General features: G+C 35.3%; 4 protein-coding genes and 1 long non-coding RNA gene across 18 annotated transcripts in view; 3 read left to right on the top strand and 2 right to left on the bottom strand.

Moving 5' to 3' along the window:
- Positions 1 to 21,127, top strand: part of LOC127872854 (proton-coupled folate transporter-like) — a 23,374-nt gene extending 2,247 nt beyond the window's left edge. Inside the window, exons 2-6 of the mRNA XM_052416290.1 lie at positions 12,365 to 13,251; positions 14,141 to 14,383; positions 18,074 to 18,157; positions 18,342 to 18,498; positions 19,187 to 21,127. Coding sequence (XP_052272250.1) covers positions 12,402 to 13,251; positions 14,141 to 14,383; positions 18,074 to 18,157; positions 18,342 to 18,498; positions 19,187 to 19,295 — 1,443 coding nt within the window. The 5' untranslated portion in view covers positions 12,365 to 12,401 and the 3' untranslated portion in view covers positions 19,296 to 21,127. The remainder of the gene's footprint in view (positions 1 to 12,364; positions 13,252 to 14,140; positions 14,384 to 18,073; positions 18,158 to 18,341; positions 18,499 to 19,186) is intronic.
- A 5,507-nt stretch (positions 21,128 to 26,634) lies between these two features.
- LOC127872855 (uncharacterized) lies at positions 26,635 to 36,140 on the bottom strand. 3 transcript variants are annotated; one of them, XM_052416294.1, is made up of 6 exons: positions 36,015 to 36,140; positions 32,629 to 32,874; positions 32,031 to 32,250; positions 31,034 to 31,141; positions 29,544 to 29,638; positions 26,635 to 28,023 (listed from the first exon to the last, which is right to left on the bottom strand). In XM_052416294.1, the coding sequence occupies exons 2-6, from the start codon at positions 32,860 to 32,862 to the stop codon at positions 27,475 to 27,477; spliced, it is 1,206 nt and encodes a 401-aa protein (XP_052272254.1). In that variant the 5' UTR covers positions 32,863 to 32,874; positions 36,015 to 36,140; the 3' UTR covers positions 26,635 to 27,474. The 3 variants fall into 3 exon arrangements, with proteins under 3 accessions (XP_052272254.1, XP_052272251.1, XP_052272253.1); XM_052416291.1 differs by having other exon boundaries at positions 31,016 to 31,141; positions 36,015 to 36,138; XM_052416293.1 differs by lacking the exon at positions 36,015 to 36,140 and adding an exon at positions 35,774 to 35,921 and having other exon boundaries at positions 31,016 to 31,141.
- LOC127872850 (DNA replication licensing factor mcm5-like) lies at positions 36,134 to 72,620 on the top strand. Of its 2 annotated transcripts, XR_008045812.1 has the most exons (16): positions 36,134 to 36,291; positions 45,765 to 45,891; positions 49,517 to 49,645; positions 49,956 to 50,128; positions 50,507 to 50,662; positions 53,924 to 54,008; positions 57,396 to 57,652; positions 58,909 to 59,089; positions 59,692 to 59,832; positions 60,727 to 60,903; positions 61,601 to 61,716; positions 63,346 to 63,474; positions 64,884 to 65,026; positions 65,837 to 65,964; positions 68,724 to 71,170; positions 71,471 to 72,620. XR_008045812.1 is itself a non-coding variant. In XM_052416264.1 (15 exons), the coding sequence occupies exons 1-15, from the start codon at positions 36,134 to 36,136 to the stop codon at positions 68,823 to 68,825; spliced, it is 2,202 nt and encodes a 733-aa protein (XP_052272224.1). In that variant the 3' UTR covers positions 68,826 to 72,620. The 2 variants fall into 2 exon arrangements, 1 of the variants encoding a protein (XP_052272224.1); XM_052416264.1 differs by having other exon boundaries at positions 68,724 to 72,620.
- A 9,596-nt stretch (positions 72,621 to 82,216) lies between these two features.
- On the top strand, positions 82,217 to 135,495 carry LOC127872851 (E3 ubiquitin-protein ligase TRIM71-like). 11 transcript variants are annotated; one of them, XM_052416271.1, is made up of 4 exons: positions 82,217 to 82,781; positions 87,904 to 88,916; positions 92,726 to 92,860; positions 106,049 to 106,265. In XM_052416271.1, exons 1-4 carry the CDS (start codon positions 82,468 to 82,470, stop codon positions 106,258 to 106,260), a joined length of 1,674 nt encoding a protein of 557 aa, XP_052272231.1. In that variant the 5' UTR covers positions 82,217 to 82,467; the 3' UTR covers positions 106,261 to 106,265. The 11 variants fall into 11 exon arrangements, 10 of the variants coding, with proteins under 10 accessions (XP_052272231.1, XP_052272235.1, XP_052272227.1 ...); XR_008045813.1 differs by lacking the exon at positions 106,049 to 106,265 and adding an exon at positions 106,662 to 106,961 and having other exon boundaries at positions 82,218 to 82,781; positions 92,726 to 93,405; XM_052416267.1 differs by lacking the exon at positions 106,049 to 106,265 and adding an exon at positions 134,909 to 135,495 and having other exon boundaries at positions 82,218 to 82,781; positions 92,726 to 93,109.
- LOC127872857 (uncharacterized) lies at positions 93,595 to 135,808 on the bottom strand. The gene is made up of 2 exons (XR_008045817.1): positions 135,505 to 135,808; positions 93,595 to 93,703 (listed from the first exon to the last, which is right to left on the bottom strand). It is a non-coding gene; the product is annotated as an uncharacterized LOC127872857 (long non-coding RNA).
- Between the last annotated feature and the right edge of the window lie 8,371 nt (positions 135,809 to 144,179).

The following is a 144,179-nucleotide window of genomic DNA, read 5'->3' as shown; positions in this document are numbered from 1 at the left end:
GGACAAAAATCCTATAAATATGAGCAGGTATGTGTATAATTAACGTACCTGATATGAGGTCGATATAATCGGTAGATAACGTCTTATTATTTGGACTAGGACAACAATAAAAAAATACCCACAGTTTTTTAGCACTCTCCTGCTTCTCTGTCTCAGGCTCACAACAGGATTCTGTGTTACAAGTGTGTGTGTGTGGGAGGGGGGGGGGGGGGAGGGGGTTGGAACTATAGGTAGCAGGAGCATTTTGCTATAGACCAGTTGCATGTTTGTTTACATTTGGGATTTTCTGCGCATGGGCACTCACTGGTTGGCAAAAACACTGGTTACAGTAACGTAAAACATGTTAAAGGGCTCTTGTTTAGTTAATAAATTGGTAATAAGACTGAAATAAACATTAAAACTCTTAAAATATAGTGCCAATATATCATATATAGTACCAACAGGGATCATATTTTCCGGCAACATCAATCTGTCCGGATATAAATGGGGAAAAAGTATCCGAAAATTTATGTCCGAAATCATGACAAATTACCTTAAAATATATACCATTGATTTTGTCATTCATGAAGGTGGTATAATAAATGTACAAGTAAAATCCCTAAGGCATTTTTTTAAACAGAACGAGTTTTCTCAACTGGTTGTATCATTCGGATCGACCTTGACATTTTTTGTTGAAATTGTAAACATTTCTTTCGTTTTTTGAAATCTATTATTTGTGATAAACAACTTACGTCTGGTGGATTATAAGACTGATTTCAGTGTGAATCAGGTAGTTTTAAATAATATTTACTTTGAGTTTGTATTTACACTACAATTTGTTTACAAAACAAGCCAGAATAATCTAAAATACCAGGAAATGTCATTCAGAATTTGAAAACACTTGAGCACATGGTATGTTACTAAAAATAGAAATAACGTCATATGATTGTAAAATCTCGGGAGATTAACATTTCAAATAAGTCTGTCAAATCGCTGTTTTTCTCGATTTGTAAGAGCAGCATAGATAAATTTTAAATGTTTAAGATAGTATTTTGTGAAAGAATATATCAGTTAAATGTGAAAAATGTCAATCTTTCCGATCAAGTGATTGATTTGGGCCAATAACTGCATTTAAAAGCTGTTTTTGACCGGTCTTTGTTAATTGTCAACTTTTCGGGAATTTCTGGTTGACTTTCCTCATGGGGTTGGTCCATAACTATAAAGTCGCGCCAGTCAAAAATCATAAAAAGCGACATTTAAAGTTATGATAGCCAGAACTAATCAGACTCAAGTCAAAGAAAATCGAAGCACAAGCTAATGAAAGACAAACGGTTAGTTGTAATCTTAGAAACTTGTCTGACAAGCATGCATTTTTCCTGTTAAATTTTTCAAATGTCACAATTGTGTCAATCATTGTGGCTGACAGTATCCAAATTATTCTTTAACTGTGGATTCTTTACAAGTAAACCGTTTCGCGCACAGGGAAAAGTTTTGATTTTTTATATATACTATATATACTAACAAGGGATACAACTAGTTTTTTCAACTTTCCAACAAAAGCAATTAAATGTTAGTTTCATCAACGAAAAAATACGAACTGTAGCGTAATATTTGATGTTTTTTCGTAAAAAGACTGACATTTTGTGAAACAGGCAAAAGCTATAAAAGTCGACACGGGTTTGCAACAAAAGTTAAACACGTAATGCCCCTGTAAAACATTAGTAGGCGGCTATTTTTTATCATTTATACCATAATTATGCACTTATAAAGTAGCAACCTTTTGAACTATCGTGCGCGTGTTATTCATGTCTTATTCATTTAAACTATATATTTTAATAATTTACCATCAACTTCAGTAAACTTTTCAAAGGTCGACCATACTTGTGGTTGTTCGTTCAGATATCCCGTTGGAACGCGATATCTGATTGGTTGAGTTTTTCTTTTTCCTGTTTTATGCGCTTTTCTATTAATGCATTGCGGAGCCGGGAGCAATCCAATTTGTAAACAAACAACACATGAGCGATAATAATTATAGAATAAAAATGAAGGAGGAGCAAGTCCTTGCTCTGGATGTAGGGGTTCATGGGCACAATTTATCATTCTTGGGCCCGGCAGGTACCGGAAAGTCATATGTTGTAAGTGAAATATATAAGGCACAACTAGAGAAAGGGATCAAGTCACAAATTACTTGTGCAACAGGCATAGCCTGTAGTGTGTACCCAGGAGAAAAAAATGGCTCACCGATAGCAGATAAAGGTTAAAGGCAAAGTAGCTAAATCTTCCAGAAGTTTGAAGTTGCCTTGCGAAAAGTCAACAAAACGACTTTTGAAAAATTGATAAATTGTTCAAAAGTTTTTTTTAGATTCGCAAATGTTTGATTTAGTTATATTTGTAAGGAAACAGTAATACTAGACATAAACCATGTTCTAATATAACCATTATATGCATCTTTTGACGATTTAAAAACCGGAAAATTATAAAGCGTTGCAACAAGAAACGATTGAATAATTTGGAGAGTTCTGTTGTTGTCATTATATTTTGTGAAACTACGAGGATTGCTTATATATAGTATAAAATACATCATTCATTGTATGCAGAAGGATGGTCACGAGATCTAAGTCGGATACTTTTTTACTCGCAGGACTCCAGGGGTCAGTGGTTCAAGCCCTGTTGAGGGTTACTTTTTTTTCTTTTTTTAGTTCACCTGATTGCTCAGGTTAGCTTTTGTGACCGGTCTTTGTCCGTCGTAATTGTCCGTCCGTCCGTTAACATTTGCTCTTAAACACTCTATAGGTCACATTTCTTGTCCCATCTTCATGAAACTTGGTCAGAAGCTTTGTCCCAATGAAATTTCGGCCAAGTTTGAAACTGGGTTGTGCCGGGTCAAAAACTAGGTCACTAGGTCAAAAAAAAGAAAAACCTTGTAAACACTGTAGAAATCACATTTCATTCCCAATCTTCATGTAACTTTGTCAAAATGTTTGTCTTAATGAGATCTTGGTTGAGTTTAAAAGTGGTTCCGATCCGTTGAAAAACATGGCTGCCAGTAGGCGGGGCAGTTTTCCTTATTTGGCTATAGAGAAACCTTGTAAACACTCTAGAAGTCACAATTTTTGCCCAATCATCATGAAAGTTGGTCAAAACATTGGTTCAATTGATGTCTCGGACAAGTTAAAAAATGGTCGAGATCGGTGAAAAAACATTGCCGCCAGTGGGCGTGGCATTTTTCTCTATATGTATATAGTGGCAGTTTTCCCTATTTGGCTATAGAGAAACCTTGTAAACACTCTAGAAGTGACAATTTTTGCCCAATAATCATGAAAGTTGGTCAAAACATTGGTTTAATTGATATCTCCGACGAGTTTGAAAATGGCCGGGATCGGTGAAAAAACATGGCCGCCAGTGGGCCGGGCATTTTTCTCTATATGTATATAGTGAAAACATGTGAACACAGTAGAAGTCACATTTTTGGCCCAATTTTCATGAAATTTGCTCAGAACATTTGTGTCCTTGACATGAGAGTTGAGTTCAAAAATGGTTCCGGTCAGTTGAATAACATGGCTGCTGGGAGGTGGAAAGTTTTCTCATTATACCCCCCATCCTTTAAAAAAAAAGGGGGTATATTGTTTTGCTCATGTCAGTCCGTCCGTCCACCAGATGGTTTCCGGATGATAACTCAAGAGCACTTATGCCAAGGATCATGAAACTTCATAAGTACATTGATCATGACTCGCAGATGACTCCTAATGAATTTCAGGTCACTAGGTCAAAGGTCAAGGTCACGATGACCCGAAATAGTAAAATGGTTTCCGGATGATAACTCAAAGAACACTTATGCCTAGGATCATGAAACTTCATAGATACATCGATCATGACTCGCAGATGACCCCTATTGATTTTCAGGTCACTAGGTCGAAGGTCAAGATGACCCGAAATGGTAAAATGGTTTCCGGATAACTCAAGAACGCTTAGGTCTAGGATCATGAAACTTCATAGGTACATTGATCATGACTCGCAGATGACCCCTATTGATTTTCAGGTCAATAGGTCAAAGGTCAAGGTCACAGTGACAAAAAACGTATTCATGCAATGGCTGCCACTACAACTGACAGCCCATATGGGGGGCATGCATGTTTTACAAACAGCCCTTTTTGAATTAGAAAAAAAAACAATAATCAAAAGAGAAAAATGACGTGAAATCACGTCCGTGACATCATTAACTTAGGAAAGAAAACAACGAAATATAAAGTTTGGTATGATATACATGTGAAATTAAAGAGCATGGTGTAATTAATCTGCTGAAACTTAATGCTATAACCCACAAACGTTTTACTGTAACAGAACGTTTTTTAAGATAAGTGGTACAGAAAATACACGTTGAATACCTTTTTAAAGATATTTCTTGTTATATTTGATCGAGAATGTAACCCGCCTCCCAGTTTCGTTGAATGGGTCAAGTTCCCCACGGGTACTACTTCCCCGTAACCCCAAATTTTTCGTACTCAATTTTTTTTGTTGTACCCAAATTTTTTTCTTACCCCAATTTTTTGTTAACCCAATTTTTTATGCCCCACTTCGACGAAAATGAGGTATATTGTTTTGCACATGTCGGTCCGTCGGTCGGTCCATCCACCAGATGGTTTCCGGATGATAATCAAGAACGCTTAGGCCTAGGATCATGAAACTTCATAGGTACATTGATCATGACTGTCAGATGACCCCTATTGATGTTCAGGTCACTAGGTCAAAGGTCAAGGTCACAGTGACTCGAAATAGTAAAATGGTTTCTGGATGATAACTCAAGAATGCTTAGGCCTAGGATCATGAAACTTCATAGGTACATTGATCATGACTGGCAGATGACCTCTATTGATTTTCAGGTCACTAGGTCAAAGGTCAAGGTCACAGTGACTCGAAATAGTAAAATGGTTTCCGGATGATAACTCAAGAATGCTTAGGCCTAGGATCATGAAACTTCATAGGTACATTGATCATGACTGGCCGATGACCCCTATTGATTTTCAGGTCACTAGGTCAAAGGTCAAGGTCACAGTGACTCGAAACATTAAAATGGTTTCCAGATGATAACTCAAGAATGCTAACGTCTAGTTTTGGCATAATTTTTGTATCCACAATTTTCGTACCCATGTTTGTTTCAATTTCATATTTGGCATGCATGTGTATCTCATGGAGCTGCACATTTTGAGTGGTGAAAGGTCAAGGTCAAAGGTCAAATATATGGGTCAATATCGCTCATTAAATGTACACTTTTGCAATATTGAATATAGCAACTTGATATTTGGCATGCATGTGTATCTCATACAGCTGCTCATTTTGAGTGGTGAAAGGTCATGGTCATCCTCTAAGGTCAAAGGTCAAATATATGGGGACATAGTGTTTCACAAACACATCACTTGCTTCGGTCTGCTCTCTGAGTTTTGCAGTGTCTACATCCCCCACAAGGCAATTGCTAGGTCAGAACTAGCACAGAACAGCTGCAACCCCCCTCAGGCTCAAACTTGTCAATCAAAGATAAAAATGGCTTCCCCCATATTCAGAAATAGCTTTTCCTTGATTTTCCAGAATAAACCAAGTGTCATATAATATCCATTGGAGCTATATACAGCTGCTCCTGTTTCCAGCAGTTACCAATCTTTAGGTTTACCAGGTCCATAACAGAACCTTGCTTGGACATTTTCCTGTCTGCCGTCAACAGCTTGGGAGTTTTAAGCTTCATGGAATTAAAAACCCTACCAGAAATTGCACTGACCTCTACTGTCCAATCAACCGCTGCATTGAACACTACGTCACCCACAAGGCTCTTCAGGCAAAACTGGGAAGCTGAATCCAGAAGTCTTCTTAACAGCTGCAGTTTCTCAGTTGCCCCCTCATCTTTTGTACCAAATGTTAAGGTTGTACATGGGCCACTGTGGCCTACCTTCTCTCGTTGAAAGGTTCTGGCTGGGACAATCCAGCGGAAAATGATTCCACCTGCCACACTTGTAACAAAGAGTGTTTAGTTTCATACCACTGCTTCCCCAAACAGGGCCCTAAATAGAAGTATTACCTGGACTTCAGCCACTGTTCAGATTTCCTCTGGGATACACTCAAAGATTTGGGACATTATAAATGTACCTGGAGCGTTGGGCCCCCTCCTGGGTATGTGTTGCTCTTCTGGTAACTAAGTTGACCGCCCCTAACCATGCCACCATCTGTATACTCTCCCTTATTTGGGTTGGTGTAATGATCATTCCGTCTGCGCTGGATGCCCCCTTGATAGGGATTGCCGGCTGGGTGTTGCTGGGGAGGCAAACCTGTTGACCAACACCTGGATGACTGCCTTGGTGGATGCCAATGTCTTGATGACCACTGTAGAGACTGATGGTTTACTTCCCACTAGAAGAGGACGATTGAACTGGATAACTGCCTTAGATATAAACGCCCAGGTTCCCACTAGGGGAACCAATCACACTGCAACTTTTTCACCAACCAAGTCAATTTATTGATGGTAGACCCACACAACTTCTCCACCATCAGGGTCATTCTGTTGACCCACCTACCTTCTCTGAGTTGTTCAACATCTTAACAATGTACAATCTTCTCAATTTCTTATACTTATCTCCCTTATATCTGTCCTTTCTGGTGGGAAATCAAACTGACATGCTTTCCTACCTCACTGTCAACATAATCCAAACAGAACTTCGCAACTGTCTGCTCTGTCACTAAAACTAGGTCATTGAGGCAAAGCTTAAACAGTGTTAATTCTCTAGAGTTCACACGTACAACTCAACCTTGATGGACCTTGGTCAGAATGTTAATCTTGACAATATCTGAGCCATGTTTGAAACAGAATCATGTGTGTCCAAAAATTGGGTGAACATGTTAAATCTTAGAGAAAAACTTGTTACCTTCCAAGAAGCAACATTTATTACTCAATATTGATTAATCTTTCTCAGAATGACGATCTTGACACTATCATGGCCATCTTTGAATTTGGGTAATGTGTGGTCAAACACTAAGTCACCATGTCTTTGCAATCAGTGTACCTTGAAGTTCATTTTTTGTTGAACGCGATAAATGCTCAAATCGTTAGCACCTTTTCCTTTTCAATCAGCACACACCAGTGATAGTTTTCATCTGTTTGAGAAACATAAATAGACTACAACAGAATTAATGTAGTGATTGACTTAAACGTGATAGTAATCTTGAATAGTTATTTTCGGATATGTTCGTCCCACTGTTTGTTTATGTTTATGTGAGCACTGGAACTCTTGATAGAAACTATTGAAGTTCATCAGTAATTATTTAAACGTTTTGTTATATTGTTATGTCTGGTTATATAATTGTGAATATGTAGTAAGGATGTCATATTAAACACGGCGTTGCTAAGAAAATTAACTTGACGCAGCTAACCAAACCCCGTACAACAAAATAATGACATCCTTCAATGCGCTCGATGAAGTCTAAATCATAACCCACATATTAAAAACTCAGTCAAGCAGAGCCATTTAATTAACTCGCGCAAGTAAACAAGTTCACTTAGTATCATTAACATTACCACGCTTTGTTTTATTATTCCCCAAGCGTAAAAACGCTTCATTTATTATTACATGAACAAAGATTTTGAGATAGCAAAAGTAATAAAATAAAGTTGTTTTTAACAAGCATCATATATTATCTCATTAAGATAAACACGCTTCATTTATTATTTATTATCCCTTGATCAAAGTCACGTTTCATGTAGTATGCCATTAGCAAACGGACTAACGCTGAATTTCAAATACCACGCTTTTAAGAATGTTTACGCGTTCCCAAAACACGAAACCCTGTTGGGAAAACTTAAATGTTCGGGTTAGTGAATTTATAATAAATAAAGCGTATATTTAATGTAATGTGACTTGTCATAACGCGACTCATTCTCTTTTCAGGTAAGGCAATACGTGCATTCAAAAGTAATCGTTCCCCTAACAATCCTAATTGAACAGCGTCATATGAAAATGGGCCCTATGCTATATGCGGCAAGCGTTGCTCCAGAGCAGCCTGCGCAGTCACTCAAGGTCTCGTGGTCTTATTGGCGTTAATTGGTCTGAAGCTACATATGTCGAATAAGACCCATTTTCGCATGACGCGGATCAAATAATACTCAGTACGTTTGTGTACTCGAATATAGCCAATGCCATAGTTAAGTATAGCACTGCACTTTGGTGTTATCGCAACTTCGAAAGTCAACTATTATCAATAAAAAAAAGTTGCATTTATATATCATCATGATAGTTCCCCTTTTCCTTTGCCTAATTATCATCAATTTCAGCAGTGTCATGATTATCAATATCATCATCATTAGCAGCAGTACCAACATCAGCAGCAGAACCAGCATCAGTGGCATGCCACTGCATTTCAGTATTTTTATAACCACAATTGCATCATACCCCTGTGATCAATATCATACTTTCTTGTAATTTAAAAAGGGACGTGTTCGCAGATGTTCACATTATTTGAAGTGTGTCATTAAAAGCCTTTAATAGCTAGATTTGAACATCGGTGATACACAGCTCCGGTATAAAATCAAAGACACAATTTATAAACGAAAATCAAAGAAAAGTATCTGCTTAAAATCAAGTGTATGTTGAAATTTCGTCCCTGATTAGCCTTGGCGGACTGCACAGGCTAATCTTGGACGACACTGTACGAACATGCATGGATTTCTCACAACGCACAAGTAATTAGGCTGCAAGACAATCAACAAGACAGAGTATATTTGCATATACATGTAATTGTTTATAAACGTCAAAGACCTATAAAATACATATTTTATAGGTCTTTGTAAACGTATACGTTTTTCGGATGGTTTTTTTATTTATGTGGTACAAAGACAGTCAGTTAACCGGTTAACCGCTCCAATATCGAAACAGGTTAACCGGTGACGGATTTGCTTTGGTTTGCCATCCCTAATATATATAATATATATATATAATATAAAGTGGAGCTATCCTACTCACCCCAGCGTCGGCGTTACCGTGAGCGTTGGAATGTTAAAGTTTGTGTACCACCTCAAATCCCTTGACATATTGCTTTTATATTTTGCATACTTCTTTACCAACATGAACCCAATCTATAAACAAGAGCAGACAACTGTATCAAGCATTTTGTAAGAATTATGGCCCTTTTTATGCCCCCCTTTAAAGAAGAGGGGGTATATTGCTTTGCTCATGTCGGTCAGTTTGTCGGTCGGTCTATCGGTCCGTCCACCAGGTGGTTGTCAGACGATAACTCAAGAACGCTTGGGCCTAGGATCATGAAACTTCATAGGTACATTGATCATGACTCGCAGATGACCCCTATTGATTTTGAGGTCACTAGATCAAAGGTCAAGGTCACGGTGACCAGAAATAGTAAAATGGTTTTTGAAAGATAACTCAAGAACGCATACGCCTAGGATCATAAAACTTCATGGGTAGATTGATCATGACTCGCAGATGACCCCTATTGATTTTGAGGTCACAAGGTCAAAGGTCAAGGTCACGGTGACCCGAAATAGTAAAATGGTTTCCGGATGATAACTCAAGAACGCATACGCCTAGGATCATGAAACTTCATGGGTATATTGATCATGACTCGCAGATGACCCCTTTTGATTTTCAGGTCACTAGGTCAAAGGTCAAGGTCACGGTGACCCAAAATAGTAAAATGGTTTTCGGATGATTACTCAAGAACGCATATGCCTAGGAACATGAAACTTCACAGGTAGATTGATCATGACTCGCAGATGACCCCTATTGATTTTGAGGTCACAAGGTCAAAGGTCAAGGTCACGGTGACCCGAAATAGTAAAATGATTTTCGGATGATAACTCAAGAACGCTTTTGCCTAGGATCATGACACTTCATAGGTACATTGATCGTGACTCGCAGATGACCCCTATGGATTTTCAGGTCACTAGGTCAAAGGTCGTCACAGTGACAAAAAACGTATTCACACAATGGCTGCCACTACAACGGACAGCCCATATGGGGGGCATGCATGTTTTACAAACAGCCCTTGTTTCACTTAGATTTATCTATATTTTATTCTATGTTGAAATTTGCTTACCACCTCAAATATTTTCTATGTCCTTTGACATATTGCTTTCATATTTTGCATACTTCTTTACCAACATGACCCCAATCTATAAACATGAGCAGACAACTGTATCAAGCATTTTATAAGAATTATGTGCCCTTTTTATTCGTAGAAAATTGAAATTTTGTTTATGTTTTGTGTATAGGTTCACTTTATTCCTAAAGTATCAAAGCTATTGCTTTCATACTTGCAACACTTATTAACTATCATAAGGGGACTGTGCAGGCAAAGCTATGTAACTCTGACTTGCATTTTGACAGAATAATGGCCCCTTTTAGACTTATATAATTGAATATTTGGTTAAGTTATGTGTTTTGGTCGATTTTACTCCTAAAGTATCATAGCTTTTGCTTTCAGACTTGGAAAACTCAATAACTATCATAAGGGGAATGTACAGGGCAAGTTGCATAACTCTGGTTGGCTTTTTAACGGAATTATGGCCCTTTTTTTCACTTAGTAACTTTGAATATTTTGTAAAATTTTGTGTTGCGATCCACTTTACATCTAAAGTATCAAGGCTATTGCTTTCAAATTTCAAATACTTTCTTACTATCATGAGGGAAGAGTACCTGGTAAGTTGACTTTGACCTTGACCTTTGAATGACCTTGACTCTCAAGGTCAAATTAAAATAAATTTTGCTTAAATTGCCATAACTTTTTTATTTATGATCAGATTTGATTCATACTTTGAGAAAAAAACACTTACCGGTACCTGACGTACCACAATTGACTCCACCCAAACCACCCCTCACGCCCCACCCCAGAATCCTCCCCCAAAAAAATCAATATTTTTTTTTCTTTTTTGTTGTTATTTTTGAAAGATCATCTAATAAAGTACCACACACCCACATTAAAACCCCCTCTCCAGCCCCCTCTCCACCCCCCTCCCCCCCACCCCCCCACCCAAAAAGATTTTTTTTAAACATGGTAAAAAAAACACAAATATTTATTATGCCTCGCCATAGGCGGAGGGATATTGTTTTGGCGTTGTCCGTCTTTCTGTCCGTCCAGAGCCATATCTTGGAAGTGCTAAGGCGGATTTCATTGAAACTTGGTATGAGTATGTATATGGATAAGAGGATGATGCACGTAAAATGGCATTTGTACACCATCTGTTATTAACAGAGTTATGGCCCTTTGTATCTTGAAAAAATGCTTTTTTGAGTGTCAAATATAATAGTTTTGTGTCCAGAAGCATATTGGCGGGGGATATCAATTCAACGAATTTGCTTGTTTATTTTATTTTTGAAGGACCGTCCAATCATCACACCCAATATCAAACTTTAAATAAAATCTTATTACACATGTAGTTTGTTTGAATGTCTTTATAAATGTTCAATAGATTGTGGAAAATATACCTGAACTCAATATCGTTTATAAGGTACAACTTCTTTAAAACATAAGCAATCAATATCTTTCAATTATGGTCCTCTTCCACTTAGAATCTGACTATATTACCATGACCTTATTGAATATGATTAATTTCCCCATGATGGCTTACGTTATACTGTCAAGCACTCGAATAGTCTAGAGCGCTGTTTTCTGACAGCTCTTGTTTATTATGCCATAGCAATTTAATTCCAGCACATGCCAATAAAAACATTTTGTTCTATTGATTGACAAACATTTTCAACAGCCACACACTTACAGCTGTAATTCCCTTTGTTCAAAGGTTCTGTGTACAATTTTAATTGAAAGTGTATGCCATGTTAAGCCTGTGTTTCCATAAAGAGCATGTCGTTTTTGTTTGGGTATGCAACATCATGCTCCATGCTTGGGAAGAGTAGTCATGCTCCATGCTTGGGAAGAGTAGTATATGTATAATTAAAGAGCCAAAAAACACTAGATTATTTGATTTGTCACATGCATCACAACTAATTTAAACTGGGGCCGCCTTACTAGTAGTGCCTCGTGGAGAGTTTGATCCTTCCCAATATTTATAAAAATGTTTGTAAATCTCCTAAAGTTAAGTTATCATGCCAGAGTGATTGAGGATTACTTTTTGCCATTAGTCATTTGATTCTGTCTGCTCTATTATCTTGTCATTTTTAGCAAAATGTCTTTGAAATAACAACTGAGAGATCAATAAACCTGTTTTGAAGAAACAATTCTTGTTTAACTTGTTTATAATTATTATGATTGACTGGTTTTAGTATTTATCAACCGATCATTTTTGAAGCTTTTCCATTTCATACACATTGTTAAAACCTTTTGTCACCAAACATGACAGGGTAAAATTCTCTGACTGAATTCTTGTTTATTTCAGATACTACTAAAGTAACTCCGAAACAAATGGTCTAAAAATGGGATATACAATTACGATTGGAAGGCGAGTATTTGACCTCAAGTCAGTAACAGTTGAGCCAGTGATGTTTATCTACATGTTCAATGTGTTCCTACAGGTTATTACCTTTCAAGCACTTGTGTATGACAAAGTATGTCAGAAAGAGTTTAACACGACCGTCTGCCAAAATCTTGACAATAAATCATTTGCAAGTGAGGAGGACATTGTGCAAAAAAACACCTCAACATGGTTGTTATATTCCAACATCACCATGGGAATCCCTGCCTTGTTGACAGTTCTTTTATTATTAGGTCCATGGGGCGATAGAGTTGGTCGGAAAGTTCCAGTTATTCTGCCTATCATTGGTGCTATTCTAAGTAATGTCTCAAATTTAGTGAATTCTGTCTATATGAGTGCTCCTTTGGGTTACTTGTTAATAGGGAATTTTTGCAGTGGCATATTTGGAGGCTATATTGGTGCACTCATGTCAATGTATACTTATGTCGCTCACATCTCAAGCCCAGAATACCGGACAATTAAGATTGGAATACTAGAAGCCATGATCTTTCTATCTGGAACCCTTGGCACTGCAACATCAGGCGTTATGCTCGACCGTACCAGTTATGTGTTTGTTTTTAGTTTGATGACTGGTCTGCTTATAGTTTTACTGGTTTACACATGTTTGTGGGTGGATAATATCAAGCCAGAAAACGACAGCCAGTCAGAGGGTCCTGCAAATGGGTGTGGCCTGTTGCTAGGTGTTCTCAAGGACGTTGTTATGTGTGTTTACAATGGGCGTCACAACAAGAATTTCCTGAACCTAGTTCTTCTGACCTTGACCTTGTTCCTCCTGATGCTAGTAATGGTTGGTAAGTTGTTTCTTGTTTATGGAATATTATATAGAGTGGCTCTGCTTAGTTTCAAGGTAAAAATATAAATGCTGATGGTCTGGAAATTTAATGGTATTTCAATTACTGTAATGAAATCATGTTTATATTTTTGCTCTCAAAAATCTTAGTTTATTAGTTTGTATTCTGTGACGAAAATATTTACTCAAGAGGCATACATTGAAGGATTTTTGGCAGCATTGTTTTTTAACCATTTTAGGAATGGGATCAAGGCCCTTTGGATTGAGAGAACATCACATCATTTTGACTAATTGCGAAATTAAGATGTTTTTATTTGTACTTATAAATACTGTAAAATTGAGGCTAAAACAGTTTATTTTTTACATTATAATTGTAAAGATCTAATAATGGAGTTGGAAAGGGAGAAGAACTGAAATTTTGGATTAAATAAAAATTATTTTGGGGGAATTTTCAATCGTGAATTTTAGGGGTTTGGAAAAAATATACGCGTTTTGAGATTGAGAATGGGGCGAAACATGACCCCCAAAAAAGACTGCAAAAAGATATGCATGTGGATGAAAGAATCCAACACTGAGGTCAAGGTCATATTTAAAGGTCAAATATCACATTATCAATCAGCTGGGAGTATAATATTGTCAAGCTTCCAGAGGTTGTTTGAATTAGCATCAGTTTAATACCATATTTTTCAAATATCATATAACTTATAGTAATTTTTGAAAATGATTCATTCCTTAAATGTTTCATAGTAACAATAACCTAATCTCTTGATGCAAAATTCATACTTGATGATATCCACTTAAAAAGCAGCCATTATATTCCAAACATGATAAGTAATGAACCAATTCTAAAGCCAGGTGACAGCAGATCCCCGTTATTCTAAATATTTCAGGGGAGAACGACATTATCTTGATCTACACCCGGTACCATCCATTTGAATGGTCGCAAACCACCCTTGGTCTCTTCAAGGGTACAGAGTCCTTCCTCCGAGGCATGGGGATGCTTCTGCTGATGCCCCTCTGCAAGAAGGTCTTTGGCATGCAAGATACTTCTGTCATGCTAGCAGGGCTGATCTCAAAATCCATTGCCCTTCTCTTCATTGGACTGAGTAGCAACACAGCAATGATGTTTGCAGGTAAGATAAGAGCTTTCTTTGATATCAATACATGTAGTTTTGAAGTATATACTATAGAGGAAATAACAATCTCGTATGAAACCACAAGTCAAAGAGCTATGATTGATATTTGGTATGTTACAAACAAGAAGAGGTTCTGTATACAATTTTTTTGAAATCTGACATGATCATACTTTAAAGCTGGCCATGCCCCAGGGGCACATGATTCAGAAAAACATATATATTAAATAAGTTAATAAATCTCTTAAATCCTAAGTCCCAGAGCTTTGATATTTGGTATATATCATCAGATAATGGTCCCGAACAAATATTATTCTAATCATGTCCCTGCCGTCAAAACTGGCCATGCCCCAGGGGTAACATTAATTATGCAGACTTGAGTAGGATGATAACTGTAAATATCTTCTTGTTTAAAACCACAAGGCCGACAGCTTTTATATTTGGTATTTTACATCAGAAAGAAGTCCTCTTTGTCTACATAGATTGTTAAAATCATGCCATAAGACATGCACCACCGATCATATGCTGGAATAATTTAGTGAAATAACACATCTTTTCATCTTAAACAACAGGGCCAAGGTGTTTTATGTTCAGCGTTAAACGGTACTACACTTTGAATCATGGCTCAGGGGTCACAATACGCCCCGTCCTAGCATTTTAGAGGTGAAATAATTTATATCCTCTTATATAGCATATATGTCTTTAAAGATCTCTAAAATCACAATGGCCCTAGCTTTGATGTTTGGTCTGTGACAAAATCATGGCCCTGTGGCTCAAACTTGCCACAATTCACATAGGTGAGTTATCTAGGGCCATATTGGCCCTCATGTTAACTTTTAAGAGGTATTTATTTATAAATTGCTTATGCTCCCTTTGAACAAGTGGGATACTGTGGGTGTATGTTGCCATTTTTGGTCTGTCCACAGACCATGTTTCTCCCTCAGATATTTAGAGAATGCCTTGGTGGGATCATTCAACTGGATATACTCATGCAGTTTACTCAAGTGAAAAAGGAAGATCTTTAGACTAATGATTTGAAGTTTACAGGTTAAAGGTTAAATTTGCTAACAACTTGTTTCATTAAGCAGACTTTAATATAAATTTCAATGCTATGATAACATATGTATTGGTATATAAATTTGCATGTTAATATCATAAAATACATTTGTTTTTTATCCCCACTCTTTTCGGAGAAAAAGTGGGGATTATGTGGTTATCTCCGGAGTCTGTCCGTCCGTCCTGGCCACTATCTTCTCCAACACTATTAGTACTAGAACCTTGAAACTTACACACATGGTAGCTATAAGCATATGTGCCACGGGGACAGCGACGGAATTTTGATTTGACCCCTGGGTCAAAAGTTATGGGAGTTGGGGTGGGGCCAGGTCAGAGATTTTCCTGTGACTGCGATTCGAAAAAGTCTCATAACTACTGTGTTCCTTCAGATATTGCTTTTATATTTGGTATGCATGTGTATCTGGAAACACCTTTCCCTGCGCATACAATTTTTGACCCCTGTGACTTGACCTTGAACTTGAGGTCAGCGTTCAGGTTTTGAAATCTGAGACTGCGATTCGAAAAAGTCTCATAACTACTGTGTCCCTTCAGATATTGCCTTCATATTTGGTATGCATGTGTATCTAGACAACACATTTCCATGCGCATACAATTTTTTACCCTGTGACCTTGACCATGAACTTGAGGTCAGCGTTAAGGTTTCAAAATCTGCGACCGAGATTTGAAAAAGTCTCATAACTACTGTGTCCCTTCAGATATTGCTTTCATATTTGGTATGCATGTGTATCTGGACAACACCTTTTCATGTGCATACAATTTTTGACCCCTGTGATCTTGAACTTGAGGTCAGCATTCAGGTTTGGAAATTTGCGACCGCGATGCGAAAAAGGCTCATACCTACTGTGTCCCTTCAGATATTGCTTTCATATTTGATATACATGTGTATCTGGAAACACCTTTCCATGCGCATGAATTTTTTTAACATGGAGTCAGCATTCCGGTTTCGAAATCTGTGACTGCGATTCAAAAAAAGCTCATAAAGTCTGTGTCCCTTCAGATATTGCTTTCATATTTGGTACGCATGTGTATCTGGACAAGACCTTTCCATGTGCATAAAATGTTTGACTCCTGTGACCTTGAAATTGAACTTAGGGTCTGCGTTTAGATTTTGAAATTTATTATGTGGTTATCTCCGCCGTCTGTCTGGCCTGGCCACTATCTCCTCCTACACTATTAGCACTAGAACCTTGAAACTTATACACATGGTAGCTATGAGCACATGTGTGACAGTGCACTATTTAGAATTTTGATCTGACCCTTGGGTCAAAAGTTATGGGGGTTGGGGTGGAGCCGGGTCAGAGATTTTCACTCATTTTTTTAGGTTATTTTACGTTAACTTCTTTATTTCTACACCGATTTACTTCAAATTGATACTGAGCATCTCTTATGACAATATGGTCAATCTCAACTATGCATGGCCCCATTACCAACCCTGTGGCGTCCCTGGTTCAAACATGCGGCGTGGGGATACTCATCGGCCTCTGCTGCGCCTTTTCTAGTTTTTAAATAAATTAAGAAAATGGATTCAATATTCATGTCAGTTTCTCAAAATAATCGAATATGCTTTTGGCAAAACTTTCAATGTTGACCTGTATCCCCTCTTGAATTGCTTGTTACCTCCTCCTAATTGCATTTCCATAAGGGCGTTTACACAAATCCACCTCCTATATGAGCACTGGAAGGTCAAGGTCATAGTCTCTTTAATCATCAAAACCCATGATTATAAATCTAGTTATTTGTATGCCCCTGGATCGAATGATTGGGGGTATATTGTTTTTTGCCTGTCTGTCAGTCATTCTGTCTCCAAACTTTAACCTTGGTTAAACTTTTGCAATAACTTTTGCAATATTGAAGATAGCAACATGATACTTGGCATGCATGTGTATCTCATGGAGCTGCACATTTTGAGTGGTGAAAGGTCAAGGTCATCCTTCAAGGTCAAAGGTCAAATATATGGCTTCAAAGCTGCGCAATAGGGGGCATTGTGTTTCTGACAAACACATCTCTTGTTTATTTTTGATATTAAGAAAATAAAAGCCAAGGTTATAATAAATACTAAAGGGCAATCAATAATTGAACAAATCTTAACAATTTCATAAATTGATGAATTGACTTCTAGTTAGGATGCATATATGTCACCAAACACCTTTAGTATGAATGTGTTTTTCCACACTTTACTGTATTTTCACCTTATTTGATTTATCAACATTTGCTTCATTAAGCATGGATATATTGTTGTTAATACCCTATGTGTGCTACTTGACTCCCATTACTGTCTACAACAATATGATAATTGTTATATTATATGTTATCAAGCTGTGTTCTGGGAAAATGGGGCTCAATGCATATGTGTAAAGTGTCAAACCAGATAAGCCTGTGCATTCTGCACAGCTTAATTAGGGACGACACTTTCCGCTTAAACTGTATTTTCGCTAAGAAAAGTCTTGCTACAAACAATAAATACCTTAAAAGTGGCAAGTTGTTTACCTGCACAGGCTACTCTAGCTTTGACACAACTTTACGCTCATGCAGTAAGCCCAGTTTTCCCAGAACAAGGCTCAATAAATGAACACACGCTGGTGAGGATGATAATACTGTGTTTACTATGTGCAGGTGCTGTCACTGGTGTCTTGCAAGGCTTTGGATCTGCAGCTATCCGATCCCAATGTTCCAGTATGGTGCCATCAAATCAGCAAGGTACATGTAATAGCTTGTATGTGCGCTTGCTTCCTGCCCCAAAACAACAGTTCAGATTATTATCAATTTATAATGTTGGTTACATTATTAAACGGTTGTTTTTATGCCCCCCAGATCGAAAGATCCGTCTGTCCGTCCACTTTCTCTTTTCTGCAATCACATACTTGCATACAATATTTTTCAGGCAAAATGTTTAGCTTGATAGCCTTGTTTGAGAGCCTCGCATCACTGGTCGCTACAAGCCTCTTCAACACAGTTTACAACAAGACCCTGGACTTCTACCATGGATTCTCCTTCCTCATGGCTTCAGCAATCGTGGGAATTGGGGTCGCTGTGGGAATGTATGTGCTCTGTTTATACTTTATGTTTTCAATCAGTGTTGTCTTGCAGTTTTTAAGGCAGTGTTGCATCCCAACATTTCCTTTATTTCTGAAATTGCCCATGTTTTCTTGTAGGTGTTTTGTAGTATTTTTTAGTTAGGTGCAAAAAAAAGAACCATTGAATTATTGAAGTTATTCAAGCCTTCAGTTAATGAAATTACAAATAATTACATGAAAATCTTTCTAATTGCAAAACAAATACAAACTTTCTTTAAAATGATTTTCTATTTTTGCACTGGTCACTATACCATTTCTCTTTTCAACGCAGTGATCTGAATTTGAACAATCCCCAAAATTGCTTAGTTTTTAACAGTGTACTCATATAAAAGTCAGTTTCTTAGTTTTGTATTGTAAATATTGTTCCTCCAAAAAATTATTAAAATAGACATGCTTGTGTGGCCAATGTTGTAATTTTGTCTACCTTTCACAATTGAGCTGGGATGGAAAGCTCATTTGGTAGACATTTAGATCTCTTGTTTGATTGCCAGCTCTGATTTAAGTAGGGCAATTGTCAGCATTTGCTCTTTATTAACATCAAATTTCACTAGCTCTGTGCTGTTGTCAGTTTGTTGATTTTATTACACTATTAAAACTGATCAATTTAGTGTTATCCAAGTATGCACCTTTTGAGCAACTAAATGTATTTCAGTGTTCTACATATACGAATAAGACGTGATGGTCTGCAAGTATACAACCAGCTGGAGGATGAACATTTGGAGATCCATCATGCTTCAGTAGAGCCTGAAGTGGAAACATAGTGTTGGTTGTCATGTGCAAATCCTACATGATTGATTCAGTGCCAAATAAGAACAAAATAGTTTGTGTCAATATCCGCTTTTTAAATTATTTTCTATTGTTATTTAATAACATTTTTTTGTATAATGGTTGTTATTATTGAAATGGGTGGTTGTCTCTTTTACAAGTGTTTTTTATTATGATGATTTACACCTTTTCTCTTTATTATCAATTGTTATAAATATTTTAATATAATATTATGTGAATATATAGTGGTAACTTGTTCCAATTGTGTAATTGTTTTTGTTGGAATAAAATTCTACTTCATCTAATTTATTTATTTGATAGCATGTCCTGTTATCTTTATACAGTGAAAATATATTTTATTTTAAACAAAAAAAAATGTGTCAATGACTCAATGACTTCATTTGCACCGGAAGACAAAATTATTTTTCGAGATTGTTAAACTGCCCTTGTGCCTTATATATCATAAAGATCATCTTTCATAATAACAAGAAAATGAGCCTTGCTCTGTGAAAATGGGGTTAAATGCATATATGTAAAATATCATGAAAGCGGAAAGTGCGGACTGCACAGGCTAATCTAAGATGACACTGTAAGCACATGCATTAAACCCCCTTTTCACAGAGCTCAGCCCATATATGTTATGTTTGATAACTAAAGAGTTTCGTGCCTCATAAGAACAGCATTCACACTTGATAATATGCATATTATGAGAACTGCTTTGAACTTGATTACAAAAACTGCTTTGTAGTTTATTACAAGAACTGCATGGTACAAGATACCAAGAACTTCTATGTATTGTATTATTGTATAATTAAACAAGATAACTTCATCTTAATTGTACTTGTTCAACTGTCATTGTTCTTGATAAGAATATAACTATTTGTGTGCTCACATTCACAAGTGCTTGCTAAATTGGATTGTATGTATGAAAGAAACTGTTATGAAAACATACTAACTTTAAAGGTCAAAGTTTTGAAATGATAACCCAAATTTATGATGTGGTGATGTTGTTGTACTTATATAGCAGGATTGGTTTGTAATGTATGTGGTGAATAAACTTATTGCTCATGTTGTACGTCCCATTGGTCTATGTTGTTAAACATGTGCCCATATGATATGCCTGTAGTGATGTGGATTAGTATTAATATAAAAATTGTGATTCCATATATTAAATAGATGATATTTTTTATTTATCGCCCGCCATAGGCCGTCCGGCAATTTTGTGTCCGGAGCCTTATCTTGAAAGTGCTTTGGCTGATTTCATTGAAACTTGGTATGAGTATATATATGGATAAGAGAAGGATGCACGCCAAATGGCATTCTACACAATCTGTTAATAACGGAGTTATGGCCATTTGTATCTTGAAAAAAATGCTTTTTTGTCCGGATCTTGGAAGTGCTTTGGCCGATTTCATTGAAACTTGGTATGAGTACATATATGGATCAGAAGATGATGCACGCCAAATAGCATGTACACCATTGGATAATAACGGAGTTATGGCCCTTTGTGTCTTGAAAAAATGCTTTTTAATATAGCACTTTTGTGTCTGGAGCCATATCTTGGAAGTGCTTCGACGGATTTCATTGAAACTTGATACGAGTATATATATGGATAATAGGATGATGCACGTTGGCGTTGTCCATCCGTCCAGAAAACTTGTGTCCTGAAGTATATTGGCGGGGGATATCAATTCAACGAATTTGCTTGTTTACTTTAGACATGTACTATTTTCAAATTCAGTATATCATGAAATGTATGTTACATTATTTCATGTAATAATACATGCTTTGTGTTCATTAAATGAAATAAAATATTCAATATTTTTAATAGATTACCAGTTTCCGCAAGCCGACATCAATAACTGCTTGGCTGAAATATATTTTGGTCCAATATGAGCCATAAATAAACACTGAAAATCTTAAGTAAAATTAAAAAATATATGTATCTGTTTTTTTTTATTGATGTGTCACGGTGGCTTTATTGGCTTGACTGTTTTCGGAGAAAACCCGAAGTATTGTCATAGCCAGCTCGTCGTCCGATGTCCGCGTCCTGCTAAAACCTTAACATTTTGTTATATCAAAGTGTTTCAACCTACAACTTTGAAACTTCATATGTAGCTGCACCTTGATGAGTTCTATATGCCATTGGTCACTAGGTCAAAGGTCAAGGTCACTGTGACCTCTAAAAAAAAAAAATCTGACAAGCTTTCATTTATTCAAAACTGCACCCGCAGCCGAGCATGGCATCCGTTATGTGATGCTTTTGTTAAGCTCCCCTTTCAATTAAGATGAATTATATTGCTGTACATGTGTCAGAGGGTCTGACAGAGCAAAGGCCTTTTATTTCCGTGTGATATATCAAGAACGCTTGATTAACAACCATGCAAATGTATGATTGTGACTTGGGAGGAAAGGTCAATGCCTTTTGATGTTGAGATTGACAGGTCACAGTTCAAGGTCACAGTAAAGTTGGCTTCCACCAGAAATCTTGAGAATGCCTTGACCTGAGATCCTGAAAATTGGTATAATGGTTACAAAGTGAAGACTCCTATTGAGTTTGAGGTCAAGTGTTGAGGTCACAGCTTCTTGTAACATGATACAAGTTTTGGCACTATTCTTTGAAAATGCTTTGACCTGCCATCATGCAAATGGTACAGTGGTTAAAATGGGAGAAAACAGACACATTTTGATTTTTAGGTCACCAAAGATCAAGGTCGCATCAGCTTGAATTAAGAAATTTGTTTTTAATGGTATTTACAGAATGATTTAACCTCAGATGCTTGTTACATGGGAGGAAATAATGAAGCTTTTTGATTTTGAGGTCAATGGTCATCTTCACAAGGGCTTGTTAAAGGAAATTCGTTTCCACACAACAACTTGAGAACGCTCACAACAACAATTTTGCTGCAACTTCTACATGTTTTGCAAACATATCTTGTTAAACTATAAATAAAAGTATAACAATAATTAATAATGTGTTTGTTTGTTTTGTTTATAATCCATCAATTTAAAGCACAATTTTCAACAATATTCATTATTTGGTTTTTCAACACAACAAGAATTTCACTGAAAATGATGCATGCTCCCTGAAAATGCTCCTTGTCAATGGATGAGTTAATGTTAAGCATGAGAATAAGAAAATATGGCAATTATTCCCCAAGAGATAAATAAATCATAACAACCTGACGATACATGCATGACCCCTTGATAAGGAGATTGCCAGGTAAATGTCACCTATATTGGCTTTTTAGTTCCAGACTATCCTTACATCAATCAATTACTAAATAAAACAAGAGGGCCATGATGGCCCTGAATTGCTCACCTGATAACATTGCCACATATACAGTCCCAAGCCAGATTTCATTAATTAATACATTCTGACAAAATCTCATTAAGACGTGATGAAAACTGTGACCTCTTTAATCTACACAAGGTTTTACTAGCATTGGCCTGGTGACCTAATTTTTGACCCCAGATGACCCATATACGATCAGGGCTCCCCCTGGCCCAAAAATTTCTATAGCCAACATTTTAGCCAAATGTAATTTTTTGTAGCCAAATTTTAGAAACTAGCCAAAGTTTTAGCAAAGCATTAGGAACCACCTGTTGTAAGTCTAGGCTAAGGGGTGTAAAAGAAGAAACTACAAAACAAAGCTTTAATATGTTTATTACTATAATCATCATGTGTGCATAACAACAAACCATTTATAAAAGTACATACATCATAACTCGAGCACATGTTCATAAAATAAGCATATGATAAATTTACATTACATGAGCACATGATATCCTGAACATACATTTAAGCAGAAGGCCATAATCCACATCATGTGTGCATAACAAAAAAAAACAGAACAACAAAACATTTATAGATATACACACATCATAACTCAAGCACATGTTCATAAAATAAGCACATGATAAATTTACATTACATGTGCACATGATATCCTGAGCATACATTTTAGAAGAAGGCCATGATCCACCTCAACTTCAATCCAGGCCAAATCTTGAAAGCACGTTTGAAATCAAACTTTTCCATTGGTGGGCTGTCTATGGACAAAATCAACAAGTTCTCCAAGTTTTCAATTTTAATAGAATTTCTGAGAGATGTTGAATGTCAATTCCCTTTCTACCAAGCAAATTAACTACACTCTCATATATGCTCACTGCATTTGCTCTTTGAACTTCAGCCATTCAAAACTCATCAGTTTCCAAAAGTCTAACATAGATCACTAAATTTTGCTTCACTAAAATGTCTGTACTCTCATCAATCATGATACTGTACTTGAATGATGTCTGTATCTTCTGGAGAAGATCACTCCTCAGAACGTCTGCCATACAGTTTTGAAATTCCGACACACTGGAGATGAGTTCATATGACGTGTGGCTGTCAACTGGAAGGTCATTGAGCTGGGTTGCACCCTGAAAATATATTAATACAAATTTGCATCCTGAAAATATAATTTATGATTTCAAGTATATTTTGCTCAATATTTGTAGCAAACTTAAACAAAATCAAATTTTATCAATCAATTTAAAACAAATCAAATTTGTTTTAAAGATGTTTTATTTATTTTTTCACCTGCAAGACACACAATCTGTTCAGGTCTGGAACCAGCGATGATGCGAGAGTTTTTTGTGCAGCAAAGTACACATTAGTCATAGCCTACACTACAACCGCTTCACTTTTGGATATTGCTGCCGCCTGTGCATTTGTCATTGATGTTTTCAGACTTCAAGCTTGTGAGGCCTCTTTGTGATCTGAAAATTAAATATGCTAAATTTCAAAACAACAAGATGTGTTTGTGAAACACAATGTCCCCCTATATGACATTTGACCTTGAAGGATGACCTTGACCTTGTGAAGGATGACCTTGACCTTTCACCACTCAAAATGTGCAGCTCCATGAGATACACATGCATGCCAAATATCAAGTTGCTATCTTCAATATTGCAAAAGTATTCATTAAATAAGCGATTTGGGCCACATTATATTTGACCTCTGACCTTGAAGAATGACCTTGACCTTTCACCACTCAAAATGTGGAGCTCCATGAGATACACATGCATGCCAAATATCAAGTTGCTATCTTCAATATTGCAAAAGTATTTATAAAATAAGGGATTTGGACCACATATATTTGACCTCTGACCTTGAAGGATGACCTTGACCTTGACCTTTTACCACTCAAAATGTGCAGCTCCATGAGATACACATGCATGCCAAATATCAAGTTGCTATCTTCAATATTGCAAAAGTATTCATAAAATGAGTGATTTTGGCCACATATATTTGACCTCTGACGTTGAAGGATGACCTTGACCTTGACCTTTCACCACTCAAAATGTGCAGCTTCATGAGATACACATGCATGCCAAATATGAAGTTGCTATCTTCAATATAGCAAAAGTTATTGCAAAATGTTAAAGTTGGCGCAAACAAACCAACAGACCAACAGACAGGGCAAAAACAATATGTCCCCCACTACTATAGTGGGGGACATTAAAAGCTCATTTTGAAAAGTGTCAATATATATTTATTATGAACATAACAAAATATTATTGTTCTTTTTCATAAATTATTAATAATATAAAAATTGTTCATGCATATTCATTTTAATATTGATTGTCATTCTTTTTATTACCTTTTGATTTTTTGTGTTTTGAAATGTTGTCTTTTTTCAACATACTACACCCAAAGTGAATGAATTTGATTTTTGAAACTGTATGCATATTTTGCAATACATCGTTTTTGATTTTGCATTATAGTCTAACCACTTGAATTCCGAAAGCCAAACATCTTTGAATGATCCATTATCAGATTTGATTGTTTTTTAGACTGTGTCATTAGATTCGTCAGAGTCCAAAGGACGCTTATTGCCTTTGGTCGCCATAATGGCAGTCGCAATTTCCGACACTTTCGCCAAAAATGTCAAGGGTTTTATGCCCGTTCATCTATCGTCATTCACAATTGTAACACATTTAGCCTTTAATCATCACAAACATTACGAACTTCTCAAAATTAAAATCAAATATAAGCTTCTTTACTTAGCCTGTTTTCCTGTATATTCGGCCACTTAAGAGTGAAATTGACTTTTTCTACTGAATGATCAAATTTTCAGCACAAGTGAGACATTTAATAAATCATTTTATGTCTTTCCCACAAAAGTATGGCAAAATAATTTACAACGCAGGTATTTCCTTAGTATCAGGCCAATTCTAGGTGGGCACCCTAGCAACCCTGATTTGTTGGTATCTTTTATTGAAGCACAGTCTACAGCTGAAAGAGTTTATTACCCTGGACGGCATTTGTCAGGAAAAAAAATCGTTTGCCGAACATTTATTTTATTCGGTGAATTTGCTAAATTTTCACCATTGGCAAATCTAGCGAACGTCAGCGGGAGCCCTGTAACGATTCAAAATCAGTTATTATCAGGATAAACATTCTGACCATATTTCATTAAGATCAGATGAAAACTATGACCTCTATTGTCTACACAAGGTTTTTCTATTATTTGACCTAATGACTTAGTTTTTGACCCCAGATGACCCAAATACCATCCCAACCCAGATTTCATCAAGATAAACATTCTGACCAAATTTCATTAAGATTGGATGAAAACTGTGACCTCTATTGTCGACACAAGGTTTTTACAAGGTTATTCTATTATTTGACCTAGTGACCTAGTTTTTGACCCCAGATGACCCAAATACAATCCCAACCCAGATTTCATCAAGATAAACATTCTGACCAAATTTCATAAAGATTGGATGAAAACTGTGACCTCTATTGTCTACACAAGGTTTTTCTATTATTTGACCTAGTGACCTAGTTTTTGACCCCAGATGACCCAAATACAATCCCAACCCAGATTATATCAAGATAAACATTTTGACCAAATTTCATAAAGATTGGATGAAAACTGTGACCTCTACTGTCTACACAAACAAATTGTTGACGGACACAAGCACACACGCACGCACAACGGATGCCGGACATCACACGGTCACATAAGCTCACCATGTCACTTCGAATATTGAATTAAAAAGTGAATACTATCATGAAGATAGCTCTATATCATCCCCAATTTATATAGTTTTCCTTACCAGCATTGGATTTTTATAAGTCACATGAACACATTTGAATCAGATACTAGCATTTTGGAACATATGTAATAACTTTCACTTTCAATTAAGTTTTTGACATTATTATCAAAGTTGTATGCATGTTTTAATATTTATAAATAACAAGAAAAAACATTATGCCCATCTGGCATCCACTTACTGTGAAATTTTGAATCTTATTAAAGTAATAAATACCGGTACTGTACATATGTATAATAGTTTTATTCAACACTATAACGTATACATGAACATGAAACAATTTTGTACATAAGAAGTTGAAGCTATATCACAGAATAACATATTTATCACACAATATGCTTTGACAAGAGTAAAAAACAAATGCAATACTAGGATGACATCAACTCTAATGGCAAAATATCAGTCATTCAACGTCTACTTAGTATAGGCCCAATGCAAAGCTAGAAATAAATGCTTGATCAAATACTGAACATGGAAGTACTGTGTCTGTTTGCTGGTAACTTTTCTATAGCATACAAGGGAGCTGTTTCAGTCAGAATTATAATGTATGTAGAATTCAAATGACCAAAAATAATTAAATAATGACATAGCATAAACAAGTAAATTATGATAAATATATTTGGATAAATACAGGTACGTATATTGTATATTACTAGCATACATTCCTAAATGTTTTCTAAATAATTTTTCAATTTTATCATATTAATACTCTATGAAAATGGCTATTAAATGAATACTTGATAATGTTTTCACTCAGAAATAGATGCATGTAACTAAGAAGGTACAAGACCCTACAAGTGACTAATAACATTATACAATCTAGCCACCTTAATGGCAAAACAAAATACATGTAGCTATTGTCAGTGTGTAGTCTTCATCACTTATTTGGAGATCCCATAATTGTTACTACTTATGCCCACTATCAGTTCCAACATTGCTTAAAAAAAATTGTTGGGAAGTTATGAGCGCACTAAAGTATTTTACCATTTCATCATTTTCTTCTTTACATTAAATGCTTAATTTGAGGAAACAGATATCAAAAACATGTACCGACAAGTTTTTAAATACCTATTTTTCATCATGTAAAGAGGCATTTATTGGTGCAAGAAACTTTGAGACAAAATCAATATCTGACATTTTCTGGTAATGTACACTATCCATACAACTTCGATCAAAATGGCTGCCATGAAAGCAAGCAGTTGTTGTCAGGATCTCTGCTTCTTTGCCATGGATGCACGCTATAAAACTTGCCCCAAATCTCCTTGACGGGTATATAATGCTTCCATACACTTTGTATTCAATATACATCTGATCTTTTGCATCATATTTTGAAAGAGCTTTGTTTTTCACCTGATGAATTGTTTGACCTTGGTCACATGTTTGCATGACAAAGATGGAATCCAGATTTGCCTCAATTCTGTGTTGAAGAACGATGTTGCATATATCTACGAGCCGAACTGCGTCAAGCTGTGGTGTGACGATGTAGACCCTGCGGGTAGGGTCTGACAACCAGGTATGCAGCAGGGATTTCCACAGTGGGTAGATGTATGTAGAGCCATCACGGACACGGCAAGTTTTAAGATGTACCAACTGATTCTCCAGTATGTCTTTTGGCCACTGCAACAAGTTTGCATACACCAGCATTAGCATATTTGTTTGTTCATTTAGATTTGTATCTATTTTTAGAAGTATTTTAGTCATACCATGATAGTTTATTAAACTGCTAACACTTTTCCAGGCCAAAATGGTTTACTAGTACAGGAATATAATAAGGTTAACAAATATCATATACTGATAGAAACCAACTCGAGGGCTACATCCAATCCTCTAATTTGTCTACAGAGCTAGCCAGCTTGGTTTAGTATGAACCTAATGTAACATTTTGCAAAACAAATATTGTATTACTGTTAACAAGACTATGGTCAAGCGATATAAGTCCCCTACCAGCTCCACCATTGTCAGAAATTCCAGATTATTTTTTTATATATTTGTTGCCATAGCAACCAAATTTTTTTATTAAGAAAAAAATGAAATGACGTGCATACTGTCCATATTGCCATCTATCCATGTTTCAAGTTTCATGAAAAAATATTAAGAACTTTAAAAGTTATTGCAGGATCCAGAAAACCACCATTTTCAGCAGTATTTCTAGTCTATTTGTTGCCAAAGCAACCAGAATTTTTGACGTCGGAACGAAATGAAATGACGTGCATAATGTCCATATATCCATCTATCAATGTTTCAAGTTACATGAAAATATATTAATAACTTTTAAAGTTATCACAGGATCCAGAAAACCACCATTTTCAGCAGTATGTCTAGTCTATTTGTTGCCATAGCAACCATAATTTTTACGTCGGAACGAAATAAAATGACGTGCATAATTTCCATATAGCCATCTATCCATATTTCAAGTTTCATGAAAAAATATTAAGAACTTTAATAATTACCGCAGGATCCAGAAAAACCACCATTTTCAGCAGTATTTCTAGTCTATTTGTTGCCATAGCAACCATAATTTATTTTTGACGTAGGAACGAAATGAAATGACGTGCATAATGTCCATATTGCCATCTATCCATGTTCCAAGTTTCATGAAAAAATATTAAAAACTTTTAAAGTTATCGCAGGATCCAGAAAAGTGTGACGGACGGAGACAATACCATAAGTCCCCTCCGGTGAAACCGGTAGGGGACTAATAATGGCAAGTCATGAAAAAAGGCCTAATGATTTAAATCTGTTAAGTATAATATTGGATCACAGTTGTGTAGTTGATATGGTGTCCACCTAGCAATCGGGAGGTCATGAGTTTGATCCACACTGTGGGAGTTCTTAATATTTCCCCCATAGACACCAAGTACTGGTTCAAGTCCCAGGGAACGGACTCGAGAGTGTTGCAAATAAGCCTTTGGATTTCTATGCAATCAAGCTAAATATATATAGGTTTAAAACTACTGGATCAGCTTATAAAGTGGGACACTTAAATCTTAGTTTTGTTTAAAGGAAGTCTTTTTAACACGAATCCAAGTGCCATCTCAAATCAGTTCATGCATACAGACTAAAGTCCTGTTTTTACAATGGCATACCTCATATTGTTAGGAAAATAATTTTATACCAATCAAAGACAAGTTACATACAACATCAAGCATCATCAGTTCCAACTCCTCTTCTGCTTCCTTCTCAGCCGCATTTGCAGCCTGTTGCAGTATCTCAGCCATGCTTTTTGTCGCCTCTTTGAAGTTGCAATGGAAACCAAATAGTTTTTTTTTTAAACAACAAAGTTATGCAAAACAACATGTTTGTAATGTAACAAAGATGTATAAGAACAGCATTCAAAGGTATTAATCATAAACATGTATTTAATTCAAAGGGACATGCTCTTAGATAAAAAAAATCCCTAATGTTTTAGATTTCAATTCCAAAGAAAGAATTTTTTTTTGCAAAATATATTATATTTAGAGTGATAAGTTGTTAACATAAGCAAATTAAAAGAGCCAACCAGAAACATATTATGAAATTAAGCTCCAGAACAACCATTGTATTAGCACAGTCTGGTCAGAAGCTACCCCATCCGATATCAAGTCATGCACAAATGTTGTAGTCTGATTGGCGGACAGAGTAGCTTATGACCGGACTGTGCGACAGCTGGCCATTTTTGCATTATGTGGCTCATATTATTATTATACCTCTGCTCAACAATGTTTGGTATGTCTGCCCATTTTGATAACAGTGTAACATAACACAAAAATATGCAGATTTACTAAAATAACTCAAAATTCTGACAAAATCCCACTTAAACATTAGCTCTCTCTTTTTTCACATCTTAAGCATGCTCATAACTTTGAAGACCTGCTTGTCAAAGTTAGTTCAATGCAATGACAGGTTTTGTTCTTTTAGGACAATCATAGCTACATTGGCAAACAAATGAACTTGTAAAGGCATGTAATAAACAAGGGACAAAATTGTCACAAAACCAGGTTTTCATTGTGAAAAAAAATCAGATTAAGGGAGACAACTCAAACTGAACTTTTGAAATGAACAAACAAAATTAACCCCCTTTGTAAGTTTGTTTCAAAATAAGTCTATTTTAAGTTGTGGTGACCTTGACATTGGAGATATTGACGTGATTCTTTCGTGCGACACACCGTCCCATGATGGTGAAAAAATGTGCCAAATAATTGTAAAATCTCACAATGAATGACATAGTTATGGCCCAGACAAGCTCATTTATTGCCAATTTTGACCTTTGAACTCAAAGTGTGACCTTGACCTTGGAGATATCGACGTAATTATTTCGCGCGACACACCGTCCAATGATGGTGAACAAATGTGCCAAATGATTTTAAAATACGACAATGAACGACATAGTTATGGCCCGGACAAGCTTGTTCCGCCCGCCCGCCAGCCAGCCCGCCAGCCAGCCTGCCCGCATTCGCCAATCTAATAACCAGTTTTTTCCTTCGGAAAACCTAGTTAAAAAGTGCTGATCTATGCGGAGAAGGCTACATAATATCTGGGTCTTACGACTGTCAGGGATGTGAAAAAGAGTTAGCTTAAGTTCAGTTGGTAATTTAATGGTTTTCGATTAAAATAATAAACTTAGGCAAACCATTGTCTGATACATCACTTTTTGAATCCTCATTCTTGTCTGCATGAGATATGATCCTGGACCGATCATCATTCAGTATCTCGAGTGCTCTATCCTCACTTAACCTCTCTGCTGCCTCTTTTTCAGCTATAGAAATGGAAATTCATGTGCCTTATTGAAGACAATCTGGGCTTTATGCATGTGTGTAAAATGTCTTCTCATGTTAGCATGTGAAGTCTGCACAGGATAATCAGGGACCACACTTTTCACTATAACAAGAAAAAACTTTATTAAAACGAAAAAGTCCCATAAAAGTGGAAAGTGTTGTGCTGATTAGCCCAGAAAAAAAGCCCCGGAATCATGACTGATTCTTTGTGACCTTGACCTTGCAGGATACCCCTGTCTTCAATGACCTGAATATTTCAGCTTATAAGTGTCAATAAAATCATTTAAAGAATGAAGTTTCATGATCCTAGGCGTATGCGTTCTTGAGTTATCATCCGGAAACCATTTTACTATTTCGGGTCACCGTGACCTTGACCTTTGACCTAGTGACCTCAAAATCAATAGGGGTCATGTGCGAGTCATGATCAATCTACCCATGAAGTTTCATGATCCTAGGCGTATGCATTCTTGAGGTATCATCCGGAAACCATTTTACTATTTCGGGTCACCGTGACCTTGACCTTTGACATAGTGACCTCAAAATCAATAGGGGTCATCTGCAAGTCATGATCAATGTACCTATGAAGTTTCATGATCCTAGCCCCAAGCGTTCTTGAGTTATCATCCGGAAACCACCTGGTGGACGGAACAACAGACCGACCGACCGACCGACATGTGCAAAGCAATATACCCCCTCTTCTTCAAAGGGGGGCATAATAAATGAGAAATCATCATCATGAAGCCGACATTAAAATGCTAAAGACTTTTATTAACAAAAAAACAGACATATGAATACACAACCATGTTGCTGAACTGAGGGGGATTCTAAATTTCAACAAGTAAGTGGGGAAAAAAAATCAAAAGTTTTAACCTAGTCTTAATGTATCAGCATCCCTTGCCCTTTTCCAGTTCTCTGTGTACTGTCGATACACAGTTGAGTTGGTCAGTGGCTGTCTGATTGGTGCGTCATAGCCCTCCATGATAGCTGGAAATGTGTTTAAGAACCATTCCAGGACCCAGGACCCTTCCATCACCAATGTCCCACATCTCATGAATGTGGTAATGGTAACACTGTCAGCTTTCAATATGACCTTCAAAACATACAACAGAATATCATTTCTTAACATACTATACATGCATATCAAATCTGTTATTAATGTTGTTTGCTTTTTTTATTCGGAAAAAAAGTGCACTCCAAATGAGTGAGTTACTCAAGTTACTGTCACTGTACCAAACATAGTGTTTTACTATATTAATTTTATAGCGTGTATATACAACTGTATATAAAACTTATTTATTCAATATTGGCATTTGCGCATTAATCAAATTATCTTGGCTGCATTGTTTGGGCTAATTTATTTTGTACATGTTTAATACATTATTTGTATTTAAAACAATCCTCAAATTCTCTAATCATTACCAAAATAGTCAAGTCCTACTTATAAATGCAACTTTACATTAAACTGTACCTTATAGTATCCTTGTTTATCATAGACATCCTTGTATGGAAATTTTGGCATTGGGTAGTTATTCTGGTGTCGCAGAACGCGTAACCAAAACATTGCCAGCGCAATCGAGCCTTGCTTTGCACAAGACTTGATACAGATGGTGTTACTAGTTGAAACATCCAAATAAACTTTCTCTTGAATTTTTGAGAATACAAAGTCTTTCACTGACTTTTCTATAGCCGTTTCACCCTCCATTCTCAGAAGTACCTACATAATAAAAAAGCAAATTTAGTACCATAAAAGATTAATTAGTTCAATTAGTACCAATTAGTTCAAATACTGAGATGTCCAAATATTAACTGGTATGCAATGTAGTTGCAATCATTCAACTCTCAGCTTTATAACCCAAAGTGTTGCTGAGAGTTGCAATGCGCAGTCTATTGTCCAAAGATGCAGAATTTGATCACCACTGCAAGGGCTAAGGAACATTGATACTGCGAAAACATATCAACATTTACCTGTCTAAACCACAATCTCATGCAAATGGTGCAATTAAAGCAAAAAATTATTGCTTGACATATAATTTGTTATTCAATTGTACATTCTATCCACCATATTGGAAACTGTTGCAATGTTGCAAACTTAAAGTGTCACAATTACTTAGGTCGCAGTACACGAATCCTTTGCACATTGTGATTTGTGATGTAGTCGAAGTCAATAACGATTTTTTTCCATTTCAATGACTTTATTCAATACGTTATATATGAACATGCAATCAATTTACAAAGAAAAGTTCATATATGTACTTATGGAAAAAATGAAAAAGGTGGTATGTTTTGAACAATAAAAGACACAAACGTATACAGTCAGTCAATCAGTTTAGAATAACCCTAAAAAAAAAAACTTAATTCTTTTGACAACAATAATTTCTTTCGCTATTTAGTGTCAATGTGAGAAGATGTAAAAATAAAGGATACAATTTACTCTGTATGATAACAGGTTAGGCCAGATGGCATATGCAGCTTTTTGTCAAAAATAGCCAATTTAAGTTCACGCTCAGGAAAATTATTAAAAATCATTCAACATACAGATTTAGTATTTCAAAACATTGTCATGGCATTTGTTTTCAATCAGCAAAAAGTTTATTTTAAAACAAGGGCTGTTTGTAAAACATGCATGCCCCCCATATGGGCTGTCAGTTGTAGTGGCAGCCCCTGCGTGAATATGTTTTTTGTCACTGTGACCTTGACCTGTGACCTAGTGACCTGAAAATCAATAGGGGTCATCTGCCAGTCATGATCAATGTACCTATGAAGTTTCATGATCCTAGGCCTTATTATTCTTGAGTTATCATCAGGAAACCATTTTACTGTTTCGAGTCACTGTGACCTTGACCTTTGACCTAGTGACCTGATAATTAATAGGGGTCATCTGCCAGTCATGATCAATGAACCTATGAAGTTTCATGATCCTAGGCGTAAGCATTCTTGAGTTATCATCTGGAAATCCTTTTACTATTAAGAGTCACTGTGACTTTGACTTTTTACCTAGTGACCTGAAAATCAATAGGGGTCATCTGCCAGTCATGATCAATGTAACTATGAAGTTTCATGATCCTAGGTGTAGGCATTCTTGAGTTATCATCCAGAAACCATTTTACTGTTTCTAGTCACCCTGACCTTGACCTTTGACCTAGTGACCTGAAAATCAATAGGGGTCATCTGCCAGTCATGATCAATGTACCTATGAAGTTTCATGATCCTAGGCCTTACTATTCTTCATCAGAACACTATTTTACTGTTTTTGAGTCACTGTGACCTTGACCTTTGACCTAGTGACCTGAAAATTAATAGGGGTCATCTGCCAGTCATGATCAATGTTCCTATGAAGTTTTATGATCCTAGGCATAAGCATTCTTGAGTTATCATCCGGAAACCATTTTACTGTTTCGAGTCACTGTGACCTTGACCTTTGACCTAGTGACCTTTAAATCAATAGGGGTCATCTGCCAGTCATGATCAATGAATGTACCTATGAAGTTTCATGATCCTAGGCATAAGCATTCTTGAGTTATCATCTGGAAACCATTTTATTGTTGCGAGTCACTGTGACCTTGACCTTTGACCTAGTGACCTGAAAATCAATAGGGGTCATTTGCCAGTCATGGTTAATGTACCATTGTACCTATGAAGTTTCATGATCCTAGGCGCAAGCATTCTTGAGTTATCATCCGGAAACTATTTTACTATTTCGAGTCACTGTGACCTTGACCTTTGACCTTGTGACCTGAAAATCAATAGGGGTCATCTGCCAGTCATGATCACTGTACCTATGAAGTTTCATGATCCTAGGCCTTAGCATTCCTGAGTTATCATCCGGAAACCATTTTACTATTTCGAGTCACTCTGACCTTGACCTGTAACCTCGTGACCTGAAAATCAATAGGGGTCATCTGCCAGTCATGATCAATGTACCTATGAAGTTTCATGATCCTAGGACTAAGCGTTCTTGAGTTATCATCCGGAAACCATCTGGTGGACGGACCGACCGACCGAAAGACGGACTTACCAACATGTGCAAAACAATATACCCCCTCTTCTTTGAAGGGGGGCATGATAATAAAGCCTTCTATTTCCATATTCACATTTCAAAATATAACTCATTCAATCAGTATTGGTTAACTTTTTGCTGCATTTATCCCCCCTGTAAGCATAATACAAAAGCTTTCTTGATAAAACTTTGTTAATTTATTCCTTTAACTTATGTTTACTGTGGACACGTATCGTTGTGTTTTTATTGGGGCATTATGATAAATTAAATACAAATTAATCGGAACTGCTGATTATCCGGAACTGGTTGACAAACTGTACAAGAAAAAAGGATATTAAGTAGAAATATTATTGTTCTTCTTTTTTTCCTGAAATGTTATAATACTGAATAAAATTACATTGATCAGCTGCGAGGAAATGTGGATGTGTTAATGAAGGGGTGCATATGGACTCTGGGAGTCTGTTTATACAGACTAGTGTGCAATATTTTCATGTCAACATGAATGTTGCATAATTCAGATGATATTGCCCAACACATAAAACATGACAAATAATCAATTAAAAGTACAATAATATGAGTCTGATTATCGAACACGTCTCTTATTAGATCTACTTACCGTTGTAATTAATTAATAATGAACTCGAAGAACTGCTTTCGAATATCAATGAATTACACATTAATAATAATAACTTGAAATAAGATAAGAATAATTATGAATTAAGAATTGTGTTTATTAGCATTACAACAATGAACACACATTTTGGTAATAATTATTATGTGTTGAATAGAAGAAAAAATTGGTATTAAGATATTTGATAAGTACATAAACATAAAAAGTTCGGAAATAAAACACATACATTTACGTTAGCAACAGTTGTTTACACGCACCGGTTACCTCCGAATTGAAGAGTAACGCGGAAGTAATTTTCCCGCGCCAGCGTTCCCGCCACAAACAAACCACGTGAACAAAACAAAGATGGACACAGGCTTTGACGACCCTGGAATATTTTTCAGCGATAACTTTGGTTCCGAGGAACAAAATAATGAAGACCAGATCAACAGGGTTCAAGTTAAAAAGCGATTCAAGGATTTTATCCGTCAATTTCACGAAGGCAACTTTACATACCGATACAGGTAAGTTATCAGAACTTATCAGACACTAAGAAAATCGAAGCACAAGCTAATGAATGACACACGGTTAATTTTAATCTAAGAAACTTGTCTGACAAGCATTCCTTTTTTCCTGTCAAATTTTTCAAATGTCACAACTGTCCGACTGTATCCATATTATTCTTTAACAGTGGATTCTGTACAAGTTAACCGTTTCGCGCTCTGTATTAAAGGGGCCTTTTCACAGATTTTGGCATTTTTTTAACTTATGCATTAAATGCTTTATATTGATAAATGTAAACATTGGATCGTAAAAGCTCCAGTAAAAAATTAAGAAAAAAATTAAAAAAAGGATAAGAACATTGCCCGGAGCAGGTTTCGAACCAGTGACCCCTGGAGTCCTGCCAGAGTCCTGAAGTAAAAACGCTCTAGCCTACTGAGCTATTCCGCCGACTACACATCCATGACGTATTGTATACCTTATATAAGCAATCTTCGTAGTTTCACAAAATTTAACGACAAAAACAGAACTCTCCAAATTATTCAATCGTTTCGCGTTGCAACGCTTTATAATTTTTAGGTTTTAAAATCGTCAAAAGATGCATATAATGGCTATATTAGAGCATGGTTAATGGTCAGTATTACTGTTTCCTCACAAATATCATAACTAAAACGTAAAATTACGAATCTGAGACAACTTTTTTCAATTTTGTCAATTTACCAAAGCGTGAAAAGATCCCTTTAAAAGTGTCGCCGTTTTATCACAGGCAGCAGTATCATAAAAAAAAATTGCCCCACCCCCCCGGACCATACCCCCCCCCCACCCGAGCTTACCCCAGGGGTTCCAGATTGTTAAATGTACACATATTGTGTATGGTTTAACTTTCCAACAACGAATATTGACAAAAAATAACAGTTTAAAAAAATACCCATCTTATAGGTATTATATATACACAAGCAAAGACCTATAGATTACACAGATTGGAATCTCTCGTCTCCGCTATAGCGATATGCGATAATATCTATCGGCGGACGCGGGTCACGTGACATTGATTTTGGAGATGCCGGTGTACCTGTAGATTATTCCCTGTTCCAGCTGCTGTCGGCCATTTTCTTATAAAGCAAACAATTATTCTTCGTAATTAGTCGTTAATATTTGATGTCGTAGGGTATTCTGAGCATGATCTGGTTAGTTTATATTATTTTGATATTGTTATTAACAATATTAATGTGTTAATTAGTGTTTTTAGCGCTCGGTTGTCAGTTTGCAGAGCAATGAATGCCTGAAAGCGCAACGTTACGAACTTTACGTAATAGCAAAGTCGGTCTCCGAAAAAAGACATATTGAATATTTTTTGTGTGATAAGAAATAAGTATTTATTTTCTGTCTTGATAATTCTTTAGGTTTTGGTAGTTATTATTCTAATTAATTATTAATTTATCAGAATTTGAAAGAGAACACTGGATTCGTTCATTTTCGATAATTTTTGAAAAATTGAAAGGCCCGAAGCATTTTTCTATAAACTTCTTCATTAAGCATCACATATTGATAACGTAAGATTTTTATGCTAGGTGAGATGTTAATCTATGTATGATTTATAAAAAGTAGACGAAAATGAGGTATTTTAAAGGATTTTGCCTTTGTACAATTTGTACTATTTATACTGTTATTTCATTCAATCAAGTGGTTTGTATTTTGTTGAAACACTTTTCTATTTTATTTCTCATCCCATATATTTGAAGTAAGATTTTTATGCTAGGCAAGATGTTAATCTAAGTATAGATTTAAACAAACTACAAGAAAATATTCAATTTAAAGGATTTGGCCTTATACAATGTTGGTACAATTTTAAGCTCTTTTCTTCTGTTGTACAAGATAGCTGTCAAACGTGTTTTTGTTCTTTTTGATAAACTTTTTCATTTTTCATCACAAATAGATTAAGTCAGATTTTTATGCTTGGTGATATGTTAATCTTGGTATGAATTAATTAAACTGTAGGATAATGTTCATTTTAAAGGATTTTGGCCTTGTACAAAGATGGTACAATTTTAAGCTCTTTTACCCTATTATATATATGTTGTCAAACGTGCTTTGGTTCATTGTGAAAAACTTTGTCATTATTCACCTCAAATTGAAGAAATAAGATTTTTAGATTTTTATTCTGGGTAATATGTTTATCTTGGTATGAATAAAAGAACTAGATGAAAGTACAATGTATGGGTTTAGATTCTCATTTAATATCTTATTTTATTAGTATTACCAGTTTTCCTGTCAATGTTACACATGCAAGTTAATATACAAACATATTTTAACAGATAGCTGTGAGCTTACTATTAAAACACAAAAGCTGTGAGATGACTATAAAAACCACAAATTGTCATTGTTAAAAGCGTAAGCAATAGCAGAGCACACGTTATTAGTTTCAATATTCCCATACTGATAGTCCTGATGTTAAACTTCTGGTACAGACCTATAGTCCCAGTTTATTTCAAATTACCTGTATTCAGTGACTTTAAAGCATCTCTCAGGCTGGCGGATGTTTTCTTTTAATTTTTTGCACTTTTCTCAGTTTTCTTATTTATTAGTTTTGTAATTGCAAAACCTCTTACAGTAAGAAATATATATAGTCTTGTATTCTCGTGAACAAATTGGACACACATATATATCTTTCTTATCAACACTAACACTATGTTTATCAGTACAAACAGAGTCATTGTCAGTATAGTCCCCTTCAAAAAGCTCATCAAGGTCTAAATCACTATCACTCCAAGCGAAAAAATCAGGGTCTCTGTTACGCGACATGATTGCACAAATGATACAGAATTTAAAAATGTAAAATCCAAAATATGTACTAGTATGTCCAACTTATAAGATACACAATCGAGAACAGCCTTTTTTTTAACAGTTTTATACAGCATTTCATTGTGTTTATAACGTACTATTATAAACAAGTATATTAAAATCTAACACATTCACAACAAAGACTTACCTTAATTGGACATCACAATGACATATAAAGAATGAATTCGCCGGCCGCGGCCACTGATCACACAATTAAAATCAATCAACAACGCAAACTGATAATTGAAGTAAGAATCCCTTCCTTTAATTAATTCTCAAGAGTAAAGAAAAAACACACAAAGCATCTTCAGTTCGCTAATTGATCCGACGATTAACACGCGCGTGAAGTGTTTTTGTTTTTTTCTTTTCGCGAAATCCTAGCCCACGATACTGAAAGCTTAATTTAATTACCAAAAGAAAAAAACTGGATTACAAACAAAACTTTAATAACCTATAACTCATGAATTAAATCTCAATAAAAAGAGAATTAAACAATTGAAAAAAATCTACACAATCAATATTGAAATAAGTCGAACTAAAACCGTTTTTGGATCGAACGATCATAGCATTTATTATACTGTAATGTTGTTTTAATCAGAGACCTAGATCTATGTGTCCACATATATCTATCCTTTTTGAAATAATAATATTTTATAAGGTTTTAACTGTCTGAAATACCAAATTATACAAGAATATTTTATCAGCAAAAGCCTTTCAAATAAACTATTCAACAGCATTCTCGCCGCGATTTGGAAGTTCTTAGCGCAATTGCTTCAATGATCGCGGCATTATGAATTCTTATTGTAGGTAAATAAAATCGAGATTTTATAAAAACATAATTACTCATGTTTCTATGAAGCTTAATTTTATGAAAATCGGATCATTTTTTACCAAGTTACAGCCGCCTTTCTACAGCGCCGTAACATTTTCGCATAACTTTTCTCGATAATCGTAGCCGTTGCTACTGACGCGTCGCTATCTTATCGCAATCGTGATACACCGGCTATCTCCGGACTACTCCGATTGATTCATGGAATAAATCGTCTGCTGATCCCAAGTGTTCTTATCAGTTTCTCGACCACGTGACCCCGCCGAGAGATAGCCCGATAAGGCGCGAAGTTTCCAATCTGTGTAATCTATAGGTCTTTGACACAAGGTACGAAACGTACTATATGCCTATTGCTGAAAGATTGTGGAACACTGGATGTGACTTTTTTCACTGAAAACACACATGTTCCCATGCAGTTGTCGACAAAATACAACTGGATTCGTTAAAAGACAGTAAAAGCAACGTGATTTCACAACTAACCGATCTCCTTCTAGGCTAATAACTTTAATATTCAATTAAATTTGACTTTCTCGCTATGTGTCACTCGGTGTTTCATCTACACATGTACACCATTTTTATTTTATAACGCGTCATCTGGTTGGTTGTTCTCATTGTGTTGGCCAATGATATGGCGTTTTAGAATCGAGCATTCGATCGACAAAATATGACAGCAAAACACAGACATGTAGCGAGAAAGTGGAATTTAATGGAATATTAAAGTTATTAGCCGAGTAGGAGATCGGTTAGAAGTGTAATCTCTTTGCTTTTACTGTCTTTAACGAATCTGTTGCATTTTGTCAGCAACTGCATGGGAACATGTGTGTTTTCGATGAAAAAGGTCACGTCCAGTGTTCCACAATCTTTCAGCAATAGGCATATAGTGCGTTTCATACCATTTGTATATATAATACATATACAAGGGTTATTTTTTCATACTGTGTATTTTTTGTCAATATTCGTTGATGAAAAGTCAAACCATACACAATAGGTGTACATTGAACAATCTGGAACCCCTGGGGTAAGCTCGAGGGGGGGGAATTTATGATACTGCTGCCTGTGAGTTTTATTAACAAGATTTTTCGAAGAAAAAAACTGGTTATTAGATTGGCGAATGTCGGCGGGCGGGCGGAACAAGCTTGTCCGGGCCATAACTATCCACAAGGGCCAGTCAAAAAAAAAGTATTAGAAAAAGGAAAAGGGCACCAACACAATCCAACAACGGGACATGAATTCCAAGGCACTGCTACACAATTCATATGTTTATCAACAAAAACTCTGCACAGATTTACAGCAAAATAAATAATCTTTCAAACAGTACCTCTGTTATTCCATTTGACGCAGTATTAAACTTTCCACATGGCCTCCAAACACGAGAAATTGTCCAAAATTCTGTCGATGTAGCTAAGCCTGTCCACTTGTTTACACTGGAGGAGTCCTGTTAGGCACGTAATAAGTAATTCCCCGATAAATTGTCTATGTCTCCATATAAAACACATCCAAGGAACTCTATCCTTGTCAATAACTCGCTTGGTCTCAGCGATTTTCCTCCTTTATAAAGTACCGGTAAACGGTACTTTCCCAATCGAGCGAAAATTCCCAAATTCCCAATCGGCATCTAAAAAAATCCCAATCTGCATCCGAATTTTTTCTCAAAACGATCGAAAGTTTCATAACAAAACCCAACTTTCGGCGAGCGAACAAAGAAAATCGTATAGTTGTGTGTAACCACGCGCTCGATCAATATCTGGTTTTATTATTAAGCGCGTTCAATCATATAGAGTCGTTACTGTTTGCGGTTCTTTTGTCAGGCAGCCAGCGTACTGTTTGACGTCGGTTTGAAACCTTATCGTAGTTTGAAATGCCCTCCAGCACTGCCTCTGTGGAAAGGTTGTTCAGTCTAATGAACAATCTTTGCTCCACCAATCGGAACCGTCTATCACAGGACACATTGACAGCTCTAATGATGCTGTGCAGAGAGGGATGCCAGCAACTGAGTGATGATCAAACATCAAAGATTGTTGAAATAAATAAAAAAATGAAACAGAGAGACATTGCTTTATAAGAGATTAAAACAACTAGTAATTGATTTTGTGTCTTCTATATAATATTTTGTTATTTATATCAACTTTATTACTTTTAGTAATGGTCATTAAGGCATGCCTGCAAATGATTATTTTAATGGGTATGTTCAATTAAGTTTGAACTGTATGATGTATTCAATTAGACCCAAACTTACAACGCGATATTCCCAATTTAAGGATTTCACGACTCGATTTTTCCCAATTTTGAGGTTTTCACGACTCAATTTTTCCCAATTGGACCGGTACGGGTACTTTTCCCAATTGGACAAGGAAAATCGCTGGGTCTCCAAATATTAGCCAAGAAATCAACTCGTTTTCACACACAATAATTCTTAACGTCAAAAGCAACCATTTGCCGGTGTCAATGTCAATTGTTACCTTACCTTTGAACTTTTTACAATTTTAACCAATCAAATAACGGCGTCCAAAATCTGCGCGATGCCGTCGGCAAATGGCTGCTTTTGACATTTAGAATTATTATGGTGTGGCTGCAAACATGCCTTTAACAGGCGTTGTCACTAGTAGTATCAGTACTGCTGGCTGCTCTGCTAGAATTACCAGTTATTTGTTGCCACAACACTTGATTTATTGCCTGCTTTAATGAAACTTAATATGCTTTTGCTAAGGTTCTTACATGTATGAGATGGATGAGTTGTCACATAAGTAATTAAATCCCATTTGGTCCAGTTTATTGCGCCTTCATTAAACATCACATTCACGCTTGTGTGCAAGAACAAAATAACCTGAATTTCCAAAGATCTAACGTTTGTAGTATAACATCTACAGTACACTCCACGCGTTTTCCCCAAAAAACGCGCTCACTCCGCGTTTTTTTTCTGTGCCGTCAAGTGTTTACGCGATGTTTGAAAGCGAGGTAAAACGTGGCGTTCCGCCGAGTTCGCTTATACCATCGGCGTGTATTTATTTAGCCGAGTCAGTAGATGCAGACAATTTCCGTTCTTATCAGCGACCGCAACGCAACACCGCGTTAGCAGTGTGCTACTGGGCATGCCAAAAAATAAAAACATTGTTATTAAAAATTGTTTAAATACTGAATAAAAATAAAGATAATTGTACAGAATATTAATACGTATACAAATTATGGTTTTTAATTCACAGGTACGTCTACAATATGAATGAATAAACGACATGTCAAGCGTTTTGACAAATCAATATTTAAATCATAACACATATAACACAAGGATAAATGTTCCGTAAAATTTCTAAATGAGAATAATAATAAGTAATCCGAAACACACTATGATTTTTAATGTTAACACGACGTTTACAAATGCTTCCAATATACAGTCATTATGTATATTTCCCGACAAAAGCGCGTGAAAATTATGCTCCAATGAACAAGGTCAAGGAATACTCCTGCAAAGCGTGCGTGTATTGATTTTTTTATACAAACTTTGTAGCGCAGAGAACACTTAATTCTGTTGATTTCTGTTTAAAGTTTCTTTGGTATTTTTTAACAAAATTATAACGCGAATAAGTTGATATTTCCTCCAAAATAATTTCAAATCGAACACGCAGATTCTTTATCGTTACGGTATTATAGTAGAGTAATTATTTTAACAGTAATTGTACTGTAAACTGATTAAAGAAGACATCTGGGCGTAACTGGATTAAGTGTTTGACGTTATGAAAACACGCAAAGCTTGTCTACTGACCTATTGTGTAGACTTCTGTCTGCGGTGTTTTGACAAAAGGGATTAACATGTGTGAATGTCACTCTGCCGATTTGGTCCATAATTACTGGTAAACAATGTTTTGAATGTCGACGCAATCAGAATACAACTGTGAATATTTAATGCAACTATCAACTCAATAGTTACCACCTTCTTTTAGCAATCAATGGAAAAACCTACCTACAAAGAGCAAAAAATGCATAAATGAGCAGAGAATCGACTTTGTTCCGACAATTAAAACCATTCCTAATGCATTCGTTAAACGTGTTTACTTGAGTAAGTTATGCCTTCAGACAGGAAGCGGCTTTCTTTTGATACGGTCAAACTGTTAATTCACACAGATTTGCGAGACTTTTAGGGTCCTTGATCATTTGTTTACATGTTCAGTATAGAAAAAACACCTGCTTACATGAAAACTTTGGATTAAATTATCAAAATAAAAACAATGTTGCAAACTGTGATTATATTAATAGGTAAGTATCAGTTTAAAGACGACGTTTTGTTTGTCGTAAATCAACGAGTTTTGTATACAACTACTTCTACAGCCACGTGGGGATCGATCTATCTTGGTTGTTTTTTAATGGTATATTATATGTATATATAAATTAATATATATATATGTACTTGTAATAAATGTAATTTTATTTGAAAATCAGGAAGTCAAACAAAGTTAAATTGATCGTTATCTCGTAAAACGCGGAGTTTCCCCGCGTTGCCAACGCTGAGGGCTGCCACGTCAGCTTATCAATTTTGCCGATCATTCAACGCCGTGTCCAAAATCATGAAAACGCCTCGTATCGTGAAATTGTCCTAATCTGCCTCTGCGTTACTGCACGCGGTGTATTGAGGGAAATAGGGGAAAACGAGTGGAGTGTACTGTATGTGCGTGTTATCCTTGACCTCATCCGCTCATTGTTGCAAGCTCTCATTCGGATTTTCCGTATTCTTATGAGCCAATCAGCACTTGGGCAACTTGGGGCTTGTGCTGGACCAACATTTCTTTCAGCCAACCAGTTTTTGTTTGTCGGCGCGCAAAAACTGGTCATCAAATAATATAAATTTATATTTAAAATAGTCATGTTAAATAGAAAATTTCCTTTGGTTCATCTTGTTGCAAAAAACCATTTAAAAATCTGTTGATTTTCCGATTTTAGTTAACCTTAGCGCAATGTACTCATGGTGAGCCTTTGTGATCGCCTTTTGTCTGTTGCACTTATTGCGGTGTCAACATTTGCAACAATTATTGTGCGATCTTCATGAAATTCGGTCATAAGATTTATGCCAATGATGTCCTAAACCAGTTTGAAAATGGTTTCGGTTTGTTGAAAAATATGGCTGCCAGGGGGCGGGGCATTTTTGCTCGATCATCATAAAACTTTGTCAGACGATTTGTACCAATTGGACGAGTTAGAATACAGTTTCGGTTGCTTGAAAAAACGTGGCCCCAAGGGAATCGGGCATTTTTCCGCATATGGCTAATGTAAAACCTTGTTAACACTCTAGAGGCTACATTAATCGTTTGATCTTCATCAAACTTGTTCAGAAACTTTGTCCTTACAATATCTTAGGCAAGTTTGAAAATGGTTCTGATTGGTTGAAAAACATGGCCTCCAAGGGGCGGGGCATTTTTCCTTAAAATAAGTTATATGGCTATAAATAAAAATTGTAAATACTCTGTAAGTCACATGTATTGCCCAATGTTCATGAAACTTGGGCAGAACATTTGTTTTAATGATATCTTGGATGAGTTCGAAAATGGTTTCGGTCTGTTGAAAAACATGGCCGCCACGGGGCCAGTGATTTATCCTTATATGGCTATTATATGGTAAAACCTTGTTAGCACTCTAAAAGTTTTTTTTTTTGTTCACTCTTCATGAAACTTGTTCAGAACATTTGTTCTAATGATATCTTGGGCTGCACAAAACAGGTCAGTTCCTTTGTATCTAAGGTGAGCCACATTGGGCCCTCTTATTTTATGGAGTTTACAATACTTCGGCTCGCATATCTTAAATTGTATAAAAGTCACGGGTACATTTGCTTTTTCCTTTCAGAGATGAACTGAAAAGACACTATAATTTAGGACAATACCACCTGGAAGTAGAGATTGAGGATGTGGCAAGTTTTGATGAAACATTGGCAGAGAAGTTGTACAAAGTACCTACAGAGCATCTACCACTGGTAACTTCATAACACATTGAGACGGGTTCTGAGAAAACTGGGCTTTATGCATGTGCGTAAAGTGTCATCCCAGATTAGCCTGTGCAGTCCGCACAGGCTAATCAGGGACGACACTTTCCGCCTAAACGTGAATTTCGGTAAGGAGGGACTTCCTTGAAACTAAAAATACCATAAAAGCGGAAAGTGTCATCCCAGATTAGCCTGTGCAGACTGCACAGGCTAATCTGGGGTGACACTTTACGCACATGCATTAAGCCCAGTTTTCTCGGAACACAACTCAATTAATCTTTCTTCCTGCATGTCAAAGTAATCAAGTGAATGTGTAATCAGAACGGATTATTTTATTGGATGTGACGTCATTTTGCAGCCAATGGTAAATTTACTTTAATAACACTTGAATGCATTGGTAAGTTGAGGTTATAACAACCAATCAAAATGGCGGAAAGTGACTGGCCAGTGATTTTTTTTCCCAAAATTACCGCCGATATTCGGCTACTTCCCAATTGCAAAAAAACGTTTTTTTCCCAAAAATCTGACAAAAATTTCCCCAAAAATGACAAAATTTTCCCAATAAAGCCAATAAGATAACAGTACAGTGTCATTTTGCGTTAATTGCGTACCACGAGTGCCGATCGAGCTTGTCTAGTCGTCGCCGAACGACAACTGACTTACATATTGTTAGTGAATGTAGCCGAATACGATTTTACGTTGCTATCAACACATCTCACTCTATATTGCGGAGGATACTGACGATAGTCGATGTATCCCGATTGTTAACGCCTGTTTCTACACACGTTCAAGATGGCGGCAAGCAGACGAGAAATTTGAATGAGCATCCAAAATGATAAATAACATTCAAATTAACTACGGATATCATATGGTTATTAGGGAATAATTTCATGCGTGTGTCATTTAACGCAAAATACGACGTTTGAGATAAAAAACAACAAATATTTATTAGAATTTAAGAAATCTTCCCAGTGAATGTGCGGAAATCAGTGTTGGGAAATTGGAGTTAGTCTACTCACAAAGTTAAAGCATTTAATATTAGTAGCGTTCGAAAAGGAAAAGAAAATGATTTGATTGATATGTTATTGGATCTGTGTATAATCAGATTCATATGCATATTCTGCTTTATTATGTTTGTCAAGCTGTACAATTTGCTAAAATAGCATGGAACTGAGGATGTCAAGTGCAAGATATTGAAAGGTAAACAAATGAAATATATTATTTTAACTCTATTTAATACATCATTTACACAGCAAGAACACTAAAGCGTGTTTGTTAATACAGGTTTTTTTTGGCCCGATTTTATAGCCGAAATTCGGCTATGTTCCCAATTCCATAAAGTATACTTTTTTCCCAAAATGTGGCAAAAAATTTTTTTTTAAAGATGTCTTATGTGTATTTTATCTCAATTTTAATTCAATTACATCTAACAAAGTATTATATGATTTTGTTCTTTTAATTTGAATGATTTTAAAGGGTTTTATCAAATTTAGTATTTCCCTAATCAGTGGACTTTTCGTGTGGAAAAAAAGGCTAATGAATTTATTTTCCCAATTTCATGAAAATGCCGATAAAATTCCTAATTCCAAAGCCATGGGCTATCTTCCCAAAAAGTGGAAAAAAAAACCTGTAATATTTGCAGATGTTTTCACCATTATATGATATATCAACCAAGTCGACCTTTGCTTGGGCGACGAATAGCCTCTCCAAAGTTAGAGAATCTGAATGGGAACGTCAATATATATTTTTTAACCAGGTTTTCCAAAGGAAAAAACTGGTTATTAGATTGGCGAATGCGGGCGGGCTGGCTGGCGGGCGGGCGGAACAAGCTTGTCCGGGCCATAACTATGTCGTTCATTGTCATATTTTAAAATCATTTGGCACATTTGTTCACTATCATTGGACAGTGTGTCGCGCGAAATAATTACGTCGATATCTCCAAGGTCAAGGTCACACTTTGAGTTCAAAGGTCAAAATTGGCAATAATTGAGCTTGTCTGGGCCATAACTATGTCATTCCTTGTGAGATTTTACAATTATTTGGCACATTTGTTCACCATCATGGGACGGTGTGTCGCACGAAAGAATCACGTCAATATCTCCAATGTCAAGGTCACCACAACTTAAAATAGATTTATTTTTAAACAAACTTACAAAGGGGGTTAATTTTGTTTGTTCATTTCAAAAGTTCAGTTTGAGTTGTCTCCCTTAATTAGATTTTTTTTCACAATGAAAACCTGGTTTTGTGACAATTTTGTCCCTTGTTTAAATGCTGAATTAAATTCATACTCTTAAAGAGGTTATGATTAAATGGTATATTTAAGAATTAATAGATTGTTGCAAGTTTAATATGCATGTGGAAGCATATTAACTAACTTGTATTCATTGTAAGAAGACATTAAAGAAACTTTTTATAATATAAAAATGCTGTCAAACATGAACTTTGCAACTTTAATTCTGTTCTTATAATCATATTTATAATGTTTCCCAATTTCATGGTTTATCGCGCTATTTTTCCCAATTTCATGGTTTATCGCACTAATTTTCCCAATCCTAATGAAACGGGCTGTAACAAAAAAAAGCACAAAAAATCACTGCCTGTCGAAGAAAACAAAATCCATTTTAGTTTTTTTCCTCCGGCAAGTAAAATTAGAAAATATGATGATAATAATAACAACACCCCAACAGAGTCTTCCCAAGTCCCAACATCGTTTAGCAATGACAGAAAAGTCTGCCCCTAAACATACGTTCCAAGCAAATTGGCTTCGAAAATTGTCTTGGTCTCAACATGTTGTTCATTCAGCTATACAAGTTCAACCTTCATAAATACAATACTGAAAACACAAACGTTGAAATTAATTTCAGTGCTCCAGCTAGGATTTGAAAAGGGCAGGGGGGCTTTTTTGTCAAAAGGGCACTTTCGACGCGCAGGATTTTGTTAAAAGGGCACTTTCGACGCGCAGTATTTTGTGAAAAGGGCACGTTCGACCGCGCAGGTGTTTCTGGAATGCTTCCTATTGCATGTTAATTTATTTGTTATAAATAATTGTATTATTCCCATTATTATTATATTAAACCATTCAAATATAATGTCTACAATGAGGATTAAACTAATTACAATGTAATAAGAGATTTATGAATTATCATATGTAAAAAAAAAAAAAAAAAAAATTTTTTTTGAGGGGGGGGCAGGGCGGAGGTTCGGGAGGGCAGGGCGCGGCGCCCTTCGATTTAGGCCTAGCTGGAGCACTGAATTTTGAAGCATTTTTTAGCAAAACAACAACAGGGGTAATTTCCCAATTTTAATCAACACCACGAACTTTCCCAATCCAAACGGGCCTGGCATCATTCCCAAATTGGTGAAAGGAAACTGGTTATAAAATACTCCCTTAACTCTTTCAGTGCTTGAACCGAATTTTGAAGGCCTTTGCAAACAGTTTGGATCCAGATGAGACGCCACAGAACGTGGCTTCTCATCAGGATCCAAACTGTTTGCTATACTGATAGTATTCTTTGAAAAAAATCGAAGAAAATGTTAATTTTAAAAATTCAGCAGACATTATTTTAGCAGACGACAATTTTCCCACTTGTTAATTCAATGTTGATGTTGTTTCCAGTTTGAGGATGCAGCCAAGGAGATTGCTGATGAGATCACCAAGCCCCGCCCCGAGGGGGAGGAAGACGTGCAGGACATTCAGGTCATGCTAACCTCCAAGGAGAATCCAGTCAACCTTCGTGGACTCAAGGTAAGGCATGAGGATTGTGATGTTGTATACTGTGATTTCTATTATCCTTGAACTTTTATGGGTGTTAAATGTTTTATGCAAGCCCCAAAAGGTATTCCTTGACTTTTGAAACACATCTATTTTGATCACTGTCTAGGAGGATCTGATAACAAACATGCAAAATATGAAATTAATATTTTTGTTGTGAGGCTTTATAGCTGATTATTACAGAAAATGTCCGCCATTTGTCTCGGTAAGTTTAATTATTTGTCATTCTTGATGTGGCCTCAAATATATATTAAAATACTTTGAAATTGACATTTCTTCACAGTCTGACCAGATGTCCAAACTAGTGAAGATACCTGGCATTGTGATAGCTGCCTCAGCCATTAAGTCCAAGGCGACCTCATTGACCCTGCAGTGCCGCAGTTGCCGTAATGTGCTCAATAACATCGCTGTCAAGCCTGGTCTGGAAGGATACAGCATGCCGCGCAAATGTAACACGTAAGAGAAGTCCTCTTCTTGACCTGCTGAAATTGTAGAGAAGTGAGAGATTGAAATCAGTTTTTGTGAATGATTCTGGTACTAACTGCCAGATAAAAGGTCTGTAAATGTTTGTGAGATTAAAGAATGAGAACTATTTGATGCTGTTGTTTAGCATGGAAATCTTTTGAGTATTTGCTAGCAATTCCGTGGTTATCATAAAACCCCTTTGTCATATAAATAAAAAAAAAAATTGTGTGATCTGCTTCAGTTAAAGAAGAAATACCTATCTTTAAAATACATTTACAATAAGCACAATTAGAAAGGCTAATTGGTAAAATAAACATATTTGCAAAGGCTTCTTATCGGCCTGTCAACCGAGCTTGTTTTTTTCTTCAGTGACCAAGCTGGAAGACCTAAGTGCCCGATAGACCCATTCTTCATCGTGCCGGACAAGTGCCGCTGTGTAGACTTTCAGGTTCTCAAGCTGCAGGAGGCCCCAGAGTCCGTGCCCAACGGAGAGATGCCCAGGCACATGCAGCTCTTCTGTGATAGGTATACAGCCAGTGGGTTTTCTTGTTACCTTTTAGGGAAAGGTTGCCAGGTCTTGGATGTGGAGTATTATGACAAATTAGGAATATTATTAAGTGAAATGCCTGTTTTTATTCTTCTTTGTTTCAAAACATTTATCAAATGTTTTGCTTCAAATAATTTGATAGATTAATATCAAAGTAAGTTGGATACAAATTTTTGGAATTATTAACAGAATGGCCTCTAACTTAGTCATTATTGGTCCATATTTGGTCATTTTTCTTCAAAATAGAGCAGGAATGTTATTTTTAACTCACCTGAGCACAACGTGCTCATGGTGAGCTTTTGTGATCACCTTTTGTCCGTTGTGCGCCGTCAACATTTGCTTTGTTAACACTATAGGCGCCACATTTATTGTCCAATCTTCATGAAATTTGGTTAGAAGATTGGTCTCAATAATATCTTGAATGAGTTCGAAAATGGTTACGTTTGTTTTAAAAACATGGCTGCCAAGGGGCGGGGCATTTTTCCTTATATGGCTATAGAAAACGCTTGTAAAAACTAGAGGCCACATTTATTTTCTGATCTTCATGAAACTTGGTCAGAAGATTCATCCCAATAATATCTTGGACGAGTTTGAAAATGATGCCAGTTGGTTGTCGAAAAACATGGCCGCCAGGGGGCAGGGCATTTTTAGTCCCCTACCGGTTTCACCGGAGGGGACTTATGGTTTGCGCTTCGGCTGTCTGTCACACTTTTCTGGATCCTGCGATAACTTTAAAAGTTCTTAATATTTTTTCATGAAACTTGGAACATGGATAGATGTCAATATGGACATAATGCACGTAATTTCATTTCGTTCCTACGTAAAAATTCTGGTTGCTATGGCAACAAATAGACTAGAAATACTGCTGCAATGGTGGTTTTCTGGATCCTGCGATAACTTTTAAAGTTTTTAATATTTTTTCATGAAACTTGAAACATGGATAGATGGCAATATGGACACTATGAACGTCATTTCATTTTGTTCCTACGTCAAAAATTCTGGTTGCTATGGCAACAAATATATAAAAAAAATTAAATCTGAAAATGGTGGAATTTCTGACAATGGTGGAGCCGGTAGGGGACTTATATTGCTTGACAATAGTCTTGTTCCTTATATGGCTATAGTAAAACCTTGTTAACACTCTAGAGGCCACATTTATTTTCTGATCTTCATGAAACTTGGTCAGAAGATATATCCCAATGATATCTTGGATGAGTTCGAAAATGGTAACCTTTTCTTGAAAAACATGGCTGCCAAGGGGCGGGGCATTTTTCCTTGTATGGCTTAGTAAAATCTTGTTAACACTCTAGAGGCCACATTTATTGTCCAATCTTCATGAAACTTGGTCAGAAGATTCATCCTAATAATATCTTGGACGAGTTCAAAAATGATGCTCGTTGGTTGAAAAACGTGGCCGCCAGGTGGCGGGGCATTTTTCCGCTATAGAAAAAACCTTGTTAACACTATAGAGGCCACATTTATTTTCCGATCTTCATGAAACTTGGTCAGAAGATTTGTCCCAATGATATCGTGGAGGAGTTCGAAAATGGTTTTGGTTTCTTTAAAGACATGGCCACCAGGGGGCGGGGAATTTTTCCTTATAAGGCTCTATATGGCTTTTGTAAAACCTTGTTAACCCTCTTGAGGCCACATTTATTGTCCAATCTTCATGAAATTTGGTCAGAAGATTAGTCTTATTGATATCTTGGTTGAGTTCGAAAATGGTTAGATTTGCTTAAAAAAAACATGGCTGCCAAGGGGCGGGCCATTTTTCCTTATATGGCTATAGTAAAATCTTGTTAACACTCTATAGAGGCCACATTAATAGTCTGATTTTCATGAAACTCGGTCAGAAGATTCATCCCAATAATATCTGGACAAATTCAAAAATGATGCCGGTTGGTTGAAAAACATGGCCGCCACGGGGGCGGGGCATTTTTCCTTGTGTGTCTATAGTAAAACCTTGTTAACACTCTAGAGGTCACATTTATTTTCCGATCATCAGGAAACTTGGTCAGAAGATTTGTCCCAATATCTTGGATGAGTTCAAAAATGGTTTTGGTTGCTTTAAAAACATGGCTACCAGGGGCGAGGCATTTTTCCTTAATGGCTTTATATGGCTATAGTCAAACCTTGTTTACACTCTAGAGGCCACATTTATTGTCCAATCTTCATGAAATTTGGTCAGATTAGCAGATTGGTCTCAATGATATCTTGGATTAGTTCAAAAATGGTTATGATTGCTTGAAAAACATGGCTGCCAAGGGGCGGGGCATTTTTCCTTATATGGCTTTAGTGAAATCTTGTTAACACTTTAGAGGCCACATTTACTGTCCAATCTTCATGAAACTTTTTCAGAAGATTCATCTTGATAATATCTTTGACGAGTTCAAAAATGATGCCAGTTGGTTGAAAAACATGGCTGCCAGGGGGTTGGGCATTTTTCCTTATATGGCTATAGTAAAACCTTGTTAACACTCTAGAGGCCACATTTATTTTCCAATCTTCATGAAACTTGGTCAGATTATTTGTCCCAATAATATCTTGTTATCTCAGGTGAGCGACTTTGGGCCTTTCAGGCCCTCTTGTGTAGCTGATTTTTGCAGATCAGATAGACTCTTAAAAATACATGCTCAAGTAGTGCTATGCATATGTTGTACAATTACTGAAAAGTAACAGTATATTAAGTGATATTTTTAGGATAGGACAAGTAACTTTTCTCAGGACAAATGAAATTTTATGGCACTAGTCCATCCGGACAAGTTGATCAAAATCTTAATTTCTTACCATGTAAAGTGTTCATAATTTGACAGTTCATTTTTGTGATACTTGCACAATTCTTGAGCATTAAACCATATTCAAGACATTGTCAGGTACACTTACTGGTTATACATGCTGTCTTCCATAATTGGACATAGTCTGTTTATATTGTTCTTCCTTGGAGAAAGGTCTTGCAAAAATCCATTTGTTTTCTTCTCTACAAAATAATGATGTTAACCCTTTCAGTGCGGGAACCGAATTTTAAAGGCCTTTGCAAACAGTTTGGATCCAGATGAGACGCCACAGAACGTGGCGTCTCATCAGGATCCAAACTGTTTGCTATTCTGATAGTATTCTTTGAAAAAAATTGAAGAAAATGCTAATTTTAGAAATTCAGCATACGACATTTTAGCAGGCGACAAATTTCCCAGCATGCAAAGGGTTAATAATGATGTTCAGAAATCAATTTGTCACTGCAGGTACCTGTGTGATAAGATTGTGCCAGGAAACAGAGTCAATGTCATCGGCATCTTCTCCATCAAGAAAGCTGGACAACCAGCTCAGGTAAGTTGTAGCCAATTATATCTTTGTCTTCAAATTATTGTGCCACTTTTTAAAGAAGTTGGCAGTGTATTGTTTTATCAGTCAGATTGTCGACCTTTTTATTAGCTCATCTATTTTTTGAAAAAAAAATATGAGCTATTGTCATCACCTTGGCGTCGGCGTTGGCGTCGGCGTCCGGTTAAGTTTTGCGTTTAGGTCCACTTTTCTCAGAAAGTATCAATGCTATTGCATTCAAACTTGGTACACTTACTTACTATCATGAGGGGACTAGGCAGGCAAAGTTAGATAACTCTGGCGTGCATTTTGACAGAATTATGTGCCCTTTTTATACTTAAAAAATTGAAAATTTTGGTTAAGTTTTGCGTTTAGTTCCACTTTTCTCAGTAAGTATCAATGCTATTGCATTCAAACTTGGTACACTACTTACTATCATGAGGGGACTGGGCAGGCAAAGTTAGATAACTCTGGCATGCATTTTGACAGAATTATGTGCCCTTTTTATACTTAGAAAATTGACAATTTTGGTTAAGTTTTGTGTTTAGGTCCATTTTATTCCTTAAGCATCAAAGCTATTGCTTTCATACTTGCAACACTTACTAACTATCATACGGGGACTGTGCAGGCAAAGTAATGTAACTCTGACTGGCATTTTGACAGAATTATGTGCCCTTTTTATACTTAGAAAATTGAAAATTTGATTAAGTTTTGTGTTTAGGTCCACTTTATTCCTACAGTATCAAAGCTATTGCTTTCATACTTGCAAGATTTATGAACTATCATAAGGGGACGGTGCAGGCAAAGTTATGTAACTCTGACTGGCATTTGGACGGAATTATGGGCCCTTTATACTTAGAAAATTGAAAATTTGGTTAAGATTTATGTTTTGGTCACTTTACCCCTAAAGTATCATAGATATTGCTTTCATACTTGGAACACTCACAAACTATCATAAGGGTACAGTAAAAGGACAAGTTGCATAACTCTGGTTGTCATTGTTACGGAATTATGGCCCTTTTTTGACTTAGTAACTTTTAATATATGGTTAAATTTTGTGTTTCGATCCACTCGAAGTATCAAGGCTATTGCTTTCAAACTTCAAATACTTACATGCTATCATGAGGTTACTGTACCTGGCAACTTGAATTTTACTTTGACCTTTGAATGACCTTGACTCTCAAGGTCAAATTATTAAATTTTGCTAAAATTGCCATAACTTCTTTATTTATGATTAGATTTGATTGATACTTTGATGAAACTACTCTTACCTGACATACCACAATAGACTTCACCCAAACCATCCCCCGTGCCCTCCCCCCCCTCCCCCCCCTCCCCCCCCCCCTAATTTTTTTTTTTTTTTTTTTTTTTTTTTTTTATAAGATCATCTCACAAATGACCACCACACCCTCACACTATACCCCCACCCCACCCCCCCCCCCCCCCCACCCCCCCCCCCCAAATCTGTTTTTTTTTTTTTTTTTTTTTTTTTTTTTTTTTTTAAGATCATCTCACAAATGACCACCACACCCTCACACTATACCCCCCCCCCCCCCGATTTTTTTATTATTTTTTTTTTTTTCGCTTTTTTGGAAGATAATGTAATAAATGTCCACAACCCCACACTATACACCCCTCTTCACTCCACTCCTCCCTCCTTTGTGATTGAAAATGAGAGTCCCTTCACCTTTAAAAAGAAAATAGATGAGCGGTCTGCACCCGCAAGGCGGTGCTCTTGTTTTCTGCTTGTTACCACAAGAACGCTTGAATCTATGATCATCAGCTTTGCCAGCTGGTCATTGAGTAGGAAAGGAAGATATCTGTTGAGGACATGGTCACAGTTTGTATCATAACAAACTTGTCCACATGGTTACACAGGTATATTGCCAATGAAATACAAATGCTTGTGATTCGTTTATTGCATCACCATCTAGTGTTGTAGAATCTACTTATATGAAAATAATGTTTGTAATAAAAATTATGAATGAACTGACAGTCACATGGTCACTCCACAAATGTGGAGTGATAATGTATTATTAGTTACACCGTTAGTAACCGATGGTGTATGGGATATCCACCCTCAGTAATTTCATATCATATGAGAGCGATTACTTGAGTAGTATGGAAATTACTAGGGGCAGGGGGGTTTTTTTGAAAAAGGGGAAGACGCTGGGTAAAAGGGGAAAATCGAGCGCGAATGAGACATATTTGGGGAAAAAATAAACTGTTCATTTCAATGTCTATAAGTCACCTACAGACTTCAGGGTTTTTTTTAAGAAAAAGGAGGCATGTCTCTGACATTTTAGTTGTTAAACACATGAATAAGTATGATATTAAAGCCAAAGTCCTAAATAAAGTTGCAGGTGTAGATCTAATAATGGGAAATATTTTCAACTGGGGCCGGGGAACGATGTCAATATTATGATTTCAATTTCATGATGAATGGGTTGAGATCTGCTACAGTATTGGAAGGGAAAGGTGCGGCAGCTGCCGATTGTCTACTTTCACTTTCACAAAAATCCGACAGTATTAATCGATGTTGATTACATGTACCTCCGAATCCTGCTGGGTTTCAATGGTTTTTGATGATTCATTCTTAAAAATTGCGTCAACGCAATTAATACTTTCCGTGTCCGAACGTTTTATTTTGTTCGTGCATGAACGCCAATTGTGAGACATTTTTTCTGTTTTAACGTTTATATCTTGGCTTTCACATAACCCAGATGAAAATTCGACTGGTTTCCGGTAATTAATTGACGAAACACCCTTCTCGCGCAAGACCGGAATCCAGTAAAATAGTCACATGATTAATACGATTAGTTGCCCGGTTTCCATGACGTAATTTAAGAGCTATATATAGAATCATTGGGATTCCCAGATTTGAGTGTTCGTCGGGAGAGAGAGAGAGAGCGAGATTGTTGTACATGGTACAAATTGGATAAGTGTCGACTTCCCAAAAGAAAAAAAACATTTCTTTGAGGGTAAAATATTATATTTTGGTGAAAAATTATATTTTTGGAGGGGAAATGGTATTTTTAGGGGAAAAATTCTGATAGGGGAAGACGCCGAATATCGGCGTCACTTTCTTAGTAAAAAAAAACCCTGAGGGGTGTATGGAAAATACCCCAATGGGCACGTGACCACTCTAAGCCGCACGTGACCACTCTAAGCCAATCGGATTAGGTCATTCTTGTAGGAGGTGTGATATTGTAAAATAGTCATTCAGAAAATGTATTTAGGTAAATTAATAATTTACTTTTCAGTAAAAATTGATTATACAACTATCCTGTGACTCCTGTCATCACTCCATAAAATGTTGAGTCTCAAACCCACATTATACAATAACTACCTGACAACAGTATTTGTACTGCTTGATTTGCCTACATAATCCAGGGAGGTGGCAGGGAGAAGGTCAACGTGGGTATCCGAGCCCCGTACTTCAGAGTGGTTGGCATCCAGGTGGCCACGGATGGCCAGGGGTCAACAACCGGGACTTCCATCACTCCCGCAGAGGAAGAGGAATTCAGGCGTCTCGCAAAGAGCCCTAACGTGTACGACACAGTCGCCAAGAGCATTGCGCCCTCTATCTATGGCAGCATTGATATTAAGAAGGCTATTGCTTGTCTTCTGTTTGGAGGCTCCAGAAAAAGGTAAACTTTTGTATGAAAAATAATTTTATATTGTATGTATTTAGGCGTATGGCACTGTAATTTGCACAAAATGGTTGCAGACTGTTATGTAATTTTTGTTAAGATACTGTCAAATATCAAATTCCTTCTTGTGGATAAGCGGATAGTTTTACCTGGATTTGAATTTAAGAAAAGCTGTGCATTTGCAAACAATGATTAAAACTTTATTACAGCAAACAAAATTCATTACCATCTTCATTTCATTAACTGAATATTATTCCTGAAATGAATATTAACTTTTAATTCTCAGAAACATGCTGTAGATAAGGAACGAAAGTTCAGGTTTTCAATGAACGAATGAAATGACCTTGTAAATTAACAATCTCGAGGGCCTTTCCTGTTTAAAAAAGGAAAACTGTCCTGATCCCAAAGCAAGCAGACCTTATCACTCAGTGTTGTTTTTTCACCGTTTTGGCAATTGGGCAGGGTTCCTTAGGATTGGAAAAAAATCATGACAAGTTTTACTAAGTTGGGAAATTAATGTTGTTGTTTTGCTAACAAATTCCTCAAAGATATCAAACAAATTTGTTTGTATTCATATTAAAGGTCTCACTTTTACATTTTATTGGTAAACATTTCAACAAAATCAATAAACCAAAGACTGCGAACAGTTATAGCTTTTTTTTCAATAAAAGTCTAAAATGCCCTTTAATGTTATGAATATAAAATTTAACAGATTTTCTTATCACAGAAAGGTAACACAACACTTTATTTATTTGCTATATTTTAGACTTTAAGCCAGCCTAAATTTCGAGCTTAGCAAGTTCAATCCAATGAGAGTTTTCTGTTATTATTGACAAAAATTATTTGAAACATCAAACACTGAAGATAAAGATATAATTTAAATAGATGTTTTACAAGGTCAAACTCTTAAGTGTTTAATTCACTGATGATTATCATGTCTATGTGTGAAATAAAATTAACCATGGTTATCATTAACCCATTTATGCCTAGCGTCTAGACAAAAGGCCTTGGCAAACAGTGTAGACCCAGATGAGAGGCTGCATGATGCGGCGTCTTATCTGGGTCTACGCTGTTTGCTTAAAGGAATTTCAGTAAGAAGTATTCTAAATATAGAAATAAATATACTAGACATCTCTAATTTTGGAAATAAATTGATCCAATTTAGAAAGATGGAAGAGTCCACTAGGCCTAAATGGGTTAACCGATGAGTAACAACTGCACCCAGAATGAAATACAAATGTTACACCTTGCAGGTTACCTGATGGCCTGACCCGCAGAGGTGACGTGAACCTTCTCATGTTGGGTGACCCTGGTACAGCGAAGTCACAGCTGCTGAAGTTTGTGGAGCGAGTGTCTCCAATAGCCGTGTACACGTCTGGCAAGGGCAGTAGTGCTGCTGGTCTGACAGCCTCAGTGCACAGGGACCCACAAACGGTTAGTTGGCCATAGGCGGAGGGATATTAATTTGGCGTTGTCCGGCCGGCCGGCACTTTTGAGTCCGGAGCCATATCTTGGAAGTGCTTCGGCGGATTTCATTGAAACTTGGTATGAGTATGTATATGGATAAGAGGATGATGCACCCCAAATGGCATTGTACACCATCTGTTAATAACGGAGTTATTGCCCCTTTGTAAAAATAATAAAATGCTTTTTTAAGTGTCAAATATAACACTTATGTGTCCAGAAGCATATTGGCGGGGGATATCAATTCAACGAATTTGCTTGTTTTATTGGTCTTTTTAAGCATTTATAAAAAAATATCTAAAAAGTGGTTGACATTATAGTTGGAGCCAATATGTTTAATTGCTGTTACACAACAGAAGTAATGTACCAGGTGGGTTGTGCATGTATTTTTAGTGAAATGTTTTGATGGAGGGCTAGCCATGGTTCTGGGCAACCAGGGAGTAGTGTGTATTGACAAGTTTGAAATATATTCATTCTAACAGCCCAACTTTTTAATAGAGGGCATAGCAATTATTATTGTAAACACGGGAGTATGTATGCACGAGTGTAACTACTCGTATTTATTCTTACAGCGCAACTTTGTGATGGAGGGCGGGGCTATGGTTCTAGCCGACGGGGGAGTGGTGTGCATTGACGAGTTTGACAAGATGAGAGAAGATGACAGGGTAGCCATTCATGAGGCTATGGAGCAGCAAACCATCTCCATAGCTAAGGTACTTAAAACGGACAAGAATTTGTTCTAGATTTAGGGAAGGGGCTAGCCTTCAATTTTGGTGAATAAAAATGTTTTGAGAACCTGGGAAATGGATAGAAATTGTCAATGTTGACCCAAACTTTAGGGAAAATGGTATCACTTTGAAGAAATCTCTGGAGAAGTAGACTTTTTATTGAAAAATGAAAGAGCCCCATCAGGTATGGCACTCATTATTAAGAGATTACACATAGGGAAAAATGTGTAAGGGAATAACACTACAAATTGAAGCCGCATTTACACACTTTTTTCTCATTGAACAAAAAAACTGACCCAATAAATTTCTTACTCCTAAAGCCATCAATATGTAGAAAATCTTTGAAAGTCCTTTGTTGTCACATTTCATAAGTGATGAGCTCAGACAAAATAGGAAATTTAAATATATGTTTATGTTGTGTTTAGAAATACTTTATTATTATGGTGCCATGGAAAGTAATGCATGACAAATGCAAAAAAGACAAACTTGTGTGACAATTGTTTATACAATTATTTCTAAAGCTGTTCTCCCTCAATCTGCGTGCTCCTCCAAGCAAAGCAGTTTTCATTGACTGAGATAAGAATGTGCACTGATCACTGATAAAACAGCCTACAAAGTGTTCTTAGTCTATCTGTTCGCTGTGATATTTTGTAGGCCGGGATCACAACTCTTTCAGTGCTGGAACCGAATTTTGAAGGCCTTTGCAAACAGTTTGGATCCAGATGAGACGCCACAGAATGTGGCGTCTCATCAGGATCCAAACTGTTTTCTATTCAGATAGTATCCTTTAAAAAAAATCGAAGAAAATGCTCATTTTAGAAATTGAGCAGACGACAAATTTCCCAGCATGCAAAGGGTTAAAATGTCGTGATTTTGTAGGCCGGGATAACAACGACCTTGAACTCAAGGTGCTCTGTGCTGGCAGCTGCCAACAGTGTGTACGGGCGCTGGGACGACATGAAGGGCGAGGAGAATATCGACTTCATGCCCACCATCCTGTCTCGTTTTGACATGATCTTTATTGTGAAGGATGTGCATGATGAGGCCATGGATACTGTGAGTTGTGGACATTGTGTGAATTTTGGTTGTTTAACCAATCACCACTCGGATGCGCATTTGGACACAATTGTTTTCTGTTGGAAAATCTAATTAAATTTAAGACCTTTCTTACCTGTTTTAAAGGCTTCATTTCATACCTTGATACTTGTGAGCAGCAAACAGCATAAAACCTGAACAGCTTTTGTATTACTAGCAAGCTGTTCATGTGTTATGTTGCTTGCATTTAGACATTTTCCCTTTGCTTCTGTGTGAGAAAGGGTTAAGAGTGACCAATTCTTGGTGATAATGGTGTTATCAAATGTTTAGCAGTTTTTTCCCTTCGGTTTGGTTGTTTTATAAAGGTCAGTTGTAATTTTTGTTGCCATGTGGCCTCAAATGGGCTGCATTTTGTTGTTAAGTTTTGTAACCTTTTCAATCGGCATTTGCATACCTGACGAGAAGTTCTTTCTTCTGGTTTTACTACGCTGCATGGCTAAAAACACTCATAAAACCTGTAAACTTAAGAATCAGAATAACTATCAGACACAATATTTAGCAGACGTGTGAAGCAATATCAGGTCATATGGAAATAATTTAAACTTTATTTTAAACAGGAATTACAACAAGGTATGTACTGAAAGTAGTTTGCAAGATGTAATATTTTGAACTGCAACACCATACCCGCCCAGCATTATCTTTCCCCATCTGTCCTCAGAGATTGGCCAAGCACGTGATGAATGTACACCTGAACGCCCAGCAGATGACCGAGGAGCCCGCAGAGGGGGAGATTGACCTCCTGACCCTCAAGAAGTACATCGGCTACTGCAGAACGTGAGTAGAACTGGTCACATGGGCAGCAGTGAACTATGGAGGATATTTCTGTTCAATTTGCCAAGAAACAGATCACTTGCTTTCATTGTTATTTCATGGCTTGAAATTATGATCGCAAAAATCAAGTTTAAAAATCAGTCTTGCAAAAGCGATTTTCTTTCCTTCTTTATAAAGTACCAGAAACGGCTCTTTCCCAATTAGGAAAAAAAAATCCCATTTGCTGTCAACAAAAATTTCCTATTGAAGTTTTCCAAAAAAGCTTCCTGAATAAAATGCAACATTTAGTTAGTTTCCCTATGTAGCTCTATGGCTTGAACCTAAGTAAATATAATATTGACAACTTGGCAACACTTAGTTATCAATTTAAAAGTATTTGAGAGCAAAAAATCTAAAACTTATTTCCCAATATGAAGACTAAACAAAGCGAATTTTCACAATATCAGGGTTTATCACACCTTTTTACAAGCCATCGGGCTGGTACCGGTACTTTTCCCAATTGGGAAAAAAGATTGCTGTGCAAGTACTGAATGTTGCTGCTTGCAAAGAATTGTGCATAAAACATTGACAAAAACACTGAAAATTATTCTTTGAAAACGGTCATTTCCAAATTGTCATGGCCTTTCATTATCAAAATTCTCGCATTTAATTCAAAGGCTGATCATTACTTCTGGTGAAATGTTTGTTGATTTGTTTTAATGCTATATGGGGCTGTAAAGACTAGGTATGTCACATGTGTGGGTATCCTGGCAGGTGACTTTATATCATAAAACACAGCTTCAATTATAGTTAATTACTTTAAAACATGATTTAAAGTTACATTATTACTCGAATCAACTAATATTTTGTAAAATAAAGTAAACCCATAAAAAGATCAATGTTTCTAATAGCAATAGCCAAAATTCAACGCTAGATGTGGTATGGTAACATATATTTAACAAGATACAAAATGCTCATTTTAATATTTTTGTGGCACAATATATTCCATTTTAATTTCCCATAATATTTATTCATACGACACACAAACAGTTACACTTACTTTGTACATGAACATTTGTTGAATATATTGTCCTGCAAAAAAATAAAGCATTTCATATTACCAGACCACATCTAGTGTTAACTCTTTCAGTGCTGGAACGGAATTTTGAAGGCCTTTGCAAACAGTTTGGATCCAGATGAGACGCCACAGAACGTGGCGTCTCATCAGGATCCAAACTGTTTGCTATTCTGATAGTATTCTTTGGAAAAAAACGAAGAAAATGCTAATTTTAGAAATTCAGCAGACGACATTTAAGCAGACGACAAATTTCCCAGCATGCAAAGTGTTAAAATTCGGCTTTTCCTGTAAGGAAGATTGATTTTGTATGTGTTAACTTTATTATTCAAAATATTTGTTGATTTTATAACAAGTTTTTTAAATGTCATTTAGAAGTGAGCTTTTACTCAATGAATTCAAGTGACAAAAAAAGTTGGATTCCAGCTCTGTATATTACATAAGCTTCTTCTGCGCCATTGCTAGTTGGTAAACTTAAAAGAGTGTTGGACTAAAATTGGAGAATTTAATTTTAGGAATATTATAACTTGAATTGGTTGCACTTAAAATGCTGATTGAAGTTGTGCTCTTTTTACCAGGAGATGTGGCCCTCGTCTGTCTGCCGAGGCTGCTGAGAAACTAAAGAACCGCTACGTGTTGATGAGGAACAGTGCGGGAGAGTATGAGAGGGAGACTGGCAAGAAAGTCAGCATTCCTATCACAGTGAGGTAAGAACCGCTACGTGTTGATGAGGAACAGTGCGGGAGAGTATGAGAGGGAGACTGGCAAGAAAGTCAGCATTCCTATCACAGTGAGGTAAAGATGAAAGAGTGGAGGTTGGCATTCCAATTCATGGATGAGGCATGTTTTTTGTTGCATAAAAATCATTGTTTGGGTGAATAGATTTTTGAGGAACTGCAGTATTGAATCGATATATTTATACCCCTATAGAAGATTAGGGGTATATTACTGTGCACCTGTCTTCCAGGGGGTTCATTTCTGCATTATATCTAGAGAACGCCTGAACCTGAGATATTACAAATTGGTATAGTGGTGAGTTGGGGGTAAGGGAGACTGTCAAGCTCACTTGGAATTTTGACATTCAATTTGTTTCCTCACCATATGTTAAAAGGCTTTCATCTTGCAAATTAGTACGATGGTATTATTTGTTATGCCCCCGAAGGAGGGCATATAGTGATTGGACCGTCTGTCCGTCCTTCCGTCACACTTTGCGTTTAGGTTTCGCGTATAGCTTTGAAAAATGCTCATAACTTCTATGTCCCTTCAAATAGCAACTTGATATTTGGCATGCATGTGTATCTCATGGAGCTGCACATTTTGAGTGGTGAAAGGCGAAGGTCAAGGTCATCCTTCAAGGTCAAAGGTAAAAAAAAATGTGTATCAAAGCGGCGCAGTAGGGGGCATTGTGTTTCTGACAAACACATCTCTTGTTTCTGTGAGGATGAAGAACAGGCCTTAAGTAAAACTCTAGGCCTTTCAACAACAAATATCTTTTACTATCTAGAGGCCCCATTTGACCTACAATGAAAAAATAGCATTTTATTGTAGCTGCAATTTTTTCATTAACAAACATTGATCAAACCTAATTGTATTGTTGCTAACTTTTTCATTAACAAAGATAAATCAAACCTCATAACAGTTTCTCCTCTCTTTAACCCCTCCAAACAGTTCCCTCTCTCTGCTCTTTGCAGACAACTGGAGGCCATCATACGTATCAGTGAGTCGCTTGCCAATCTTTAACCCCTGCAAACAGTTCCCTCTCTCTGCTCTTTGCAGACAACTGGAGGCCATCATACGTATCAGTGAGTCGCTTGCCAATCTTTAACCCCTGCAAACAGTTCCCTCTCTCTGCTCTTTGCAGACAACTGGAGGCCATCATACGTATCAGTGAGTCGCTTGCCAATCTTTAACCCCTGCAAACAGTTCCCTCTCTCTGCTCTTTGCAGACAACTGGAGGCCATCATACGTATCAGTGAGTCGCTCGCCAATCTTTAACCCCTGCAATCAGTTCCCTCTCTCTGCTCTTTGCAGACAACTGGAGGCCATCATACGTATCAGTGAGTCGCTCGCCAATCTTTAACCCCTGCAAACAGTTCCCTCTCTCTGCTCTTTGCAGACAACTGGAGGCCATCATACGTATCAGTGAGTCGCTTGCTAAGATGAAGCTGCAGCCGTTTGCCACGGAGTCTGACGTGGATGAGGCACTGAGGCTGTTCCAGGTGTCTACACTAGACGCTGCTATGTCTGGCAACCTTGCAGGTGAGAGATCTACTCCCTCCAGTAAGAGCTTGAGTTCAAGAAAAAAAACCTAAATGTCAGGGTTGTCATTTCTCCTCCCTTTAGCTGATAACCTCCTTTTCAATGTCAAACAGGGACAATTAATGATATACCGGTATTCACAATTAAAATGTGAAATTATGTTGTTTTCATGACGTTAACGCTTCTTCTAGCAAAAAAATAAATAATTGGTAAGCATTACAATGAAAATCAATTTGTTTGATTTGGTGGAATATCGATTTTAATTCACTCGTTATTATTTTTTCTATGATCACTTGCGAATTAAAATTGATTTTCAACCAAATCCAACAAAGATCCTCCCAAGTTTTGAGGGGAAAAAATTGACTTTGGGCTACGTAGGTTAAATTCTGCAGAAATTGTTTATCTATTGGACGGTAATTCGAAGACTATTATCAAATCCATGTGCCGCACAAGTTGTGTTAAGGATTTCGATAGATTTGAAAACCAGGATGCAATTGACCCCATGCTTGAACATTTCAGGGATCAAACTACTGATGCACATGGTTATATTGTTTGTGCATACTAGCTGAATTCTACGCTAAATGTTTCTTAGTGTCTTTCTGACTTCTGACCCACCCCCACATTATGATTCTGACCTCTGAACCACCCCCACATTATTATTCTAACCTCTGACCCATCCAACAATGAGTCTGACCACTGACCCACCCCCACCTTATGAGTCTGACCTCTGACCCACCCCCACATTATGATTCTGACCTCTGACCCTCCCCACATTATAATTCTGACCTCTGACCCACCCCCACATTACAGGAGTGGAAGGGTTCACTACAGAGGAGGACCAGGAGATGCTGGGCCGTATTGAGAAGCAGCTGAAGAGGAGGTTTGTCATCGGCTCCCAGGTCTCGGAACATGCCGTGCTCCAGGACTTCCTCAAACAGGTGGGTGGTACAGGGATGTAAATAAGCTGGCCCACTAGCCTATGGCGCTATATATGTGGCCTATGTTAATTAAGATATTGAAAAGTCTTGGAAATGGATTCTCCAATTATTTCATTGAAAAGGCATGGAATTATTAGGATCAATTCAAGAATTTTTGCAAGTATTAATTCATACACGTCAGTGTGTAATAATGACCAACCCAACCAAACAGCCACAAAAGTAATAGTTTGGACATTTATTTAGTGGAAATAGAAATTTGATTCTGAAGTTCTTGGTGCTTATCATTCATGGGTATTTCAAACAGGCATGTATAAACTGCAGACTGCGAAAACATATATATAAGACTTGCACGTGTGATTGTGCAGAAAGTGTCACTGAAAACCCAGTTATGTCATGGCATTATCAGGGTATTCCATTTCAGCCATTTGTACTCGCCATATTAAAGTTTGGAGCGCTAAAAAGAAGACATGTAAACTCTTTTAAGCACTTGTTTAAAGCACTGGGTGTAGATTCAGGGGAATAAATGCTGAATGCACAAGTCTGGGGTGATGCAGGAGTTGTGTACCTTGTATTTTAAACAAAATTAATCATATTATTTTAATCAATTTAAATGACAAGTAAATGAACAAAAATTTAGTTTGTTTTTATTAACCAGCTTTTCCAAATGTCAAGGTCACATTTTGAGTTCAATGGTCAAAATTGGCCATAAGTGAGCTTGTCCGGGCCATAACTATGTCATTCATGGTAAGATTTTAAAATCATTTGGCACATTTGTTCACCATCATTGGACGGTGTGTCACACGAAAAAATTACGTCATCTTCAAGGTCAAGGTCGCCATGATTAAAAATATATTTATTTTGAAACAAGGGGGATAACTATGAACATTCAGTTCAGTTTGAGTTGTCCCCCTTTATCAGACTTTATGCCCCCGGATCGAAAGATCAGGGGTATATTGTTTTTGGCCGGTCTGTCTGTCATTGTATTTGTGTGTCACAAAACTTTAACCTTGGTTAAACTTTTATAACTTTTGCAAAATTGAAGATAGCAACTTCATATTTGGCATGCATGTGATTTCATGGAGCTGCACATTTTGAGTGGTGAAAAATAAAGATCAAGGTCATCCTTCAAGGTCAAAGGTCAAATGTCATTGTTTTTTTCGTTCCTAAAACTTTAACCTTCGTTAAAGTCTGGTCATAACTTTTTGAATATTGAAGATAGCAACTTGATATTTGGCATGCATGTGTATCTCATGGAGCTGCACATTTTGAGCGGCTAAAGGTCATGGTCATCGTTCAAGGTCAATGGTCAAATTTATGGATTCAAAGCGGCGCAATTAGGGGCATTGTGTTTTTGACAAACACATCTCTTGTTGTTGTTTTTTTTCAAATTGAAGACCTGGTTTTGTGACAATTTAGTCCCTTGTTTGTTATGTCTCCCAGTATATACTGGGAGACATATTATTTTTGCCCTGTCTGTTGGTTTGTTTGTTGGTTTTCGTCAAACTTTAAACATTTGCCATACTATAATTTGGTAATGAATGAATTTTGTTGGTGTCAAAGTGCTGAAATTGTGTATTCATACAAATGTGTAATAAAATTGTTTTTATTTTCTTAAGGATTTAAGATTACCCAGAATGTTATGTAAGAAAATACTTGGTGATTTAAGGCTTATTTTTATGTCCCCCCCAGTCTGTACTGGGGGACATATTGTTTTTGTCTGTTAGTTGGTTTGTTTGCATCAAACTTAAACATTGGCCATTACTTTTGCAATATTGAAGATAGCAACTTCGTATTTGGCATGCATGTGTATCTCATGGAGCTGAACATTTTGAGTGGTGAAAGGTCAAGGCTTATGTCATCCTTCAAGGTCAAAGGTCAAATATTTGGGTCAAAATCATAGAACTATAACATTCGCCATAACTTTTGCAATATTGAAGATGACAACTGCATATTTGGCATGCATGTTTATCTCATGGAGCTGCACATTTTTGAGTGGTGAAAGGTCAAGGTCATCCTTGAAAGTCAAAGGTAAAATATATGGGGGGGACATGGTGTTTCACAAACACATCTTGTTTAAATTATGCTACTCCACCAGATATCTGTCATCCATGGCAGTGTGATTTGCAGTAGGTGTATGTTGTGTCTCCTTAGTATTCTACTTCATTGTATGTTTAACCCATTTATGCCTAGCGTCTAGAAAAAAGGCCTTGGGGAAACAGCGTAGACCCAGATGAGATGCTGCATAATGCGGCGTCTCATCAGGGTCTGCGCTGTTTGCTTTTAAAGGAATTTCTTTGAGAAATATTCTAAATATAAAAATAAATAACTTTCATAAGTTTAAGATTGTTAAGTAACAAAATGCATTAGTTAAATCATATTTCGTGACAGAAATTAAGAGATTAAAATATCCACTAAAAGCGACACTTTAAGACGAAACGTTTATATGTTTTTATTCCAACAAACAGGAGTCCCAAATAAAGAAACAAAACATATATTTATCAGTATATAATTTTATTATCTAGACCACAATGCAACAAACTTCCCTAATTTTGGAAATAAATTGATCCAATTTAGGATGGGAGAGTCCACTAGGTATAAATGGGTTAAGATAGAATGTCTTGATAGTCATTTTGTTCCAATACTTGATCAAACAGCTGTCTTAGTTGAGCATTTATGAAACTAAGTAAAACACAAAGGCAGCAGCAATTTGTTTAGCAGCTTAAACAAACTGTTGAAATAAGTTTGTTATGTGTCATCAGAAATACCCTGAGCGAGCCATACAGAAAGTGATCCACTTTATGCTGAGACGGGGAGAGCTGCAGCACAGAATGCAGAGAAAAATGTTGTACAGGATGAAATAATCACATGTACAGGGCTGTAGTTGTACTGCAAATGTACTGCTTAATTCTCATGATGGACATACTAGTATTTTGTCATGAATGAATTTTGTTGGTGTTAAAGTGCTGAAATTGTATATTCATACAAATGTGTAATACAATTGTTAATATTTTCTTATGGATTTAAGATTACCCAGAATGTTATGTAAGAAAATACTTGGTGATTTAAGGCTCATTTTTATGTCCCCCCAGTCTGTACTGAAAACTGTCATAATGTTGCCGACTAAAAGTGTCGCTATTGGTTAGGTTGCAGTAACCTAAGTCGATTACAATGTCGAATATTTACATTTTTCAAAATGAAAATGTCAGCAAGAATAGTGTGTTAAACCATCATCGTGTTTGTTAGCTTGAATGCAAGGGATAACGTCTGTAGGCTGCCATTCAGGTAAATTTAATATGTATTTGAAGTTTATTCATCGCTTTCCTTAATTGGTAATGAACGACGTATGTTTAGTAATGCGCAAGGATTCTCTGCGCAGAACTGGGATTGTGTTTATGTTTATCCAGTTTTTGTTAAATTTATCCACAAAAGACTTGCAATGCAATTTTCTCATAAAACCTCGAAGCATTCAAGAACTAGCAAAATGGTAGAAAGGCTATTTCTGTAGTGGGAAATTTTTATACATATTTCAGTGACTGAATTGTCACTACTTTTGTACTAGAATAGTTTTTATTGCAAAAGTTATCAATAAAATGTCAACATTATTTGATTTTTATTTCATGACAATTTTTTGTCAGTAAAATATGTGTAACGTCTCTAAAATTATGATCTATGCATAACTGTTGTTAAAATCTCTAACCTTTATAAAGGTTGATTTTTCTACATAACATAGAATTTCATCAGGTGCATACTACCTTAAATGCTCTAACAGCAGCTATGGCTATCCTATAAAGGAAGTAACTGCTGCGAGAAGTTTGTAAACCACTGCATCAAGTTTGTTTGCTTAATTATAATTTCAACCTGCATTTAGAGTTGTTCAGTCAATGTATATTTTCTGTTTTTGAAACTGATCTGAATTTTGTATTTTTTTGTTTGTACTGTTTTGTTTTGTATATTATGTACATGTCATCACTGGACTTGAAATTCTTTACCTGGCCGGCAAGCTCAGTTCTTTAATGCTTGACTACCAATCCTTAGAACACTTGTTTGGAGGTGGGTCATGAAATTCTTTATACAATAATTCTCCCCCTACCTCTGAGGTGAGGCACTTGTCAGTTACTGAGCTATACTGGTTAGGCAGTTGTCAGTTACTGAGCTATACTGGCATCATTATAGGTCCATGAGGTATCCCAGGCAAGTGTGAGTCGGCAAACTGACCATCGTGACACATGTACTTCTTAAATAATGATACAAACGGTATAAAATCCATCAAACAAATGGACTTTGTGCACTAGGCACGCAATCTTGCATGTTTGTTTGCAAAGCAGTTGCTTTATTTCAAAAACGCGAAGTATGGAGTCAATATTTGTTTGAAAAACACATTTCTATTCTTGAATTATGCAATTTTATTAGCCGGATTTTTTTCGAAAAAATCTCGGCTTATAGATTGATGTTGTCGGGCGGGCGGGGTGGCGGCGTGCTCGAAAATGTTAAAGTTCTTATTTCATGGTATAACTTTGGTATGCTTGGACCTAGAGTCTTCAAACTTGACATGAAGGTTGGCCAGGATTAACAGATGACCACTGGTCATTTCAAGGTCATTCATTTGAAGGTCAAGGTCACTGTGACCTTCAATATAAAAAATGTTAAAGTTGTTATAACTTTGGTATGCTTGGACCTAGTGTCTTGAAACTTGACATGAAGGTTGGCCATAACTAGTTAGTAACCACTGGTCATTTCAAGGTCATTCATTTGAAGGTCAAGGTCACTGTGACCTTGAATGTAAAAATGTTAAAGTTCTTATTTCATGGTATAACTTTGGTATGCTTGGACCTAGAGTCTTCAAACTTGACATGAAGGTTGGCCAGGATTAACAGATGACCACTGGTCATTTCAAGGTCATTCATTTGAAGGTCAAGGTCACTGTGACCTTCAATATAAAAATGTTAAAGTTGTTATAACTTTGGTATGCTTGGACTTAGAGTCTTGAAACTTGACATGAAGGTTGGCCAGAACTAGTAAGTAACCACTGGACATTTCAAGGTCATTCATTTGAAGGTCAAGGTCACTGTGACCTTGAATGTAAAAATGTTAAAGTTGTTATAACTTTGGTATGCTTGGACCTAGAGTCTTGAAACTTGACATGAAGGTTGGCCAGAACTAGTAAGTAACCACTGGACATTTCAAGGTCATTCATTTGAAGGTCAAGGTCACTGTGACATTGAATGTAAAAATGTTAAAGTTCTTATTTCATGTTATAACTTTGGTATGCTTGTACCTAGAGTCTTCAAACTTGAAATAAAGATTGGCCAGTACTAGAAGATGACCACTGGTCATTTCAATGTCATTCATTTGAAGGTCAAGGTCACTGTGACCTTAAATGTTAAAATGTTAAAATTGTTATAACTTTGGTATGCTTGGACATAGAGTCTTCAAACTTGACATGAAGGTTTGCAAGCACACTTAGATGACCACTGGTCATTTCAAGGTCATTCATTCTAAGGTCAAGGTCACTGTGACCTTGAATGTAAAAATGTTAAAGTTCTTATAACTTTGGTAGGTAAAAATGTTAAAGTTCTTATTCCATGTTATAACTTTGGTATGCTTGTACCTAGAGTCTTCAAACTTGACATAAAGTTTATTTTCTTACATTTGATAATGAAATTGATGGAAACTTCAAACAATATGTTACTAATTTGCTAATAAAAAAATTGAGATCAAACTTTCCTAATTGTCAATTCAAGTTCATATTTGTGACCTTAAATGTTATTGTTGTTCATGTATATGCATGCATTCAAAACATAACACAAGGTTTGCTCATGCCTTGAAAAGTACTTACATTTCATTTTGACCTTTGAACAATATTTCAGTAATTTAAGTATTGCATTGACAAAAACACGAAAGGTACTTTCCTGTCATTTAAATCAAAAATCCGGCTTCAATGCGGTCATCTCCGACCGCGGAACTCTTGTTAAGTTCTTGTCACAATTTACTTTTATTACATGGGTTCCATTGTTCTAGTTACATCTTATTGAAATATTGTTTCCTGTCTAGTAAAGAATACCACTGGCTTAAGGGGATTTATAGTTGATGGTAAACAGCCAATAATTTGCTGGACTGCTCTCTAGATTGTGCGTTGCCCAATGTCTGGTGAGAGATTTTCAAGTTCATGTGTTAACTGTTGTACAAAGTTTCTGTATTTAATATGTTTAGTCCAGATATATGGGAGGGAAGGCATTGATACCACATCTTGTGTTCAACTGTACAGAAAAGTGTGTTCAATCATTTACTGTATAGACAATTGTGTTCAATTGGTTGCTGTATAGCAAACAAAAATGTGTTCAATTTTGATCATTCTAATGTGTTCCAATATTTTTTTTGCATTTATCTATTGTTTATTTTGAACTGCATTTTTATATTCTTTTCCGTTTTCCGTTTTGTTATCAATTTAAACATGCATGCATGACCTTTATCGTTATCGCAACTGTGTTCAAAATGTCCGATATTTACGTGTTCATTGAATTAAATATTAGTAATTTGACAAAATAAACCAATAATTGCATTGCCCAGACATCATAGGTCATACCTTTTAAACATGCCGTCTGAATTGCAGATGTAAGATATATTGACCTTAAATATTAAAAAACATAAATCATGAACAGTGTCTGTTTTAATGTACTAGTAAATCGAAAAAGGACGTGTTGAAAGTGATTGAACTTACGGCCATTAAAAAGTGCTTATTTTTGGTCGAGTTTGGCATTTACCTCAACGATAGTCTCATCTAGATATACAGCAGTGGCAAAATAGTGCAAATCACTTTAAAGTGTTGTACTGTAAATATAAAGCAGTGACTAAAGTAAATATAAAACAGTGACTAAAGCGTAACAACGTACGTCTTCTCGCAATATATTTTCCGACAAAAATGTTTGTACAGAAACCTGTATTGAACTCGTGTGTTAATCCATTGTAATGGATTATGGATATTATAAATATAGGATCTTGCATGAGTGGTCGTTTTGTATTGAATTTATTAAACGAGTTATCTAAATTAAGATTTATTTAGATGACGAGTTTAATAAATTCAATACAAAATGACCACGAATCTTATAACATGACCAACAAATTTTATTTTTATTGTATGCACTTTTCACCGTTTATTCACATTGAACAAGAGTTTAACTGAAGAAATTCGTTGGAACAATCACGTCATTTCGTCAAAAAATGACGTATTTTCACAGTTATATAACTAGTGTAATAACACCGTATATTAAAGGCTCTATAAAGGTGAAGAGCCGTAATTATTTACCGATTTTTAAATATTTTTTCCGTATTTTATATATAAAGGTTATCAAAAGATTATGTATTTGCTATTGGACATTACCTGTTTACTTCTACGGATTCGCCGTAGGTACTACGGATTATTTGGCTAAACCACGCACTACGGATTTGTACTGAAAAACTACGGATGCATCGATTAAAATGGTCAAATTTCAGATTTTAATCGTACTTTCGCTTATTTTCGGTCTTAACGGGTAATTTATCAATCATAATCATTTTGGCGCTTGCGTAGTAAAAAACGTTGAAATTCAAGCCTCCCGGGGAACGAGTGCTGATCGAGCTTGTCGAGTCGTCACCGAACTGACTTGCGTATTGGTTTTTCAAAATTAAGCCGAATATATACGATAGTCGATTTTACGTTGCTATCCAGTTAACACATCTCTCTTTCTATTGCGGAGAATACCGACGATAGTCGATGTATCGGGATTGAGCACCCCTTTTTTTACACACGTCCAAGATGGCGGAAAGCAGATGAGAAATTGCGATTAACGGCGAAAATAATGAATACCATTCAAATTAACAACGGATAATATCATAAGGGAATAATGTAATGTGTGTGTCAATTAACGCAACATACTACGTTTGAGATTAAAAAACACAAATATTTATCAGAAATCTGCACAGTGAATGTGCGTCACGGAAACGAGTGTTGGAAAATTTGATTTTAGTCTACTCACAAAGTTAGAGCATTTATTATAATAAGATGAGTATCGTTCGAAAATGGAAAGAGACAAACATGATTTGATTTGTATGTTAGTGGATATGTGTTTAATGAGATTCATATGCATATTCTGCTTTATTATGCCCCCCTTCGAAGAAGAGGGGGTATATTGCTTTGCTCCTGTCGGTCTGTCCGTCCACCAGGTGGTTGTCAGACGATAACTCAAGAACACTTAGGCATAGGATCATGAAACTTCATAGGTACATTCATCATGACTCACAGATGACCCCTATTGATTTTGAGGTCAAAGGTCAAGGTCACTGTGACCCGAAATAGTAAAATGGTTTCCGGATGATAATTCAAGAACGCTTATGCCTAGGATCATGAAACTTCATAGGTAGATTGATCATGACTAGCAGATGACCATGACCCCTATTGATTTTCAGGTCACTAGGTCAAAGGTCAAGGTCACGGTGACCCGAAATAGTAAAATGGTTTCCGGATGATAATTCAAGAACCCTTATGCCTAGGATCATGAAACTTGATAGGTAGATTGATCATGACTAGCAGATGACCCCTATTGATTTTCAGGTCACTAGGTCAAAGGTCAAGGTCACGGTGACCCGAAATAGTAAAATGTTTCCGGATGATAACTCAAGAACGCTTATGCCTAGGATCATGAAACTTGATAGGTACATTGATCATGACTGGCAGATGACCCCTATTGATTTTCAGGTCACTAGGTCAAAGGTCAAGGTCACAGTGACCCGAAATAGTAAAATGGTTTCCTGATGATAACTCAGGAAAGCTTATGGCTAGGATCATGAAACTTCATAGGTACATTGATCATGACTCGCAGATGACCCCTATTGATTTTCAGGTCACTAGGTCAAAGGTCAAGGTCACAGTGACAAAAAACATATTTACAAAATGGCTGTCACTACAACTTACAGCCCATATGGGGGGCACGCATGTTTTACAAACAGCCCTTGTTATGTTTGTAACGCTGTACAGTTGAATGAAATAGCATTGAACTGAGGTTGTCAAGTGCAAGATATTGAAAGGTAAACAAATAAAATATATTATTCTAACTCCATGTAATACATCATTAACACAACAAGAACACTAAAGGATGTTTGTCAATATTTGTTTATGTTTTCCCCTTATGATATTTAATTTTAAAAAATACTGAATTAAATTAATAGCTACTCTTAAAGAGCTTATGATCAAATGGTGTATTTAAGAATCTATACATAATTGCAAGTTTAATATGCATGTGGATGGATATTAACTAAATATTGTCTTCATTGTAAAATGACATTGAAGCAGCACTTTATAATATAAAATGCTGTCAAACATGCACGTAAAAACAATTTTAATTTTGTTACTTTTAATCATATGTATAATGCTTAATGTCTACAAAGTTCATGGTTTATCGCGCTATTTTTTCCAATTTCATGGTTTATCGCGCTAATTTTCCCAATCCAAATGGCACAGGCTGTAAAACATCCAAGCAAAAAAAAATCACCTAACAGATTTTATTATTAGCAAGTAAATTCATCTAATGCTTTATGTACCACCGTTAGACTGATATGTGACCCAGTCATGGTGTTTTAATGCTCAAAATGATTGAAAAGTTTAAAACTACTGTCAACAGCCCCAAACTACTGAGAGATGCCCTCCATACTACTGAGAAGCAATCGGTAGGGTAAACAGGTCTGCGGCGGTGACCATAAAAATATGAGCAAAACAACTTGTTTTGAGCTCAAAATACAGTGTCCTCCAAGTCAATCGTGTTTACAAACAATCAGTTTATTTACATCGCTGTTTACTCGGGAAAGTGAAAGTGACTCAGGTCACCAAAAATATATCGTTGATTTTCAATGTTTTCCGGTATTACTCACAAAGTATTCTCTTCTAATAATGGTCAAAACGTTTGTAGTGATCTAATAAGTTACTTTTTGCTGGTAAAAAGTTGTTTTAAATAGAATTAAAAGTGAATATTCTTTTGGCTATTTTTAGCATACGTCACCGCTTTGGGGCTACACATCACGTTAGTTGCAAAGTTGTAAACATTTCTTCCAATTACGAAACGGGTATATCTTCAATACTTCTTGGCAACGTTGCACCTCAACTGTATTATTAGCATTTATTATTAACTGAAATCCGGTAAAAATTATGCAAGTTTATATGCATAATAATTGTATTTGTCACCTTTATAGAGCCTTTAAAGCTTTTATCACCGTATATGTAAACATATGTGAATTATTGAACCACAATTGAAAAGATAAGTGTAGAGAGCAGATTTTCAACGAAATCATATTTAAGCATTTTGACAAAACTCGACCTACTTACATGAATGAAGAAAGACTGGTATCAACTGTTACCTTTCAATCATTTGCACATTATACTGTGTATTCACATTATACTTTATACAAGTGTTTATAGTAAACGAAAAAAAAAGATGAAAAACATAATTCACAATTCTCTCTAAAAATGTACAGCTTTTAACAAATATGTATTTGCAATTCAACAAACGATCTATAGATATGTCACGTTTCAAATTTTTCTTTTAATAGATATGTATCGAGTTGCATATACAGTGTATTTCGGCTTAAATACAATCAACAATCGGAAAGGCACCGGTTTATACAAAGAAGAAGATTGCTAGGCCTACATAATAGTGTAAACTCATGCATTTGCTATGAGAATATATAATAATATTTCAAGAGTGCAAATCCGTCAACAATCGGGTGAAGTGATGAGTGTAAATATTAGATTTTAATTTACACCGATTTCGGTTTAGTGTTTAATGATAATTTTATGATAATCATCCCGATAATAAAATAAAAAATATGAAAACTCTTTATCCTTTAGGAACATTTAACTAGGTATTTGATAAGAAAAGACCGCAAATTACATTGTTTAGATTGTTTTGTATAATGTATAATATGGTGCAAATTTAAGGGAGAATACAACGCCTTTCACAAATAATTTTATATTATTCAAATAACCATTTATTCTTATAATATGACATTTAATACGTGACAACAGTTTATGAAGAAAACAAAAATAAACATGATATATTATTTCCATGAATAACAAGATAAACGATAAAATGTAATATAAATGCTTTCATAGTTTAATTTATTGCAATATTTAAGATATTTTATTTTATATCTTAAACAATACAAAGTGAGTTGTAGTTATGATTTGTTTAATAAAATAAGACAGTTTCCAATAACATTAACACAGTTGATGTAACGATCTTAAAGGGTCTGTCCAACAGATTTTGGCATTAAAACTTGTCATTAACTGCTTAAAATGCTTTATATTGATAAATTTAAACATTTGAACTATATATCTCCAGTAAAAAATAAGAATACAAATTAAAAAAGGAAGAAAAAACGTTAACCTCCACAGGGCTCGAACCACCGACCCTAGAGTCATGGAGTTATGGAGTAAAATGTCTACCGACTTTACCACTCGATATCAAATGTTTAATTAAATGTCTCACTTGTGCTGAAAATCTTTTCATTCAGTAGAAAAAGTCAATTTCACTCTTTAAGTGGCCGAATATACAGGAAAAGAGGCTACATTGTGATCCATGGACATTAACATTCAATTATGCAAGAAACATGTATAATTTGAGGGAAGAATATGACAGCAAACTTAGAATGGACATGCATTTTAGATTGTTAAGTAACTAATACTATAAATGACTAAATAATGTTGTAAAGCTTGTGTTTGACGTCCTTGCTTCTCACAGCAGAACAGTTAAGGCATAAATGATTACTCTTTTTGTTTGGAATCAACATTGATGCATTATTACTCAAGCAAAGTTGAACTCTTAAAAAACACGATGACTGGGGATAGAATTTTTCATGTTGCTTGCTATTTACTGAACATAATGTTACTGGTGAACAAATGCCTTCTCTCTTTACAGGGAGATGGTGTTTTTCATAAACATCCAGGTTCGTTTGTATAAATAAGACCTCATAACATATTTATATACATGTAGTATAAAATGAATTCTAAGCTATACAATTATGATGGTGACATTATGTGTTTCGCTGTAAATTTACAGAAAAAATATACTACAGCCGCATGTCACCAGAGTTATTAAAGGGCATTTTGACAGTATTGCCCCTGACTTTTGCCCATTTTGAAATATTCTTATAAAAAAATGATTCTTTGTTTAGCGTGCAAAGAGGATGGAGGAGCATTTGTTGGTGCCTTTTTAAAATAGTTGTTTCATAGTGTGTAAAATTTAGTTTTAAAATGTATACACAATGCCTAATATGAGGCAAATTCCAATTATGTCTGTGGTTTTTCATTTAAAAACAAGAGATGTGTTTGTCAGAATCATAATGCACCCTATTGAGCTGCTTTGAAGCCGTATATTTGACCTTTAAGGATGACCTTGACCTTTCAGCACTCAAAATGTGCAGCTCCATGAGGTTCACATGCATGCCAAATATCAAGTTGCTATCTTCAATATTGCAAAAGTTATGGGAAATGTTAAAGTTTTCAGACAGACAGACCGACGGACAGTTACAAAGCCGGGGACATAAAAAAAACTGTATTCTTATTTGGTTTATGAGTGTTACCGGTATTGGTGTCTCCCTAGTATTGGAATAACCAATTTACACTTAAGGCTAAAACAGGGCTGATCCATTACCTTTCCATCACCAGGTTCATTATGGTTTTACTTTTACAAATTCACTGACTGTAAACATTGGGCACTTATATAGCTCAAAGTGATTGGGAAACAAAGTCTTGTGTTCTGATTTACATACATGTATTTACACTTGCAAAATTCAAAGTTAAGAATGGTAATTGTTCCCTTATTGTCAACAACTGCATAGATCTAAACATTGTAAACTGGGTTGTTTGTCTTTATTACCACTTTTGTACATTCTTTTGTATTGCCCTCTTTATATTAACTTTCAGCATATATATTATATGCAGTAATTGTAGATCTCAGATGTTCTGTGATGTAAATGTGTAGGGTTATTGTTACTTGTCACACCCATATCCATTTCATAATGTCTTAACACTGATATAGGATATTAGTGATTTTTGATTATTTTATTTATGTAAAATTATTCTTTATGCTGATGACGGTGCCATCCTTTATTCTCACAAAGATCCTAGTATCATCAGTAGTGTTTTGTGTAAAGAACTTGAAAATTGCAGTAAATGGTTAGTGGATAACAAACTCACCTTGAAAAAAAACTAAATGTATAGTGTTTGGTTCCAAAAGGAAATTATCTAAACTTCATAACTCTAATGTAAATTGTAAAGATCACACTATTGTTTCTCAATCATCTGTTAAATACCTTTGTTCAATATTGGACACTGATCTTTCTGCTACATCTATTGTTAATAATATTATTATTAAGGTGAACTCAAGAATAAGATTCTTCTATAGACAAAACCATATGGAATTAAGAAAATTGTTATGTAATTAATTGGTTCATTGCCATTTTGACTATGCTAGCTCTTCATGGTACAATGGTATTAGTACACAGTTAAAAATAGATTACAGAACAGAATAAAGTTGTTAAATTTATTCATGGATATGACCCTAGAACATCTTTGAAAGTTAAAGATTTTAGTAGTATTGGTTGGTTAAATGTTCAAAAAGAGTTAAGCAATCAACACGTAAAAGTGTTAATAAGAAATGTAATAATTTTAGTTAAGTGTCTGATATACATATTCATAACAGTAGACATAGTAAAGGTAAATTTTATTTACCTCAAGTGAATGGTTTTACCAGCACTACTTTTTATTATAATAAAGCGATCAAACACTGGACCTGTCTACCTGCTGATGTTAAAATCTTTAAGAAAAAATATGAATTTAAAAAGAAATTGAAAACTGCTCTCACAGACAATATGAAATTGAAAGAACATGCTGATTTTATATTTTACGAGCAGTCTTATAGTTTAAATTAATGTTGTATGTGATTGGTTTGTTATATATATATATATGACTATTGTTTAAATTAGTCATCAATACAGTATTTGTACGTACATTTAAATGTGATCACAAGATAGTAGTATAACCAGTGCTCTCTATAATATATGCTAATTACTATTTGATCTCAAGACTATAGTCTCAAGTTTAAATGAATTATATTTTTATGCGTACTAAAGTGATATTATGGGCATCTAACAGTTTATAGGTGTCTATCGCAATCGTTGTTTATTTTTGATGTTTTCACTTCATATACACTTATATTTGTTAATGCAGCATCAACATACTAAAACAATATCCCGGAAAGAGAAAATAATGCATTTGAAAATCAACTGTACTTTCGTTGGACAACTGATCAAACATGTACAATGTGAGCCTAAATTTAGGTTTAGTGCAGATTCGTTTATACGACACAAAGACACACTTTTGTTTTACGGATCATTTCGGCTTACAGGACTGGGTGAGTCACGTAAAATATTGAATATAAAATATATTTTTATAAACAACTGGTAGCAAGATGAGTTGCAGATAATTGGTCAGTAACCACATTTTAACTTACTCTTTTGACCTGTTAAGTCTTTTGAGCTCAATTCAACAGTGAAAAAGGCCCATAATATCACTTTAATGCCACCATTTTTGTACATTTGCCACCCATCTATAGGACCCCATTAGAAATAAGTTGCATAACTTTCATGAGACATCCTGTGGTATATATATATATATATATATATATATATATATATATATATATATATATATATATATATATATATATATATATATATATATATATATCATGTCTTGATTTCAACATTTTGTAACTACCGGGTACTTGTTATTTCAGATCTCTGCCACTGACTAGATACTTGTAACTGAATTTAACTGATTAACTTTGACTGTGATATTAAAAATGTTATCTATCAATGCATTGTGATCCAAAACCTGTGATAATTGTTTTCCATTTGTTTAATGTTGTAAATTGAATGTATTGTATGATCTGTACTTGTATGACATATATATACATATGCACGAATAAATTAATAAATCAATATTAAGAACAGTGTGACTGTGTTGCCAGACATATTACAGTTAAATTACTTCATGTAAGTAATGGCAGTCAGGGATGGAAACTATCTTTTTACAATTGTTGCCTGCACTGTCGACCATATTTAGGGTTTTTGTTTCCCAGCTCAATTAAGAGTACCGACCCAAAACCATGGGCATGTCTGTGATATGTATTTTAAATTTTCTTAAAAGATAAATAATATAAATGTTAACAACCACTGCTGTGTTTTATCATTTTTAATACAGTATGTCTTATTTTGAGAGGCCATTCTGAATTGAGTTCATTTCCAAGGGCAAAGTTATGCCTTAATATATGAATATTACTAAACTTAATATTGTTACACTGTCCCTAATTTTAATGGCACTGGATTCTTTAAGGCTTTAAAAAGCTAGTTGCCTGGCGGGGATAACAACATCTGGAATTAAAATGCCTAGGCTAAAATATAAAGAATATCTGCTAGAAGTACTGTATGGTTGCCATCATCAAATGTACAGAAAGAATCGTTTTTCATATTTAATCTAGCTCCCCACTCATTCCATTCCATGAAACCTTTCAGGTGTCGCAAAACTGGTTATTGTAAACCCCACTGAGCGCCATATGGCTATGGTCCATATACAGTTTGTGGCTGCCTGGCTGGTCACTATAATGCCATTTGGACCAACGTGGAGTTTACTATTTCTTATATTACACCAAAGAGTTTTCTCTGAACCACTGTACAGTATTGTACAATTGTTTATGGTATAGAACATAAACATATTGATTAAATCTCAAAGTTTGTCGCCCTGCCGAACATCAGCAATGTTGCAATGAATATAATTTAAGAAATACTGGTTCTTTTAAGTTTGAATAATGTTGTTATTTTCACTTTAATAAACAACTTATTGGCCTTCTTTATATTTTATTAACATTTGAATATTTTGTATGCAATGAAAGCTAATTTTAAACAATAACATAAATAAATATTCTATTATATTACTCCTCAGAGATATTGGTCCTTATATTTCTATATTATCGTTTAATTTAGTGCAAATATAGTGGTGTGTAACCCGAACTATATTTTCGGTGTAATATCTTCCGCCTAGAGGCGTTAGAAATATTCTTCCACCAAATACACCCGAGAGACGATCGCCCTTATGGCGGAATTGTCCGAGGATTGCCGATTGCGACCTTTGTCATAAAGCGTCAAAATAATCGAGATGTGCCGATGTTATACCGTTCTAAATAATGACATTCAGTAACCTGATATCGATTGTTCAATATATTGAGCATAAATCGAGTCAAGTTGTTTCAAATACTGTTTTTAGAGATTAGGCAATTGGAATGTGTGATATATTTTTTTACACTCGTGAATTTCTTACAGCTCTTAGAATCTGTAAATGAACGGAGTCATATATTCTTGAAATATTAAACACAATATTTACATTTCTAGTTTCGTTTTACATTTGTTGATTGTGTGACAATGGCGGAGAAAGGATCAGATTTATTATATGACTTTTGCTGCAATGTGTGTGAAGAGAAAAATGTCAACAAGGAAGCCATGTTTTACTGTCAGAAGTGTTCAAAAGGCCTTTGTGAAGACTGTGAAGGGCTCCACAAAATGTTTTATTCGTTGCACATCGCTTATGAGAAAGGAGAGATTGATAAATGGCCTGCTACAACAAAATCATTTGATGATTTGCAATTTTGTCAACATCATTCTGATCGTCTGATAGAGATGTTTTGTGAAGATCACGGCAAATTATGTTGCGCCTTGTGTCTCTTCCATGAACACAGGTAGGCTATATAATTTCTTTATAACATGCACTTAAATGGTTAAAACATTTTGTAAGACCAGATCATTCCTGTAAAATAAAATCACTTAACCATGATTAGAACTTTATCATCAATATCGAAGATATAGAAAAACTTATTTAAATATCGAGTTGCATTGTCGCACGTATCGTATGTGTATGTTCAACTTTTTAAATGATGTCGAAATTGGAAACTCATGTTCAATAAAGATACTTTGAAATCGATTTACATTAACTGTTTAATTACATGTCTAAATGCATACACACATATGGGTAAGTTGATAATAGCAGTCATCAGATTATCAAAATTTGTAATTAACACGTTCACACGTTATGCAGTTATAATGTCGAAATATAATGAAATCATCTGTCGTAAATATATAATACAAACCAATAGAGTTTTGGTATTTGTATGCTAAAAAAAGATTTAAAAGAAACAACCGTATTTAAAGATTTTATTTTTTCAATGTGATTAAGATAATCTATACTTCTATTTTTATTAAACAAAGAGCACATCATATTATTGTGTCACCGTTCTGGTTGCTTTACAATGCAATTTTGGTGGGTTATTACGCCAAATACCAAACAGCAACATTCTAGATTCGTAAAAAATCAAAACTGATGATAAGAGAATCAAATATATAATTAAACAATGGATATTTTTTACAAGAGAAAATAAGACAAATTTCACTTACCTGTAAGTACAAGCCCAAATATTTGTATCTCCCTTCGTCAAGTTTGCACTACTCTATAACGGTATCTATGCTAAGACAAAGTAGATATCTCTAATTGTTAACTATCATTGTTAATCTATCCTGACCATTTCAACTTATTTTGGTCGCAACTACACGAATTCATAACTCGATTTAATAAGCAAGAGATATTTGTAAACCATGTATGACCCTACCCCGACTGTCTGCCAAGTCGTCTATGAGACTTCGACATAAAACCTCTTGATTTGTAAATCATAAGGGGCCAGCCTTCGTCAAAACTTACTTATACACCAGTTTTAATGATCGTAAGTCAAAGCTTTCAAACGACTGTAAGCAGAAACGAATTTGCTGTAACAATCCCTTGCGACCTTGTTTTTTTACCTATTGACCTCAAAATCACAATAGCAAACCTGTTAAGATGATCATAGTTCAAAGCGCTCTCTTGATATAATGAAAATACATTGACTTTGACTTGGTTACCTAAAATCAAAATGCGTCTTTTTTCAGCCATTTTATTAATTTGCATAGTCGTAGGTTTAAGCGTTCTGACAAAATGGTGCCAAAACCAATTTCCTGGTACATGACAATGTGGTCCTAACCTTTGACCGAGTAACCCTAAAATCAAAAGCTGTCGTCGTTTTTCCATTTACTGTGACGAGCCCTTGAACTGACCTTGATCTTTGACCTATTGACTACAAATCGATAGTCATCTTTCTTCTATTTCAAGAAACCATTTAACCGATGTACATGGTTATAGGTACATTTTTCGGCGTAAGCTGCATAAGCCAGCTTTTCACCTTAGCCTGACCTTTGTAAGTGTCCAATAAAATTCCAATAAAATTTCCCGCGGCTAGGTACGAATGAATACACTTCATTTATTCCATTGGCTGATTTGAGTATACCACCAGAACATTGGAAACATATCCGCGTCTTTGTAACACTGTTTTACTGTATGAAACAATTTTATCTCGAATGAAAAGGCTTAATAGATAGAACAGTTTTACACTGAATTCTCGACATCAATACAGTTTGTGCGTACACCTTTTATTTTCAGAGTATTACCAGCGCAAGAGCGTTTATACTTAAAAGGCTATGTTCTCATATTTAGTACTTACTTCCTTATTCCTGTCAACATGTTAACATGTAAAAGTATAAAGAGCAATGGAAGCGAGGCCTCACTTTAAAGCATTGCATTTCAACCCGCGAGGTATATCGGGTCAATTCGCGGACATTCAGAGTTTATATACAGGTCATCACCGGAGTTGGCGGCCAGTAAAATAATCGTTATATAATAAAGACGCTATCCGTGAACTAGGTGACCTGGAATTTTCTTTAGACCAGAAATATGTTAAATGAAGATATTCAGCAATATAATTATGGTATGTAAATAATAGATTCTTAATGTGTTTTCAACAATACAATGATAAATATTATTGTTGATAAATTTAACAATAATTATTCGTCCATATTGCCTAATGTACTAAAGTGATATTATGAGCATGTAACAGTTTATAGGTGTCTATCGCAACCGTTGATTATTTTTGATGTTTCTACTTCATATATACTGATATTAATTAATGCAGCATCATCATACTAAAACAATATACCAGAAAGAGAAAAATAATGCATTTGAATATCAACCGTACTTTCGTTTGACAACTGATCATGCGTTTACGAGTTGAACCTAAATTTAGTTTTAGTGCAGATTTGTTCATACGACACAAAGACATGAAATTGTTTTACGGATCATTTCAGCTTACAGGACTGGGTGGGTCACGTAAGAATATCGAATATAAAATATATTTTTATAAACAACTGGTAGCAAGGTGAGTTGCAGATAATTAATCAGTAACCACATTTTAACTAACTATTTTGACCTGTTAATTCTTTTCAGCTCAATTCAACAGTGCAAAATGCCCATAATATCACTTTAAGCATTAGCACGATGATAATTGATACTGTTAATAATCGAATCAAATAGCAATGCCCGACAAACCACTAAAACAGGTTTGTTCGAAGAACGCGCCTATAAATACGGATACTTCTCGTGTGGCCGGTTGACTCACATGTTTAAATTTCACTTCCATTCTTCTTTTGGTTTTCTGTTTTGTATCTATAGGTTTATGACCAGCAATATGTTATAATGTAAAATAAGCCGCGAAAACTCCCCGTAACATCCCGTACTGCGTGTGATGCAGCTAAGAACTGCACAGAAAAAGACATTCGCTATACTTGATCTCATTCATTAAACTATTTACGCCGTATATCTTTTTTAAAGATATTTCTTGTTGTAAATGCGACATCTATAAACAGCGCGAAAACAAAAGGTCTTCGTACCGAGATACCGACCTAGCGACCAACCGACCTAGCGACCGACCGACGCACAGGTGCAAAGCAATATACCATGCATCTTTGAAGGAGGCATACACATTATGTAGCTAGTATATCAAAACGGCAGGGGGTGGAGTGGGGGCTATTTTCTCAAAAGAGCACTTTCGACTTGCAGTATTTTACAAAACGGCACTTTCGAGCGAGCGGTCGTATCTGGAATGCTACCTGTTGCATATTAATTTGTAAGTTATTAATAATTGTAGAATATATTATTTCCATTATTATTTAAAACCATGCAAATAATATGTCTACAATTAGGAATACGTTAATTAAAATGTAATAAGAGATTTATAAAGTATAATGTGTCTAAAAACCGGGCAGGGCGGGGCCTCGAAAAGGGAAGGGCATGGCGGCGCGCGCGCCCTTCCATTTAGACCTAGCTGGAGCATTGACAGACATTTACAAATTATGAAACAGAACATTTCAGAACATTCTTAGTACATAGTTTTTTGCAGAAAACGTTTTACATCACTCTCAATTTGTATTGTAAAATAATAATAACATCACTCCAAACCGTGGCATAGCTCAACAATATTGACTCGGAACTCTTAAACTTTATTAGCATAAATTATACGCTTGCAATGTTAGTGCACGTCTAGCACGAGTGTAATGAGTTCATAACAGTCTGTTGAATGATTTACGCTTGAATCGGTTATAATAGCTTCCATGTGATGCTGTTGCGGTACTTTAATATACTTCATGCATAATGGTCAGCGCCAGATTAATATGGGACATCTATGTTTACTTGTGTTCAAATCTATACAGTCGGTTGCACTATATAAACACGTATCTTTTGCACATTTCGTTCAATGAAGTAACACACAGGTAAATTACGTATTTAAGGTATTTAAGGGGTGTATTCGTAGTCTAGCAAAATAATAATTTTCACAAAAATGGTATATATTGCACAAAATAATGTTAAACGTATATTTAAAAAAGCGAAATAACAACCAGGACTTAGTAAAATATTCAAATATCGACTCATTTAAATATAATCTTTCATGGAAATCAGTAAATTAATAAAGCGTTTGTAACGTTTTTCATCGATATTTTGGAAAAAAAAGTATAATGTTAATGAACCTGTCTCAACGGAAATGAGTCCTTATTACGATAAAACATATAAGCTTTTGCAAACCGCCCGACGGTGGTAGCAAGAACACCGATTATCAGCCGCGTCCGCATAACATTCTTAATGTCCCAAAATTAGCAAATCTATTTGGCTTGACATTTTTCAAAAACTCATACAGTATCCAAAAACGATAAGAATATGCTTTTAGGAAATAAGGCTCATGGAAATTTCGAAGCCTGTGAAACTCTTCTGTCTTAAAGTTTGCACTACAGTGTTATAATAATAATAATAATTATTATTATAATACGAGTAAAACATACAAAATACGAACGCAGAAGAGTATCAATGTGTCTACGAACAACTTCTGCGTTTCCATGGCGACTCTAGTATGACTGTTATACGTCCCATGCAAGTTCACGTTTCTATCGCGTTACTGCTGTGTTTATGCTGTCCTCATGGCGATCTAGCAAGAACGCCGTAAAGCATGTCCAAACAGGTCGCCGTATTTTCACCACCTTATGGTTCTTTGCGTTTGAACGCCGTCTTCTAGTTTTCACGAGGACCCCACAGCGTCTTTGGCGATCCTACCGAGTCATTAGGCGCCATTATTACGCAGTTAGAACGCAAGTCCGGTGTGACGGAAGTATACGCGCACAAGACTCTGCTATAACAATTTCTGAGTTCAATCCAGTGAAGGCAACAATGTCAATTCAAATATTTTGTAATGCTTATTTTATTTGTTTCAAATATTAACTCTATTGGTAGCATTTACTCAATACATTAAATCAAAGTTTTAAAAAGGTAGACAGTCTGTGAACAATTATATTTAATATACCCAATCAGTAACACGCTGTTCTATCAGTGACCGACGTTTTTGCAACGTATAGTATAGCCGCAAATTCATCCTTTAACGAATACGTATTGTATTACAGGCCCTGTGTCAAGCTGGTGCTGATAACAGAAAAAACACAAGCTGTTTATGATGCGGGGGACTTTCATCAAATTTCTGCAAGTATCAACGATGCCCAGCAAAAGCTTGAAACTGCAATTGATGATACACAGGAATTTCTGAAGGAACTTCAGGATTCGTATGAGAAAGCTTCTGAAGAAATAAAAGGGCTTCGTCAGAAAATAAACGACATACTAGATGAATTAGAGAGAAAAACAGTGCATTCGTTAGATAACATGTTGCAAAAATTGAAACATTCTTTACAATCAAATGAGAAGAAGTGTTTTAAGGCTACGGACGGTTTCAAGAAAATAAGCGATGCAATTAATAAAGTTAAAAAGGATCCAAAGGATCTGTCATTTATAGCGTACCAGAAAGCATTGGAAATGGTTTCACAAGCTGAGAATCTGTTAAAGACATTGATTGTTCACAGGGGCTCTGTCGTTACGTTCAATAGCAACCCGAGTATTTATGGAACACTATCAGGTTTCTCATCTCTTGGAAATATTGAATGCGCTGAAATTCAGCCGGAAAAGAGCAAACACAGGATACTCGAGTTTACGACTAAATCACTTTACAATATTCGAATAGCATCTGACACATCTCAATGGGACATCAGAGGCATATGTGAGCTACCTGGTGGAGACATTCTAATCGCTGACCGAAAGAACAAGAGGGTGAAGTTGATTGATGCTATGTACAAAGTTGTCGCTCACCTTGACATGCCTACTTTGCTTTGGGACATGTGTAGTATCAGTCCTACTGAGGTCGCTGTTACAGTTTCATCCTGGCGTAACACCAAAACTGTCCAGTTTCTCAAGGTCAACAACAGGCAGATAGTTAAACAAAGAGTACTTAAGTTTCCACATCACTGTAATGGTATTTCTCGTTATAAAGAGCATCTGTTTATTTCATCATTCACTGCCTTATATAAGTACACAATGGACGGTCAGCTGGTGAAGAAGATCTATCAAGACACTTCATATACTTACTCTGGTATGTTCGATATTTATAATAAAAACCTGAAATAAAGTTAATAAAACCAATACTTTATAAAGGTAGCGTATATTTATAAATATATAAACCTTCTATAGACTAATACACATCTACATGTAGCAATTGTTTATCCCTGATTATCAATTCAAAATATATGTTCAGAGGGATACAGTTCGTATCATACTTTAATCACTTAAGTTAACTTTCATTTAAAAAAATAACAAAATTGTGTCGCATTGATATACAGAATCAAAAATCAAAATAATACATGAATTTCAGCACGATAATATCGAACGTATTCAATATGATATACATAAAACAAGGATGATTATCAACTCAATTAGTTTATTTTCTTGATGTTGTTATTACAAAAAAGCGGGGTACATTACTATGCAACTGCACGTTAGTTGGTTAGAAGGACAATTGGTCCATAGTCCATTTGATTTCCGAACGATATCCCGAGACCGCTTAGATCTACAATTATCCAAATTTGACGGCTGTTTGCCAAGTAGGTAATGTAAACGCCTATCACTTTAGAGGTCAGCAGATGTAAGGTCAAAATCACATTGGCTTAAATAGCCATAAAACATAAAAAGATTGTTTTAGTTGTGTCTTAACACCATCGCAACAGTGGACACTTTATCTCTAATGATTGGATTTTATGTTACTGTATGCACTTGTTGCGTTTAATCAAGTTATCATGCAGGATATACATTATCTTTGATAAATTTTGATGTTCACAAAAAGTTCACGTCCAATAAATTAAAATTTACTAAGTGTCTTCAGATTTGATTTTGCGGCAACAATAAACTTTGGAAACCTACACAATATTTAAGGCAATATTTTTTTATTTCATGATGTCAGCCTAATTCTGAAACAATTCCTGTCTCTTTTGCCTTTTTTAAATTGATTTTATTTATTATGATATATTCTTTATATTCTTAAAGATGTTGACTTAAAGCCTATTTATTCAGAAAAACAGCTTTGCTACACGTTTGGGGGCATACATGTTTTGCAAGAACCATAGTGTAAACGGATTGTTTCTAAACGCGGTATAATATAACTGAATTACACCATGGTCATGTACTCTCTAAATCTCACCATGATTTTCTCTGACCAAATCGCACCACGGTATGTACGGTCGAAATGTAACCACGGTATGTACAGTCTGAATGTCGCCACGGTATGTACGGTCTGAATGTCACCATGGTATGTACAGTCTGAACGTCAACACGGTATGTACTGACTGACTGTCACTATGGTATGTACAGACTAAATGTCACCACGGTATGTACAGTCTGAATATCATCACAGTATGTACTGGCTGAATGTCGCCATAGTATGTACAGTCTGAATGTCACCATGGTATGTACAGTCTGAATGTCACCACGGTATGTACCGACTGAATGTCACCACGGTATGTACAGTCTGAATGTCACCATGGTATGTACAGCCTGAATATCACAACGGTATGTACAGTCTGAATGTCACCACAGTATGTACTGACTGAATGTCACCACGGTATGTACAGTCTGAATATCACCACGGTATGTACAGTCTGAATGTCACCATGGTATGTACAGTCTGAATGTCACCTAGGTATGTACAGTCTGAATGTAACCATGGTATGTACAGTCTGAATGTCACCACGGTATGTACAGTCTAAATGTCACCACGGTATGTACAGTTTGAATGTCACCACAGTATGTACTAACTGAATGCCACCACGGTATGTACTGTCGGAATCTCACCACGGTATGTACTGTCGGAATCGCACCACGGTATGTACTGACTGAATCTCACCACAGTATGTACAGTCTGAATCTCACCACAGTGTGCACAGTCTGAATCTCACCATGGTTTGTACTGTCTGAATCTCACCACGTTATATACTGTCTGAAACTCACCATGGGATGTACTGGTTAAATCTCACCATGGTATGTACTGTCTGAATCTCACAACGGTATGTACTGACCGAATCTCACCACGTTATGTACTTTCTGAATCTCACCATGGAATGTGCTGTCTGAATCACACCACGGTATGTCCTGTCTAAATCTCACCACGGTATGTATTGACTGAATCTCACCATGGTATGTACTGTCTGAATCCCAACATGGTATGTACTGACTGAATCTCACCACGTTATGTACTGTCTGAATCTCACCACGGTATGTGCTTTGTAAATCTCACCATGGTATTCACTTCTGAACCTCACCACGGTATTTACTGACTGAATCCCACCACGGTATGTACTTTCTGAATCTCACCAAGGTATGTACTGTCTGAATTTCACCACGATATGTACTGTCTCTATCTCATTACGGTATGTACTGTCGGACTCTCACAACTGTTTGTACTGTCTAAATCTTACCATGTTATACACTGTCTGAATGTCGTCATGGTTTGAACAAAAAGAATCTCATCATGTTATAAACTGTCGGAATCTAACGATGGTATTTACATCCTTAATCTCACCAAAGTATGTACACACTTTATTTTACCGTGACGTGTACAAAATGAATCTTACTCCGGTATATACTGTCTCACTATCAACACAGTAAGCACATCTTAAGTCAAACCAGGCTGAATCTCTTCTGATGTTAAATGAATGGATTTCTGCAATGTATAGACCAACTTAATCTCATCAGAGACCAATTCATACCACATCATACACTGACTGAAACTCAATACGGTAGGTACCAATATAATCTCAACACGGAAAGTAAAAACTGAATCTAACTTCTGTATATAAATAAATAATATTTAAATTAATACAAAGGCCAAAAATAAACGTTTATGTCGTTGAGAATAAATATCACAAAGACATAAACTTGACTGAATCTCATCACGGTATTTAACAACTTATATTATCATGGTATGAACAGACTGGATCTCACCACGGTATTTAACAACTTATACTATCATGGTATGAAGAGACTGAATCTCACTACGGTATTTAACAACTTATATTATCATGGTATGAACAGACTGAATCTCACCACGGTATAAATTGACTGAATCTCAACCCGATATGAACAGACTGTCATCACGGCATTATGAGACTAAATCCAGGAACGCGGTGCACATAATAACATTAACACCGAAACGTTAAGATTATGTCTTGATTAAAACACTACTTTAATGTATTCATAAATATTTTGCGAAACGAGGGTTTCTCTTAAAATAGCATGTTAAGTATGAGCTCTCAATTAACAAAGCCAATTTTAAAACATGTCCCCAGTATTTTTCCGGGCCACCTTGCACACGAATCGTTCATTAATGTCGTTCTTAACGTGATTGTATATATCAATGAAAGTTTTTCGTTTAAATGCTATTCATATGGACATTGCATATTGACTTTCGTATAACACTTTCAGTCTTAAAGCACAACGGTCTGAATTGAATTATTTAAATTGTACCGTCCGTGTAATTTATTTAATATAAACCATATGCAATCAGCTATTAAAACGATTCGGATAAATATTAATATTTGTGAATATTGTGTCTATTGTTTCTGTTGGTTGGGTAAACAGGGGAAATTATGTGCGTGCAGAAAGCGATCATCTCTGTGAAGGATCTTTGGATACTCGTTTATACAATTAAATATCGACGATTACCAAACATCATTTAAGGTTGTTAAACAACATCCGAGGAGTTTACTAAAATAAAACAACAGCCTCACATGTCATAGTTAAAATATCGTTCAAATGGATGAATATGTCTATATTAATTCATTTTGATCAAGTGTAGGCAGTGTTTTATTTCAAAGTCAGTTTCTGTGATATATGCAGCATATTTATTTGCAGTGTACAAGTGCGCAGTAAGTCCCGATGGATCACGGCTGTATGTAACCAACTACTCGCTCAACAAGCTCCTAATCCTGTCAATGGATGGGACTGTCCTGTCATCTTTGGACGATCCCGCACTTCGTGGGCCTACAGGTATACACGTGTCAGAGACAGGACTGATGCTGATATGTGGCACTGAATCAAACAACGTAGTACAGGTGGATGATGATGGGGGAGTGGTGACGCTGGCTTCCGAGGAGGATGGTCTGTTTAGACCAGAGTCTGTATACTACAGTGCGAGTACTGGCAGGCTGATTGTTGGAAATCAGAATAAGAATATATTGGTTGCTGAGAACGCATGTTGCTGGTAAAGAGTATAATTAATTTTGCTTCTGAGTCAAGGTTAACTCGGCAAACTAATGGTTTGTTAGTTGTTAAATTTCTGTTTGTGGGGAAATGGCAATGTATGATGATGCGGATGCCTGTTAACAGCTTTTCTTGAGAGATCAAAACATTTAAGGGTGCGAGAATGTAAATTATCAATGCACCCGTTCTTATGTACCGCATATTTGACTATGCAATATTAAAGAGATGTTTAAATAAAGTAAAATGTCTATAAACTCTGTACAATAAAACACAGTATTTGAAATATAAGTATGATATTTGAAATAAAGATAATAAAACTAGTACATATGTAGGTTAGGGTTGAAATCGGATAAAAAGAAATGCTTAGAAAACATTCACTGCGTCGAATGGTATAGCTATTATGCAGATATTTGTATTCGACACTTATCTGGGATCGTATTCACGAGACTTGAAGATAAAATTTCAGGCATTCCTTAATTGGATAAAATTTCCTCAATCCTAGCAATTTTTATAGCATAACATGTTTTAAACAACTAAATGTTTCTAATATAATTACTTTTATATAAAAAAGAAAACTATTTTGCGATTTGCTCTTGTGTGTACATATTATTGTAAGAGTTCTCTTGAGAGCTTTGGGAATACCAGTCCTTGTATCCTAAGTATCTCACCTATATTGCATTGTCTTTATTTTTAAAAACAGACAACAATGAGAACGATTAAACGAATTCAATTGTTGTTTTGTTAATGGAAGCATGATGATGGGAACATGTGGTAAAAATTTTATTTTATCAAAAAATGGTATATATATATATATATATATATATATATATATATATATATATATATATATATATATATATATATATATATATATATATATATATATATATATATATATATATATATACAGGTACATATTATACTACTTTATGTATTTATTGTTATACTATGTAATAATTGTAATCCTTTTCATGTACAAGTTTATTGAATATGTAGCATTCAGAAAAGTAACAGATGCATGACACAAATTCAACCCGTTAGCGTGCGGCTGTGCTATCTGTGTTACGTTGGACAGGATCACATGAATTACTAAATTTAAAGAGAACATTATGCATACCTGTATCCGACCTATAAAGAAACATAAATTAATTTAATTTATAGTCTTTATAATAAAGACTTAACATTGATTTATGATATTGACACGTTACTTTGCTTCATATTGTGTTAAACGAACCGCATGTTATAATTTCACAAAGTAATGCTCTTACTTTTATTTTATGGACTAATAACTTTAGAAGAATAAGAAATATTATAAAATCTCTAAATGAGGTAAGACACGCCTTTTGGCGGTCACACATTGACAAATCATAAAAAAATGAAACCGTAGAAAAAATTCACAATTGTTACGATTTGGTATATTTTATCATATTCAAAACTTAATGCTACATTGTGTTGATTGCTGTATTGTTGTGTGCGTGCATATTAGTTTGGTAAGAAATTAATAAAACTAACAATCACGAATGTCTCGCATTGTTATGATCATAAACTTAAATACATTTCACGGTACCGCTTTAGGTTGCTATTGCAGCTGTTCTTGGAATGTAGCCGCTATTTAAGGCAAACGCTTGGACAATGACTAATACAGGACAATTCATACTGCACTTTACATATAGACATGATTAAAGCTTTAATCGTCGTATATGTAAATTATTGAACCACAGTTGAAAATAATAGTGGTGAGAGCAGATTTTCCACAAAATTATATTGAAGCATTTGACAAAACTCGACCTACCTTACATGAATGAAGAAATACTGTTATCAACGGTTACCTTTCAATCCTTTGCAAATTATACTGTGTATGCATATTACGAGTGTTTAAAGTAAATAAAAAAAAGTTAGATGAAAAACATAATGCTAAATTCTCGCTAAAAATATACAGTTTTTAACAAATATGTATTTGCTATTCAACAAACGAATTAGAGATATGTCACGTTTGAAATTTTATTTTAATCGATCTGTATTGAGTTGCATAAAAATTTATTTCGGCAAAATTTCAATCAAATACCAAAGAAGCGCCGGTTTGTACAAAGAAGAATAGTGTTAGGCCTACACAATAATGTTAACTCATGTATTTACTAGGAGCATACATAAAAATATTTCAAGAGTAAAAATCTCTTGTTAAAAAATAATGACGTAAACATTCGGGGGTATATATGTGTCTTGTTCTGAGAAAACTGGGCTTAATTCATGTGCGTAAAGTGTCGTCCCAGATTAGCCTGTGTAGTCCGCACAGGCTAATCAGGGACGACACTTTCCGCTTTAATGGTATTTTTAGTTTCAAGGAAGTCCATCCTTACCGAAAATCAAGTTTAAGCGGAAAGTGTCGTCCCCGATTAGCCTGTGCGGACTGCACAGGCTAATCTGGGACGGCATTTTACGCACATGTATTATGCCCAGTTTTGTCAGAACAAGACACATATGAGTGTAAATATGAGATTTTAATTTACACCGCTTCTAGTTAAGGGTTCATGGGATGATAAAATAAATAGAAATGTTAACTCTGTATCCTTCATGGTTATTTAACTTGGTACTTTATAAAAAAGGACCGCGCAGGATTTACATTGTTTATTCTAATGTATACCATGATGCAAATTAAATGGAGAATACAACGCATTTTACAAATAAATTTATATTATTCAATAACCTTTTATTCTTCTTATATGACATTTAGTACATAACTCTGAGAAAGCGACAACAATTTATGAAGAAAAATAAAGGAACATGATATATTATTTCAATAAATAACAAGATAAGCGATAAAATGTAATAAAAATGCTTGCATAGTTTCATTTTTTGCAATATTTCAGATATTTCATTTTCTATCTAAAACGATACAAAGTGACTTGTAGTTATGATTTGTTTAATATAATAAGACACTTTCCAATAACATTCACTCAATTGATATAAGATAAAGTTTGATACAATTAAATATTTTAATTTTCAAATTGAATAAATTAAATGTGTTTTGTGAATTGTATCGGTGCATGACCATTAAACAATACTCCAATTAAGCCTTATTTTTAGACAGTTAAAAAACGATTTAATAATATAAAAAAAACTCTTATGATTACAACAAAACATGGATACTGACTATACTTTTAAACTGTAAAGGCCACGATGTACTTCTTAACGCTGGCGTATGAATCTTAAGTTTCAGTTTCGGTTTCACCTCCGTAGAACGGCATGCCTTTTACGTTTGCGCATTACTATGACGTCGTTCGCCTTTTCACTAAATAAAATTTAACGTAATTAAAGTTCGGGTCAAACAATGTGGTCATTTTACAATATTTTAATGCAAAAGTAGTTCTCAGTGCTGCGTTAAAGTGAAAACATGTCACATGCGAACAGAAAATGTGCGCATTTTGAAGTGTATGTGATCCTCCCACGTCTGAAGTGCATTATGTTCGGACCAGGAGTGTGCACTTCTGGCTAATTTACTTACTACACTCACCCAAGTTGGGACGAATGCTAAATTATTGCTTCAATTTCCAGCTATTAAGTTTTAACTGAAAGATATACCAATTGAATTTGGCGTTGTTGTGTGAGGGGAAGCCGAAGTACGCGGTGTAAACTCAAATTGCCGTTATTGTGGTAAACAACAAATCTCCGTTGTCTAAGTGAGAATGCACCAACCACTGCGCAAACAAGGCAGCCTATAACAAAAATGGTCATGAACAGATTATAAAGATCGTTTGATTCTATGCGGACATCATATTCAGCGTGCTATGGAACGATTAAGAAAGAGCCACGATACATGAATAAATAAATATATATGTAATTATCGGAACATAATGCATTTAGAATTTGAACAAAGTGTAATATAATATCAAAAAAGCTTATTGATTAAGTGATTTAAATTTACAGTTCGAGCTAATTAATACTATAATACGAAATCATGTTCAGGAATCTATTCAACTTTTTTTTCTTCCACCAAAATATACTTTAACTAGAGATGTTAATATTGTTCGTATACATCATAGCCATGACATCAGGATTTTGTAATACGCCATATACTGAAATGCATGTCAATGAATTCATGATGCTTGAATCTTATAGCTTGCAAATCAAAATGGATTACTCTGATAATTTATTAATTGTTCTTCATTTCTTCGAGCCGCAGCTAGATTGAAATCTGTTGCTAGGTGAATATTAAACCATTTTGTAAATAAATTTAAATCAAATTGAAACAAGAGCTGTATTCGTGAAACACAATGCCCTCTAATGCACCGCTTTGAAGCCATATATTTGACCTTTGACCTTGAAGGATGACCTTGACCTTTCACCACTCAAAATATGCAGCTCCATGAGACGCACATGCATTCCAAATATCAAGTTGCTATCTTCAATATTGCAAAGTTATGACCAAGGTTAAAGTTTGGGACAGACACAAAGACACACACATACAATGATAGACAGGCCAAAAACAATATACCCCCGATCATTCGATCCGGGGGCATACAAATATTCTCTATTGCTTTTTTCATTTCAATTACAATGTGACGTTAATGTTTATTCTAAGTTGAATGTCTTATTATTTCTAACTTGTCAGTGCTTGAAGACTGTATCACATCTTTTTTATGTGGTGTTGTTTGTATTGTCCAGTTGTGTATGGTAAATGAGTCACTTGACTTAAAAAGAGTAACGTAGTATGAACATGAACCATAACGTTTCTTCCAAGTTTCATTAGTACTATACTTACTATAGAAACATGCAATTCCAGATATAAGAAAAAATCAATTTAGATTACACATATTAAGGAATGTTTTAGCATTTTCTTATTTCGGAGGAGTCTTATTTACTAAACAAATAAAAAATCGTGAAAACCAATACATTACATGATTTGTAATATTTAAACGGTGTCAAATCCGTCTTCAAAGTCAGTGTGCGTGATTGGAGGACTCTGTCGCATATCGAGAGTAAAGTCAAAGAAATTGTGCTAAGCCTTCTAAATGTACTCGTTACAATCGAATGAATAATTCAAAACGCGTATGCCTTTTTTCAAAAATATTTCATCACTAATTGAAAAAGCTGTAACTTGCATAACCAATGAGAGTCGTCGTGTACATGCTATCTTAGGCATTTTTGAACGATAAAATATCAACTATGCATAATGGTTTATTTGTTATTAAGTTAACTGAACTAATTCTATAAATTCAATGACAGAATAAAAAACATTAGAATCGTAACACTATAAAACATGTAAGGTTGTAATTAGTAAGAATGATATAACTCCATAACATAATCCTATATCAACATCAGTTGTGTATAATATCAACAAAGATGGAAATAAAAATGTCCCATGTCTAAGCTACACACAAGACACAACAAGTGTGAGACAATAAAAAAAAACTATTGTATAACCTACTTTTCACGTTTGTCACTAGTGATAGCGACAAAAAAGAGGTGGTCTACAGGGTCAATGTGTGGCATTTTTACCGTACTTTGCGATTAGGGCGCCTCTAACCATCATTCCACTTTCCATTGTGTGTTTTTTCTGGATCAAAATATTAATTTCGTACTTGATTCGATAAAACGATAACAAATATGTCGCGGTGGCGGGGTGGATATGGTGCTTGATGTCTCGAGGTCCCGCGGTCGAACACCATTATGATCGCATCAAAGACTCTAAGTACTGTTTCTAACCACGAAACATGCTCTGGAGTGTCAGCATAAAATAAGCGCATTTGAGCTTTATTTATAGGTCTTAACTAAACTAAAACAAGTATGCAATTTAAATTTGAAAGGGATTCTTTTATACCTAATAAGTGTAAACAGTAATTGTTTTTTGCCATTGCATAATGCCACATGTTTAACCCCACAAGCTTAGATTAAATAATACTCTTTTTCGGAAACCAATGCATTCTTAAGCATAGTCTTTGTTTCAGCATGAATGCTCTTCCTAAAAGGAAATAAAAACTCAATTAATGTTATAAAGATTATCATAGATCAATATCTTAAACTGAGACTAAAAAACTCATTCAGGAGACAAGAAACTCTGGAGAATCTTTGTCCTATTCTTAAGTTCTTCTTACATTTATGGAAATCAACATGAAGCATGAGATTTTAGAAATAATAAAGATACATGAGCCCACCGTCCGACAAATTAAACTTACGATACAGTTTTTTTTCAATTAGTATAAGCGCTCATTTTTCGTATGTCTCTTATTTCAAGAACAAAATGAATATTAAAATTGTGAGCTAAAAACTATTTCGTAAATTAAAATCGACGAACGACATGTACAAAGACCGGCGCTGGCTTTGCATTAAATAAATCCAGCTGTATAATCATATTTATTTCAAACTTGAGTTTCTCCAGGCACCGTTTGAAAGTATTTTTTAAAGAAACATTCGCTACGCAAACCACGCGAACACATCTGTTTTATGTCGACGATAGTGAGAAGACCAATACCTTTTTACACAATGAGGCTTACATTAACTCATTATCTTTATGGGTCAAAATATGAAGTAAAGCAAATGCTTTAACATTGAAACAATATTCCAGTTTTTCGAAGATTTGTATAAGGCTAAACAAATAGTAATAATTCTAGTTACGAGTCAGACCCAAATCTTTAATTCCCGACCATGATTTTGTTCCCCAAAAATTTAAATAAAACCGATGGTAAGTGACAACGAAAAATTAATTTCTGTTCCATTTTGTAACGTTTTCAAAATCCCATATATAATCAATCATTAGTCAAAAGTATTTAATTTCAAACATCATTTTTAAATTAAAGTGTCGACATATGAGGCGGTTCATCATTTTTAAATTATAGTGTCGACTTATGAGGCGGTTCAATCAAACATGCCATAATTATTTAGGACAAAATTGTGACACATTGCATTTCTTTTGCTGGGATATTTAACGGCGTTTCATAACGACCTCACACCGATTTATGACTTCATTGAATAATGCAAAATAAAGACAAACAGCATTTATGGCCAAAGTAACGAGAATTGTGTTTAAGAACTAAAGAAAATCTTTTTATTTCAACAAGAACTGCGATATATCAGTACACAATGGATGGGTAGCTGGTGATTGTGAACTATGGATGTACTTCAAGTATCCACACTGTTATGTTCGACATTTATATTATAAACCTGTAACATTATCATACTGTCCAATACTTTATAAATGTATTTTATCTTCATCATCATATAGGTAGTCATATTAATACAAACAATGGAATATGTCAGCCTTGTAAATGTTAGTTCAATTATTCATGCACGAATGACGCTCCGTAGAATAATACACATCTACATGTAGCGTTTGTTTGACATAATTATCAATCTCAAAAGTATGTTCGCACGGGTTGAAGTTCAATCACTGAAGTAAGCTTTCACTGCACAAACGAAACATAACTGTATTGATTTTAAGATAGTGCATGCGTTAATTGCTGCACGATAGTATTGGACGTATTAAAGGTGGTATGGATAATAAATACAAGAAGAAAACAATAAGTTCTTCCAGATCTGAATAGATGTTCACTTGTATATGCAGTCGTTACCATGGGCGGGTAGGGGCAGGTAATAGATGTTCACTTGTATATGCAGTCGTTACCATTGGCGGGTAGGGGCAGGTAATAGATGTTCACTTGTATATGCAGTCGTTACAATTGGCGGGTAGGGGCAGGTAACCACTGTGAGGACTTTGCTTACATTCAAGTTTTTGTTAACAATAATGTGGATAATACCAACTCAGTTCGATTGTCCCATAAACAACACCACAACAAGGTGATAACATCGGTCGTTTTCGGAAAGCGGTGAAATGTTTGAGATATGCCGTATGATTAAACCGTTCTAAAGCATGACTTTTAGTAGCTTTATATCTCTTGATCAATATTTACAGCCTTTTGAGAGACTTGCTGTTTTTAATATTGCTTTGAGAAATATATATGCACTTGAAAAGTGAAATATTAGTTTGAACTCGTGAGGTTAATCAAACGCTTATTTCCAGTACATGAAATGAGTCAAATATTTGTGAAATATTTAATCGAACACGTGAAAGACCTACAACGTCCAGCTCTTCGTTAGCAAAAACAGGTGGATAGTGAAAGACAGAGTACTTTTGTTCACACAGTTCTGTAATGGTATTTCTCGTCTTAAAGAACATCTGTTTATGTCATCATGCACTGCCTTATATAAGTACACAATGGGCGGTCAGCTGGTAAAGAAGATCTATGAAGATGACTCAAGTGACCGTACAGGTATGTCGGACATAATAACAGACACCCATTCAACACTTAATGTACTAAGTGTACGTTTATCATCTTATCAATACATACACTGTAAGTTGTTTAATACCACCTCTATACATGTACAAACGCATCGGGTTCTATGGACTTATAAACATTTATATGAGCCTCGTTCTGGCGAAACTGGGCTTAATGCATGTCCGTTAAGTGTCGTAACAGACTAGCCTGTACAGTGCACTACAGTACAGGCTAATCAGGGACTACACTTTACGTGTTTTCATCGTTTTAAGGAAGTCTCTACTAAACGTAAATCCAGTTTAGGCGTTAATTGTCGTCAAAAGCTAATCTGGGACACATTACGCACATGCATTTAGGCCAGATTTCCCAAGAACGAGGTTTATATATAAATATTCCAAATTGTCAACCCAAAGAGCATGTTTAATGTGAAACAATTCTTGTATCGTGTATAGTTAGTTCAAGCAATAGAGTAATTATTATTTACACAAATATAGCACAGATGTATTCTTACGATTCATGCGTCAATTTCTGCACAATAGTAGCGAATCTATTTAAAGTGTTATATATAAAAACTAGAGTAAGTTTAAACTATATCTCCATTATTGATGTATGTATGAACCCTTCGAAGAAGCGGCGTACATTGCTTTGCGACTATCCGTCGGTCGTGATGACGGTTGGGCCGTAGAACTTTTTATTTTCGAACGATCTCCTAAGGATCCTTAGACTTACCATCATCGAAAAATGGCCAAGTATTTAAGGAAAACCCTATCCTTGTGAGGTAAACAGGTCAACGGTCAGGGCACAGTAAGCTTAATAAATAGCCATTAACAAATCCATTAAGAATACTTTCCATTATTAATAAACACCATTGCAACCGTGGACAATGTATTTCTTAATTATCGGACTGAACGATAGTGCATGCCCTGAATCCGTTCAAGCAAATAATCATCAAGGCTATTAATCCTTTTTCGCAGCTGTTGATGTTTAAAAAACAACCTTCTTGCCAGATTTATTTTCGAAGCTTTAAATTTTTCAGCTTGGATTTTGCATTCTGGGTGACACGAAATATTGATGGTAAGATTTTTCTTGTCATGGGTAAATGTATAATACGCTGCTATAAAAGCAGCATTGCTTATTTTTGTTTAAAGGTAATACAATATATCATCAGGTCAGATATATTCAAATACATGTACATTCAATTTGCTCTTGATAATTGTTTTGTTTCATTATGATATTTTCTTTCAGAAGTTGGCATGAAGCCTTCTTATTTTAAGTATTACAACTTTTCGGACGTCAATGCATGCATGTTTTTACAAAGGTCACATTATAAACACGTTAATTTTCACCACGTTGTAATTTGATTTAATCACACCTCGATACCACAAAGTAAACATAAATTTTCATCAAAAATATATTTGACCCAAACTGTAACGGACACCAAATTATTCTTGTGGATAAAAGCTTCACATACTTATAAGCTTCCCAGCGACTCTACCAACATTTGCATGTGTAAACCTTTACGCTATACATTGCAGTTCTTTATGCTGTGAAGCACACGGGGTACCGTTACAGCTGAAATAAGAAGCCGGTGTCAAATTGTGCCTAGATTTTTTTCTTCTTAAAGTTTCGCGATACAAAACTATGTGTCCCTGCGAGCGCTAATGATTAGAAACAATGTTTTTTTCCGATTTTATAGTGGGAACTACAACAATGTACATAAAACGCATTGATAAAATATCTTTCTTTATGCTGTTTTTATGTTCGTATATGTCGATATGAGTTTAAGTTCTCGCTTAAATGCAGGTATTATGAACTATGCATATAATCTGTATTTTTTAAAAATAACGCTGAAAGTCGTTAAACACAACGGCGTGAAACCTATCACATAAATTGTATTTTAGTTCAGTCGTGTAAATGATGTTATTTTGAGAGAAAAACAGCAATTAGCACGGTCAGGTAATTATTCATATTTTTTTAATTATTGTTGTATTTACTGTCTGTTGTTTTGATATATTGAGATAATGTTGTGAGTGCAGAATGCGGTCGTCTAAATTTGTATCTTTAAACACGTGTTTAGTCTATAAAATATCGACGATAATAAGAACAACTTACACGTTTGTAAAAACAACGTCAACGTTAAATTCATGTTAGTTATGCATATTTCAACAATTGCCATATATGGCATAATTAAATTATTTTTCAAAGTGATATAAATTTATTAAATAACTTATTTATAATCAGTGAGATTAAATCGTTACTTCGGAGACTTTTGATGAAAAACTCGATGTTATTCTCGTGGCAATTGTGCATTCCATGCATTTTTCAGTTATATCAAAACATATATTTTTACGCATAATTACATTTAAAAACACAAACAAATTTGTTCTTTATCGATTTCGTCTTTAAGATAATTAGATCTAATTAGTGAAGTAATTACTGAGACGTATACTAATTTAACAAAATGCGAATCGCGTATACGATTTAACTTTGCTATGCGCACCTGTCGCTTACATCATTTGACATTTTAGCAACATGGCGGACTATACAGAATTAAATTGTGACTCGGCAAAAATGGCAAATAACGTCGTAAACGATCGAATTAACGATGGAGGTTATACATTAAGAAAAAATTAATGAAATGTCTGTGATAATCAACGATGCATAAAAAAGATAGTAACAACATTATTTATTTAATTGTAATCTACTCCGTGGATGTATGTCACGGAAACGAGTGTTTGCATATTGTTAGCGATCAATTTACTCGCAATGTTATTTTAAACATCTGGCAAGGCAAGATTATTGTTAGAAAATGGGATAAAACAAACAGGGTTTCATTTATATGTTAGTGGATCTGGGTATAATCAGATTAATATGCATATATTGCTTTATTATGTTTGTCGTGCTGTACAGTTTATTGAAACAGCATGGAACTTAAATGTACATTGCAAGGTAAATATATTAATATAAATCATAGTAAGTTTAATACATCAATTACCATTAAATGTGCGTGTTTATATGTTATTTTTTCCACAACTGCGTCTGATGCGATTACAGGTTTCCCCGTAATTCAGGTATTCAGGGAACGTTTTTGCCCTTTTTTGCCTAAGCTGCGCACCAAAATGCCCTTTTTGAAAGTAATGCGCCATGCCCCTTTGCCCTCCTGGGAAAAACACTAGACTATGTACAGTCTGAATGTCACCACGGTATGTACAGTCTGAATGTCACCACGGTATGTACAGTCTAAATGTCACCATAGTATGTACTGACTGAATGTCACCACGGTATGTACTGTCATACCAGGCTGAATCTCTCCTGATGTTTAATGAATGGATTTCTGCAATGTATAGACCCACTTCATCTCATCAGAGACCAATTCATACCACATCATACACTGACTTAAACTCAATACAGGAGGTACCAATATAATCTCAACACGGGATGTAAAAACTGAATCTACCTACTGTATATAAATAAATAACATTTAAATTAATACAAAAGCCAAAAATAAACGTTTATGTCGTTGAGAATAAATATCACAAAGACATAAACTTGACTGAATCTCATCACGGTATTTAACAACTTATATTATCATGGTATGAACAGACTGAATCTGACCACGGTATTAATTGACGGAATCTCAACCCGATATGAACAGATTGTCATCACGGCTTTATGAGACTGAATCCAGGAACGCGTTGCACATAATAACATTTAAACCGATACGTTGAGATTATGTCTTGATTAAAACACTACTTTAATGTATTCATATACATTTATCTCAACCTTGGTACGTGCAATCGTTTTTGCGAAACGAGGGTTTCTCTTAAAATAGCATGTTAAGTATGAGCTCTCAAAGCCAATTTTAAAACATGTCCCCGATATTTTCCGGGCCACCTTGCACACGAATCGTTCATTAATGTCGTTCTTAACGTGATTGTATATATCAATGAAAGTTTTTCGTTTAAATGCTATTCATATGGACATTGCATATTGACTTTCGTATAACACTTTAAGTCTTAAAGCACAACGGTCTGAATTGAATTATTTAAATTGTACCGTCCGTGTAATTTATTTAATATAAACCATATGCAATCAGCAATTAAAACGGTTCGGATAAATATTAATATTTGTGAATATTGTGTCTATTGTTTCTGTTGGTTGGGTAAACAGGGAAAATTATGTGCGTGCAGAAAGCGATCATCTCTGTGAAGGATCTTTGGATACTCGTTTATACAATTAAATATCGACGGTTACCAAACATCATTTAAGGTTGTAAAACAACATCCGAGTAGTTTTCTAAAATAAAACAACAGCCTCACATGTCATAGTTAAAGTATCGTTCAAATGGATGCATATGTGTATATTAATTCATTTTGATCAAGTGTAGGCAGTGTTTTATTTCAAAGTCAGTTTCTGTGATCTATGCAGCATTTATAAACGCATATATATTTATATCGTTTGCAAATTAGTGTGTTGTTAATTAATATTAATTATTTTTTGCCATGGTTATAATTGTGCACTCTTCGGAATATGATGGTAATAAAACATACTATTTTATATTACTTTGCAGTGTACAAGTGCGCAGTAAGTCCCGATGGATCACGGCTGTTTGTGACCAACTTCTCGCAAAACAAGCTCCTAACCCTGTCTATGGATGGGACTGTCCTGTCATCTTTGGACGACCCCGCACTTCGTAGGCCTACAGGCATACACGTGTCAGAGACAGGACTGCTGCTGATATGTGGCTATCAATCACACAGCGTAGTCCAGATGGATGATGATGGGGGAGTGGTGACGCTGGCTTCCAAGGAGGATTGTCTGGATAGACCAGATTCTGTATACTACAATGCGATTACTGGCAGGCTGATTGTTGGAAATCAGAATGGGAATATATTGGTTGCCAAAATAAAATGTTAAAATAGTGGTAATTTATGCATATTAACAAGCTATTAAGCATCATTAAAAAGCTGAGAACGCATGTTGCTGGTAAAGAGTATAATTAATTTTGCTTCTGAGTCAAAGGTAAACTCGGCAAACTAACGGTTTGTTAGTTGTAAAAATTCTGTTTGTGGGGCAATGGCAATGTATGATGATGTGGATGCCTGTTAACAGCTTTTCTTGAGAGATCAAAACATTTTAGTATGCGAGAATGTTAATTATCAATGCACCCGTTCCTATGTACCGCATATTTGACTATGCAATATTTAAGAGATGTTTAAATAAAGTAAAATGTCTATAAACTCTGTACAATAAAACACAATATTTGAAATATAAGTATGATATTTGAAATAAAGATAATAAAACTAGTACATATGTAGGTTAGGGTTGAAATCGGATAAAAAGAAATGCTTAGAAAACATTCACTGCGTCGAATGGTATAGCTATTATGCAGATATTTGTATTCGATACCTATCTGGGCACGTATTCACGAGACTTGAAGATAAAATTTCAGGCATTCCTTAATTAAATAAAATTTCCTGAATTCCTAGCAATTTTTTATAGCATAACATGTTTTAAACAACTAAATGTTTCTAATGTAATTACTTTTATATAAAAAAGAAAACTATTTTGCGATTTGCTCTTGTGTGTACATATTATTGTAAGAGTTCTCTTGAGAGCTTTGGGAATACCAGTCCTTGTATCCTAAGTATCACCTATATTGCATTGTCTTTATTTTTAAAAACAGACAACAATGCGAACGATTAAACGAATTCAATTGTTGTTTTGTTAATGGAAGCATGATGATGGGAACATGTGGTAAAATTGTTATTTTTCAAAAAATGGTATATATATATATACAGGTACATATTATACTACTTTATGTATTTATTGTTATACTATGTAATAATTGTAATCCTATTCATGTACAAGTTTATTGAATATGTAGCATTCAGAATAGTAACAGATGCATGGCACAAATTCAACCCGTTAGCGTGCGGCTGTGCTATCTGTGATACGTTGGACAGAATCACGTGAATGAATGAATTTACAGAGAATATTATGCATACCTGCATCCGACCTATTAAGAAACATAAATTAATTTAATTTATAGTCTTTATAATAAAGACTTAACATTGATTTATGATATTGACACGTTACTTTGCTTCATATTGTGTTAAACGAACCGCATGTTATAGTTTCACAAAGTAATGCTCTTACTTTTATTTTATGGACTAATAACTTTAGAAGAATAAGAAATATTATAAAATCTCTAAATGAGGTAAGACACGCCTTTTTGCGGTCACACATTGAAAAATCATAAATGAAACCGTAGAAAAAAATTCACGATTGTTACGATTTGGTATATTTTATCATATTCAAAACTTAATGCTACATTGTGTTGATTGCTGTATTGTTGTGTGCGTGCATATTAGTTTGGTAAAAAAATAATAAAACTAAAAATCACGAATGTCTCGCATTGTTATGATCATAAACTTAAATACATTTCACGGTACCGCTTTAGGTTGCTATTGCAGATGTTCTTGGAATGTAGCCGCTATTTAAGGACCACGATTGGACAATGCCTTATACAGGACAATTCATACTGCACTTTACATATAAACATGAGTAAAGCTTTAATCGTCGTATATGTAAATTATTGAACCACAGTTGAAAATAATAGTGGTGAGAGCAGATTTTTCACAAAATCATATTGATCGCCGTGACCTAGTGGATAAGGCGTCCGCCTAGGGAACGGAAGGTCGAAGGTTCGAGCTCCATGGTGAGCGTTTGTCGAAGGATGGATGTTTGTCATGGGACTTGTTTCGATATGGCCGGCTCGTGAGCCGCGAGCGTTAAACATGAATGGTTACCGACTTCTATCCGCCTGGCGCCTGGCATAGTGATAGGAGTTGGGAGGTACATGGTATACACGCAAAGGTGTCTCATAAGCCAAATTGGCTGGCCCTTTCAATAGGGGTGACACTATAATAAAAAAGACCTTTACCTTTTTTGAAGCATTTGACAAAACTCGACCTACCTTACATGAATGAAGAAATACTGTTATCAATGGTTACCTTTCAATCCTTTGCACAGTATACTGTGTATGCATATTAAAAATTATACGAGTGTTTATAGTAAATAAATAAAAAAGTTAGATGAAACACATAATGCTAAATTCTCGCTAAAAATATACAGTTTTAAACAAATATGTATTTGCTATTCAGCAAACGAACTAGAGATATGTCACGTTTGAAATTTTATTTTAATCGATCTGTATTGAGTTGCATAAAAAATTATTTCGGCAAGATTTCAATCAAATACTAACACTGTGAATGAACAAACACTGTCACGTGACCCCAAAAGTCAACGTCAGTAGGCGTTTTACGAAGGAAAACAGCCGCACCAGGTAGGTTTTTTGTCAATATCTTCGCTGATCGTCCTCTGGCTTTCATACGACCTAGGGCGGGCAATAAGGCATGCATAAAGCTTGCGATCGGTATATCACGCGTTGTGTGTGTTTCTTTGGTTTTCGAGAACACTTTGGCGCAAATTTTCATTTAAGAAGCAAACGTCAGTAGTAAAACATACAAAAAGTCGGTGTTTACACAAATAAACGATCACAGAACTATCTATGCGTTACCGGACGAACATACATTACATATTTCTTCGCGTTAACAAACGAAAATATGTGTCGGATAATAAATATACGTTTAAAGAGAAGAAACAAATATGGCAAACGTTAGTAGTACATTTAAGAATGGCAAACGTCAGTAGCCAAAAAATGCAAACGGCAGTAGCCGAATATATGCAGGCGGTCCTTCAACCTTTTAGACACACCCATAACTATGTTTACTTATATAATGCCATTTATTTTAACAAGTATTATATTCCTGTTCAAAACAGTAAGATTTATAAGCTTGGAAGTATTTATTACCATGCATACACAAGAACTGCAACTGTGCTGTATAAATAAATACGTACGAAAAGTTAACAAGTTCCTTTGAAATTGCACGTTTATGAACGAATATGGTAAATGATATGGTGCGAGCGCGACACACGTGTGTGTGTTGTTCATGTTAATTTCCCAACAGTCATTGTCAGCTGTTATAAATAAAACATTGATGCCATAAAATGATTACATTACATTTTATTTGCGACTTTTTGAAGTTTAAAATCTTATTATTCGTTTCGAATTTATAATTGTAACAAGAAATAATTACCCCGTAAAAATTATATTCTTAAACGCTATCCAATGTCTATATCTTCGAATACTGTGTTTACATTTTACATTAGCTGTGTAAAGTTTCCTAACATAACATAAACTGGACGATATCAGGGAATTGTACCAAATGAACGTTTTTGTTTTAACTGTATAAACCAAGTGGAAGACGAATATCATGTTCTTATGTCATGTAATCTCTATGAAGATATTAGAGAAAAGTTGTCCACAAAGATATTTGAAATAAATCCGGATTTCTCTGAGTATAGTGATGATAACAAATTCTGTTACATATTATCTAATGACGAAATCGTTAAATACAGTGCCAAAGCTTGTCATGATATACTAGTCACCAGACAAAATACCTTGTATAGATAGATAATATTTTGTAGATATGCGATGCTTACTGTACTAGTGTGTTTTTGTTTTATGTCACATTTTAAACAAATGATTTTTATCATATCATGTTCTACAGTGTTTTTATCATCATTTATGTCATAACAGTTGTATATATATGTATATTTATAGGTGTGTCTCATAGCTCATACTGAGTGGTTTTATACATGTCTTTAATTTTTACCATATTTTTATATGTGTATCTATACTAACATGTATGAAAGTGAGACGTTAATAAACCATCTGTCTGTCTGTCTGTCTGTCTGTCATAATGCATACCGCTAGTGTTTAATCGGTATATTTAACCTGTATTTCAGATATGTCACATGTGTGTCGTTTTTGTGGAGATGCCCTCAAAACCAAGTGGGGGTTAAAGCTGCACGAGGACAGGCATCTCGGCTTGTCAAAATATTCATGCTGTGATAAGCAATTTAGTAGAAAAGAGAGCCTCACCAGACACATGTGAGTATTTGTTAAGTAAAAGACAAGAAGCATTAACTGACATTTTTAATAAGTATCGGAACATATTCATGTTCACACCAATTCATTCATAATGTCATTAACGGGACTCTGCCACTATAGTACCCCAACAACTCTGAAATGAAGAATATAATATTAGTAAATAATACATGATATAATAACGAGAATATTTCGTGTGAAATGTATCAAGTCATTTTAAGATGAAATAGTTAACACTATCATTCAGTTTGTTAGGTTATACTGTTAAATGTTCTGCATAACATTAACAGTTGCATAGAAATCGATAATTTGTCGTGTCTTCATTTGAGCCAGAATTCGTGAGCTTGATCCCCGCTTTGGGTTTAAATTACCATCTCGGCTAGAAGACGATCACTCCGCCCACTTAATTACGCGATATTGCGTTCAGAAACAGACGAGCTAACACCAAAGTGACGTATATGCTCAGAGATAACGCGACATTCTGCGTGATTGTAATACACAGTTAATCCCTTATAACATTGGAATAATTGTTTTGTATAATTTATTGATTTGAAAATGCAAAAAAAGGTTAAAAAAATAATCTTACCTTTATATAATAGGTATTTCAGTAAGATAAACACGCTCTCAGACGTTATGGTGTTGATGAATTGCATCAGCTTACATCCTATAAAGCCTTTTTTGTATGGATGTAAATAATCTGTATACAAAATTCGTTTATTAGCGACAGCATTTTATTAAAATATGCAAATTATACGTATAGACATCTCAGAAGACAAGTAATTCACCATTTCGATGTTTTGTTATTCCGGTAAGGTTTTCAATGTAAGATACTGTTTTGCGTTATTTACTTTTGCTTTAGATAATAAGGCAATAGGCAGAATTATGGTTGCAGTTGTCTTCTTATTAATGTAGATGTCAATCAACAAATGCGTTAGCACCGAATGGCTACATGTGAATAAACAAACCGCATACTAGTACCTCGAACTGTATTGAAATAAAGACTGCAGTGTTTTCCCCTTTCGGGCGGCTGGGGACGCATGTTGTTCGTCGGGAACAAAACCTTTAAGTTGAGGCTAAACTAAAAGAAACAACAAACACCTGAGCACTTTTGACAATGTACAGTAATCATCATTGACACCCTTTGAATGATACTAACATTTTAAAGAAAATATTCGAACAGTTAACATATTATAAGGCACAAATAATTAAGGTTACATTTGTTGATTTTTGTTTTTGCGGAAGTTATATATGTCGTGCATTGTGGCATCAATCTGAATTTGTAATATCTAACTCTTAATTAGTATAAATTGCACTATTTCCGTGTTTGGCATTAAATGAAACGCCTGCATATATTCGGCTACTGCCGTTTGCATTTTTTGGCTACTGACGTTTGCCATTCTTAAATGTACTACTGACGTTTGCCATATTTGTTTCTTCTCTTTAAACGTATATTTATTATCCGATGCATATTTTCGTTTGTTTACGCGAAGAAATATGTAATGTATGTTCGTCCGGTAACGCATAGATAGTTCTGTGATCGTTTATTTGTGTAAACACCGACTTTTTGTATGTTTTACTACTGACGTTTGCTTCTTAAATGAAAATTTGCGCCGAAGTGTTCTCGAAAACCAAAGCAACACACACAACGCGTGATATACCGATCGCAAGCTTTATGCATGCCTTATTGCCCGCCCTAGGTCGTATGAAAGCCAGAGGACGATCAGCAAAGATATTGACAAAAAAACCTACCTGGTGCGGCTGTTTTCCTTCGTAAAACGCCTACTGACGTTGACTTTTGGGGTCACGTGACAGTTTTTGTTCATTCACAGTGACTAAAGAAGCGCCGGTTTTAACAAAGAACAGTGTTAGGCCTACACAATAATGTTAACTCATGCATTTACTAGGAGCATACATAATAATATTTCAAGAGTGCAAATCTCTTGTTAAAAAATAATGACGTAAACATTCAGGTGAATATATGTGTCTTGTTCTGAGAAAACTGGACTTAATTCATGTGCGTAAAGTGTCGTCCCAGATTAGCCTGTGCAGTCCGCACAGGCTAATCAGAGACGACAATTTCCGCTTTAATGGTATTTTTAGTTTCAAGGAAGTCCCTCCTTACCGAAAATCAAGTTTAAGCGGAAAGTGTCGTCCCTGATTAGCCTGTGCGGACTACACAGGCTAATCTGGGACGGCACTTTACGCACATACATTATGCCCAGTTTTGTCAGAACAAGACACATATGAGTGTAAATATGAGATTTAAATTTACACCGCTTCCAGTTAAGGGTTCATGGGATGATGATAAAATAAATAGATATGTTAACTCTGTATCCTTCATGAATATTTAACTTGGTACTTTATATAAAGGACCGCGCAGGATTTACATTGTTTATTCTAATGTATACCATGATGCAAATTAAATGGAGAATTCAACGCATTTTACAAATAAATTTATATTATTCAATAATCTTTTATTCTTCTAATATGACATTGAGTACATAACTCTGAGAAAGTGACAACAATTTATGAAGAAAAACAAAGGAACATGATAAATTATTTCAATAAATAACAAGATAAGCGATAAAATGTAATAAAAATGCTTGCATAGTTTCATTTATTGCAATATTTAAGATATTTCATTTTCTATCTAAAACGATACAAAGTGACTTGTGGTTATGATTTGTTTAATAAAATAAGACACTTTCCAATAACATTCACTAAGTTGATATAAAATGAAGTTTGATCCAATTAAATATTTTAATTTTCGAATTGAATAAATTAAATGGGTCTTGTGTTTTGTGAATTGTATCGGTGCATGAACATTAAACAATACTCCAATTAAGCCTTAATTTTTAGACAGTTAAAAAAAACGATTTAATAATAAAAAAATACTCTTATGATTACAACAAAACATGAATACTGACCATACTTTTAAACTGTAAAGGCCACAATGTACTTCTTAACGCTGGCGTATGAATCTTAAGTTTCAGTTTCGGTGTCACCTCCGTAGAACGGCATGCCTTTTACGTTTGCACATTACTATGACGTCGTTCGTCTTTTCACTAAATAAAATTTAACGTAATTAAAGTTCGGGTCAAACAATGTGGTCATTTTACAATATGTTTATGCAAAATTAGTTCTCAATGCTGCGTTAAAGTGAAAACATGTCACATGCGAACAGAAAATGTGCGCATTTTGAAGTGTATGTGATCCTCCCACGTCTGAAGTGCATTATGTTCGGACCAGGAGTGTGCACTTCTGGCAAATTTACTTACTACACTCACCCAAGTTGGGACGAATGCAAAATTATTGCTTCAATTTCCAGCTATTAAGTTTTAACTGAAAGATATCCCAATTGAATTTGGATTTGTTCTGTGAGGGGAAGCCGGAGTACGCGGTGTAAACTCAAATTGCCGTTAATGTGGTACACAACAAATCTCCGTTGTCTAAGTGAGAATGCACCAACCACTGCGCAAACAAGGCCGCCTATAACAAAAATGGTCATGAACAGATTATAAAGATCGTTTGATACCATGCGAACATCATGTTCAGTGTGCTATGGAAAGTTTAAGAAATAAGAGCCGCAATACATAAATATATATATATATATATATATATATATATATATATATATATATATATATATATATATATATATATATATATATATATATATATATATATATATATATATATATATATATATATATATATATATATATATATATATATATATATATATATATATATTAAATTTACAGGTCGAGCTTATTAATACTATAATAAGAGCCGCGATACATGAATAAATAAATATATCTGTAATTATCGGAACATAATGCATTTAGAATTTGAACAAAGTGTAATATAATATCAAAAAAGCTTATTGATTTAGTGATTTAAATTTACAGTTCGAGCTAATTAATACTAGAATACGGTATCATATTCAGGAATCTATTCAACTTATTTTCTTCTACCAGAATATACTTTTACTAGAGATGTTAATATTGTTCGTATACATCCTAGCCGTGACATCGGGATTTTGTAATACGCCATATACTGAAATGCATTTCAATGAATTTATGATGCTTGGATCTTATAGCTTGCAAATCAAAATTTATTAATTTTTCTTCATTTCATCGAGCCGCAGATAGTTTGAAATCTATTGCTAGGTGAATATTAAACCATTTTGTAAATAAATTGAAACAAGAGCTGTATTCGTGAAACACAATGCCCCCTAATGCACCGCTTTGAAGCCATATATTTGGCTTTTGACCTTGAAGGATGACCTTGACCTTTCACCACTCAAAATATGCAGCTCCATGAGACGCACATGCATTCCAAATATCAAGTTGCTATCTTCAATATTGCAAAACTTATGACCAAGGTTTAAGTTTTTGGACAGACACAAAGACACACACATACAATGATAGACAGGCCAAAAACAATATACCCCCGATTATTCGATCCGGGGGCATACAAATAGTCTCTATTGCTTTTTTCATTTGAATTACAATGTGACGTTAATGTTTATTCTAAGTTGAATGTCTTATTATTTCTAACTTCACAATGCTTGAAGACTGTATCACATCTTTTTATGTGGTGTTGTATGTATTGTCCAGTTTTGTACGGGATATTAGTCACTTGACTTAAAAAGAGTAACGTAGTATGAACATGAACCATAACGTTTCTTCCGAGTTCCATTAGTACTATACTTACTATAGAAACATGCAATTCCAGATGTAAGAAAATATCAATTTAGATTACACATATTAAGGAATGTTTTAGCATTTTCTTATTTCGGAGGAGTCTTATTTACTAAACAAATACAAAATCGTGAAAATCAATACATTACATGATTTGTAATATTTAAACGGTGTCAAATCCGTCTTCGAAATTAGTGTGCGTGATTGGAGGACTCTGTCGCATATCGAGAGTAAAGTCAACGAAATTGAAATAAGCCTTCTAGAGGACTCTGTCGCATATCGAAAGTAAAGTCAACGAAATTGTGCTAAGCCTTCTAGAGGACTCTGTCGCATATCGAGAGTAAAGTCAACGAAATTGTGCTAAGCCTTCTAGAGGACTCTGTCGCATATCGAGAGTAAAGTCAACGAAATTGTGCTAAGCCTTCTATCGCATATCGAGAGTAAAGTCAACGAAATTGTGCTAAGCATTCTAAATGTACTCGTTACAATCGAATGAATAATTCAAAACGCGTGTGCCTTTAAAAAAAATATATCATCACTAACTGAAAAAGCTGTAACTTGCATAACTAATGAGAGTCGTCGTGTAAATGCTACCTTAGGCATATTTGCACGATAAAATATCAACTATGCATAATGGTTTATTTGTTATTAAGTTAACTGAACTAATTCTATGAATTCAATGACAGAATAAAAAACACTAGTATCGTAACACTATAAAACATGTAAGGTTGTAATTAGTAAGAATGATATAACTCAATAACATAATCCTATATCAACATCAGTTGTGTATAATATCGACAAAGATTGAAATTAATGATGTTCCCATGTCTAAGCGAAACACAAGACACAAAAGTGTGAGACAATTAAAAAAACTATTGTATAACCTACTTTTCACGTTTGTCACTAGTGATAGCGACAAAAAAAGAGGTGGTCTACAGGGTCAATGTGTGGCATTTTTACCGTACTTTGCGATTAGGCCGCCTCTAACCATCATTCCACTTTCCATTATGTTTTTTCTGGATCAAAATATTAATTTCGTACTTGATTCGATAAAATGATAACAAATATGTCGCGGAGCGGGGTGGATATGGTGCTTGATGGCTCGAGGTCCCGCGGTCGAACACCATTATGACCGCATCAAAGACTCTAAGTACTGGTTCTAACCACGAAACATGCTCTGGAGTGTCAGCATAAAATAAGCACATTTGAGCTTTATTTATAGGTCTTAACTAAACTAAAACAAGTATGCAATTTAAATTTGAAAGGGATTCTTTTATAGCCAATAAGTGTTAACAGTAATTGTTTTTTGCCATTGCATTATGCCATATGTTTAACCCCACAAGCTTAGATTAAATAATACTCTTTTTGGGAAACCAATGAATTTTTAAGCATAGTCTTTGTTTCAGTATTAATGCTCTTCCTAAAAGGAAATAAAAACTCAATTAATGTTATAAAAAGATCATAGATCAATATCTTAAACTAAGACTAAGAAACTCATTCAGGAGACAAGAAACTCTGGAGAATCTTTGTCCTATTCTTAAGTTGTTCTTACATTGATGGAAATCAACATGAAGCATGAGATTTTCGAAATAATAAAGATACATGAGCCCACCGCCCAACAAATTAAACTTACGATACAGTTTTTTTCAATTAGTATCAGCGCTCATTTTTCGTATGTCTCTTATTTCAAGAACAAAATTAATATTAAAATTGTGAGCCAAAAACTATTTCGTAAATTAAAATCGACAAACGACATGTACAAAGACCGGCGCTGGCTTTGCATTAAATAAATCCAGCTGTATAATCATATTTATTTCAAACTTGAGTTTCTCCAGGCATCGTTCGAAAGTATTTTTTAAAGAAACATTCGCTATGCAAACACATCTGTTTTATGTCGACGATAGTGAGAAGACCAATACCTTTTTACACAATGAGGCTTACATCAACTCATTATCTTTATGGATTAAAATATCCTGTAAAGCAAATGCTTTAACATTGAAACAATATTCCAGTTTTTCGAAGAATTGTATAAGGCTAAACAAATAGTAATATCTCTAGTTACGAGTCAGACCCAAATCTTTAATTCCCGACCATGATTTTGTTCCCCAAAACTTTAAATAAAACCGATGGTAAGTGGCAACGAAAAATTAATTTCTGTTCCATTTTGTAACGTTTTCAAAATCCCATATATAATCAATCATTAGTCAATAGTATTTTATTTCAAACATCTTTTTAAATTATAGAGTCGACATATGTGGCGGTTCAATCAAACCTGCCATAATTCTTAAGGACAAAAGTGTGACACATTTCTTTTGCTGGGATATTTAACGGTGTTTCATAACGACCTCACACCGATTTATATCTTTATTGAATAATGCAAAATAAAGACAAACCACTTTTTAAAAAGTATGTATGGCCAAAGTAACGAGAATCGTGTTTAAGAACTAAAGAAAATCTTTTTATTTCATCAAGAACTGCGATATATCAGTACACAATGGATGGGTAGCTGGTGATTATGAACTGTGGATGTACTTCAAGTATCCACACTGTTATGTTCGACATTTATATGATATACCTGTAACATTATCATACTGTCCAATACTTTATAAATGTATTTTATCTTCATCGTCATATAGGTAGTCATATTAATACAAACAATGGAATGTGTCAGCCTTGTAAATGTTAGTTCAATTATTCATACACGAATGACGCTCCGTAGAATAATACACATCTACATGTAGTGTTTGTTTGACTTAATTATCAATCTCAAAAGTATGTACGCACGGGTTGAAATTCAATCACTGAAGTAAGCTTTCATTGCACAAACGTAACATAACTGTATTGATTTTAAGATAGTGCATGCGTTAATTGCTGCACGATAGTATTGAACGTATTAAAGGTGTTATGGATAATAAATACAAGAAGAAAACCATAAGTTCTTCCAGATCTGAATAGATGTTCACTTGTATATGCAGTCGTTACCATTGGCCGGTAGGGGCAGGTAACCACTGTGAGGACTTTGCTTACATTCAAGTTTTTGTTTACAATAATTTGGATAATAACAACTCAGTTCGATTGTCCCATAAACAACACAGCAACAAGGTGATAACATCGGTCGTTTTCGGAAAGCGGTGAAATGTTTGAGATATGCCGTATGATTAAACCGTTCTAAAGCATGACTTTTAGTAGCTTTATATCTCGTGATCAATATTTACAGCCTTTTTGGAGACTAGCTGTTTTAATATTGCTTTGAGAAATAAATATGCACTTGAAAAGTGAAATATTAGTTTGAACTCGCGAGGTTATTCAAACGCTTATTTCCAGTACATGAAATGAGTCAACTATTTGTGAAGTATTTAATCGAACACGTGAAAGACCTACAACGTCCAGCTCTTCGTTGGCAAAAACAGGTGGATAGTAAAAGACAGAGTACTTATGTTCACACATAACTGTAATGGTATTTCTCGTTTTAAAGAACATCTGTTTATTTTTAATCATGCACTGCCTTATATAAGTACACAATTGGGCGGTCAGCTGGTAAAGAAGATCTATGCAGATGACTCAAGTGACCGTACAGGTATGTCGGACATTATAACAGACACCCATTCAACACTTAATGTACTTAGTGTACGTTTATCATCTTATCAATACATACACTATAAGTTGTTTAATACCACCTCTATACATGTACAAACGATTCGGGTTGTTGGACTTATAAACATTTATATGAGCCTCGTTCTAGCGAAACAGGGCTTAATGCATGTCCGTTAAGTGTCGTAACAGACTAGCCTGTACAGTGCACTACAGTACAGGCTAATCAGGGACTACACTTTACGTGTTTTCATCGTTTTAAGGAAGTCTCTACTAAACGTAAATCCAGTTAAGGCGTTAATTGTCGTCAAAAGCTAATCTGGGACACATTACGCACATGCATTTAGGCCAGATTTCCCAGAACGAGGTTTATATATAAATATTCCAAATTGCCAACCCAAAGAGCATGTTTAATGTGATACAATTCTTGTATCGTGTAGTTAGTTCAAGCAATAAAGTAATTATTATTTACACAAATATAACACAGATGTATTCTTACGATTCATGCGTCAATTTCTGCGAAATAGTAGCGAATTTATTTAAAGTGTTATAGATGAAAACTAGAGTAAGTTTAAACTATATCTCCATTCTTGATGTATGTATGAAACCTTCGAAGAAGCGGCGTACATTGCTTTGCGACTGTCCGTCGGTCGTGATGACGGTTAGGCCGTAGAACATTTTATTTTCGCACGATCTCCTGAAGATCCTTAGACCTTCCATCATCGAGAAATGGCCAAGTAGTTACGGAAAACCCTATCCTTGTGAGGTAAACAGGTCAACGGTCAGGGTCACAGTAAACTTAATAAATAGACATTAACAAATCAATTAAGAATACTTTCCATTGTTAATAAACACCATTGCAACAGTGGACAATGTATTTCTTAATTATCGGACTGAACGATAGTGCATGCCCTGAATCCGTTCAAGCAAATAATCATCAAGGCTATTAATCCTTTTTCGCAGCTGTTGATGTTTAAAAAACAACGTTCTCGTCAATTTATTTTCGAAGCTTTAAATTTCTCAGCTTGGATTTTGCATTCTGGGTGAAACGAAATATTGATGGTAAGGTTTTTCTTGTCATGGGTAAATGTATAATACGCTGCTACAAAAGCAGCATTGCTTATTTTTGTTTAAAGGTTATACAATATATCATCAGGTCAGATATATTCAAAGTGATGTAAATTTATTAAATACCTTATTTATAATCAGTGAAATTCAAATTCAGTTTCTTTAATCTTTGAAGCACGTTGGAACTGATTTTTTTCATCAACTGCAAAATATGGTATACTTAAATAAATTGCAATAATTTTTTTATATTTCGACATGGAATGGTATTTAACTGGCACCGTTAGGAACATAATGCTAAGCATGTCAAATATATTTCCAGTGCAAAGTAAATGACGACAAGCTTCTTACCCTGTCTATGGATGAAACTGTCTTGTCGTCACTACGAAATCCTGCACTTCGAGGTCCTACAGGTGTACACGTGTCAGAGACAGGGCAGCTGTTGGTCGTTGGGTATAGATTACACAACGCAGTTCAGGTGGATGAAACGGGAAAAAGAGTAGTAACGCTGGCTTCCAAAGAGGATGGTTTGAATTATCCAGAGTCTGTTTACTCCAGTGCACGGACTTGTAGGCTAATTGTTGGAAATCAGAAAAATAATATATTTGTTGCCTATACCAAATGTTAAATAGTGGCAATATATACATATTTACCAGCGGTTAAGTAACATGTACATGATTAGAACACATGTCGATGGTAAAGACTATCATTCAACTGTCCAATAATATTTTTTCTTATTTCTGTTTCAATCGCGTTTGCTTTAAGACATAACAACTATAAAGACATTTTGTACATGCATTCCTTTGTTTGTTTTCCTGATTCTGTAAAAGGACCTACCTTTCTTTGGGGGTGGGGGAGTCAAGATATCAACAAAACTCAGAAAAGCAACGAAAGTTTCAAGATAACTTAAAATTTGGGGGAAATTTCATCATTAAAAAAACTCTTTTAGGGGCCATTAAATGGTAAGAAGGGCAGGTTTTAAGCTCTTTTTTAGGAGAACAACCGCTGGTCGGTATATGTAAGCATATGAGAATGTAACATACCAATGCATCAATTGCACTGTACCTTAAATTTAACTATGTAATATTTAGAATATTCGGTCAAAGATGGTAACAAATACATGTACACGTTTTGACATGATATTACAATAGTTCAATAATTGGATGTTTTTAAGATCTGTAAAACAAAACAAAGTATTTGACAAAACGTATGCAAGGGTAAATATAGAGCATATTAAGACTGGGTTTCGGTTGACATCGGACAAGTCTTTTTAAGTGTGCTTATGAAAACTCGACACTGCGATCAAATAAACAAATCTGTATTCGACTCTAAGCTGGGTCCGTATTCACAAATCTCTTAAGGTAAAATTTAAGCAATTCCTTAAATACATGAACTTCCCTCAATCCCTTAAATCACATAAAATTAATTATCCATTTTGATATATTGTCGCATTAAAATTTTAAAACAACTAAATATTGCTAAAATTATTAATATTAAATCATATTGTGAGAAATATATATTGCAACATTTTATATCAAGAAAGTGAAGCTTTTATTTGTAAAAAAAAACTCTTATCTTGATAACAACATAGCTATTCTATATTTTGTTTATAGAATTGGACAAGTAGACATGCAAACAATTCAACTTTTCCAAACAACACAGCAATGGAAAAACACAAAACAGAATATAACAAAAGTCGGACACGTGATATTCGATGATTTTATACTTACCCACTGTATCATCATCGTATTTGATTTGTAACGTGATGCTGTTTATGGCAAAGAAGAAAGGAAATGTTTTCATTGTTCATGTCCTCGTGTTTCGTCGTTTTTCGTGACGGACCATTTAAACTGATGGGCGACAATAAATGAAAGACTGCTTTAACCTAAGGCATACGAACGCGTAAATAAAAAAGACTCATTCAAAAAAATTCGGGCAAGCCGGTGTTCAGTCAAATTTATATTGTTGTAGTTGCAACAGGTAACACCGTTCTTACATGTCGCAAATATGCGTCTTTTGCGGTGTGCACAATAGTAACATGTATGCGACTTTGGCGCAAGAGGGTTATACTGTGTACTATTTTTATGGGTGACCTCAGTGCATGGCTAACTTTTTGCCAAGAGCTGGCGTGTCCGTCTGAGTGATCGACAATAAGAATGAAAAGAAAGTACCGGTAACCCTAGAATATTTTACGGTTTGTAAATGCATGCAAGAGTTGCATTTTAAGAGCATTTACATATTAGATAAATATTCGCTAATTACAAAACACGCTGTATATAAGACGTATCAATTTGTAATATGATCCCATATATCATTCAAATGATTTGTGTGTTATATATGTATAGAAACAGTTTTATATATTTGGTGACAAATATTTGATATATTTATTATGTTTATGCATATATTTTATATCCTCTGTTGGTCTTGCCTAATATTTTAATTTTTATAATTGCACATAAAATTATGTTGTTTTTTGTGTGGAAAAACGAACGTCGCAGAAGATGTATGCTATTTGGTGTATTGGTTTGTGATAAAGGATGGTTAAGGTAGTGAACAGTCGGATAGTTAATACCTTTAAATTTGCAACCTCTGCTTTGTCATTGTGCTGATTTTTGAACGCAAATGTGTTTGTTTTACATACTGGAAGCAAACACATACATTCCACCTTCTGCGCTGAGATTTGATTAGTTTCGAGCTAAGCTGGCATCAAATCTATGCAGCCATTTCACATCCCGTCTTTCAAATACTATTGATGTGATAAATGATTTAAATTATGTTCTATGGATTTATGTTACATTATGACTGTTTTAATAAAAAAAGTAAAATTATATGGAAAATAGAAAATAGTTTAATAAAATTAAAAACTAAACTGTTGAAACTAGAATCCCTTTCCGATCTGAAAGGATTGTTCATTGATTGTGAATGCTGTAGTTACCCTTAAACCGTATTGGGTAACCACTGCCAGGACTTTGCGTGCATTCAACTTAATATTCACAATAATTTGGATATTAAACCTCTATGATATTTATCGCAACGGCATGACGATAACAGCGACCTTTGTCGTAAAGCGTCAAAATGATCGAGATATGCCGAGGTTATACCGTTCTAAATAATGACATTCAGTAACCTGATATCGATTGTTCAATATATTGAGCATAAATCGAGTCAAGTTGTTTCAAATACTGTTTTTAGAGATTAGGCGATTGGGACGTGTGATATATTTGTTTACACTCGTGAATTTCTTACAACTCTTAGAATCTGTAAATGAACGGAGTCATATATTCTTGAAATATTAAACACAATATTTACATTTCTAGTTTCGTTTTACATTTGTTGATTGTGTGACAATGGCGGAGAAAGGATCAGATTTATTATATGACTTTTGCTGCAATGTATGTGAAGAGAAAAATGTCAACAAGGAAGCCATGTTTTACTGTCAGAAGTGTTCAAAAGGCCTTTGTGAAGACTGTGAAGGGCTCCATAAAATGTTTTATTCATTGCACATCGCTCATGAGAAAGAAGAGATTGATAAATGGCCTGCAACAACAAAATCATTTGATGATTTGCAATTTTGTCAACATCATTCTGATCGTCTGATAGAGATGTTTTGTGAAGATCACGGCAAATTATGTTGCGCCATGTGTCTCTTCCATGAACACAGGTAGGCTATATCATTTCTTTATTGTTACATGTAGTCAACAAATATGTTAAAGGGACATTACTGTGTTACACTAAATACTAGATCCCATAAGAGTTGTCTCTACTGTTAATCTTGTGTTTATATGACTATGCTAAATGTACACGTGTAGCTTGGATATGAATGAATAAACATGTAGCCACATACGCCTTACGTTATATTAATAACACCGGCTAGACTACAACATTGATAACATGCACTTAAATGGTTCAAACATTGTGTAAGACCAACTCGTTCCTGTAAAATAAAACCACTTAATCATTATTAGTACTTTATCATCAATATTGAAGATATAGAAAAAACTTATTTATTTAAATATCGAGTAGCATTGTCGCACGTATCGTATGTGTATGTTCCACTTTGTTAATGATGTCGAAATTGGAAACTCATGGTCAATTAAGATACTTTGAAATCGATTTACATTAACTGTTTAATTACATTTCTAATTGCATACACACATGGTAAATCGGTATCCGGAGAAGTGCCCCCCCGGAGAACTGCCCCCCGGAGAACTGCCCCCTTATTTTAAAGGTGGCGGAGAGGTGCCCCCCCATCAAATCGGTAGGGGCGGAGAACTGCCCCCCTGTCAGAATTTAGTAGGCGGATATCTGCCCCCCCCCCCATCAAATCTGTAGGGGCGGAGAACTGCCCCCCGGTGTCATATTAGTTATTAGTTACGTAGTGAAAACAATACTTACGGGTAATTTTACGTTATCGCCGTACACATTTTATCCGGTAACAATTTAATTTCAGTACAAGTATATTACCATTTATCGAACTGAATAACACAAATTGTCTAGAGGCATGTGATAATACTGTTTAAGGCCCTTGGTACGCATCTGCACCACTCACTATACATGAATGCCTTGTAAAAGTCGTGTTTTAATAAGAGCGCGAAACATAGTCGAGATCCACACAGGAAACGCGTGCGTGTTAATACTGGCAATGTGTTGCAACTAAATATAGACGTGCAACTCGGTACTTATGGAGGAAAAGTTACATCGGAATTAGAGTTTTGGTATCTGTATGCTAAAGAAAGATTTAAAAGAAACAACCGTATTTGAAGATTTTATTTTTTCGATGTGATTAAGATTATCTATACTTCTATTTTAATTAAAAAAAGAGCACATCATAGTATTGTGTCACCGTTCTGGTTACTTTACAATGCAATTTTGGTGGGTTATTACGCCAAATACCAAACAGCAACAATCTAGATTCGTAAAAAGAAATCAAAACTGATGATAACAGAATCAAATATATAATTTAACAATGGATATTTTTACAAGAGAAAATAAGACAAATTTCACTTACCTGTAAGTAAAAGCCCAAATATTTGTATTTCCCTTCGTCAAGTTTGCACTACTCTATAACGGTATCTATGCTAAGTAGATATCTCTAATTGTTAACTATCATTGTTAATCTATCCCGACCATTTCAACTAATTTTGGTCGCAACTTCCCGAATTTATAATTCGATTTAATAAGCAAGAAATATTTGTAAACAATGTATGACCCTACCCCGACTGTCTGCCAAGTCGTCTATGAGACCTCGACATAAAACCTCTTGATTTGTAAATCATAAGGGGCCAGCCTTCGTCAAAACTTACGAATACACCAGTTTTAATGATCGTAAGTCAAAGCTTTCAAACGACAGTAAGCGGAAACGAATTTGCTGTAACAATCCCTTGCGACCTTGTTCTTTTACCTATTGACCTCAAAATCAAAATTGCAAACCTGTTAAGATGATCATAGTTCAAAGCGCTCTCTTGATATAATGAAAATACATTGACTTTGACTTGGTTACCTAAAATCAAAATGCGTCTTTTTTCAGCCATTTTATTAATTTGCATAGTCGTAGGTTTAAGCGTTCTGACAAAACCAACTTCCTGGTAAATGACAATGTGGTCCTTACCTTTGACCGAGTAACCCTAAAATCAAAAGCTGTCGTCGTTTTTCCATTTACTGTGACGAGCCCCTTGACCTGACCTTGATCTTTGACTTTTGACTACAAATAGATAGTCATCTTTCTTCTATTTCAAGAAACCATTTAACCGATGTACATGGTTATAGGTACATTTTCGTAAATACGACATCTATAAACAGTGCGAAAACAAAAGGTCTTCGTACCGAGATACCGACCTAGCGACCAACCGACCTAGCGACCGACCGATGCACAGGTGCAAAGCAATATACCATGCATCTTTGAAGGAGGCATACACATTATGTAGCTAGTATATGAAAACGGCAGGGGGTGGGGCTATTTTCTCAAAAGAGCACTTTTCGACTTGCAGTATTTTACAAAACGGCACTTTCGAGCGAGCGGTCGTATCTGGAATGCACCCTGGTGCATATTAATTTGTATGTTATTGATAATTGTAGAATATATTATTTCCATTATTATTTCAAACCATGCAAATAATATGTCTACAATTAGGAATACGTTAATTAAAATGTGATAAGAGATTTACAAAGTATAATATGTCTAAAAACCGGGCAGGGCGGGGCCTCGGAAAGGGAAGGGCATGGCGGAGCGCCCTTCCATTTAGACCTAGCTGGAGAATTGACAGACATTTACAAATTATGGAACAGAACATTTCAGAACATGCACATTCTTAGTCCATAGTATTTTGCAGAAAACGTTTTACATCACTCTCAATTTGTATTGTAAAATAATAATAACATCATTCCAAACCGTGCCATAGCTCAACAATATTGACCCGGAACTCCTAAACTTCACTAGCATAAATTATACGCTTGCAATGTTCGTACACGTCTTGCACGAGTGTAATGAGTTCATAAGAGTCTGCTGAGTGATTTACGCTTGAATTGGTTATAATAGCTTCCATGTGATGCTGTTGCGGTACTTTAATATACTTCATGCATAATGGTCAGCGCCAGATTAATATGGGAGATCTAGGTTTACTTGTGTTCAAATCTATACAGTCGGCTGCACTGTATTAACACGTATCTTTTGCACATTTCGTTCAATGAAGTAACACACAGGTTAATTACGTATTTAAGGTATTTAAAGGGTGTATTCGTAGTCTAGCAAAATAATAATTTTCACAAAAAAATGGTATATATTGAACAAAATAATGTTAAACGTATATTAAAACAAGCGAAATAACAACCAATACTTAAATATTCAAATATCGGCTCATTTAAATGAAATCTTTCATGGAAATCAGTAAATTAATAAAGCGTTTGTAACGTTTTTCATCGATATTTTGGAAAAAAGTATAATGTTTATGAACCTGTCTCAACGGAAATGAGTCCTTATTACGATAAAACATATAAGCTTTTGCAAAAATTAGCAAATCTATTTGGCTTGACATTTTTCGAAAAACTCATACAGTATCCAAAAACGATAAGAATATGCTTTTAGGAAATAAGGCTCATGGAAATTTCGAAGCCTGTGAAACTCTTCTGTCTTAAAGTTTGCACTACAGTGTTATAATAATAATAATAATAATAATAATACGAGTAAAACATACAAAATACGAACGCAGAAGAGTATCAATGTGTCTACGAACAACTTCTGCGTTTCCATGGCGACTCTAGTATGACTGTTATACGTCCTATGCAAGTTCACGTTTCTATCGCGTTACTGCTGTGTTTATGCTGTCCTCACGGCGATCTAGCAAGAACGCCGTAAAGCATGTTCAAACAGTCGCCGTATTTTCACCACCTTGTGGTTCTTTGCGTTTGAACGCCGTCTTCTAGTTTTCACGAGGACCCCACAGCGTCTTTGGCGATTCTACCGAGTCATTAGGCGCCATTATTACGCAGATAGAACGCATGTCCGGTGTGACGGAAGTATACGCGCACAAGACTCTGCTATTACAATTTCTTAGTTCAATACCCAGTGAAAGCAACAATGTCAATTCAAATATTTTGTAGTGCTTATATTATTTGTTTCAGATATTAACTCTATTGGTAGCATTTACTCAATACATTACATCAACGTTTTAAAAAGGTAGACAGTCTGTGAACAATTATATTTAATATACCCAATCAGTAACACGCTGTTCAACCAGTGACCGACGTTTTTGCAACTTAAAGTATAGTCGCAAATTCATCTTTTAACGAATACGTATTGTATTACAGGCCCTGTGTCAAGCTGGTGCTGATAACAGAAAAAACACAAGCTGTTTATGATGCGGGTGACTTTCATCAAATTTCTGCAAGTATCAACGATGCCCAGCAAAAGCTTGAAACTGCAATTGATGATACACAGGAATTTCTGAAGCAACTTCAAGATTCGTATGAGAAAGCTTCTGAAGAAATAAAAGGGCTTCGTCAGAAAATAAACGACATACTAGATGAATTGGAGAGAAAAACAGTGCATTCGTTAGATAACATGCTGCAAAAATTGAAACATTCTTTACGATCAAATGAGGAGAAGTGTTTAAGGGCTACGGACGGTTTCAAGAAAATAAGCGATGCAATTAATAAAATTAAAAAGGATCCAAAGGATCTGTCATTTATAGCGTACCAGAAAGCATTGGAAATGGTTTCACAAGCTGAGAATCTGTTAGAGACATTGATTGTTCACAGGGGCTCTGTCGTAACGTTCAATAGCAACCCGAGTATTTATGGAACACTATCAGGTTTCTCATCTCTTGGAAATATTGAATGCGCTGAAATTCAGCCGGAAAAGAGCAAACACAGGACACTCGAGTTTACGACTAAATCACTTTACAATATTCCAATAGCATCTGACACAGATCATTGTGACATCAGAGGCATATGTGAGCTACCTGGTGGAGACATTCTAATCGCTGACCAAAGGAACAAGAGAATGAAGTTGATTGATGCTATGTACAAAGTTGTCGCTCACCTTGACATGCCTTTTTCGCCTTGGGACATTTGTAGTATCAGTTCTACTGAGGTCGCTGTTACAGCTTCAGACTCGGGTAACACCAAAACTGTCCAGTTCCTCAAGGTCAACAACAGGCAGATAGTTAAAGAAAGAGTACTTAAGTTCCCACATCAATGTAATGGTATTTCTCGTTATAAAGAACATCTGTTTATTGCATCACACACTGCCTTATATAAGTACACAATGGACGGTCAGCTGGTGAAGAAGATCTATGAAGCCACTTCACATTCTAACACTGGTATGTTCAATATTTATAATAATAACCTGAAATATAGTTATTAAAACCAATACTTTATAAAGGTAGCGTATATTTATAAATATATAAACCTTCTATAGACTAATACGCATTTACATGTAGCAATTGTTTATCCCTAATTATCAATCCAAAATGAATGTTTAGAGGGATACAGTTCGTATCATACTTTAATCACTTAAGTTAACTTTCATTACAAAAAATAACAAAAATGTGTCGCATTGATATAAAGAATCAAAAATCAGAATAATACATGAATTTCAGCACGATAGTATCGAACGTATTTAATATAATATACATAAAACAAGGGTGATTATCAACTAAATTATTTTATTTTCTTGATGTTGTCATGATAAAAAGCGGGGTACATTGCTATGCAACTGCACGTTAGTTGGTTGGGAGGAGAATTGGTCCATAGTCCATTTGATTTCCGAACGATATCCCGAGACCGCTTAGATCTGCAATTATCCAAATTTGATGGCTGTTTGCCAAGTAGGTAAGGTAAACGCATATCACTTTGGAGGTCAGCAGATCTAAGGTCAAGATCACAGTGGCTAAAATAGCCATAAAACATAAAAATATTGTTTTAGTTGTGTCTTAACACCATCGCAACAGTGGACACTTTATCCCTAATGATTAAATTTTATGTTACTGTATGCACTTGTTGCGTTTAATCAAGTATCATGCAGGATATACATTATCTTTGATAAATTTTGATGTTCACAAAAAGTTCACGTCAAATAAATTAAAATTTACTAAGTGTCTTCAGATTTGATTTTGCGGCAACAATAAACTTTGGAAATCTACAAAATATTTAAGGCAATATGTTTTATTTCATGATGTCAGCCTAATTCTGAAACAATTCCTGTCGATTTTATTTATTATGATATATTCTTAAAGAAGTTGACATAAAGCCTATTTATTCAGTAAAACAGCTTTGCTACACATTTGGGGGCATACATGTTTTGCAAGAACCATAGTGTAAACGGATTGTTTCTAAACGCGGTATAATATGACTGAGTTACACCATGGTCATGTACTCTCTAAATCGCTCCATCATTTGCTCTGACCGAATCTCACCATGGTATGTACAGACCTAATGTCACCACGGTATGTACAGTCTGAATGTCACCGCGGTATGAACCGACTGATTGTCACCACGGTATGTACAGTCTGAAAGTCACCACGGTATGTACGGTCGAAATGTAACAACGATATGTACAGTCTGAATGTCACCACGGTATGTACGGTCTGAATGTAACCAATGTATGAACAGTCTGAATGTCACCACCGTATGTACTGACTGAATGTCACCATGGTATGTACAGACTGAATGTTACCACGGTATGTACAGTCTGAATATCATCACGGTATGTACAGTCTGAATGTCACCACGGTATGTACAGTCTGAATGTCACCACGGTATGTACAGTCTGAATGTCACAATGGTGTGTACAGTCTGAATGTCGCCATGGTATGTACAGTCTGAATGTCATCACGGTTTGTACAGTCTGAATGTCACCACGGTATCTACAGTCTGAATGTCACCACGGTATGTACAGTCTGAATGTCGCCATGGTATGTACAGTCTGAATGTCACCATGGTATGTACAGTCTGAATGTCACCACGGTATGTACAGTCTGAATGTCACAATGGTGTGTACAGTCTGAATGTCGCCATGGTATGTACAGTCTGAATGTCATCACGGTTTGTACAGTCTGAATGTCACCACGGTATCTACAGTCTGAATGTCACCACGGTATGTACAGTCTGAATGTCACCATGGTATGTACAGTCTAAATGTCACCACGGTATGTACAGTCTGAATGTCACCATGGTATGAACCGTCTGAATGTCGCCATGGTATGTACAGTCGTCTGAATGTCAGCACGGTATGAACAGTCTGAATGTCACCATGGTATGTACAGTCTGAATGTCATCACGGTATGTACAGTCTGAATGTCACCACGGTATCTACAGTCTGAATGTCACCACGGTATGTACAGTCTGAATGTCACCATGGTATGTACAGTCTAAATGTCACCACGGTATGTACAGTCTGAATGTCACCATGGTATGAACCGTCTGAATGTCGCCATGGTATGTACATTCGTCTGAATGTCAGCACGGTATGAACAGTCTGAATGTCACCACGGTATCTACAGTCTGAATGTCACCACGGTATGTACAGTCTGAATGTCATCACGGTATGTACAGTCTGAATGTCACCACGGTATATACAGTCTGAATGTCACCACGTTATGTACAGTCTGAATGTCACCATGGTATGTACAGTTTGAATATCACCACGTTATGCACAGTCTGAACGTCACCACGGTATGTGCAGTCTGAATGTCACCACGGTATGTGCAGTCTGAATGTAACCACGGTATGTACAGTCTGAATGTCACCATGGATATTACAGGCTGAATGTCACTACGGTAAGTACAGTCTGAATGTCACCATAATATATACAGTCTGAATGTTACAACGGTATGTACAGTCTGAATGTCACTACGGTATGTACAGTCTGAATGTCACCATGGTATGTACAGTCTGAATGTCACCACTGTATGTACAGTCTGAATGTCACCACGGTATGTAAAGTCTGAATCTCACCACGGTATGAACAGTCTGATTGTCACCACGGTATATACAGTCTGAATGTCACCACGATATGTACAGCCGGAATGTCACCATGGTATGTACAGTCTGAATGTCACCATGGTATGAACAGTCTGAATGTCACCACGGTATGTACCGACGGAATGTCACCACGGTATGTACAGTCTGAATGTCACCATGGTATGTACAGTCTGAATGTCACAACGGTATGTATAGTCTGAATGTCAAAACGGTATTACAGTCTGATTTTCACCATGGTATGTACAGTCTTAATGTCACCACGGTATGTACAGTCTGAATGTCACCACGGTATGTACAGTCTGAATGTCAACACGGTATGTACTGACTGTACAGTCGGAATGTCACCACGGTATGTACAGTCTGAATGTCACTATGGTATGTACAGTATGAAAGTCACCGTGGTCTGTACAGTATGAATTTAACCACGGTATGTACAATCTGAATGTCACCATGGTATGTACAGTCTGAAGGTAACCACGGTATGTACAGTATGAATGTCACCACGGTATGTACAGTCTGAATGTCACCTTGGTATGTTACTGTTTTTTCCAGGCCATTTTAGCGTGGCGAAAAGCCACGCCGCCCTCACGGATAGCCACTCTGCCCTTTTCAAAGGCAAATTTCGCCACGCGCCCTTATCGATAACATCTTTATTGTCTTATGATCTAATTTGGTCCGCAAAATCAGCGTCCTTGATTGTCTGTGACGCTCCGACTGTGCTTGATTTACTCGAGAGACGTCAACGTCTAATCGACTATATTAATTGAGCAGATTTAATCTATTACAGTGCTCGATTTAAAGGTAGGTCTTACTGACTGCTCCAAAGCTGTAAATTAGTCATGCGTGAGTAACCCCGTGTCAGTATCAATTGATAATGCCAGAGGCTATGTTATACCAAGCGCACTTTTCGGTCGGCAATGTGTACTCCTCCACGATAAAATCGTTACTTCGGAGACTTTTGATGAAAAACTCGATGTTATTCTCGTGGCAATTGTGCATTCCATGCATTTTTCAGTTATATCAAAACATATATTTTTACGCATAATTACATTTAAAAACACAAACAAATTTGTTCTTTATCGTTTTCGTCTTTAAGATAATTAGATCTAATTAGTGAAGTAATTACTGAGACGTATACTAATTTAACAAAATGCGAATCGCGTATACGATTTAACTTTGCTATGCGCACCTGTCGCTTACATCATTTGACATTTTAGCAACATGGCGGACAATACAGAATTAAATTGTGACTCGGCAAAAATGGCAAATAACGTCGTAAACGATCGAATTAACGATGGAGGTTATACATTAAGAAAAAATTAATGAAATGTCTGTGATAATCAACGATGCATAAAAAAGATAGTAACAACATTATTTATTTAATTGTAATCTACTCCGTGGATGTATGTCACGGAAACGAGTGTTTGCATATTGTTAGCGATCAATTTACTCGCAATGTTATTTTAAACATCTGGCAAGGCAAGATTATTGTTAGAAAATGGGATAAAACAAACAGGGTTTCATTTATATGTTAGTGGATCTGGGTATAATCAGATTCATATGCATATATTGCTTTATTATGTTTGTCGTGCTGTACAGTTTATTGAAACAGCATGGAACTTAAATGTAAATTGCAAGGTAAATATATTAATATAAATCATAGTAAGTTTAATACATCAATTACCATTAAATGTGCGTGTTTATATGTTATTTTTTCCACAACTGCGTCTGATGCGATTACAGGTTTCCCCGTAATTCAGGTATTCAGGGAACGTTTTTGCCCTTTTTTGCCTAAACTGCGCACTAAAATGCCCTTTTTGAAAGTAATGCGCCATGCCCCTTTGCCCTCCTGGGAAAAACACTAGTATGTACAGTCTGAATGTCACCACGGTATGTACAGTCTGAATGTCACCACGGTATGTACAGTCTAAATGTCACCACAGTATGTACTGACTGAATGTCACCACGGTATGTACTGTCATACCAGGCTGAATCTCTCCTGATGTTTAATGAATGGATTTCTGCAATGTATAGACCCACTTCATCTCATCAGAGACCAATTCATACCACATCATACACTGACTGAAACTCAATACGGGAGGTACCAATATAATCTCAACACGGGATGTAAAAACTGAATCTACCTACTGTATATAAATAAATAACATTTAAATTAATACAAAAGCCAAAAATAAACGTTTATGTCGTTGAGAATAAATATCACAAAGACATAAACTTGACTGAATCTCATCACGGTATTTAACAACTTATATTATCATGGTATGAACAGACTGAATCTGACCACGGTATTAATTGACGGAATCTCAACCCGATATGAACAGATTGTCATCACGGCTTTATGAGACTGAATCCAGGAACGCGGTGCACATAATAACATTAAAACCGATACGTTGAGATTATGTCTTGATTAAAACACTACTTTAATGTATTCATATACATTTATCTCAACCTTGGTACGTGCAATCGTTTTTGCGAAACGAGGGTTTCTCTTAAAATAGCATGTTAAGTATGAGCTCTCAAAGCCAATTTTAAAACATGTCCCCGATATTTTCCGGGCCACCTTGCACACGAATCGTTCATTAATGTCGTTCTTAACGTGATTGTATATACCAATGAAAGTTTTTCGTTTAAATGCTATTCATATGGACATTGCATATTGACTTTCGTATAACACTTTAAGTCTTAAAGCACAACGGTCTGAATTGAATTATAAAAATTGTACCGTCCGTGTAATTTATTTAATATAAACCATATGCAATCAGCAATTAAAACGGTTCGGATGAATATTAATATTTGTGAATATTGTGTCTATTGTTTCTGTTGGTTGGGTAAACAGGGAAAATTATGTGCGTGCAGAAAGCGATCATCTCTGTGAAGGATCTTTGGATACTCGTTTATACAATTAAATATCGACGGTTACCAAACATCATTTAAGGTTGTAAAACAACATCCGAGTAGTTTTCTAAAATAAAACAACAGCCTCACATGTCATAGTTAAAGTATCGTTCAAATGGATGCATATGTGTATATTAATTCATTTTGATCAAGTGTAGGCAGTGTTTTATTTCAAAGTCAGTTTCTGTGATCTATGCAGCATTTATAAACGCATATATATTTATATCGTTTGCAAATTAGTGTGTTGTTAATTAATATTAATTATTTTTTGCCATGGTTATAATTGTGCACTCTTCGGAATATGATGGTAATAAAACATACTATTTTATATTTATTTGCAGTGTACAAGTGCGCAATAAGTCCCGATGGATCACGGCTGTATGTAACCAATTATGCGTACGATAAGCTCCTAACCCTGTCTATGGATGGGACTGTCCTGTCATCTTTGGACGATCCCGCACTTCGTGGGCCTAAAGGTATACACGTGTCAGAGACAGGACTGCTGCTGATATGTGGCTATATATCAAAAAACGTAGTCCAGATGGATGATGATGGGGGAGTGGTGACGCTGACTTCCAAGGAGGATTGTCTGGATGGACCAGAGTCTGTATACTACAGTGCGATTACTGGCAGGCTGATTGTTGGAAATCAGAATGGGAATATATTGGTTGCCAAAATAAAATGTTAAAATAGTGGTAATTTATGCATATTAACAAGCTATTAAGCATCATTAAAAAGCTGAGAACGCATGTTGCTGGTAAAGAGTATAATTAATTTTGCTTCTGAGTCAAAGGTAAACTCGGCAAACTAACGGTTTGTTAGTTGTTAAAATTCTGTTTGTGGGGCAATGGCAATGTATGATGATGTGGATGCCTGTTAACAGCTTTTTTTGAGAGATCAAAACATTTTAGTGTGCGAGAATGTTAATTATCAATGCACCCGTTCCTATGTACCGCATATTTGACTATGCAATATTTAAGAGATGTTTAAATAAAGTAAAATGTCTATAAACTCTGTAGAATAAAACACAATATTTGAAATATAAGTATGATATTTGAAATAAAGATAATAAAACTAGTACATATGTAGGTTAGGGTTGAAATCGGATAAAAAGAAATGCTCAGAAAACATTCACTGCGTCGAATGGTATAGCTATTATGCAGATATTTGTATTCGATACCTATCTGGGCACGTATTCACGAGACTTGAAGATATAATTTCAGGCATTCCTTAATTAAATAAAATTTCCTGAATTCCTAGCAATTTTTTATAGCATAACATGTTTTAAACAACTAAATGTTTCTAATGTAATTACTTTTATATAAAAAAGAAAACTATTTTGCGATTTGCTCTTGTGTGTACATATTATTGTAAGAGTTCTCTTGAGACCTTTGGGAATACCAGTCCTTGTATCCTAAGTATCTCGCCTATATTGCATTGTCTTTATTTTTAAAAACAGACAACAATGAGAACGATTAAACGAATTCAATTGTTGTTTTGTTAATAGAAGCATGATGATGGGAACATGTGGTAAAATTGTTATTTTTCAAAAAATGGTATATATATATATACAGGTACATATTATACTACTTTATGTATTTATTGTTATACTATGTAATAATTGTAATCCTATTCATGTACAAGTTTATTGAATATGTAGCATTCAGAATAGTAACAGATGCATGGCACAAATTCAACCCGTTAGCGTGCGGCTGTGCTATCTGTGATACGTTGGACAGAATCACGTGAATGAATGAATTTACAGAGAATATTATGCATACCTGCATCCGACCTATTAAGAAACATAAATTAATTTAATTTATAGTCTTTAAAATAAAGACTTAACATTGATTTATGATATTGACACGTTACTTTGCTTCATATTGTGTTAAACGAACCGCATGTTATAGTTTCACAAAGTCATGCTCTTACTTTTATTTTATGGACTAATAACTTTAGAAGAATAAGAAATATTATAAAATCTCTAAATGAGGTAAGACACGCCTTTTTGCGGTCACATATTGACAAATCATAAATGAAACCGTAGAAAAAAATTCACAATTGTTACGATTTGGTATATTTTATCATATTCAAAACTTAATGCTACATTGTGTTGATTGCTGTATTGTTGTGTGCGTGCATATTAGTTTGGTAAAAAATAATAAAACTAAAAATCACGAATGTCTCGCATTGTTATGATCATAAACTTAAATACATTTCACGGTACCGCTTTAGGTTGCTATTGCAGATGTTCTTGGAATGTAGCCGCTATTTAAGGACCACGATTTGACAATGCCTAATATAGGACAATTCATACTGCACTTTACATATAAACATGAGTAAAGCTTTAATCGTCGTATATGTAAATTATTGAACCACAGTTGAAAATAATAGTGGTGAGAGCAGATTTTTCAAAATTATATTGATCGCCGTGACCTAGTGGAAAAGGCGTCCGCCTAGGGAACGGAAGGTCGAAGGTTCGAGCCCCATGGTGAGCGTTTGTCGAAGGATGGATGTTTGTCATGGGACTTGTTTCGATATGGCCGGCTCGTGAGCCGCGAGCGTTAAACATGAATGGTTACCGACTTCTATCCGCCTGGCGCCTGGCATAGTGACAGGAGTTGGGAGGTACATGGTATACACGCAAAGGTGTCTCATAAGTCAAATTGGCTGGCCCTTTCAATAGGGGTGACACTATAATAAAAAAGACCTTTACCTTTTTTGAAGCATTTGACAAAACTCGACCTACCTTACATGAATGAAGAAATACTGTTATCAATGGTTACCTTTCAATCCTTTGCACAGTATACTGTGTATGCATATTAAAAATTATACGAGTGTTTATAGTAAATAAATAAAAAAGTTAGATGAAACACATAATGCTAAATTCTCGCTAAAAATATACAGTTTTAAACAAATATGTATTTGCTATTCAGGAAACGAACTAGAGATATGTCACGTTTGAAATTTTATTTTAATCGATCTGTATTGAGTTGCATAAAAATTTATTTCGGCAAGATTTCAATCAAATACTAACACTGTGAATGAACAAACACTGTCACGTGACCCCAAAAGTCAACGTCAGTAGGCGTTTTACGAAGGAAAACAGCCGCACCAGGTAGGTTTTTTGTCAATATCTTCGCTGATCGTCCTCTGGCTTTCATACGACCTAGGGCGGGCAATAAGGCATGCATAAAGCTTGCGATCGGTATATCACGCGTTGTGTGTGTTGCTTTGGTTTTCGAGAACACTTTGGCGCAAATTTTCATTTAAGAAGCAAACGTCAGTAGTAAAACATACAAAAAGTCGGTGTTTACACAAATAAACGATCACAGAACTATCTATGCGTTACCGGACGAACATATATTACATATTTCTTCGCGTTAACAAACGAAAATATGTATCGGATAATAAATATACGTTTAAAGAGAAGAAACAAATATGGCAAACGTCAGTAGTACATTTAAGAATGGCAAACGTCAGTAGCCAAAAAATGCAAACGGCAGTAGCCGAATATATGCAGGCGGTCCTTCAACCTTTTAGGCACACCCATAACTATGTTTACTTATATAATGCCATTTATTTTAACAAGTATTATATTCCTGTTCAAAACAGTAAGATTTATAAGCTTGGAAGTATTTATTACCATGCATACACAAGAACTGCAACTGTGCTGTATAAATAAATACGTACGAATAGTTAACAAGTTCCTTTGAAATTGCACGTTTATGAACGAATATGGTAAATGATATGGTGCGAGCGCGACACACGTGTGTGTGTTGTTCATGTTAATTTCCCAACAGTCATTGTCAGCTGTTATAAATAAAACATTGATGCCATAAAATGATTACATTACATTTTATTTGCGACTTTTTGAAGTTTAAAATCTTATTATTCGTTTCGAATTTATAATTGTAACAAGAAATAATTACCCCGTAAAAATTATATTCTTAAACGCTATCCAATGTCTATATCTTCGAATACTGTGTTTACATTATACATTAGCTGTGTAAAGTTTACTTACATAACATAAACTGGACGATATCAGGGAATTGTACCAAATGAACGTTTTTGTTTTAACTGTATAAACCAAGTGGAAGACGAATATCATGTTCTTATGTCATGTAATCTCTATGAAGATATTAGAGAAAAGTTGTCCACAAAGATATTTGAAATAAATCCGGATTTTTCTGAGTATAGTGATGATAACAAATTCTGTTACATATTATCTAATGACGAAATCGTTAAATACAGTGCCAAAGCTTGTCATGATATACTAGTCACCAGACAAAATACCTTGTATAGATAGATAATATTTTGTAGATATGCGATGCTTACTGTACTAGTGTGTTTTTGTTTTATGTCACATTTTAAACAAATGATTTTTATCATATCATGTTCTACAGTGTTTTTATCATCATTTATGTCATAACAGTTGTATATATATGTATATTTATAGGTGTGTCTCATAACTCATACTGAGTGGTTTTATACATGTCTTTAATTTTTACCATATTTTTATATGTGTATCTATAATAACATGTATGAAAGTGAGACGTTAATAAACCATCTGTCTGTCTGTCTGTCTGTCTGTCATAATGCATACCGCTAGTGTTTAATCGGTATATTTAACCTGTATTTCAGATATGTCACATGTGTGTCGTTTTTGTGGAGATGCCCTCAAAACCAAGTGGGGGTTAAAGCTGCACGAGGACAGGCATCTCGGCTTGTCAAAATATTCATGCTGTGATAAGCAATTTAGTAGAAAAGAGGGCCTCACCAGACACATGTGAGTATTTGTTAAGTAAACGACAAGAAGCATTAACTGACATTTTTAATAAGTATCGGAACATATTCATGTTCACTCTAATACATTCATAATGTCATTAACGGGACTCTGTCACTATAGTACCCCAACAACTCTGAAATGAAGAATATAATATTAGTAAATAATACATGATATAATAACGAGAATATTTCGTGTGAAATGTATCAAGTCATTTTAAGATGAAATAGTTAACACTATCATTCAGTTTGTTAGGTTATACTGTTTAATGTTCTGCATAACATTAACAGTTGCATAGAAATCGATAATTTGTTGTGTCTTCATTTTAGCCAGAATTCGTGAGCTTGATCCCCGCTTTGGGTTTAAATTACCATCTCGGCTAGAAGACGATCACTCCGCCCACTTAATTACGCGATATTGCGTTCAGAAAACAGACGAGCTAACACCAAAGTGACGTATATGCTCAGAGATAACGCGAAATTCTGCGTGATTGTAATAAACAGTTAATCCCTTATAACACTGGAATAATTGTTTTGTATAATTTATTGATTTGAAAATGCAAAAAAAGTTTTAAAAAATAATCTTACCTTTATATAATAGGTATTTCAGTAAGATAAACACGCTCTCAGACGTTATGGTGTTGATGAATTGCATCAGCTTACATCCTATAAAGACTATTTTTGTATGGATGTAAATAATCTGTATACACAATTCGTTTATTAGCGACAGCATTTTATTAAAATATGCAAATTATACGTACAGACATCTCAGAAGACTAGTAATTCACCATTTCGATGGTTTGTTATTCCGGTAAGGTTTTCAATGTAAGATACTGTTTTACGTTATTTACTTTTGCTTTAGATAATAAGGCAATAGGCAGAATTATGGCTGCAGTTGTCTTCTAATTAATGTAGATGTCAATCAACAAATGTGTGAGCACCGAATGGCTACATGTGAATAAACAAACCGCATACTAGTACCTTGAACTGTATTGAAATAAGACTTCAGTGTTTTCCCCTTTCGGGCGGCTGGGGACGCATGTTGTCCGTCGGGAACAAAACCTTTAAGTTGAGGCTAAACTGAAAGAAACAACAAACACCTAAGCACTTTTGACATACAGTAATCATCATTGACACCCTTTAAATGATACTGACATTATAAGAAAATATTCAAACAGTTAACATATTATAAGGCACAAATAATTAAGGTTACATTTGTTGATTTTTGTTTTTGAGGAAGTTATATATGTCGTGCATTGTCACGCCGGGTATGCGAATACTTCGTTTACGGTTGGCACTTCACTTACAGAGAACAACAAACGCCACGCGCGAGAGGTGAGTTCTTCAGCTTTTTTGTATTTATGTTCTGTTTATTTGGTTTTTAGACACAGAACATTGTTTGGGTGATTAATGGTATAGCACTTCGAATTGCGAAGAAAGAAATTCGCGGAAAAACGGTGAATTATTTAAAAAAAACGATAAAATTTCATCGATAATCAGCATGAATTGAATGATCAGTACATATTTAAACAAAATAAACATACTTGAAAAAAAAACAAGAACGTGCTTACTATTCGAAATAAAAGATCAATACATCCAGTAATGTTACAACATGTTACATTTTAGTTTACTAATGTATTTGAGAAAATTCAAATGTTTTAAGAGTCGCATGCACATTTTTCATCTGCACTTCGTTTACCGATCATCTAAAAAACAATGGCACTTCGTTTCCTGACATCTAGACACTTTTTTCCAGATATAACACACTCGTATTTTTTGAATCAAAAATGCAGAATTCGCTGTGGAATACTGTTAAAGTAAGCAGGCAATAAATAAAAATGTTTGTAATTAGTACGCAAATAAAAAACGAATAACCGAAGCATGTTCTTATCCCTTTGAAATATGATTATGATTTGGTATAAATGTGAAAGATAAATGTTAAACAAATTGGATATGTCTAATGAGTAAAATCTATATGACCATATATTTTAAATTACGTTCTAAGCGGTTGATCTAAAGCATTTATCTTTATGTCCAAATGAAGGTACTAAGGCTATTTTCTTTTATATTAGATAGCATGTCATGAATAATCACTCTGCTTAAACTGCCTCTCAGAGATTAATATCAGCAGCGATGCAGGTTCGAAATTCTATTGGAACTTTTTGGCTCAATGCCAATAAACGAAAATAGCAATAAAAGAACGGGCGGGGTTGATTTAATCACACGATAGTGGTGTAAAAATTATGCATATCCGTCTTTTTTTTTAATATAAACACAACACATGCTGCATATGAAGTTCTATCCAATATAGCACCCTAAACTTTGTTTGTGTGGGTATACTAAGTACTGACTCCATAATATGACATTTAAACATTTTATGTACGCATTCCTTTTTTTCCAGAATCAGTTGATTTTACGATTTAATTTTAACCGTGATTCTTAAAACTCAACCAATACAGTGATTTAGGGTCAGGTGAATCGCACTTCGAGCAAACGTTAGCGTTGCGTAAAGGGAAGTGCTCCCTATAAGCAGGGCTCAAAATACAGGGAGTTTTACCATTCTCTTTTTAATTTTGTTGCTACGCATAAGTATCGTCTTGATGATGCGATTCAAATAAGCACAACCGACATAGGATTTTATGAAGAACAAATGTGTATTTGCGTCATAAAGACCCCTTCACTACCGTTATCTAGAGCCCTGCTATAAGTAAAATTAAACACGATTGTGTTGATTCGCATTATCCGTACACATTTATTTAATAATAAATATTATCTTATTTGAAAATTGCAATTATAATAAACATAGTATAAATTAATAGTCATGTGATTTTTGAAAAATATATTTAAAAAATGTTTCGTATGAATAGCCATAATATAAATAAATGCATTTGAGGTAGAAGATAAAACTCAGTTATTAGAGTGCCCGCTTTGTTGAAAGTCTCCGTAATCTGAAGTGCCCTTTATCGGTAAACAAAGTGGCTGAAACTTTATGTATGCCACCTATTACAAAATGTACTATCTTTGTTTATATTTCATTGAATGCTATCAAAATTTCAGTATTTGAAGCACAGTGATTACTCTACATGCTGGAATAGCAAAAAAATTCTTGCAATAATTCTAAGTAGTTTTATTTTGTTAAAATGTTTACTGTTCATCCAGTTTATGCTGTTTTCCGATCAAATTTTCTATTTTTTGGGCAAAACTGTTCCATTCTTCCGTGAAATTGTGTATTCCCAATACAAGGATACACCATTTACTCGACCATGTGTCTTGTCTTAAAAACTAATCTTTAGGATATAACTTTAAATAAAACAGAGGAACTTACCTCTAGCGCGTGGCGTTTGTTGTTCTCTGTTAGTGAAGTGCCATCCGCAAACGAAGTATTCGCATACCCGGCGTGATTGTGGCATCAATCTGAATTTGTAATATCTAACTCTTAATTAGTATAAATTGCATTATTTCCGTGTTTTGCATTAAATGAAACGCCTGCATATATTCGGTTACTGCCGTTTGCATTTATTGGCTACTGACGTTTGCCATTTTTAAATGTACTACTGACGTTTGCCATATTTGTTTCTTCTCTTTAAACGTATATTTATAATCCGATTCATATTTTCGTTTGTTTACGCGAAGAAAATGTAATATATGTTCGTCCGGTAACGCATAGATAGTTCTGTGATCGTTTATTTGTGTAAACACCGACTTTTTGTATGTTTTACTACTGACGTTTGCTTCTTAAATGAAAATTTGCGCCGAAGTGTTCTCGAAAACCAAAGCAACACACACAACGCGTGATATACCGATCGCAAGCTTTATGCATGCCTTATTGCCCGCCCTAGGTCGTATGAAAGCCAGAGGACGATCAGCGAAGATATTGACAAAAAAAACTACCTGGTGCGGCTGTTTTCCTTCGTAAAACGTCTACTGACGTTGACTTTTGGGGTCACGTGACAGTTTTTGTTCATTCACAGTTACTAAAGAAGCGCCGGTTTTAACAAAGAACAGTGTTAGGCCTACACAATAATGTTAACTCATGCATTTACTAGGAGCATACATAATAATATTTCAAGAGTGCAAATCTCTTGTTAAAAAATAATGACGTAAACATTCGGGTGAATATATGTGTCTTGTTCTGAGAAAACTGGGCTTAATTCATGTGCGTAAAGTGTCGTCCCAGATTAGCCTGTGCAGTCCGCACAGGCTAATCAGGGACGACAATTTCCGCTTTAATGGTATTTTTAGTTTCAAGGAAGTCCCTCCTTACCGAAAATCAAGTTTAAGCGGAAAGTGTCGTCCCTGAATAGCCTGTGCGGACTACACAGGCTAATCTGGGACGGCACTTTACGCACATACATTATGCCCAGTTTTGTCAGAACAAGACACATATGAGTGTAAATATGAGATTTAAATTTACACCGCTTCCAGTTAAGGGTTCATGGGATGATGATAAAATAAATAGATATGTTAATTCTGTATCGTTCATGGATATTTAACTTGGTACTTTATAAAAAGGACCGCGCAGGATTTACATTGTTTATGCTAATGTATACCATGATGCAAATTAAATGGAGAATACAACGCATTTTACAAATAAATTTATATTATTCAATAACCTTTTATTCTTCTAATATGACATTGAGTACATAACTCTGAGAAAGTGACAACAATTTATGAAGAAAAACAAAGGAACATGATGTATTATTTCAATAAATAACAAGATAAGCGATAAAATGTAATAAAATGCTTGCATAGTTTCATTTATTGCAATATTTAAGATATTTCATTTTCTATCTAAAACGATACAAAGTGACTTGTAGTTATGATTTGTTTAATAAATAAGACACTTTCCAATAACATTCACTCAGTTGATATAAGATGAAGTTTGATCCAATTAAATATTTTAATTTTCAAATTGAATACATTAAATGGGTTTTGTGTTTTGTGAATTGTATTGGTGCAGGAGCATTAAACAATACTCCAATGAAGCTTTATTTTTTAGACAGTTAAAAACGATTAAATAATAAAAAAAATACTCCTATGATTACAACAAAACATGGATACTGACCACACTTTTAAACTGTAAAGGCCACAATGTACTTCTTAACGATGGCGTATGAATCTTAAGTTTCAGTTTCGGTGTCATCTCCGTATAACGGCATGCCTTTTACGTTTGCGCATTACTATGACGTCGTTTGACTTTTCACTAAATAAAATTTAACGTAATTAAAGTTCGAGTCAAACATTGTGGTCATTTTACAATATGTTTATGCAAAAGTTGT

This window comes from Dreissena polymorpha, chromosome 3 (assembly GCF_020536995.1).
Source record: "Dreissena polymorpha isolate Duluth1 chromosome 3, UMN_Dpol_1.0, whole genome shotgun sequence".
In the NCBI taxonomy this organism is placed as follows: domain Eukaryota; kingdom Metazoa; phylum Mollusca; class Bivalvia; order Myida; family Dreissenidae; genus Dreissena; species Dreissena polymorpha.
Note: the sequence above shows the minus strand (reverse complement) of the source record. Positions and strands in the feature narration are given on the sequence as shown.

Coding starts and splice junctions, on each gene's coding strand:
- LOC127872855 (XM_052416291.1), bottom strand. CDS start 32,862: ATGGAGGGTGAAACGGCTATAGAAAAGTCAGTGAAAGACTTTGTATTC. Junction 29,639..31,015: donor AAGTGATGTATCAGACAATG/GTTTGCCTAAGT, acceptor GCAACTTCAAAG/AGGCGACAAAAAGCATGGCT. Junction 28,024..29,543: donor AACTGATGATGCTTGATGTT/GTATGTAACTTG, acceptor AACTTGTTGCAG/TGGCCAAAAGACATACTGGA.
- LOC127872850 (XM_052416264.1), top strand. CDS start 36,134: ATGGACACAGGCTTTGACGACCCTGGAATATTTTTCAGCGATAACTTT. Junction 49,646..49,955: donor TCAACCTTCGTGGACTCAAG/GTAAGGCATGAG, acceptor ATTTCTTCACAG/TCTGACCAGATGTCCAAACT. Junction 65,965..68,723: donor TCCAGGACTTCCTCAAACAG/GTGGGTGGTACA, acceptor ATGTGTCATCAG/AAATACCCTGAGCGAGCCAT.
- LOC127872851 (XM_052416267.1), top strand. CDS start 82,468: ATGGCGGAGAAAGGATCAGATTTATTATATGACTTTTGCTGCAATGTG. Junction 82,782..87,903: donor TGTCTCTTCCATGAACACAG/GTAGGCTATATA, acceptor ATTGTATTACAG/GCCCTGTGTCAAGCTGGTGC. Junction 88,917..92,725: donor CACTTCATATACTTACTCTG/GTATGTTCGATA, acceptor ATTTATTTGCAG/TGTACAAGTGCGCAGTAAGT.